General features: G+C 34.8%; 2 protein-coding genes across 3 annotated transcripts; both read left to right on the forward strand.

The window, feature by feature from the left end:
* Positions 1-5,974: 5,974 nt before the first annotated feature.
* Positions 5,975-47,089, forward strand: LOC144442411 (glycine receptor subunit alphaZ1-like). Its single transcript, XM_078132120.1, has 8 exons — positions 5,975-5,994; positions 6,363-6,433; positions 6,995-7,062; positions 33,789-34,012; positions 35,383-35,465; positions 37,998-38,132; positions 42,090-42,319; positions 46,943-47,089. The coding sequence occupies exons 1-8, from the start codon at positions 5,975-5,977 to the stop codon at positions 47,087-47,089; spliced, it is 978 nt and encodes a 325-aa protein (XP_077988246.1).
* Positions 47,090-53,498: 6,409 nt separating this feature from the next.
* Positions 53,499-116,133, forward strand: LOC144438887 (glycine receptor subunit alpha-2-like). Of its 2 annotated transcripts, none has more exons than XM_078128114.1 (9): positions 53,499-53,627; positions 56,654-56,724; positions 60,605-60,672; positions 61,846-62,069; positions 90,881-90,963; positions 103,219-103,353; positions 106,021-106,250; positions 112,062-112,169; positions 114,895-116,133. In XM_078128114.1, the coding sequence occupies exons 1-9, from the start codon at positions 53,548-53,550 to the stop codon at positions 115,186-115,188; spliced, it is 1,293 nt and encodes a 430-aa protein (XP_077984240.1). In that variant the 5' UTR covers positions 53,499-53,547; the 3' UTR covers positions 115,189-116,133. The 2 variants fall into 2 exon arrangements, with proteins under 2 accessions (XP_077984240.1, XP_077984231.1); XM_078128105.1 differs by having other exon boundaries at positions 53,512-53,627; positions 56,639-56,724.
* The last annotated feature ends 28,046 nt before the right edge of the window (positions 116,134-144,179 follow it).

Consider the following 144,179-nt stretch of genomic DNA (forward strand, 5'->3'; position numbering starts at 1 on the left):
TACCCTTCTCTCTCTCCACACTTAAGTTTAAAAACACAAAACATTGCATCAGAAAACTTGATAAATGATTCGTAATATATTCTTTCCTGTTTCTTTGTACTCATATAAAGACACAAAAATTCATGAATTTTCTCACGCATTTATGTTATTCATATACTTAGAATAGAACACATTTAGCTGAGACCTCTATCTTTACCATTGTATCTTTTTGTAAATGTTTTCACATGCATTAGGTATGGATAAGTCTGTTAGTATATTGTCAGGGGTGCAAGCTGCGATTGTTATCGGATCAATGGCTAGTAAGTTAATGAAATCCAGAAAATTGTAATTAATGTATAAACATTGGGGAACGACTGTAATGAAAATCACGCCGTAACCGTTTTACTAGTCTGTACTCAGACGCAGATTACATTTTGTCGTATTCCTAAAAAAACTTCTGAAATATTTTTTATTTAAATACTAATTGTGTGCAAATACATAACCTATAACATACAATGGTAAGCCTGTACAGTATACAAAACTCGCGCTACTCACTCACCGAGGATTCGAACACCTAAAATGTAATCTTGACTTCATGGAACGCCCACACCATGTAATGTTTAATTCTATTAATTTCAGGACAATAGTAATATAGTCTTGACTTTTTTTTGGTAATGTATCTTACATTACCAAAAAAAAGTCAAGACGACTGTTGATAGTCTACTGTTTCACAAGATTAGTATAGCTACCCTCTTGCTCATGTTCTGATTCGATATTTAGATGTTATTCCTCAATATTTTTCTTCGTTTAGTCAAGGAATATACGAGTGACCTAAGGGGACTTTGTCATTACGAGTCGCTAGACGAATGCAAACCCTTAGGTAATGAGTAATGTCCGGTTGAATAAAGAAAATTCAGAATTACATCATTATTACAGTGCCAGTAATATGAAGGGAAAGTAATGGCACTTTTTGATGTTTTGACTCACACTTTGCAACAGAGCATAACCAGTGATGTAGGCACGCGTTATATATATATATATATATATATATATATATATATATATATATATATATATATATATATATATATATATATATATATATATATATATATATATATATATATATATATATATGTACACACACTCTATACAATAACAGAGATAATACGACCTTGAAATCTATTGCATATTGGGAATTTGATATTCCACCAGCGTAGAAGATCAGTTAATGGACCCAACTGGATAAAAATCAATGGTAACATGGTTAAATTCACTTAGTCAATACCAGTGAGGTGGATGCATTACTAAAACATGCTACTAGCGACTCTGATAATTTTGTATTAGCTATCAAGATCAAGATGATTGAAATATATCGACAGATATGTGTAATGAAGACTTCCGGCAGAAATCAGTATTGGTGAAGAAATGTATCGATAAATGCTTGGACTCATTGTCTATACACAATCATTGGATATATATGAAATGAAAATGAAGGTCTTTAAATTGTAATTATCTGTGTCAATGCCTAAAAGGTTCATATTGATATTAGTAGTTACGTAGTCTAAACGACAATGGAAAAGATAAAGACTGTTTTTTTTCAAGTACTTCTAGTTTTAACCTTCTGTATTCTGGGGTAGTAGGAATATTTACAGTCCGTTGACTTCGGCAATGTCACCGTTGTAGGAATTTAAATTTAAAGAGAAGTTGAAAAAGTACAGATGGAATAAGTCATATCGGTAGGTTTGCCATGGATTAATTTCAGTGGGCGAAATAATGTAGGTCCGTGCTGAGTAATCAAAGTCAAAACATCTTGAGTAATCAGTTGACTTAATTTAGTCGTTAGACTTTGATACGCATCCATTAAAGTGTTCCCAAAGGTCACCACAGTGCGCACACAGTTAACTCATTTTGCATGCAAAATATCTCTGATAACTGCGAAATTGAGCGATATTAAACAAATTGCAAATGGAGGAAGTGCCTAAAGCAGGCTATTGAAGTAGATATGTTCATTTGAAGTGTTACAGTGTAGAATAAAATATTCCAGTTCAGCGAAATATGATACCGACATTACGTTGATCATAATGGAATAAGCAGAGTAATTCTAATTCTAAGATTTTAATCATGCTCCTATGCTCTGTGTAATAATAGAATGTTTACACTCGGAGGAATCGTGCAATTACGTTATTTTATTAGTTTTCAGTGATTGATAACGAAGAAACAGATACATTATATAGAATTGTAACCGTTGGAAATACGTTCTCAAAATCTAAGAATGACCATAAATTAATATCATAATGAAACAATCTCCCTCTACAGTGAGTCTTCTTGAGGTGAACTGACAGGAAGGTTGAAGTAAGACTTTATACAGAAAATTGTAGTTGTTGAACCTCTGTAATTTGAATATGATGTAATTTACAAAACGACGTCAGGAAGGCTAAACTATCAAATCATGGTGAATATACCGAATTCATATCCTTATCGTTACTATGGAGTTTTTCAAAGTATATACGCTCTAAGCAAAACGGGCTAAACTCCGCCATTATTATGTGTTACTGTGAACGTGAGTTTAATAATGAAACGTTGTCATGGCAACACTTTTTTTGAAACATTATATCTATTCTAAAAGGTACATGTATATAATCATAGAACTGAAAGCTATCAGTTCGGTATGATCCGGGGTAATTAGCTTGGTTTTCCCAAAAGAAATGAATTATAATAGTTTTTCTTGCCGCAACTTTTGGATTGGGTTCCAGAATCTACCCAAGGAGTTCAACCCCTTTCACAGGTTAAAAGCTAATGAGTGGTAGCTATGCGGCAGTGATTTTAATACTTTAAAATGACGTTTCGTGGGAATTTGTATTATAGTGAACTTCGATAATTCTTTTTTTGTGCAAGTATAACGAGAAATCCATCACCAGATTGAAATGAACATGCTCCCACATTTATAGTTGGATGGTTAGTCGTGTCATATAAAAATAAAATGCTAACAAGTATTGATGCAAACGTTTAATAACTTTTAACTCTACCTAATATGTATCCATGTAAACCAATTTCTTACTTTGAAAGTGTATCTTTCTACGAACACGTAAACTTTACCAAAACCTGCTAATTAGTAAAATAAATATGCACACATTTTAACCGAAATGTATATATCGTTTTATAACAGTCATATGCTTCTAGCAATGTCTATTTCATTTTCCGAAAATCCTACCGAAGGACAAACAAAATACATTAAATATTGGCAAAATTATTCTTAAGGGTAAAGGATTTCCATGCATTGTTGAACTGAAATATCATGCCTATAGAAACTTTCACTCAGACAAATCGATTTTTGAAACACTTAAAATCGTGAAATGTGGGACACCCATTGTAATATGTATTTACACAATTAAGCATCATTATATTGTTCTGATATCTATTCCTGTAATCAGTTTCCTGCCATTATAGCTAATTATTCATGAGAATACACATGGATATTCGTCCCACTTTTTTCAATCTGTGCACTATATCTTAAGCAAGTTTCACATCATTCAATCGAAAGCCTATCGAAGGACACTCCAACAAATCCCCCAAATACTTCTATATGAGTAACAACTGAAATTTATATATTTTTCTTAATTTTGACTCAGAAGGTAAAGGTCAGATACCAATAGAAAGGTCATATCTGATAATTTATTGATACATACTTTAATTAAGTGTCTGTGTCTGTGTCTGTGTCTGTGTCTGTGTCTGTGTCTTGTCTTGTCTTGGTTTGTATTGTGTTGTCTCATCTCGTCTCGTCTCGTCTCGTCTTGTCTTGTCTTGTCTTGTCTTGTCTTGTCTTGTCTTGTCTTGTCTCGTCTCGTCTCGTCTCGTCTCGTCTGGTCTTTTATGTTCTTGAACTATTGTACAAGTGGTGGATTTTACAACAAATATGGTCAATATTCAGTAAGAAGTGATATAAGTAGCAACGTGATGCATGTATGTGTATAACATCCCTTGTTCTTTATTACCTTTGGACATCATTTGAAAGAAATTGATAATAATTAAATACAACAAAGTGTACAATTAGCACAAGATAAAGGAATGGCTTGTTTTTGTGATTGACCCTAAACGTTATGGGAAATAATTATGGTCTTAAAAGGAAAATTGGTCCTGGTCTCTCTGCAGTCTCTTTGTATTACAGTTTGACAGTTTCGCACTGAAAAGTGATTTTTAAAAATGAAAGTCAAGGTAGAGGACAAATAAAATGACATCAGCAGAAAGCATCTTTTAGGAGTAGATACTTTATGAAGTCTTATTGTTCTGGAGCTGTTGCACAAATCATTGATTTTTACATAATGAGATGGGCATAAACACTTGAATGGAATGTCAATATGCTACAGTCAGTTGTGTAGAAAATTATGATATGTATTATAAATATGGCTAACATTCATTAAAAACATGAACATCAAAATATTTTTTGTGTATCCCTTCTATATTACTTGTAGACATGACTTAAGAGAAATTAGTAGCAAGTAAATACTACAAGTGTCTGTGATATGCAAGAAATTGTCTATTTTTGGTCTTTGACCCTGAGAGCCAAATTCAAATTCGTAAACAAAAGTTTACACCTGCTAATATAGGGATAGGCACCTGCACGGCTTCTCTATGTATTACAGTAGTTGGGTTAAAAATTTAAAATTTAAAAATTTTAATTTAAAAAACACAAACATGGCCGCCACTTGGTCAAATTTGCATATGTTGCAAAAAAAAGTTACGTGCATAATGTCCTATATGATATGTCACTGTTGTGCCAGGTTTAAATGAAGTTGAATATCGCATGTCTGAGAAACGATATATTATGGAATAACTGACGGGGGTGGGAGGGAGGGACGGTCAGGCAGTCAATTGTAATAGCCCCCTATTTGTGGACAAAAAATATGAAAACTATCAGCAAACGTATGCTAATGAGGTTAATTAATATTTTGCAGATTAGATCAAAATCTAATCAATCATAACCATGGAAATATAATATCAGTATACCAAATATCAACAGACGGGAAGACAGAGGCTGATTGACACACACACACACACACACACACACACACACACACACACACACACACACAGACATTGGTAGAACATTAGCGTCCCTCAGGAACTAAACAAGACGAAGTTAAATTATATATCATGATAGCAATATGATGATGATGGTGGTGGTAATGATGATGATGGTGGTGGTGGTGGTAGAACATAACTTATTTCATGTAATATTATTGAGCTTGCGTACGTACACTATCACCAACATAGCAGCAGCAGCAGCAGCAACGACAACAACAACAACAACAACAACAACAACAACAACAACAACGACGACGACAACAACAACAACAACAACAACAACAACAACACAGTGATAATAATGCAAAGATCATTACCATCACTAGCAACAGGATATGACTGTGTTGTGACATTGTTGCACATTATAACATACATCCCAACTAGGAATTCGAATTCTTTTTGTCTACGATTATGCCATCACTATGGGTGATCCATTAAAACTGAAGTGGTCATTTAAAGTCATCGGTTATCTTTTGCTTTCTATTTCACGGCTTGGTTCTATATTGAGTAACAGTTTCTCGCTGAGTTCATTCATATGACGGGTATCTAGCAAAGTCTCTAAAGGCATGATTTGGCATTCATCTCGCGTATACTTCTAATGCTTATGTACCATAGTGTACTAGCATATATCTTTACTGCTAACATACCGTAATCACTTGGACACAGGGGAAATACATGTAGAAGTTCAATTCTTAAACCGAGTTAAAACGACATACACCTGCGGGGCAGGAAACAGCTGAGTACTGTTCTATGCAACTTCATTCTAACCTACCTGCCATACTACAGTCCCATTGGCGCTCCCTCCGCGATCCCAATTTATTTACTTTTTTTTCATCTTGATATATTTACATAACAATCTCATTTGACTATTGAATTAAAACTTGAAAAGATGACGAAATCTTAACTATCAATGGTAGTATCCCCCACAAGGTTTGTCATCATTCGTAAACTTATAAATGTATTTGTGTAAGCCGTATATCATGACCACATGAGCAGTTTAGTATCTATGCATAAATAACGTATACATTTACCAAAAATAGATCTAGAAATTGGCTGAAAAGCTTGTCAATGATATCAGTAATCATATCACTACTATTTTATTTTTCCATTTCAGGTTTCACAATATATTTTTGAAATGTACTAATAAATGTAGGATAGGATTGGCAGGAAAAGGCTAGGGAGAGTTGCTTTGTAAAAGTAATCATACGATTCCTTATTTGGCCAAATATGATGGCCATTTTACGCACTGTAACATGTCTTTTAGGTTATCATAATTCCTTCTTTCTTTCTATTTGTAGACATTCTGATATACTTCATAAAGTTTTGAACGGTGAAAGCTATGACGAGGAGCAACGTCCATTTGCAGGTGGTAAGCAAGACATCTATATACCAGTCTAACCTTTTATCGTTTTCGAATCAGGGGCTATATTATTTGCATATTTTAAAAATCACGTTTATCACATCTTGATATCTATCTATATATATATATATATATATATATATATATATATATATATATATATATATATATATATATATATATATATATATATCTATCTATCTATCTATCTATCTATCTATCTATCTATCTATCTATCTATCTATATATATATATATATATATATATATATATATATATATATATATATATATATATATATATATAAACATCTACACCAACAAAATATTGTGATATTACAATTTATGCAGCTGTGATATGCTTATCAAACCAAATATAACTATTATTATATAATAACACATTTTATTCTTATTTTGTCCGATTAGTATTTCTTAGGCAACCCATTTTAATGCGCAGTTGCTTGCTTACCTCAAAGGCATGTTATAGCAAAAGTAGATTATTTACATCGTTAGTTATAGTCGGCAAAGTAAATATTTTGTAAATTAAGACAAAATGTTTATTTGTTTTCAGGTGAACCTGTCAACATATCTGCAAGTATATTTATAACAAGTATCAACACCTTGTCCGAAATATCGATGGTGAGTTGTTCATCTTTATTAATAATAATGATAATATGTTGAACAGTTTGCAAGTGGAAAACATACCGTACCAATATTTAAATAGACAGGATATGACTGAAAATGCTACGAAAAACACACATTGCCTTATGTCACTGAAATTCAGGGATAGTAAAATAATAAAAGTGCTGCGTACATTGAAAATGTTTGATTTTTCGAGTATAAGCTGTTACAGTCCGTGCATTGTTTATTGGATGGTGCTTACTCTCTAGCCAGAGAAAATGTATTAGTCGTACACCTTAAATTGGATAAACACATGTTTTTTTAGAAACAAATCGGTAGCCTGTATGGCATGCATTCCACTCCTCGTATATGAAAGAATAACTGCCTATGTCAAAATGCTATACACAGGAGATCGGAGAATAAATGGGTAGGCATTCTTTGAACAAGATTCCAAATGATAGATATGAGTGAAAATTACAAGACAATTGATAGGTTTTAATTAGGCACTTGCCATAGTACATTGTATCATCGGAGAATCAATGGCTCCTGTATTAAGTTACGTTTCAGTGTTTCGACAATTGACAAGGTCTACATGTGTCGCTATATAATTAACAATTATATTTTTTACAAATATAACGGTATTGACATAATATAACGGTATTGAATTATATAACGGTATTGTCAGAATGTATTACTGTATTGACAATATAAATGTATTGACATAATAAAACGGTATTGACAATATAACGGTATTGACGTATTGACAATCTATAGCGGTATTGATCGAATGTATAACGGTATTGATAGAATGTATAACGGTATTGGCATAATATAACGGTATTGACAATATAACGGTATTGATAGAATGTATAACGGTATTGACATAATATAACGGTATTGATAGAATGTATAACGGTATTGACAATATAACGGTATTGACGTATTGGCAATCTATAACGGTATTGATCGAATGTATAACGGTATTTATAGAATGTATAACGGTATTGACATAATATAACGGTATTGACAATATAACGGTATTGATAGAATGTATAACGGTATTGACATAATATAACGGTATTGATAGAATGTATAACGGTATTGACATAATATAACGGTATTGACGTATTGACAATCTATAACGGTAGTATTGACCGAATGTATAACGGTATTGATAGAATGTATAACGGTATTGACATAATATACCGGTATTGATAGAATGTATAACGATATTGACATAATATAACGGTGTTGACATAATGTAACGGTATTGACAATGTAAAGGTATTGAGATCATATAACTTTTAACAGAATGTATATCGGTATTGACAATGTATAACGGTATTGACAGACAGAAAATATAACGATATTGACAGAATATAACTGTTGACAGAATCTAACGGTTTTGACATAATGTAAGGGTATTGACATAATATAAGGGTATTGACGGAATGTAACTGTATGGACAAACTTTAATGGTCTTGGGCATTAACAGAATGTATAACTCTAGATCTATTGACAGAATATAACCCTTGACATAATATAATAGTATTGACATTATATAACAGTATTGACATAATATAACAGTATTGCCCGAATGTATAACGGTATTGACATAACGGTAAGAAGAATGGAATGAGGGAGAGTATAATCTCTCATGCATTGATAGAGACGGTGAAGAGTATAGATTTATCTTAACATTCGTAGGATACACTAAAACGGACAAGACTTAACATCCTAGCGGGCTTTCCAGTGAGAAAAATGAATAACATTCGTAGGATACACTAAAACGGACAAGACTTAACATCCTAGCGGGCTTTCCAGTGAGAAAAATGAATAACATTCGTAGGATACACTAAAACGGGCAAGACTTAACATCCTAGTGGGCTTTTCAGTGAGAAAAATGAATAACATTCGTAGGATACACTAAAACGGGCAAGACTTAACATCCTAGTGGGCTTTCCAGTGAAAAAAATGGTAAAGTGGGTTTGACCGTCTGTGATATATATGGATTCGGTATGGCCACGAGTAAATAAACAAATAAGAAAAACCTTTGTTTACTTATCAATCCTTGGTAATTGTTAGTGTTATTTTTTTTTGATTTATGAGGATTGATTATTTGAAGGGGTGTAGGACTCAATGAACATGAACCAATGAATACATTAAACGTTGTTGTTGACCATCTGTGTACACTGTATATGATTCACTTTGCAGTCATGATCGTCTGCTGGAAGAAGTATATTTAATTCTGATACCGTGCACATCATTCTGTTTATCGATTTACATATACCAAATGACTACAAAAGGCAATCAACCAATCAGTAATACCTATAAAAAGATATGGTGACAAAACATGATTGCACAGGGAACTAGTTGCCACTTACATGGACCATATAGGTTGAATATTTTCATCGATTAACTAATATGACGACACAAGAGAGTTCTGAATTAGAGTTATACTCAGTTACTAGTGTAACAACATGTCAAAGGTTTTACCTTTCTCAGTCAACCCAGCACTTCACGGCAGAAACTATTCCCTGTAGTATTTGACGTGAAAATACAAAATATGGTCACAATATATTAAATCGAAAGTTGTATGACTGCATAATTCATACTAAATAAATAATATAGATATTATTTAGTATGAGAACGATTTAAGAGAAATTTGCCATACTTTAATATTGCATTTTGCCAAAGTGACTCAATTTTTTACATGTGACATTGAAGATTATCTTCAAGGTCAAATAGATCATATCTGATGATGTGCCTTGAGCTCTGTTTGCAGAGATTAGGCAGGCACCATACAAACCTCCTGTATTATGAAAATATTTGGGGGTAGACACTAGACGTGTTTGTGTGTATTATACAAATAGTGTATCTTTATGACAAATATGGCCACTATTCGTTCAAATTTGAAGGGTGTCAAAACTAAAAGGTCGTGCATATATCGTGTTTTTATGTATATGCATACATAGTAAGTAGCACAAATGTAAATTATACATTAATATTGGTAGAATGTCAAAATTACAAATATGATATTTCTGGATCGTAACACACACATACATACATATATACATACATACATACATACATACATACATACATACATACATACATACATACATACATACATGCATGCATGCATACATGCATACATGCATACATGCATGCATGCATGTATGCATGCATGTATACATATTTATACAATGTTATGGAAATTGACTTTTGCATTGTTACTGATCGCGAGATTCAATACTTTATAATGCATAATATTCGGGGAAGATATAAACATTACACAAAAGGAAATATATCATCCGATAGGAAAACACAGTGGAGTAGCATTCCTTCCGTCTCTATGTCTCCTTATTACACACGTTATTGCATACCGTAATGGAAAAGGGGATTCATTTCCCCTTCTTTAGAATCTGTATTTATATATAAGAAACCAATCTAAACCAACCCCAAGGGAAAAACACTGACACACTTTTATGAAATACCAAGAGAAAAAACACTTGAACTGGGAATCGCCCCTTTTTGTTGTTGGAAAAGAGTAAGAGTTGGTGTAAATGAATAACATGGGGATGTCAATGATAGTGTAATTACCTATGTATTTGGCATACGTGAGTCAACGTATACACAAATACGTTTCGTTTGACATGCAATCTAAATGAACTCTATTGCTAGGTGGTATGTCCACATATTTTCAGCCATGGAAGTATGATATTCGTGGAAATGAGATTGTGCTGCAGGCCTAAATACTATGCTGTGTAGAATTTTCACTATCAATGATATATGGTATGAAACAGCTGCAGCGGCCTGGTTTGATCTTTACGATAAATAGTTAACAACAATTGTTCAAAGAAATACCGTGCCCTTACCTTATCTGAATCAATATAATAGTATATGAGAGAGAGAGAGAGAGAGAGAGAGAGAGAGAGAGAGAGAGAGAGAGAGAGAGAGAGAGAGAGAGCGTGTGTGTGTGTGTGTGTGTGTGTGAGTATAACATGCCAGTTACAGCATGAAAAACGATGCTTTGCAGCCGCTAGAGTCAGTAAAAATTATAACATATCAATATTCCTGAGACAAAACATATATAGAATTGGTAGTTTTTGATATTCATTTTAATGTATGCGCGCATGTCATACTAGGTATCTCACTGAAAAATAGAACATTGCGTTCGCGATATTAAGTTCAGGAAGGAAAATTTCACGCACGACACTGCGTTGTCTTCAATTGGCCACATTGTCAATTAAGAACAGTTGTCATTAGTAAAGGTCTATGACTGTCCCTGTACATTCACACAAATCTAACCTCTTTTCAACCGTAAATGTTATAGTGAAAATACATAGGGTCGACGTCCTTATACACATGTATAACACTGGATATAAGAGGAAACGTTTATCGATAAGTACATACTCAATCAGCAAAATTGCAGTACGTCAATTGGACTTTTAATGTAGTATTCAATCATCAATACGTAGTATGAGAAACGGTATGCTTAGCCAAATTGTTTTGTGTGTCTTTTAGAGGCAATTAAACTTTTCTCCCAGACTTACAATAGATATAGTTCTCGTTAGATAGTAATGTAAATTTGCTTTATTTATCACAGTGTCGCTTATTTTTTTTTCCTTTGGACCAATGTAGACGTCATGTCGATGTTGATAATATTACACGTGTTGGTGTTCGTTAATGAGATACATCGAATTAAGTAACGTTTCATGTACATGTGGTAAACTTTGCAACACAACTATCAGAATACATAAACACAGTATCAACTCCGAAAATAGAAAATAGAAAATATTAAGCAGGCGCCTCTCTGCATATCAATGAATACGAAACAATCTATGCTGTGAGTGAGTATTACTTATTGCCTCCCGTAAGGGGCAAATGTTTGGGCTATCTAGATTATAAGTTACATCATCAAGCTTTAAATGATTATGCACGTCTTTACCATAAATGCATGTACTGAATTATCTAGAATTTAAACTCAGCATTCTAAAGATATTGCCTATTTTTATCGAAATGATTTATTACTTATGGATATTACGCTTCACAATTAAAAAAATACATAAGCAGCTACATCAAAGATGTATAATTAAGGGAATCACCAATTAAAATTAAAAAAACTATACCAACAGGCTTTAGAGGAGGATATATGTGCTTTTTTATGGTTAGCGTATGTACTAATTTATATTTGAATTTGAAGTATGCATTCTTAAGATATAGCGTAATTACCAAAAATAATTATGTAAATTATTCATTAAAACTTTACATCAACAAACTTTATAGGACATATGCGCTTTGTTATGGTTAGCGTATGTACTAAATTACATTGAAATTGAAATTTACAGTCTTAAGATATAGCCTTATTACCGAAAATCATTAATTATGCAAATTATTCATTAAATCTTTAATCATCAAACTTTATAAGACGTATGCACTTTCTCATGGTTAACATATGTTCCAAATTATATTGAATTTGAAGTATGTGTTCCAAAGATATAACCTAAGTACTATAAAACATTAAGTACATACATGCAAATGATTAATTAATGTTCATTCGATGTTTACCAAAATCTAATCAGTTATTTTCATTACAATATGGAAGATGTGTAATAAGTTTCATTAGAATCGATACAGTGGTTTTTGAGATATCGTGTCCACGGACAGACAGACGGACACAGACACAGACAGACAGACAGACAGACAGACAGACACGCACACACGCTGGCAGACAGACACACAGACAGACACGCATAACATAACCTCCCCCTTACAGGCGTTAAAATTGAAATACGAAAATGCACCTTCCCAGGTATATATTGTTTAAAAGGGATTTATCAGAGTGTCAAAGATAGACTATTCCTATTTTTCAACAGTGAATAAGATTACAACTCCACCTTTCAAAACTTGATTAAATGGACTCTCACGATTCCAGCTACTTGGCATTTTCAAAGAGACTAAAGGTGGTATATATTTTATTACAGAAATGGTTCTCTCGAAATCAGATAAATTACTTGGCGTGAGTGAACCTTCTTGTAACTTTACCTAATTATAGACGTTTTCTGTTTCTAAAAAAAAGATATGTTTACCATCGACGCTGCATCAAACTTGTACAATCTTTGGCTGTTGAGAGAAATAATAATGAATATTTAAAAAAAAACATGATTGAAGGAATCTATTGCTCATACTAGTTTACAAAGGCTGTCAAATTTATTAGAGAAACCAACAAAACCTATAATTACATTAACGTCATTCCATCACCCAATTCCCGTCGTAAATGTGTTAATTAACAACCGCTTAAGACCATTTACAGTGATCGTTTTCCTAAGTAACCTTAATGTCATGTTCACAATTACTCAAGGTGATGAAATATAAAACATAATCACATTACTGTGGTAACGCTATAGTATTCCAAGATTTTAGTGTGATGTGTCAGCAGAATATCACTTTTACAATGTGTTCTGGCGTGACTGAATATTGTATGTCGTTATTATGCCATTGCTCTATTTCCCAGTCGCAAGTCAGGAATGTGCTTCTATTTTGGTATATAAACACACACGGGTTCCTTTATTTGTGGGAAATAACGCATTTACGTAACAATAACGTATTGTAGCCTTGTAGCACCAATGATATTGAGTAAAGTATTGTATTGTAACAATACAATGCAGTCTTCTAGCACCAATGATACCTTTTGTCATAACAGAACATATAATTCGTTACACTTGAGACAAAATATCAACTTGAAAAATACAATTGGTTTATTACATGTGGTATGCTTTATCACATGGATAGGATCTCGTCCGCGATACAATTAAACATTGATCAAGTTATAATTACCATTGACAATTCAATGAGTTTGCTCATGTGATAATTAGTTCACTTTTCATTAAAGCATGATATATCTCTGTTGTATTCAACTTCGCCTCAACATGCTTGTATAAAGAACAGGAATTTGAGTAGTCTATTTTTCAAAGCAACACATTCGAATTATTCAAAGGTCATGTAACTTGACACACCAAATAACTAAAGCAGAAAAACAGGCGCGATAAATACTAACGACTCTTTATCACCCGTAAAACGGGAAGAGATGCAGTATAGAGTGAAGAATATTCCTTAGTGAATAAGAATTCATACAATGTTGATCACTTTGTTTCTTTTTTTCGTACTCTAAGAAATATCAAACGAATTGTGTATGTTGCTAGGCTGATATAACATTAAATAACCAACGGATCGATGTACAGACACTATAATCTTTATCTAGAGTCAAACAATGCATTCGTGCAATCCATCTTTAAGAAACATTAAATCTGAAGCAGTACGCTAACTAAAGTACCCAACCTGACAAGAAGACTTAAATGTGTCTAGCTACAGACAAGACATTCGGGAAAAAAAGCAAATTACAACTTCTGGCGTTCTTGTTATATGCATGTGTGCTAAAGGAATAGAAATAACGACCCTGCTGAATATTGCATGTAGGTCTAATGAGGTCTATACATATATCCAGCCTCGGGATACAAGATACGTTGACTAACATTTTACATTGCAAGGCATGGCAAAAACACCCGACTTTCGCCGAGACAAGTAAACCCTTTAAGTCAAGGGTTAGTCACTGTTTATTGACAGACTCGCGTATATATTTATACTGGACAACAATACATGTGACATGTACTATTAATCTGATTATGATTCATGATTACAATATATATATGTAACCACTGAAGTGTCTTTTAAGTCCCGCTTACCTGGTTATAGTTACAAATATCATTGTAAGACATTAGGCTGAAGGAGTAGGGCTGAAGACCTTCAACGCAGTACATTTTGGACTAATGAGCCATTTCTTTATCTGTAGCCCGCAGATGTCACGTACTTCTGTATAACATTCAATGTCATTCGGCTTTCCCAAAGAACATCTTTATCAAGGGCTCAAAGTTGTCGGGATTCAGTTCAGATTTTTATCGATTTTTACAGGCCGTTATTAAATGTTGAAAACTCACCTACTATATTCGTAATGCAGATCAATATAATTATCTTCCTGTATCTGGGTATAGGAACAACAGATGTATCTGGGTATGGTGACAACCGAGTTATCTGGGCATGGTGAAAACAGATGTATCTGGGTATAGTGATATCTTCATTATCTGGGTAATCATGACAACACATTCAGTATTTTCAATATGAAAATGTGTATGCAACTGAACTCTTTATTTATCTAAGTCATTTATCACTTCATGAAAATTTTTTAGCCATGCTTCTTCAAAGGCGGTGACGGAAATTTATTAACCCTTTAACTGAATTATGTGAAATGTATGTCTAAATGTATAATTGTGATGTGCACCACCAAGAACTCTGTTGACTGAAAGTCTTGTGAAAGGAAATCTACTTCAACATGAAATCTTTGTACAGACAGCTTTCCACACATTCTTCATTAACAGGTGATTCTAAAATCTTTGGTTACTCAAAGGTAATAAAATAAATATGATTTTTAGGAATATCTTCTGAGATAAAATACACCGGATAAATACTTAGATTCAGGAAAAAACACCATCATAAATATCCAACGTAGAGCAAATCATTTGTATCATTATCTGACATCATAATAGCAAATCACAAGAAAAACGAAGCTATACAAAAGAATAAGCAAGAACAAAAGAAATGACAAATATGCAAATGAATTATTAGCTGACATAACTCTACAAAATGTCGTCTGCAAAAAAGAAGAAGCACAAATCGAAATCCAATGCATACGTACAAAGGCAAAACATCGTCCCCCTTAATCGTAAATATCACTAAGGCATTTATGAAGAGGAAACGATTAAAAAAAATCTTAAGTCCCCTTTAAAGAAAATAAAGTGCAGTGCAACTTTTGTTACCAGTCGTAGCTATTATTTCAGCAATGTTCATTGGTTTGACTGAAACTAATAAAACGTCGAAACTAATTGATCAGGTGCCTACTTTCCGAGCTATACAAACCTTGACCATATATCTCAATAGTTTATCATACAAATCTCAACGTTTGCAGTCGTATATTACTTTTATGCGTGTAATACAATAATGTGCATGGAATTAGATTGCGAGTCGTGGCTTAGGGAGTAATATGACACGATATAGAGAGTTCACGATCTTGCTGTTAGATGCACGCAAATGATACAACAATGTATTATCATATTAACAGTCAACTCAGGTAGCAGATTTTTTTAGCCCCTGGACATAAAACATGATGTAAGGTCAGCGGTAATAGAATACTAATCCTGTCCACATCCAAAGTCACGTCTGAAAACATTCTAAACATATTGCTTTTTAAATTAGTTGATATCGTAATTCTGTCAGATCCTTGCATTGACTTCATATACAATTGCTTTTTACGGTTCCTTTTTCTTGGTGGTTAACTGTCAGCACTGATTTGAATCTTTCTTATCGACCAAGCTTTCGTGGCTTGTTGAAAACTTATTTGATTTTCACATGTTAGATAATCGCTTCAAGTAACTTTCAGACGTTGAATATCTATCTGCAGCGGCTATTTTATTAGTCAATACAATTTCCACATTATCGAGCGAGTTTAGTTGAATTGTAGACAACTAAATTGCACACATTGTAATTTAGACAGTATTGCTAGTGGAAATGTGTGTATGTGTGTGTGTATGTATGTGTATGTATGTATGTATGTATGTATGTATGTATGTATGTATGTATGTATGTATGTATGTGTGTGTGTGTGTGTGTGTGTGTGTGTATGTATGTATGTATGTATGTATGTATGTATGTATGTATGTATGTATGTATGTATATGCAGCCATTTATCAACCCGCCATCCCTCCCTCCCTCCATCCATCCATTCATCCATTCATTCATCCATCCATCCAGCTAGCTAGCTAGCTGAGCGAGCGAGCGAGCGAGCGAGCGAGCGAGTGAGTGAGTGAGTGAGTGAGTGATGAGAGGCCATGGGTTGGCCGGCGGGCGGGCGGGTGGGAGGGCAGTTGAGTGAGTGAGTGAGTGAGTGAGTGAGTGAGTGAGGGAGTAAGTGAGTAAGTGGGTAGCCGAGACCGGCTGAAATAAGCCATTTTAACCTTTAGTGGGGCTTATTCGGTTGAATAATGTATTTCAGTAACTTATTTAACGAAAAATAAGAATGATTTGCAATATAGAATTCTATGGTTTTGATTAGTGATAGAAATATATCTTTAATTGGGGGAACGTCTCTATGAGCTTGTATGTCAGCTGTATATCTGTCAGTCATTCCCTCTGGTAAGCCAATTTTTCAACAAGCCAAAATAAAGACCTGTTGTAGCCAAACTCTAATTAGCCAGGCTTTGCAATGCCTATATCCATTAGCTGTGTTCAGTTCAGCTTCTCAAAAGAACATGATCGGGTTCTTTAGGGTTACCGTAGGCAAGACCTTCACACTCTAATAATGGTTAGAAATTACAGCAGCTCTGTGAAGTTCAGTGTTGATACTCTTATTGTGTCACATTGATCCATCTGTGTAACTATACATCAAGGTATCTACTAACCCAAACAAATCCTCTGTATAAAAAATCCCAAACCTTAAAGGAATACGAAATGTATCATTACCTTGAACTCTGCAATAGAACTCTTAAAAATGTTTATAATTTTCACGGTCGGTAAGAAAAAGGAAGGTTATGCATCTGTCTGTCTGTCTGTCTGTCTGTCTGTCTGTCTGTCTGTCTGTCTGTCTGTCTCTGGCTGTCTGGCTATGTATGTCTATCTGGCTGTCTGTCTGGCTATGTATGTATGTATGTATGTATGTATGTATGTATGTATGTATGTATGTATGTATGTATGTATGTATGTATGTATGTCTGTCTGTCTGTGTCTGTCTGTCTGTGTGTCTGTATGTATGTATGTATGTATGTATGTATGTATGTATGTATGTATGTATGTATGTACATGATATCTCAAAAACTACATCAATTCTAATGAATCTTGTTACTGATAGCTTTTGGTAAACTTTATATTCTTATCAATGAGTCGTGTGCATAGTTAACGATTGATAATTAAACTATTAACGATTGATAATTAAACTATATTTTAAGAATGCAAGATTCAAATTCCATATAATGTGATACATTTTACACATGTTGACTTATCATGAGGGCAACATCATACGTCTATTTCCCTGAGGGACTGTGGGTCACCACCACACAGTCTGTTTCCCGAGGATGAAACCTATGGAAAACTGTCTGCGTTAGGGTGACTCATAGGCCTGAGGGAAACTGATGTATGATTGTGCACGAGTAGGATTAGTCAACATTTATTTTGTAACGTACCACACCACACCATTTGCTGTATTGTATGCGGTGCCTAAGAAGTATGACACTATATGTACATGCACACCATAGGGTTACCATACGACAACAGCAGAGGTAGTTCGAAAAACAGCACAAGAATCTGCAAAAGTTTACTAATTACCAACTTTGTTCATTCTAAATCCTTTTTGACGCAAGGGAGGCAAATTTGTTTAGGAAATTGTAAAGCGGTGAAGCTTCTACACTCACGCAACAGAAGACAACGCCATATTTATCTACTGTGAAAACAGGGAGGGATGCGCATATGACGTCAGTATCAATCATCATTTTCTACTGATAATACCCATATGCAGTCATCATCACGAAAATTGTTGACCATTAGACGTCATATGCATTGATCAATGCACAAATTTTAAATACGTGGCCACGTATTGACAAATCACAACATAGGACATGGAGTTGGTGTGTTACAAACATAGATGATACCTAAATAAACGTGTTCAATAGTTGCATTTGCATAATGCTTAATTAATTTGCAATTTAATAGGTCACATCGTAAATCTTTCACTGGGCCATTTTTGAAAGTTTTTGAAAATATTTTTATCATAGATGTAATGACTTACTCTCAATATAGTACACCGTGAGGTGTACTGAACTATGTTTAGGTAAAATTGTGTTTGTAGGTGTACTGGTAGGACTGAAAGAAAATGCAATGAATGTGTATTTTACGGTACGGACTCTAAAATCAGTACCTTCAACCGCCAGAACACTTGGAATCTGTACATAAGACATAATTATTGTCAATGTTGACAAAACACATGGTAAAATAATAGGTGGCATCACTGTGGCTGAAAATGTATGATCTAACTTGTGCCTCCATTTTGAATATTAATGACCACTATAATAATATGAGGTGTCGAGGAAAGTCAAACTAAACTGCAGTTGGACTCAAAACCAAACTTTCACTAAAAATTTAAACATGTGACTACACTACCTATGAATAAAATCGACCACTAATCAACAGCCACAATGTTTTATTATTCGTGAGTGGCCAATTTTTAGTAAACTTGTTGAAAAACACCACGTTCCAGTAGCAGCCAGTCCAAGAGTATGGCTGCGACTTTTTTATTAAAGTTTTAATTTCATTGAGTTTTTTTGCATAATTAATGATGTTGAGTAATTTGGTAATATCTTAATGAATGCTTTCAAATTTCAAATAACTTGGTGTATACATTGACGATGTCAAAACACACGTGTCCTGTATCTTCACAATGTATACTTCATCTGTTATACTAGTGTAATCTGTACAACAACAATCCTCACAGAAGGCATTCACTTTACATCTGATAGCAAGGTAGAGATTCTTGAGGTAGACATTGTTCGGTATTCTAAATTAACATGATTTCTTAAAGATACACTGAGGAATACATGTACACTTTATTAACTAGCTAGGGTTGAAGTTTTGTTAATTAAGATATGCTTTAAAATTATGAATTTGTTTTTATTTAGTATTTCTTTCAATATTAAAGCTTGCCTTAATTTTAATTCAAAGCTTATAAGAACTGGGAAATTAAAAACATAGATAACTTAATACTGCAATGTTATTTTTGTCTCTCAGTTCCCCCTTTAAGACGAAAGCAAAAACAAGCTCATGCCTCTAGGGGGCGCTAAGGATACTTTGAACGAAAGTTACAGGCTTACTATACATGTATAGGCAGATACATTTGTGAGGATAATAAAAGAATAATAGACTGGTATCCATGGCAACGTGTGCTATGTATGCACGTAGCTATATACTTGTCATTTCTTTTCGAAAATACATAAACTATTTCTGTATTTTTTGACGTGAAAATCATGGTTAACTTCAGTCTCACATCAGGTATGAGATATCAAGCTCTTCTATTGTTTGCCGGTTTCTGTGTTCGTATGCACGTGATACTGTGCTGATATATATGTGCATGAACATTTTCGAGTAGGGGCTCACCCTTAGCTTTTGACTTGTTTTGAAATATTATACGCCAATTGTTCTTCACAAAACAGGGAAAGTAAATCAAAATTAACGACAGGTGAAGTTGAATGAAATGTTCTATAATTGAAACTAAAACAAGTCAAGCAGATAACAAGTATGTCAACTGAAAACGTCCGCTTAAATATTCATTATCTGATTCTATGATGATTGGCATCTTGATTGTAATGACTCGAGGTCTCCCAAGTGATGATTTAAAGACTTTAGGGAATAGTTGCATAAGAACATTTGGTAATGAAATAAAATAATTTAATTACTGCATTACAAGGACATTGAACGAATCACGTGTACCAACATCTTGTCCTTGTGATGGAATGCGGACAGCGTGAAGGCCTAGATCTCGAGGCTATAACTGACCAGTATCAGTGACAAATTGATATACATCGGAAATTAACATAAGGTAGAACATGTTAGACCATGAAGTCAGCTTTGTAGTTTTTTGTCATCAAGTCTGGTGTGATAATATTATAGTTTTGATGTGTTTGCCTGTAAAGCCTGATAACTCTCCATGCCGTCTTCTAGGACCATGTGGATATTTGATCGAGTGGTTCGTATTCTTAGAGTGTATTGTAATTGTGCAAAATTGGAAGTAATGCCAGACATTTTTTTACTTTTTCAGCCCACGTTATGATTTTATCTCAATGTTTTTATCAACTTTATATATGTTTAGTAATACACCGTGCATGGGCATCTGTTTCGGTGAAAGCGGAAATTGAATGTTACGGTTGTTGGGCACTTACTATAAATACGGGGTTTTGAAATATTCGAAAAGTCGTCGGTGTTTCCACTGAGTAGAAGCTTTAAAATACCACCACCACCACCACCACCACCACCACCACCACCACCACCACCATGATCATCATAATCTGTTAAGGATTATTCATGTTTAAACCCTATTACAATTAAAAACCTAAAAATACAAAGGGTAGCAGGGCGAACGTACTTTAGTATCACCATCACCACCACCACCACCACCACCACCACCACCATCACCACCACCACCACCGCCATCATCATCAGCATCACCATCAGCATCACCACCACCACCACCACCACCACCACCACCATCATCATCATCATCATCATCATCATCATCATCATCATCATCATCATCATCATCATCATCATCATCATCATCATCATCATCATCAGCATCATCATCCGACCACAACCAATAACAATATATAATTGCTAACGACAACAAATACACACACGTAAAGCATACACTACCAACCACCCACAATCTGTTTGGATTCATTACCCTGATCTATTACTAGAACTTTTAGGGCAGTAGTTTGATAATCGCTGTCAAAAACATTAGAGTGGCCTTTGTAATCGCTGAAACTGTTAATTCACGGATAATTACGGGTTCTGCATATCATCGACTTTTATGGGGGAATACTTATTTCCTGATAACACAATAATCAATGTGATAATGGCAATATAATAAAACTTTTTTTTTTTATGTAGAGAGAATGTCACCAACACGTGAATAAAACAAATTTGTTACCGCATCCAACTCAGTCATCTCGATACAAGTAACCATTTAATTTATTTCTCAGACGATAAAGCACTTGCGCCCTCACACACATGGGCTACCGTCGTTTTGTTTTCTAAATATTTTCTGGATTTCCGTTAATGAACATAAATCGTATCTACCAGAAGGTCTGTATACAGGGAAAGGAATATTGCCTTGTTGCATGTGTTCAGTAGGATAGGTTCCCATATCGGCGGTATAACTAACACCTTTACTTTATTTACTTTACAAATCAATATATATATATATATATATATATATATATATATATATATATATATATATATATATATATATATATATATATATATATATATATATATATATATATATATATATATAACTCGGTGAGTATCAATCTGCTAAGACAGTGCTCTATACCGCAGTGGCAGAGCGTAATAGTTTTGGTAGTACTGGAACTCTTTCTTGGGTGTAACTCGGAGTTTCACGCATATTGCGATCATCAGACACGCATATTGCGATCATCAGACACTCTGTCTGAGTGTCTGATGATCGCAATATGCGTGAAACTCCGAGTTACACCCAAGAAAGAGTTCCAGTACTACCAAAAACTATATATATATATATATATATATATATATATATATATATATATCACTGGTTAGTTACACTATCTAGGGATGATAAAGGCATGCTGGCCAATCTCTTCAATGTAAACACAACGTTTCCACATATCTTGGATGTTGTAATGTATCCACTCTCGTTTTAAATTTTGATTATCTTTTGACTTTGTAATTGAAACAATCGCAGTTACTAGTCATTCCTGGAATGGTTCAGCGAGGAGACGGCTTTTTAAAATGAACGAATATTTAGGGATGTTAGTTTTTGTCTTTAGAACTCTATGTAAAACTTCAAATGCTTGGTAAAGAGATTTACTGGTTGTTGCATACAGTGGCTTTGGCTTTGGTCAATACTTTCTTTTCATATAGTCAACTGGGCGACAACTTGGCATGACTTGTCTACTGTACACCAATGATTTTGCTGCAGATGTAAGCAATTCTACAAAGCCTATTGTTGCTTTGTACATACATATTTCCAAATCAGCAAATTATGGAAAAACCTGAAATACTTTCAATAAATGATCTGTAAAAGAGAATTAACATCTTTGAGTCAACTTTGCTGACCAATACGTAAAATAATATATATATATATTATTCAAAACAGTATGCCGTACAGATTCGAGTTTACTAACAAACCTATTTCTCCTTGTTTGTGCTTGAAGTCTGATCTCATTGCAGCATGCAGGATTCGTACAAATCACTTGATTAATTTCTTTCGACCGGTGTCTTTTTATCCATTAGACAGTCCAAAAACAAAGTATCAAAGCATTAAAGAAAGGTGCAAACGGCGTTTCCAAGGTGTAAATAATCTGCTTCGGTGTTTGATAAGTGTTTGTTTAGATACGTGTACTGTTAACTTCCTAGTAGACGTCAGATCTAGAGAGTTGACAAATTAAGCAACGGAGTGACTACACCCAATGAATTGGAATATGTAGCTCTTGTCGGTTCACAGGAACACGTCAAACGTCAGTTGGCGACAAATGACATGGAAATAAACAATCTTTAAACCCTGCAATACTATGGCCCATGTGAATGATTCGTTCAATTTATACACCTGACAGTTCACAGAATAATGAAATAAACAAGATTGCGAATTATCCTGACAGACTTTTTTCACGCCAACTTCTCTTACAAATTTGCATGTCAACTAAAGCCATATTTCACAAATGCAACATCGCTTGCAAAACGCGAAAAAGATAACAGAGTGTTTATCAAGTTCCACGTGCTTCAAATATATTTATAATTCGTCAAAAACAGTATAAACAACAGGGTGCGAGATCCATGGATGTTCTAAACTTCCATCAAATGCAAGTGATTATAAAAAAATGTGAATTTAATATGGTGGCAATTTTAACATAAACAAATCTTACTCCCCCTATTGTGGACGAAATGTCATCAAATGACTAAAATGCGAACGAGCAGACGATTCTCGTTAAAAATACCTAGGTGATGACAGGTGTTAAACGGATGTGTGAGAAAGAACTGAAGGAGGAAAAGATCGGGTCGATATTGCCCTGACCTGTGACTACCGCCCTCGTACAGTTAAATTGTACTCTAATGGATCTTCTCTCCATTACGTAGTGAAGTAAATGGACGAAGTTTGTATTCCTGCAAATTCATGAAATCACTACAGAGAGAAAGAGACAGAGAGATTAATGAATTATAAGTAAAAATATGAAGATTCTTAAATAATTTTTTTCCGTTATGAGAGCGAGAAAGAGCGAGAGAGAGAGAGAGAGAGAGAGAGAGAGAGAGAGAGAGAGAGAGAGAGAGAGAGAGAGAGAGAGAGAGAGAGAGAGAGAGAGAGAGAGAGAGAGAGAGAGAGAGAGAGAGAGAGAGAGAGAGGGGGGGGGAGAGGGAGAGAGAAGCAAATCGGTCACTACATATCTAAATATGGTTGGGTTACCCATGGAACTTATAAGGAACATTATAATTATACGATGGTTGAGAGATAACTATTCATCTGTTACAAGGAAATCATTGACCGTACAGATGAATACTCGGAAAACAGTAATATTAGTCGTTTAATTCAAAAAATTTGATTTATCGGTGCGGTCACACAATTCGTTGCCCACAAAGTGTTAAACATGAACAAGAGAACTGTAACATTTGTAATGCTCAGTATGAAAAAAATAATAACTTATCGATTATTTTGATAACAGTTGTTAAATTGAAATTTACACAAATTAAGACTTTTGTCGGTTTGAACGATAATAGTGTGAAAATTGATTTACCTGTTTTGCTATTTGTAATAACATTAATGATAATACATTTGTAAAGTAATACATTTCTTACTTGTTATTTTTGTTCGCTATAACGAAGAATTAGTACGATTAATGAGACATCTCCAAGGTTTCCAATTTAATCTTCATTTCTCTGTTATTCAGTCATCGGTGAAAACATCTCACTTTTCAAACGGGGGATAAATTATAGTAACATATTGATCAAGTCTCCCACCTGCGTTCTAAGATATAGTACCATCACTACAAGTACTGTGTGGTTAATTAATGTCTAAACGTTGTCCTACAATTCACTGACACCATATAGCAATGTCTACTCATAACATAAAGTGATGTTAATCGACCACAATATAGGTAAACGAGAAAATGGTATCGACTTATCTAGAACAAGACATTGATATATTGGACAAGGTCAGTCCAATTAGACAGCCTTTTAGCAAAGTGAATGTTGACATGATAATGGTGTCTCAAAAAGAAAAATCAGTCAGGTTTATTGAACAAATTACGATTCATGTCTAAGATTGATTTTCAAGGTCAAAGGTCATTTTAAAGAGAAGATCATCACTAAAAGTATTGATGTATATATTTGAATTGTGTCGACTATGTGGAAAATTTCAAAAGTATGGACTAAATTGCTAAACGACCCTGCAATGGTCATGGTGTTATATCAGAACGGCTACCTCGTATTTAAGTGTAGACAATTTGAATGGTGATCCTATTAATAAAACATCCAAATTTATTGAGCAAATTTAAACTTGATCTTGAAGATCAAAGTCATGTTAAGAAGCCTGTCAAAATAGTAAGTTATCGCTAATGATTTGAATTTACACTTTTCAATAGTTTCTCTAGGGATAAAACTTCCAAAATTATTGAACAATTAGCTTTTTGACCTTAAATATGAAAGGGCAAGGTCAAAGTTTAGTGTCCGAGAGAAAGCTTACGATAAAATGAACATAGGTGCACACACAAGAATGGTGTCTTTAGATTCTAAACGTGACCTGATACTGAACAGTTTGCCATTTGAACTTGAAGATCAAAGGACAAGGTATAAAAAGAAGGGTCACCGTTGATAATTGGGTGTAGACACTTGAATGGAGTGTGTGGAGTCTTCTTGAGTTATGGTAGCAAGATAAATTTCATCTATTGGCAATTAAAAAAAGTTGGTCAAGGTCAAGGGTCAAGATCTCATTAGAAAGCTTACTATTGATGATGTGGTAAAGATACGGGAATGATGTCTGTATGTATGGAACGTTTGTAGATATGTGGCAACATGTGTATTTTTATCACAAGCACGGCTGCCATTTTGCCAAGAAAGTTACCGACGGAAGATTAAGTGACAGGCAATTTGGTTGAACTAGAGTTATGAACGTCAACGAACTACATGTGCATGACTGACCATAAACGGATGGACTCATAGACAGACTGATGGACATGAGTCTTTTTATGGCCAACAATATACCCGTCTGCCTGGGGCTAATAAACATGCAACCTTGAACCCGGTTAATGTTGTTTTAAATACTTCTCCTTGTTTTCTACATTGTTTTGTAAATGCTTGTTCTTGTTTCTAAGTTCTTAAAAGTCTAAAGTCTGTAAAAGTTGACTGAAAAGGTTTGTACTAAGGATGTGGTGTGTCTCACAGGAGGAGGTAACCAAGACAGCCGACTAAAGACATCTTGTACGTTTCGGGTCATCGATGATGAAGATGATGGTGACGAGAACGATCCATACTTAATCATATCATTTTTAAAAAATTTTTATGGCATGGTATTGTTTTTCCTATTGTCGATAGCACTTTTAGCAATTAGCTACCGTGTTGACACACCCCTGTATAATTAAACTATTTGGCAGTCATTGTTCCAGCCGCACTTCCGTGTGTGTCCAACTCAAGAAGCAATTTATGTTTTTGAAAGTTAATCTAGCCTTCGCTATTGAATGATTGATGAGTTAAGGGCAGTCGTGTATCATTGTTATTATCCACAGTCATGTGTCATTGCCCATCACCTGCCAATCAAGAAGAAGTGCATCGAAATGCCATTTGAATGAACCAAAATAAGTAACACTGGAACTCAAAACAACAGGCTATATGTCATAAGTTCATGTCTACATCAACCTAGATTTTCATGGTAACGCACGTACATGGATGTTAACGCTATGCTTTTACTATTTTTTTGTTATGGCGCTGACAAAGAAATGTTGGATTTTATTGTCATTAGAAGTAGAACGTGATGATTAACAAAACGAGATGTTTCAAGCATAGCTCATTTCAAATGAAATCAATTGACAAAATCGTTATTTTTTTAAAATAAAAAGTGTAAAAGTTCTATTCTGACCAGTGTGATAAACCGACTATACATGCAAGAATAGGATGTCAAACGCTCGCGCTCCGCGCCTGACATTGCCTTCCTCCACTCATAGACCCTCCACCACGTTACCGTGGGTGGAAGGTCTATGCTCCACTGAAGCTGATACTAAACGACTGAATCGGTGCGTGGAGTAGTAACATGTGTCACTGAAACATTCAACATCAGAAATGACAAGAAAGAAAGGCAAAAAGTAGAAAAATCGCACTGTAAGTACCAGCAGTGAAAAAAGTCCTGAACCGAAACGCTCCAAGATGGCCGACCAGGGGAACGTCAACATAAATCCCGCCAAATATGTATTACAGAGTGACCCCAGTATTGCGACCCAACTAACATATATCATCGCCACCCTCACTACTTTTGGGGAGGAAATACAGAAGATCTCGACTGTAGAACATCGTATCGAACAATTACAAAAATCTGTCAACTATGTAAGTGAATACTTCGACACTTTTCAAAAGCTTTTTGATGGTATTAAAATAGAGGTCGATCATCTGAAAGCTGACAACGATAGTCTCAAAGATCGACTGGCTGCCTCGCAAAAGGAGTTGGCAAACACCCTTGAAGAACTACACGAAACACCCATGAAGAACTACACGAACTACAATAGTACAGTCGACGAAATAACCTCGAAATCCACGCAATCCCCGAACATGATGAAGACACTAACGCCATCGTAATTCGCGTTGCCAATGCCATTGGAATTCAAATAACGACCAATGATATAGACATCAGCCACCGTCTACCTAGCCGTCGTCAACGGGAAGAACATCAGCCACAACCAATAATTTGTTAGGAGGTCAGTACGAAATAAAATTTATTACGCAAGAAAAAACATTCGAGGGAAAAATCCGAAGCAGCTACATTTGGGAAGTAATACACCCAACAAGATATACATCAACGAAAGCCTCTGTCCAACCATGAAACGCCTTTTTCATCAAGTAAATGAAAGACGCAAACAACTCAAATGGAAATACATCTGGACAAACAATGGAAAGATCGATTCACCCGTAAGGATGAGAAGGAAGAAGTCATCTTTGTGCCCTCTGCTAAGGCTCTCGGTCGCCTCAACCAATCAAAACTTGTTAACAACTTTACATATGGCGCAATCTGATGATTCAGAACTAACTATACCATACAATAGTCATGAACTTTCGTTGGAACAATTTAACTCGGGGACATCTTTTTCTACACATGCAGAATTTCGTAAGCACTCTTTTTCCACTTTTCACTTAAACGTCAGGTCAGTAGTGTAACATTTTGATGAATTGGTATCATTTCAAACCAATATACAACAACGTTTCTTCGTCATTGTTTTAACAGAAACTTGGTACAATCTCATCACCTGTAATCGTGAACATTCCCAAGGTGGTGGAACAGCTATATTTGCATGAGTCATTAACACAATTGAAATTTGTCACAGTGAATCGATTTTCGTTGACACATACCTTGAGAACAAAAAGTTAGCAATCGGTGTAATTTACAGAAAACCAAATACTTCAATTCAAGAGTTCATCGACAGCCTTGAGGTCTGTCTCAATCACATGTCTGCTAAGAACAAAAATTGTATAATATTAGATGATCTTAATATCGATGTAAGTGTAGATACTCCACCTAGCTCTAAGTACATTAATCTTCTGAATAGCTATAACTTCCAACAGGTTATCAATACCCCAACTAGAATCACATCTATTACAAACACAATTATTGACCACATGATCACAAATGTTACAGACCATTTCATTGACTGTGGAAGCATACATAGCGACATTAGTGATCATTATCCCATCTTCGCCATTATCAACAACCTTCACCATATCTTCAAGCACAATACCACTTTTTACAAATCTGGTTTTTCACATTACAGTCGTGAGAACTTTCTTTCTGACATGAACAATATTTACTGACAGGCTGTATTTGATTGTGAAAATCCAAACTATGCGTACAAAGTTTTTTACGATCTATTTTACAAGGTTATTTCGAAACATGATTAAAGCTAAAAATGCTTCGATCAGCAAATCCTGGCTATCAAAAGGTCTACTGAAGTCTATCAGAACTAAACTTCGATTATTCTCGAAACTAAAAATCTCTCCCAATAATGTCGACATCAGAAATGAGTACAAACAATACTGCAACCTTTTCACCAAGCTATTTAAGTCGGCAAAGAAAAGATACTGTTATATGAAAATACAGTCTGCCAATGGCAATACCAATCACACATGGAAAACAAGCAACGAAATCTTAAACAAAAATAGCGAAAAAAAATGACTGCACCAAGACAAATAAGAGATTCATAGTTACAGACAAACTCTTAACTGGAAAAAATGATATTGCTGAGAAATTCAACGAATTCTTCACTGAAAAAGGACCTAAACTCGCATTAAAAATTAACATCTTCTGTAAATTTCAATGACTATCGGGCTCACAATCTGCAAGACAACTATCCAAATAATCTCTTTTTCCGCCCCGTTGTAGAAAGTGATCTGGGTGAGAAAATCAAAAGTATGGATCCTCATAAAGCTATGCGTTACGACAATATCCATCCCAAACTAATTATCGACGCTGTTCACATTATCTCCCATCCACTAACACACATTATCAAATGCTCTCTTTCTCTTGGTATTTTCCTCGATCACCTTAAATTTGCCCAAATAACCCCCCTATTTACAAAGAAGGATCAGTCCTAGATGTTACTAATTGCAGGCCAATTTCGATTCTACCTGCACTCAGCAAAATATTTGAATCCGTTGTAAATGACCAATTAGTTAAGTTTCTCGATAAATAGAATATACTTCTGAACATGCATTATGTTTTAGAAAGAAGTTTAGTACAAAACTCGCCCTTGCAGACCTAATCTCAGATATTACAGCCAAAATGGACCAACGTCTTATAACCTTTGGCATCTTTATCGATCTGAAAAAAGCTTTTGATACAATCGACCACCATATCCTTCTCCAAAACTTTCATACTATGGCATTCGAGGTGTCCCACTCCTTTGGTTCCATAGCTATCTCGAAAAACGTCAACCAGCCGTTAAAATAAACGGAATCAAATCGACCCCAAAACAAGTAAAATGTAGAGTACCGCAAGGATCCATACTAGGGCCGATGCTTTTTCTTCTTTAAATTAACGATATTAATAAATCCTCTGACGCCTTGAAATTCCGCTTGTTTACTGATGATACTAACCTTTTAAAATCCATGGAAACGAAACTAACCATATTAATCTTAATGATATGAATGTACATTTTAACAAAGTAAGAATTTGGTGCAATGCCAATAAACTAACAATTAACATCTATAAAACAAATTATATGATTTTTAAACTCCCTCAAAGAATTGTACATACAGAAGGACATTTAAGAATTGGAAACACACCCGTTGACGCCGTGACCTTTGCTATTTGTCTTGGTGTATCAATTGCACCAGCTTTAACATGGAACTCACATATACAGAAAGTTAAAGATGTCATAAGCCCAAAAGGTTGATCTCATGTCAAAAATTCGCTACTACATTCCAAAGTCAACACTTGTTCTCTTGTATAATGCCCTAATCCTACCACATTTAAATTATTGTATTGAACTTTTGGGCAACACGTATCACTCGGCACTTGAGCCTCTCCTTCTTTTACAAAAGAAAGTTGTTCGCTTAATAACATTCTCTGATTACCACTCACATTCTGCCCCTATATTCCATCACCTAAAAATCCTAGATATTCACAAACTCTGCAAATTTCATACATGCATGTTCATATTTGACTTACAAACTAACCGTTATTGTCATAACCTAAACCACTATATAAATGAAAAATTACCCCACAATTACACAACAAGGTTAGCAACTCACGGAAATTTTCCAATACCAAAAGCACATCATACGTTTTGCCAATTCAGTTTTAAATATGCTTCTGTAAAACACTGAACTCTTTCCCCTACTTTAAAGAATACCCATAATCGCCATGCATTCAAGACAAATCTAAAACACCATATTTTACATATTTGATTCATTTTGTCCTGTCTTCTGCCTTCCATTGTTATTTCAGTGCATAGTGTATTGTTCGCACTTCACTCCATTTGATAAGTGCACGCTGTAACTGTATATATATTTATATGCTTTTATTAACTAAGGACTATAGACTAGATTAGTTCTTAGTGGACTATATCCATGGTCCTCACCAGAAATATTTTGCTCGTCTTTTTTGTGTTTTCTTTTAGTTTTAGTGTAATTATTAGCTGGAAGTAATTTTGTCAGAACTTGGAGCTTATTGACTTAGTTGCTTTTCCTGCTCCTCTTTTTTCTGTTATGTACCCTTTGTACAATTCCTGGTGAAATAAATAAAATAAAAACAAATATTGAAATTCTCTCAATTTCATAAAATAGCTTACTGAGTAACTACACCTAACTTCAACATTCACCACTTATTGAGAACCAAGAATGACAGACTATGATTAAACTCTGTAAAAGTTGACTGACAAGGTTTGTACCAAGGATTTGGTGTGTCCCACAGGAGGAGGTAACAAGACAACCGATTAAGACATCTTGTACGTTTCGGGTCATCGATGATGAAGATGACGGTGACTAGAACGATCCATACTTAATCATATCATTTTTAAAACAATTTTTATGGCATGGTATTGTTTTTCCTATTGTCGATTGCACTTTGTCGATTGCAATTAGCTACTGTGTTGACACACCCCTGTATAATTAAACTATTTCATTGTTCCAGCCGTACTTCCGCTTGTGTCCAACTCAAGAAGCAATTTATGTTTTTGATTGATGAGTTAAGGGCAGTCGGGTATCATCGTTATTAGCCACAGTCACGTGTCATTGCCCATCACCTGCCAATCAAGAAGAAGTGCATCGAAATGCCATTTGAATGAACCAAAATAAGTAACACTGGAACTCAAAACAACAGGCTATATGTCATAAGTTCATGTCTACATTCATGGTAACGCACGTACATGGATGTGAATGTTACGCTTTAACTATTTGTTATGTCGCTGACATAAAATGTTGGATTTTATTGTCATTAGAAGTAGAACGTTCAAATGAAATCAATTGACAAAATCATTATTTTTTTAATAAAATGTGTAAAAGTTCTATTTGACCAGTGTTTTTAGTATTCTTCAGAAAGTGCTTCGAACAGTTCCGTAGTCGCTTCGCACTAACGATTTTTGTACATTAAGTTGATAATAATTACGAAGTTAGGGTATCCCCATTGAATAATCGGAAATATTAGCACTAATCGTGAACAGAATTTAAATAATAACGACACAAAAAAAGAATGAATAAGTAAAATAAAGCTTTGATTAGGAACATACAGAGCTAAGAATATTTGCAGAATGTAATAACAGGATTGGGAATGGTCACAGATATCGAGATTGTCAGGGAGTCACTGAAATATCTGCTTGGAATTTAAAAGCGTGCTTAGCAATTACAAGCATCATTGGGTTTACAAAGTAATTGACTAACTGTGTTGGAATGGCAGCAGTCGATTTCAGGTGTTGTATCTCATGATTTGTATCTAATACCCGAAGTCGTTCGAAGACTGGCTGAACATAGACTTCTCTATATTAAATGTCTCTTATCATATCATTGAATATAAATATACTCAATTGTTGATTATTCAATCTTACTCCAGACAGACATACAGACAGACAGACAGACAGACAGACAGACTGACAGAGAGAGAGAGAGAGAGAGAGAGAGAGAGAGAGAGAGAGAGAGAGAGAGAGAGAGAGAGAGAGAGAGAGAGAGAGAGAATCAAATATGTAGTACTGTGAAGAGAGGGCATCGCAAACGAACAGTGCCATGGCGATTGTGCGATAGAGATCATTTAACTTTCTACATAAGAGCAATATTGGTTTAATCTAACCACAAATCCTTTCATTGATCCTGTAAATCCATCCAAGGTAAAGAATGCATCGTAATGACTTAACAAACGACGATCCAACGACGTAAATGCAATGAGTTATGCTCTCCAAGATTGCAATTATTATGGGTGACATTAAAGCTAGGGTTACCGTAGAAAGGTCATTGAACAGATTCGGCAATTATATTACATGCATACATAATGCTCAATTGAATAATTTAATCCCAAGTAAGTATGCCACTTGAAAGAGGAAGGGTCACACTTTGCTAAGAAAATTGAAACTATCCATTATTTCACTATGTAATAAAAATAATAATGATAAAAATGTTTCATAACATTGTAATGGGTTTCACTTACTATGCTAAACGATAGATGAGCAGGTGCTATTGGTATTCAATGATAAATGGATCTTTAATGAAAGCTATCTCCCCTCAAGTCAAGCGTCTTTCTCTTTTATTACTTCTATACATTATTTATTTATAAACAAGTTAAAATTCAGTGAATGCGTTTACTGTGAGACGTATATAGGGCAAGGCGTCTTTTATGTCAGTATATTGCCTACAGGCTAAATAGTTCATCGAATATACTACATTAAACTAACAGTCACATGAAAGTGAGTAATTTTATTTGCCCCTATATAGTACCTTTCAAGTGAAATTATTCCATGACATGAATAATACAAATAGTAGGTGTGAGGTGTTATTGTGAAATAGCCTATGGGTTTTAAAATGTATGAATAGTGCATGCAACGTTATATGTGTTATAATATCCAGAATGATATCATGTTTTGCACATACCGTAAAATACTTCTTATTTCAAAGACTATACGATATCAATAGTTTAATATTTATTCAATCTGTAGGATTATGGCGCCACTTTATTTTTATCTCTTCAATGGGAAGATCCTCGACTCCAATTTCCCGGTTCAGCGCCGATCGATCTTCGATCAGGGTCACAACTTCTTCATAGAATTTGGACACCGGATCTCTATTTCACTAACGTGAAAGAAGCAAAAATACACGAGGTGACCGTTACAAATAAACATATCCGTGTTCACCCAACTGGACACGTGCTATACGATATGAGGTAAGAGACGCTAGTGTATAGACGAAGCTCAGATTATAAATTGTTATTTTCTAGAAATGCTGATGTCATTTGCACATTTCAAATTACTATGTATAGGGTCTGATAAGTGATGTGCCATCTATATGACAGTTGTAAAGAACCGAAGTGGAAATAACCCCGCGTCATCACTGGATACATGAATAGAGTGTACATTAATCTCCTACTTAGTCCCAATCACTAGTAGACCGTCTCTCGGCATCGAGTCGGCTCTGCATTTGATATCAAATAAGATGCATGCAATCTTTACAAGCTGTGTTCGAGGAAAGCTGCTATCCTTTCTACTGAGCTATTGCATCTCTTTGCGATATAGCCCAAATTTTCTGTACAAGTAAAACATTTATCATATCACAGGTGCAGCCAACGGCAGATTTGTCGTTTTCATTAATTAGATGTTGTTTCAAACGAACAGTACTGTTTTTAATAGAATCGTCCCCTCCCCAAAAATGTGTGTGTGTGTGTGTGTGTGTGTGTGTGTGCGTGCGCGCGCGCGCGTGCGTGTGTGTGTCTGTCTGTCTGTCTGTCTGTCTGTCTGTCTGTCCGTCTGTCTGTCTGTGTGTGTGTGTGTGTGTGTGTGTGTGTGTGTGTGTGCGAGCGCGATGTTTAGCTGCTCTTATGTGCCCTTCCATTGGTGGTGAAGGATATCTGCCCTCACACCCTCCCACTGGGTGTCAACCTGCCCGCCAGCCCACTGCCCACCAAATATTGTGAATGAATTACCCACTCCCCACCAGGAAAACGTTTGCGCTATCTATCCAGTATACCAGCAATTCATTTTGACGTACACAATGTACGCCCCTCCCTCAATAATTCAATGTTTTTCCCCTCCCACAGTATCAATATCAGGACTTCCCCACCATAATTCTTCCTTGTTTGCTTCCCTCCCGCTACCGATCGAAAGAAAATTGCCACCCACTGAAGAATTGCGAAAGAACAGCTTTGTTGACTGCACCTAATGTCAACGTTACACTTATACCTACTCAAATCAGAAGACTTTCAATAACAATCAACATTGTTAGAAACCTTTATCCCGTACATAGTGTACCAACAATCTAGTTGGTTGTGAATGTTATCAACCAAAATATTATATTTATCTGAATTGATTGACCAATGGAGCGTGTCCACGTCATTTTTACATTGGATTGTTTACTCATGACAAGGTTTATGGAGTAGTTGGTGTATAAGTCAAGTCGTTAGTTTATATTTAGTATGATTTGTGCTAAGAAGTATTCAATTGAGAGAAACTTAAAATACAAAATTTAGCTTTGATTAGTACTAGAAAGTCTTGTTTAATGCAATATAAATAATTCAAACATATTTTCTGTCCATAACAGGGTAAGTTTGGTCCTGATTTGTCATCTCTATTTACAAAGATTTCCTATGGATAAACAAACCTGTGGGGTAGAGCTTGAAAGCTGTAAGTAAAGAAAGATTTCAATATTCTGTCATTTGATGTAACTCATTTTGATAGTTTTCAATGGGATCCTACTTTCCAAATGTTTACAGAATGGCACATTGTTCAATGTAGTATACTTTGCTGTCATTTTCAGGATCAGGTCAAAGGTCACTTATATTATTACTAATAACTATCAGCAGAAGTCTTAAACTATCATGAATTAATGTATAGATATTGATAAATGGTGCAATTTTCTCTAATTCCTGAAGAGGTTAAATCAGACTAATTTTAATACAGTGCAGAGGTCGCGAGTTACTTTCTTGATGATTAAGCACGGTAAATGTTGTAGATAAACAATACGTTTATCTATCGATATGAAATTTACATTAATAACACAAACCATTAAAGCATTTGGTCCTGTCGATTTCAAAAAAGCAAATGTTTGTTCCATCTTCAAATAATCAAGGCACACACGCACTTTAGTAGAAAACCAAGTGTAGCATATTATATGATGCATATACACATAATCAAAATTGAATATGTAGCGTTCATGTTAAAATTACATTGATACACAACCTACGTGTACTTATGATCTCAAATCTCTCCATTTCACAATGTAAATGTTTCATAAAAACAAACAAAAAAACCTCGAGAACTTCCAAATAAAGGGAATTTCCAAACAAATCGTTACTGTGTCTGTTTGGATCTCCCATGCATGTTTTGATAGCCACAGTGATTGATAAGGTAACATGCAGTAATGAGTTATGTCATAGAGTCGTCATTAAGCTTTGAACATCAGTATACACTTGGGGAAGCCTTTTTAACGAGAGCAATATAAATGGATAAATTAATTAACCAACAGAAAGAGGAGTAATACATTTGAAATATCACAAGGTCGATTAAGATAGGATGTGGGTTGGCAAACTGCTAAAATACCCTTCGCTCAAGCGACATGAATATATAGAACTGATAAAACCTCACCCCATATCACGTACCAAAGCCACTCTATCCAGGATGACAATTAATATTTAGTTTACTACTGTAATAAATACAAATTTACAACTAACTGGAGAATAGATAAAATCATTAATTGTTAACTTGGAAATGGTTTCGAATTCCTAATATTGACAAGTATAAAAGGTAGGAGTCTAGACAGGCAATGCATGTCAGTACGTCTTGATATGTGTTTGTCCCTAGCCATAAATCAGTCAGTTAATAGTTATTAATCGCACAACAGGTCTCAACGACGGTATATTTCAGATAGTAATCTAAAACAATAAACCGTAACTTCCGCATTTCCAGAATGATATATCTGGTAGAAGCACATGATGTTTTTTGGATAACTGTCATGTTTCATAATGGCAAATCGATTGTGATGTCTGAGGTTCTGTAAGCTTGGGAGTTTTGCATATTCCACATGGGAGTCATTAAAAGCAAGCAGGCATCAAGGTATTCGGAACACACGAATCAAATTTCAAAATATATGGATGATATAAACATATTTTATCTAACAACTGTGCCATGATTGACCATGTTCACCTCAAGTTAATTGACGTAGAACAAGACTGTCAGTTTTAGACTGCGCATCAGCTTACAGTCATGTGGCATATTCTGACATAACGATCTATATTCCATCGCTGGAGATATATCAATAACAACTACATTGTTCACAAGATCCTAGTAATGACTGTGTGTCTGCTACCACAGAACATGTGACGAATGAATGGTGACCGATTTAGGGAAAGAGCAGAATTTACAGAAGGAGGGGCTGAGGAGGAAATATGTCGATACTATTTCCCCCCCCCCACAATTGATAATTGACTAGAGTCCATAAGAGACTTATTTACAGATATATGTGTTCTAATTTCCTTATTTAGCGCTAAACTATACTTGAGAATGCTTTACTAGTCGAACTTTTCCCTTCACTGTTTTTTTTTTTTTTTTTTTTTTTGGGGGGGGGGGTTATCGACTTACATATGGTCCTCATTGAGACGCGCTATATATATATATATATATATATATATATATATATATATATATATATATATATATATAATTATATATAATATATATTATATATATAATTATATATATATAATTAGTCGTCTGATGATTGCGAAAGCATGAAACACTGCAACGGCTCCTGTGTATCTTACTTGATACTGTACTATTATTAGTAGTTATATAATTATATATATAATTATATACATGTATGTATGTATGTATATATATATATATATATATATATATATATATATATATATATATATATATATATATATATATATATACATGTATATACATATATAGAGAGACAGAAACACATTCTGAGAGAAACAGAGAGACATACAGTGATGGAGACTGATTGAGATCAAGAGAGATGGAGGGAGAATGAAAGGTAAGAGAGAAGGGCTCGTTTGCATAGCGATTAGGGATAAACACAGACGCAGGAAAGGAAATCACACTCCAGGCAAAGTAATAGAGTGAAAATAAATAAACACCAGGCAAAGCTAAAGAGTGAACATGAAACTTTCTAATATATATTGGTTACAGTTGGTTACACCACTAGGGACTTGCTACTTCAATGGGATGCCAATTTCTCGGCAATCATAGCACCAGAGGTCGTCATGCCTGAGTTTACCATTGGACCACCTATGACGAAGAAAAAGATCAGACAATACCCTTTAGGTTAGTCAAAGATAATATAGTCAGCTTATCTTTACACGATATTTATCTTCTCTTATCCATGAATAATATGAATAATTGTGTTTTTACGACAAAGGTGATGCACCTGACGATGAAGGTCAGATAATGGATGATATGTGTTGAGGAAAGATGAAGTGAACCAGATATGACAAGACGTAGACGACATATGTCGAGACTTTTAGTGTTAAATGTACTGAAATATATAAATGTACACATAACCATCAGCCATATATATATATATATATATATATATATATATATATATATATATATATATATATATATATATATATATATATATATATATATATATATATATATATATATATATATATATATATATATACATGGCATGGATAACATACATGCACATATATTTATACATACATTCTCACACTTAAAAAAAAGAAACAAATGCATATGGAACTTATAAATCAGTCCATATAAATAGATGTAAAATCCGACGTTTCGAATTAATATTCTTTTTCAAAGGAAATATCGGCGAGATACAGAAATGTTAGGTAAACACCTGAACATATCTGAATATACTCACACTCACACTTACGTACGTACATACATACATACATACATACATACATACATACATACATACATACATACATACATACATACATACATACATACATACATACATACATGCATGCATGCATACATACATACATACATACATACATACATACATACATGTACGTACGTACGTACGTACATACATACATACATACATAGATACATACATACATACATACATACATACATACATACATACACATACATACATACATACATGCATACATACATACACACACATACATAGTAGTAGTACTGCCTACACAACCTATGATATCAATATTTACACAAACGTAACGTGGTAATGGTGAAAAGTCCGTTGACCTAACCGGAGAGGCAAATCGACAACATGTATAATAAAACTACTCGAATCAGATCAACAGAGTTTGACCTCAATTATAAATACGAAATTGAGTCTATTCATAGCGTATGCTTTTCAATTTAAAGGGTGACCATAAGGGCCGGTATTTAAAAGTGTACATCGCTGTTTTAACTTAGCTTTATAGTTACATATGTTGTGACTTTCATCAAAGACACAATGTGAACCTCTTTTCAAAGTAGCAAAATAGGTGGAAGAGCAGGATGGACAATGGGGACTTTCTGATGTACACAATAATTGTAAAGTTTTGTGACACTCCTCTCAATTACGAATTTATATTTAGGAATACCATTCAGAAAAAATATAGGATAAAGAGGAAGTATTTGCACTAGAACGAAATTATTTTAAAACCTAATATATCTACAAGTGAAGATTGAAGTTGTCACCAACACTTCGGTCGGAAAAGTATAATAAACTAACAATAACAACCCAAATCGTACCCACTTAATGTTTATGTAATTTAATATTCCGTGTAAAGGGTTATTTCTCGTACATCCAATGTAACGAGTCTGTGAATCAATTTTTCTTAAGTTAAGCACCTGTGGACATGTACACCATTAAATGGCATACATGTCTACTCATATATTCGTACGGCGTAATTCATATTATTTTTTTTTACTGTTTGTATATTAAATTAATAATTAGGTAATTAACCTCTGGTTGAAAATGTTCTTTTTGATAAGATGAACTTTCGTTCTGTGCAAACTATTATAGTATTGGTAATTGGGATGCGATTGGGATTTAGGAATGGGCTACGCAATTTATTCTCATTTCATCAACTCCCGATGGCGTATAATGACCCCCTATGTCCCTTACGTTAGCAATGTAATCATTTGCAATGATAGCCCAGGGGTAAATGATTTACATAACTCTGTATTTCAAAACTAATGATATGTAAATTGTCGTGGTTTCAACCCTGCCTATCTCCGATAGTAAACCTTGAATTTGCTCTCGTCTCATGTTTTGCATCATTAGTTGTAAATTATCAATTTCATTCAAAATGCTTTTGTTTTTGTAGAAAAACACAACGTAAGCAATATTGTAACAGCATTAACATAAGTAAATTACTCATATATAAGTTACATTAGCGCGTATAGCCTATAGAACTATAGGTTTTCGTCAGTTGTTGGTCAAATCAATTACAAAGTAGCAGTCATGCTTCCAGCTACAAAATTATTTAGACATCCATTAAAATGATTATACATCATCGAATACTTAGATTCGAATTTATCGCTTTAATGATCAGGATCAAGAACTCTGAAAAATTATGTATGCACATGCGTTACTAGTCATTCTTTCTCAATTTTTGCTTCTCAGGGTACATGTTATAGTTTAAGTAAAAATTTCCGTCTACATATCTCATAAAATGATAACGAATATACGAAACCACCACTATAAAGCTAGTTCATTTTTTTAGTTTACTACTAACATTGAAACTTTGAACACGTAGTGTTGAATTGTTGATAGATTTGGTGTGAACAGTCTTCTGTTGTCATTGATTACCATAGGCCACGTCGTATTGACTAGCAATAACGCGACCCCCTTGGACAATTGAATATAACCAAAACACAATAAGTTAGATCGATTTTGCACCTTGAAAAAAACCCATTATGGTTACATCTCTATTACCCTATGTCCTGATATGGATTTCCCTTATCAACATTCATATCACTGGGTATGTTATGTTTACGACCCCTGCCAAATGTATATTGAATAACCCACCAGGGATGATTTACATGTGTCGTAATAAAGAAATCACACTATATTGGTGTAGTTTTGCTAAAGAAGTTTCAATTGTAAAAAACGATGTTATTCATTAATTCTTGTTATGAAGGACTTTAACACTTGTCCAGACATTTGTAACATTCTATATTTAGATTGCTAATATTATGGCTTTGATGTAGTATTTCATCATAATTTGCGACCACAGTTAACAAATTTTGTTAATGAAAGGATGTTTAGGTTAGGAAAACCCCGTAACCGAAATCAAACGGAAAATTGTTTCATTAACATATATGATAGAACAGTCGCCTATGTCACTGTTTGACTATCAATGAATTACATACTCAAGTCAACCATATCTTATTACACCCAGTGCGCTGATGTCGTATGCTGAATATATTGAAAGAGTATTGTTGATTTATAAGAGGGAAAATAATTGATAGATACACAATTTGCACTGTTATCTAGATATTTGCTCCACACGAACAGTTTATAATGAACTATGTGTATGAGTCTTTGATCGACCAATTCATTAACTTTTCCATTTATTAAATAACTGATGTATTGCTAACATTGAATATACTGTTAATAGTTGTCTATCGCTAGCTACACAGAAAGAGGAGAGAGAGAGAGAGAGAGAGAGAGAGAGAGAGAGAGAGAGAGAGAGAGAGAGAGAGAGAGAGAGAGAGAGAGAGAGAGAGAGAGAGAGAGAGAGAGAGAGAGAGAGACGGATAGGTATACATACAGAAGTGACATTGGCAAGAAAATACATACATACATACATACATACATACATACATACATACATACATACATACATACATACAAACAAGCATGCATGCATGCATGCATGCATACATACATACATACATACATACATACATACATACATACATACATACTATACATACATACATACATACATGCATGCATACATACATACATACATACATACATACATACATACATATATACATACATACATACATACATACATACATACATACATACATACATACATACATACATACATACATACATACATACAAACAAGCATGCATGCATGCATACATACGTACGTACGTACGTACGAGTATTCGATTGGTCATCAGTTATTTTATTCTTCGATCGATCGATCGATTGATTGATTGGTAGCATAGTGATTTACTAGTTATATAGATTCATTAGTTCCTTCATATATGAAAACAGCCGTTTAATATAACCGAATAATATAACACTTCATTTCATAGGATACTATGACCAGTTGGAATGCCGTTTTGAACTCAGTAGAGAACTCGTCTTTTACGTCATGGAACACTATGTCCCGTCTATTCTCCTGGTTATATTGTCATGGGTATCATTTTGGTTGAGTGTGGACGCAACTCCAGCTAGGGCAAGCCTTGGAATAACCACAGTACTCACACTAACGACATTGAGTTCTACAGCGAGGACGTCCCTTGCCAAAGTTTCCTACACCAAGGTAGGTTAACATTTGAACTACGACCACGCCATCTTGTGACAGAATCGAGAAAGAGAAGTACTGAATAATTTCGATTAACGTTCACGTAGATGATGACTGTCCATAAACATATGGTTGTTAGTTTTTGAATTTTCTCAGCAATCATTATATCTAACCTTTTAGGGTCAGCTTAATATCACATTCCTTTTCAAACCATTCCGGCAACATCAATATTTTCTTTATTAAGAGTATTGCGATTTTATTTTTCCACTGAATATGAAAATCAATGAATTAAGAAAAGATATCCGTCAACATTCTTCAAAATGAACAAAAAAGACATGAAAATCGATGTTTGATATTAAAGAGAAAGCAAATAAAAAGCTGATCGACTCTGTGGAGTACTAGTATTGGTAGTATGTACTTTATTTAGTCAATATGTTCTTTCAATTATTATAGTTTGTTAGAGTTGAATAAGAGGATTGGACTATTCAATTCATTTAACGAGTCGTTTTTTCCCGGCAAATCGCACGCATTGTTTTTCAGTTATGATCCATTTTCCTTCTGAGGCAGGAAGATTAAATACAGTCGAACACATTAATATCAAATAGTGTACATGAAATGATGTATAAGGGATGTAAAATGCGTATGTCAGTTTATTACAATTCAAATATTACAGATTGAGAAGGTATTTGGAAATTACAAATGAAATGCCATATCAAGGAAAACGGCTGTTTACGATTATGACATTTATATATCGTAATCTAAGAATACTCATTTTCAATTTTCCCACTATTAAAATGATGCCACTTTGTTATCAATGCCTCGGCAATCTTTTTCTGCATCAATCGACAGAAAGAAATTCAACCACTTAAAATGAATGTAAAAATGGAATTCATAAGTTGGAAATGAAGGTCAGTGTGTGCTCAAAATACATTACAGTAGGATAGGCGGGAAATATAGCTCACAGCTTTGTCAGTGAGACAGTGAGAACACAATTTAGACAGAGAAGTATATGGTGACCTCGAGACGGTTCAACTACAATACAGCATCTAAACAAAGAAACTGTGTTCATAAAAAAATGCAGCAATATCTTGAGTCTTTTGTACGGCCGTACGTCGATAGGATAATTACAAGTAAAATGAATTCATAAAGCTACTTGAATGTCATATGTGCTACTCTATTCTCACGCAATACCTGTGTTCTACAAAGTGCAATATGATCAAAAACATAAACATGCATTTATTGATATGGACCCTATAACTCTGTGTAGAAAGTACGGGCGGCGATCCGAACGCCCTGTCTATTTACATAATCATATTGATTCAACGAATATGGTTTTCTGAATCATATTGCAGTTTGATTGCTTCCACTCGCTAATCCATGTTTTCCCATCCGATAGCCATAACGAAGGTTTCTTTGCTCAGTAAGGTGACTCATACGGCCTACGTATAATGAAGACAATCTAAGAAAAGCCAAAAAACTAATCCTACGCGCTATAATTATTTCGGTGTCAGCTTCTGTTTCATATCGTTTAAGTTTACAATATGGGTATCTAATTAACTTCGTTTCTGGATGTCACGCGATGCATGGAGCGATTCATTTTTGTATTAAAAATAGTTTTTTTTTTGAGAAACGTAGGGGTCAAGTTCAATAACCGCAGGATAAGTAATTAGGGAACCTTCTATTATGAACACACTCAATAGGGTTTGTATATGTTTTGAAGCTTTACTCAAGTCACGGCATAATCAAAAGCTTATTTTCTATCTTAAGTCTGCTCTCCTATATCAGTTTAGCCTTCATGCTTGCATTCCTCTACGCTTTAATCTGCACTAATCACCTTATCGTAGACGAAGGTTGCAATCTAAGAACAGACAGGCTAATCACGGCCATATTCTACCTTACCCGGTCTATAATCTGACCGCTGTACTAGAATTGTAATTTCCATGCTGGTACTTATGTTTACACCAATCAGTATGCATTTAGGTATAACAAGCAAATAATCATCCATTGAATATGCAAATTACTTGGTAATAATGTCACAAACAGTGGTAAATTCCTGACAGGTAATCAAAACGTTCCATAATTGTACCTTCCGACAGATTAACATATATTGGATTTCTTTATTTGTTTTAGAATTAGAGGAAATCATGCGATGCATTTAACTGGAGTATAGAGTGGCTGTAATGAACGACGTTTGTCAGTACGTGATTGACAAACTAATATGTACCATGCGCATGTGTTATTGTTACCTACTAAAATGATGTGGTCACGAACGTTCTAACAGTAGTGTATAACATATAATGCGAACGAAAATATCAAGATGTTAATGAGATTGGTTTAGTAAAACAATTACACTGTTCCCGTTGAGACTATGTAAACTGTCTAGACAGGAATCACCCGAACAGTCTCTTTCTTTGATTATATCGGCAAATATAATCCAAGAAAATCGCTTAATTGATCGTCTATTCATACATAGTAATCGACAGTGTCATTTTACACAAAGTCGGTTTTGTAAACTTAGGCGATTTAAACATGTCAACTCCTCCCCCCCCCGCCCTTCACGTATACATCATATACATGCTTTTACATACGCACTAATACACCATACTATTTGGGATTGTCAACATGCAAGAAATCAACGTATATTATGACTTATATTTATAGAAATATGTTATTATATCATATATATTCCCACAAGTAAAATATCGTGTGTTAGATTACACGAATACTCCTGACACCCAGCGGTGTACAAAAGTGAATCGAATATTTATACACCCGACGTTGTTTGATACCTTTGTTTGTCTGCGACTTCAAAATGATATACTTGCAATCACCTGTTGCCTATGGATACCGAATATAGTCTGTTTGATTTGAGTGCTATAAATGTTCGGTACAAACAGTTCATTTGAACCACGCAGCCTCACCAACACTCAACACACTAGGTATCGATTAGAAATTAAATGAGACACAACAAATGGCTTCTGTGTGACGTCAAATATGGAATTCATTAAAATGGTAGTTTCCTGTTTCATGGCATTAAAGTATTAACGGCATTACATATATTTGGGTGCAGCAAAATGAAAAGAGGAAATGTCATAAGATAGAAGAAAATGACAAACAAGGAAAGAGATGGTCGATGTTTTTTTCTTTGTTACAAAAGCAAATATTATGTCTATAGGTGTACGCAAATCGGGTGGGTGTTGCATTTGCAATTATTAGTTTGTTAACGCCTGAGGCTTGGTGAAAAACGAAACAAAAATAAATATTTTCCGTCAGAATGGGAGTACCCGTACATCTATATTGTTTAATCTTTATTACTCTATTCAGTGTAAATTTGCGGAAAATCAACATTTATTATTGAACTGCATTCACATATTGGATATTGTTAAATAAAGAAAGCGTAGCTCGTGCAGCTGGCGTGGCACTTTTCACATTGACTGTTCTCCTTTTGAAAATAAGCCTTGTTAAAGTACAGTTGAAACAGTTCATGGCACCAAATCTACTAGCATTGCTGCAAGGTTTTTTCTCGGCTTACTTCCATCTGAACCAACATCATTATAGTGGCATTTTCCAATTAAACTGGACTATTTATATATGGTTGTTAACCCATGAAGTGTCTTTCCAGTCCTTCTTACACGCCTGTACTAAAATCCTCGTCCGTCTGTCGAGTCAACAGAGTGAATATCGAATTAATTACAAAGTATGCCTTTGTGTGCGTTCGCTTTCCAGTATATTCATCCTATTTCTTTGTTAGTATTTTTATCTACATTTTATACCTGTGTATTTATCAGTTAACGCTATTCCTTATTTTTCAGCCATTCTTAAGACGACTAAGTCATTCTCAAATAAATTGGATTCTGTAGAGTTAGGATTTAGTAGTCGGGAGTTACTGTGATTTGTATGTCTAAATTGAGGTCAGCAAATATTCTTTGTTTTTCTCTATTCTACAGTACGTCATGTGATTAAATGCAATTAAACCTATGCGACACGACCCAATTAGTACCCAAGAATGAGTTTTTCAATTTCCTCGCCGTCACATTATATACATATAAATACATGCGTCAAGGGACCATACTAGCTGTTTAAGATTATAGTATGAACAGATTTGATACAATTGGTCGACATACAGCAGCTGCACCTCAACTACCAAAGCATTATCTGAAGTTGATTTCTTATTTTTATGTTTTTCATCTCATTCAGGTCTTTTTGTTCTCCTTCTCCAGAGTAAAAAGTCAGGCACTAGTTTTAATTGAGTGTGATTTAGAAACGACTGTTTGCTTTTCGATTGCCTTAATGACAATATTGATCGGCTAGATGCGATGAAACATCATTATTTCCACAATATAGTCAGTGTATGAATTCTGAGGAAGAAACCTCGCCTCGCCCACTTTTCAAAGCATAAAAGAAGACATCAAATGCACCTTCTGGCTTAATCGTGACCAAGAAATGAAGTTCAAATCGCTGGCGATGACATGCTCTTAGCGGAACATGATTTTTATTTTACACAAATTAGACGCCTTTTTATATACAAAAGGCGCCTTATATAATTAACTAGACTAGTAGACGTGATAGTATCTGTATTTCACACAAACCGTTTTTTTTATCGTATTCATTGTCTTCCATTATCATTTGTTCACCTTGTAGGCAATCGATATTTGGATGCTGGTATGTTCCTTGTTCGTATTCGCCGCTTTGCTGGAATTTGCGGTGGCTAGCTATCTGCATAAAGCTGCCGACGTGCCAATGCAACGAAGTTCCGGCAGAAGACGGCAGGTCAGGATAACTTGCTAAAAATCATCACAAAGCAAAACATTGATGAGTCAATCTATTCACATTTGCATACAATCATGACACAAAACGAATGTTCCAAGTCTTTCTAGCAGACACGTTCCCTCAAGTAATTGACTTTTTGGGGTTAAATGTTTGACTAAAGGTAAAGTTCAGGGTCAAATATAAAGATACTAACAGAAAGGTGACGTCGTACATTGTATACTTTAGGAGTAAACTCTTTGCATAAAGTCTCGATGTTTTATGTTTCCAGAGCTGTTAAGCAAATTGGTGATTTTTACACCAAATGTGCCCAAAGCAGTGACATGAGCACGGATGTGTACCCCATTGATCTTAACACGTGTGCCGAAGATCTGATAAAATATTTGTCACACTTAAATACCACAAATTGTCTGAAATATGCAAGAATAAACTTGATTTTGAGAATTGACCCGGATAGTTAATGTGAAAAGTCAAAGTCTTAAAAGAAAGCTGATAATATGGGAATAGACACTTGAACGGAGTCGCTATGAGCTTCAGTTTTAAAGTTATGCAGCAATTCATCACAAACATGTTTTGTATTTAAAAGTTAAAAGTGATATGAGTAACAAAAGTAGTGTTTTCTATGCTTTTCATTGATTTTTCACTACAAATATTGCCGCTATTTGGTGAATTATGCATATGTCGCGAAACAGACAACCCTATTTCCCATATGTGTCACCTGTGCGCCAGGTTTGAATGAAATTGGATATTACATGTCTGACAAATGCCATGTTATGAACGGACGCACGGACCCCATTCTAATAGTCACCCCTTCGGGGGACTAAAAAGTTATTCGTTTACTTGACATCAACTAATGGGTAGACATTACATTCAGGCCTACGGCTTTTCAAAATAGTAAAGATTGTAGGTGTTCGAAAAACAGACTACTTCAATGAGACATAACGTGTTATCGAAGACAAAAACGACATTAAAATGACTATTTTTTTTATCATAAATCGACAATGCACATGAACTACTCTGGGACAATAGATTAATCATATTACAAAGTATTCTGTTTTACCTTACACTGTTCGTCGACACCTATAACAACATTCTTAATTAAAATGTTGTGTCTTTCAATATCTGTGTCGAACTCCAGAATTATAAACCACAATCACCAATATACCTTCCATGTGTGGCGTAAGGAAACAAAAACAGAACAGGATTTTCATAGAAAACGCGTGTTCTTGATCATTTCTGTTCCGTGTATCTAATTTGAATCCTATCAGTCCAAACTAATTTATCGTAAAATAAACTTATTTACATTAAAATCGTTCTTACCAGAAGGCTCTGTAAGGTTGCACTTGAATTTGCTAGGAACATCATTACTTATCCTTTTATGTAAGAACTTTGTTTAGAAATATCAAGAGTGTTCCCCAAAGTTAGATAATCATATCCTTTCATCGTGTCAAAGTGGAGAGCTGTTTGTTTGATTGTTTATTTCTTTGTTTGTACATAAAATAGGTCAATATTATCTCGTAAAGTAGAATGTGCCTTGTACACAAGTTTCCTGAAGAGCAAGTTATTCTAAGGGTTGTTCGTGGCTAAGGGGTACCGGTTAGCTCATCGCCTCTTACCTCTGCAGTCTGATTTGGAATCCGGTCGTTGCTTGTTGAGTTGTCCCTGGGTACTCCAAACTTCTCCTGCTTCAACTCTTGGTTACTAGAGAGCTGCTCAGTGGCGATCATTCAACAAATTTCCTAATTTATTTGTTGGTCAGCATTCCAATCTGTCCAAACTTTGCGCCATATGAAACCTTGTTCTCGGTCATTTTAAAACAATAAAAGGATCTGAGGTTCAACATCTTGTTTTCAAGGAAACCAACAATCTTTTATTTTCCCCAAAGAGTATTCGGCGGCCATATTGGATTCTAAAATGGCTTACTTTTATATCATCATTTTTACCTCTACTCCAGATATTTGTACTTTGACTCCTGATTTATTTCTGCTGTAAACTAACACTAAGTTTGGGTTTTCTTGAACAAAGTAATAGCAAAACTTTAAGATTTTTTACTTATCAGGCGCCTACTATCAAAGTTAGTGTGCAAACCACCGGCGAATGGTGATGTATTTTGTTAATGAATAGGCAGTATGTAAAAAAATACGGTGTAATTGAACTAAACAGAATTGAAATATTGCAATTGATTGCTATTGTTGGTGTCTATGACACCCAGTGTGGTGATGGTTGTTTTGTTATGCCTAGGGTGTTGTGTTGGTATTCGTAATTATACTACTCGGACCATTCTTATCTTAATTACGACTACACATATATGAGCCATCGAATCCCAATGGGGAAAACATTAAAAGGATTAATTCAAATTCTTTCGGAAATTGAGTGTTTATAAGTTTAGGTAGCTGATTGACATCGCGATCAAATGCATTACCATAGTAACTAACACCGAATGTCACTACAGGTTGTATATATTTGGATCAATAAATCTAAAAATCCCTTTTATTGATTAGTTGGTAGTGTTAGTATAGTGTACATTTCTTTGATTCTCATAAACTGACAATAATTCTTATTCAGATACGTTGGTGTATATATCTGTGGGGAAAAAAGCTGTCAGTAATCGGGCTCTAACTTTACTGTGCAAATGCAACGTAATTGACTAAAGTAACTGTCATTAAGTTTGGCGTATTATTTTGAACTGAGTAAGGAGACGGAAACAGTTTCGATGTCTGTTCGTAAATGTTGACATGTCTAAAACACCCCCTTCGTGTATTGAATACAGACGAGTCATTCTATAGAGTTCACAATTCAAGTCCTGGTTTAAATTCACTAGCATGTCACTTACAGACGGTTTGAACTCACCAACTCTTTTAATGTCGTGGCAGTTTTATAGCCATAAGGAGCATTACACTAATAGTTGCCATAGCTACACACCTAAATGATATTCCAATCTTACACATACAAACCCAAAATCCCCACTTGAAATACTGACGGACAAATGAGTGTTCTGATATTAATTGGGTTGCTTGGGTATATTGAATGCAGGAATAAATGATAATAAAGTATAAGATGCCAACAATGTACAGATTAAGTTTATTTCCCTTTATAGATATATGCGATGTGTTATTCTCACTGTGCACACAATGTCATATGGACTACAAGGGAGCACTTACAGTAATTACAAGGCTTGGGAATGGAAGGGGGGGGGGGGTACTTTTTTTAGAAATTGCTTCTTGGGGAGGGCCATATTTTAGAAAATGGAAATAGGGAGAGGTCGCATTTTACTTTAACTGATAATTATGATTGTATTACATGTATCTAATTTACATTATTTTGTGATTTTTGCATCCCACCACTGGCACCGGTCACAATCTCACTTCTGTCACATTCCACCACTGCCACCATTGTGCCAACTGTCAGTACATATCAGTCGAATCACTGCTGACAACCAGGCAGTGAATCAATTGTTAGTTGCAGTCTGAAGAGAGGAGTTGGTCTCACAGCAGTGAACGTTGAACAGTGTAGTAAGATATTGGTGACAATGTGGTGGACGGGAGATGTTGGCCTCGATGTCGACAGTGTTATGAGTGCACTCATCTAATCTTTGGAATTTCTGACATTCAGCTCAGTCAATTGGATCCAAACACAGGTATTGATTAATGCAGTGCATTCAGACAAATTCACTGTGGTAGTGGTAGTAGTAGGAAACAAACCACATTCGATGCATGATCAATGTGGTGGCAGCAGTGTTATAAAGTCCTCACCATTGATCCTGTTACTCTTTTCATATCCATGTTCATGTCTGACAGCATTTAAACCATGTTCTTTTAGTTTTTTTGTGCGCTAGGAATTGTTCTCAGCGAGTTTCTTATTCAGATTTCCAGTCAAGTTTGTGACTACATGACTGGGCTATGTTGCTCTCTCAAATTCGCACTCGCTTTGTGAGTGAGACACGGCTGAGTGATACAGCCTACCCATCGAGTCTGTCCAACACTCACCCAGGTTTGGTTCGGTCACGGAAAATACTCTTTCTCGAGTGGGATTCAAATCATGATCATGCTCCTCCCGAGTTCTAACCAGGAAGGGTCGTGTTTAAGAGAAAGGAAATTAAGCGAGGACCACTTTCTAGTTCAACGTAATAGGAGGCGGGTCACATTTTCTGCAGCATACCGTGCTTGATTTGCTCCGGCCCTCCCCTTGTAATTATTGGAAGCTCCCTAAGACAGATACTAATCTTGGACCACATACACTTTTTGAAAAGAAAGTATTATCTCGTTAAACATCTTGTTTCCGCTGAGACAGACACTGGACAGTATGTATGTATGTATATATGTATGTAAGTATGTATGTATGTATGTATGTATGTATGTATGTATGTATGTATGTATGTATGACTATGTATGTATGTATGCATGCATGCATGCATGTATGTATGTATGTATGTATGTATGTATGTATGTATGTATGTATGTATGCATGCATGCATGCATGCATGCATGTATGCATGTATGTATGGATGGATGGATGGATGGATGGATGGATGGATGGATGGATGGATGAATTTCATAGCTTCATGGGTTCACTCAGTTATCATTATTAACTCAATTCTTCGTCTAAACCATTATTATTGTATTCTTTACTCAGGAGAGGTCCAGGGGAGAATCAGATTTACTAGAACTTGCCACGAGAAGTGAGGCGAAAAGGAGACCCGCTGATACCAAAATATATCTGGATGAATTTCATTACGAAGAACGGTCTAGTTTAAGTTATAAACATTACAGAGCGATTTCTAGGAGAATAGACAGATACTCCCGTATTTTGTTCCCCTTAGCCTTCGTAATTTTCAATATTGTGTATTGGCCACACTATTTACAGGGATATTAGTATTACAAGTAAACTTACATTGACTTGCTATCTATGTATCTATGTCTGTGACAATAATAATGTTTTCTTGATACTTGATAATTTATCGGTTTTTACCCTACACTACTGTTGAGGCGCACTTGGCGTTCGACTTACAGCAATTTATTTGAGTTCAAATTGAGATTGGTGTAGGTAAACTGTGACAGTAGATTGTGCGAGTAATCGTCGTCGAACATGCATACTGAAGGACCCCCTGATTGTGATGGTCGCTGTCTACTCAACACAACGTTTGAAGTACAACACTGAAACCTTTGTATTCATGAGTTTAATGCAACAGTCGTAATTTACAGAAAAAGAAAAAAAAATGAAAAGGCGGATATTCGATACACTATGTCAGCATCTACTGTTGATCGCATTGATTCACTTCCACTCAGTGCTCCGTTTAGATCCGTACCTCACTTGGACTGGCAGGTTGCCATGACGGCGGCTCGGAAATCTTCTCACTGGGAACTCCAAAGTAGCATACCAACAATCATCAGTTGGGATTTAATTCGATCAAAACCTTAGCGGCTGTGTGAAAAGACTAGTCTCTGCGAAGGTTGTAATTTGAATAAACCAACGTCATCCATTATGCTTGATTTCATCACATCGTCAACATATCTCTCTTTTGTCTGATGAGCAAACTAATTGGATTCTATCTGGGTTGCTAGTTAGTGTAATCACAGTGGTATAGCTACTGGTTAAACCAGACAGGTTCCTTGCACCTCCTTATCTCTGTAGGTGGAGCATACGTGTACGCCTAAACTACAATAATACACAACAAATCATAACTCTATTCTCTTCTGATGTACGTGTTAAAATCCGTGTACTTTTCATCATTAAATTGCTTATTATTAACGGCTTTGTCTTTTCAATGTCAAATCTGGTGCAGTAGTTTTGCAATCAGGTGGTTCAAATACCTGGGCGGGGGTGATTAACAACATGAGGAAAATTTAGTCCGTTTAATTTGAATATTGTGAGCTCTTGAGAGTGGCGTTCCGCAAACGCAGAATAATCAGTGACCGCTTAAGATCCATAATCTCTCGTTAATTTCGCCTGGACCGATATATGGAAACGCGACAGGAAAACCTGCAATACGATTAGATATTACTCCGCATTACTGTGGCAAAGATTAATTTGTACGGATAGATGCGGGTAACAGCTGGGATGAAACGGGGAGTTAATTTTGTAAGTAATGAATAAAGTATTACATTTCTTTGTTAGGAGTAGAAATGGTTTTCTCTAAATAAAAGAACTTTCAAAGAATTAGATACATGAATCGAGGACGCGAATTAATGGTGAAGTCAGTCGTCCGATAAATCTGATATAATTTATTGTGAACACCACGACTTAGTGATGGGCCATAGAGGGAGCTCACTAGGTGTTTCCACTAACTACTGAGGACGCTTTACATTGCTATAGCCACATATACACGTCTTCTGTTGGACAGTGTAAAGCCTGGTGCATATATACTCCATGATTGGCCTAGCGGCGTGCGACGTCAGAAAATGTTTTAATGCTCACAAGTACATTACGACGACAGCGTCGTAAGGAGACTGTCACAACTACAACCACGGCCACCTAGGGACATGTCAGCTACAAGAATGTTAGTGTTGGGGACGATTATATCAATGTTTGTATTTAGTGCTGTTTCTACTGGAAACAAGAGGTAGGTGTTTAGGTTTATATAGCTATTATTCACTGTAAATCGAAACGTCGATACTTTGTTTACAGTAAGTTTACATCATATCATGTAGTCACATTCCATAGGTGTGTACTACACGACTTTGTATCTTCGCCGTTGACTATAGTTATTGTAACGCCACACTTAGTCAATGCATGATATGTGTATTCAATATCTAATAGTCGCTTCAAATAAATGACGCTCATAATACCGTCTGCCATCACGTTGGCGTAGAGCCGACGGCGTTCTATGCTGATGACGACGGATTTACCTGTATACTACGTATATGCAGTGTTATAACTTACATGGCTTTGTGCTGACGCTACAGCCTCCATATGAAAGAACTAATTCAGTTTATAAATATTACATCCGTGCGTTGCAAACTACAATAAGTAATGGATGTTTTTTATGAACATTTATTGCATGTACATTCTAAACGTTCCCCCCATGTCTTCAGATATTTTAGGCACTACTAATATACAGTTAGCAAATGCGTATTTGTCGAGTGGCGTTAGACAATATAATTTACAGAAATATGTGTTGTAGGAAACAAGGTGAGCATATGTGTCACCGGAATAGTCATCGATAGACCGTATACGAAAATAACCAGGCTACTGTAGCACGTTAAAATGTGGGTATTATTAGGTGAAAATTGAAGTACAAAATCTAATGGAACAACTGCAAGCATCTGGTTAAGTGACTAATATCCATCGACTCCAATCCTCCAATCACATAAATATTTCTTTCTGATAAGATTGACGACAGATGGAAATTTTGAACAACAAAGGTGCGTGTCTGTGCCCTTTAAATGGATACTTTCATGTATATACTAAAAACAGAAAGACCTGCATTTCTTTTTAAAAGATATATAATACCAATATATAATACCAATCCGTATGTTCCTTTATCATGTTTTTGGTGGCGTTGTGAGCAACAACAGAAGCAGCTGTCTACAATCTGGGAGGCTTGACACGCGGCTCAATATTTCATCAGCAATGTGTACCACTTTGATCTCCTGGATTTTAAACCTTTTTACACGTTTTGCCGAGGTCGTATTCGTTCACCTTGTTGAGTCGTTAAGGTCAAATAGCCGTCAAGGGATAGCAAACTTTTTTATTTTTAGTAGCAGTTTCTTGAATAACACATCACCCACCTACCACGTTAAGTCTTTTAAGAAGACTGCGTGAAAAACTAATATCCTTACATAATGCCGTGCCACCTTGAGAGAAAGATAGATAGCGATATGTAAGCGTTTAGGCGGACACGGTCATAAATCTAAAAGTGTAACACGGTTGTAGAAAGGTTAGTATTTAATGCCTGCTGAGAGATAAATATAGCAGCTGTTTGCCCATTTGTTTAAACGAAGTACAATGTGTACATCGAATGAGCAACTCTACGGACCTACGTACTCTGCTGTATATGACAATGTGTTTTTATAGGAATCGTTGGGCTTATATTAGACATTTCATTGCAAATTTAGAATGTATACAAGCCTGCAGCTGTCACACTACCAACTGTATCTGTAAAACGCTTTGTTGGTTTCCATCTAATAGCATCGACCCTCTCTGTCTGGAAATGCCATTACTACATCATTGCTAACAAGTTCAACATGTCGTAAAATATAACGACACAGCCCAAGTACTTATACACGGTGATATTACCTTCATGGCTGGCAAACGATACACTGCTATAAGTCTAGATCTGTTGTTACTGTCACGTAGAATTGTTTAACAGGCCGGCGTTTCAAGTGACGTCGATAGATAGTTTACAAGAGCCCATTTATTTTCCAAATTTCCTGGTTGTCTCGATTTACCTTTGTTAGGAATATTAAGGGCGATTACAAACAGCCCTTCTAAGTGTTTGAATTAGCCGAACCATGTCAAAAAACGTCACTTACGTACACGGCCGTCGACACCATTCTTTCCGACACAAGCCATTTGCCAATTGTGGTAGTTTAGCAGTTGAGGCGTGAAGTGAAATTTAAGCAAGTCATGTTCGTATTTCTACTTTATCAGCAAGAAGTGCTGCCTTTTCAGTACTATCTCGAACAACTCATGCAATGAGTGTTTTCAGGGGAAATGTATCAGAGTATATCAAGATAATAGTTTTCAATTATTTCCATTCCTGTCCACCAAATCGAGGTTTTGATAGAAATGCACAGAGCAAGATCAGAATTTCAATAGCTCAACAAATGACCCTGCACGTTTCATATCACCAGTTTTGAAGAAATTCAGAATGAAGGTAAATTAAGGATGCAAATATCACTTACATGATCGTCGTCTCAATTTCATTGAACATTGGATCTAGATTTAAATTCAAGCAATAACGTCAGTACAATTGGTAAAACTTAGCAATAATTTTAATTATCGCTCGACACGGTTTGATGCATGTAGAAAACGTCATTGGAATGTAATCTTGTTTGCGAGTTTGGTCTGTCCTGTCTCAAAATTATTCTTTTCATTTATATGTGAAAATGACGAAGCACCGTGTGAGATGCAACTATCAGCAAATGGTTGTTTTGTGTGAATGGCAAAATGATATGATCTTATTTCAGATACTTCGGACAAGCAAGCAAGTTGAAGTTTTGCACCTCTGATATCGATAATAAAATCCATCTTACTCGACATACACTAGAACATTTTTTATTTGGCTCTTTCTCGGTTTATCTGAGCTCTCAGCATCGTAATTTATGAATGTGTACAAGATCAGCTTTCACACTTCTAATTTACAACCGTCGTATCGCACGATATGCAATGTGGCAGCGAACTTGGGGAAAACACAAGTGTATGCATGAGCTAATATGCAACGACTCTGCAAGGTTGGCTGGTTGACAACTATATACTCATCACTTTTCACAATCAAGTTGCATTGAAGATATACTTTAATCTCACATGTTCGCTAATCTTATATGTGCAACATGGCTGCTGCTTCACGAAAAATGTTTTAACAACGTACATTGCTGAACGTATCTGGACGTAACAATGGCTTTTTAAAAGTTTGTCTCTTTCCAGATATAAAGAGACACTGCAATCCGTTCTAAAGAACGAGGAATACGACGAAGAATTAAGACCCGATGCTGGAGGTAAGGTTGACACTAGACAATTATATTACCATTTACCGTTTTATTCTATACTTTGCAATGTATATATAACTGACACCTGTATTTAACCCTCTTCCTTTGTCAGTGTTAAGTGATAGCCACACTTCACATTTTCAATGAAATACTGTCACTTTTTATTTAAAGTATCCTTTGCTTTGGAACTACCCTACGATTTCATTACAAAATGTTAAGATAAATGTACACTAATTGCCAAGTGACATTAACGCATGTCTACTGGAATTAGGGCAAAATTTGATACCTATTCAAAGTTAATGAAAATTACCTTGGGCATCATTAATCTTGTACCGTCGTATAAGTAAGAAAATGTGTAAATTTCTATTAACTCGCTCTATCAAAGACTGGCTGCATTGTCTAGAGAATTCTGAACAGACTCCAATCAATTGCATAGACAATGATCTGGGATAGGAATAACTAACTAAACAAATCGACTGGTAGTATTTTAAATATAATACAAAGATAGCTGGTACACTTATTATTCGTACTCGATATGTTAGACTACATCCGTGACATACGTGTGCTAAATTCGTTCCCCTGTCTCTTTACCAATTTTGCTGATTCTGATGCGATGGAGAGTATTTGCTAGTCGATCATTTCATTACCTTTAATATGTTTGAGCATTGGCCAAGAAGAATAAAATTGTATTTGCCAGAAGCAGTATATTGATATTCAAATTAGTTTATTTTAAGGTCCCCCAGTTCTAAATATTACAAACTACATGATTAATGACTAGTTTTAAAATGGGCCGTTCTTTTATTTTAAAAGCAAAGGAAAATACCATAAAAGAAAAATCCCGTAGAGGCATAAGAAGTCCGAACATTTCATGTATTTTCTATCCCGTAATTCTTGAAATCTTTACTAATTACATATTTCAATATTACCGTATACTGTGTCTGCAGTAGAATCCTTCATGATTGTTCATCATGCCAAATTATCAAAGGCGTTAATTGTCCCCTGGATACCTGTGATCATACATCACTCATACAAAAGAATGTGCTTATTTACAGTTTCACTATGACAATAAAGATAATTTCAAACATCACACCATTTTTACGTTTACCACAATGTTTTTTTCTCGCTCTACTTTTGCCGCTTTGCTATACAACCTTCTGTATGCAAATTGAAAGTAGGCCGAATATCGTCAGATTTCAAACTGTAAATGTCAAAACACCTTAATCTGAATTAAATACACACGTAATACATCTAGCTATAATACTCTTAAATTCATAGATTCGTCATCGTATTGATATTCTACAGGTTGTTTTTCTAGTTGTAGAAATCCGATACAAAAAACACTTCTCAGTACATCATTGAGATGGCATCCAATTAGAGTACATTGTACTCGCTGTATATCAACAAGCACCACATACCTGCAACCATTTATACACACTTAGCTGACAAAAAACCTTCTTCCCCAAATCAAATTTCTGACACACCTTGATAAAATCGGACACAAACTCACGCGTGTACATTCTACATCAAATTGTTCGAATAAAAAATGTCTCCACATCATTATATTTATTTTCTATCGAATCTGATGCAATCAATATTATTATCTTTGATATTTATAGCGTTTATCACATAATTAGCAAACGTAATCAAGAAAAAATTCCCATTGGTGCGCGATATCTGTATTTCCCCCATAAGGACGACAATGTCGTCTCCGAGACCTATGGTCCCAGTGAAACATGTTTTCCGATAGTTTGTATTGAACGACTCAGCTTCAATTTGTTTATTTTGTGTCGGTTCTGTCAGTGCAATGCTATCAACACTTAAGATTGGTTGGTTGCTTTAATCAGACGAGCACTAAACCTTATCAGCAAATTCCCTATGGTTTGTGACTATCTTCATCTTACGTCTGCTCGTAAATTCAATCACTATTTTTGCAATTACAAATTTCAATTAAATTTATGAGTCATAACCCACGTACAGACTTTATTCGACGTATGTAATATTACTCTATTAGTTTTTTATCACTATACACAGGTGTAGGCTAAACAAGTTATGATTTGTGAAACTATAAATGCACCAAGGCTAGTAATAATGTTGGATGTGCGATGCCGAATCTCAATCTGGGGATTGGGGGGGATAACGTAGAGATTACACACCAGTTGACGTTAGGGAATCCACGTGTCAGCAATATAAGGCGATCGATGGTTTGCTTTTAGTTATAACTCAGTTCATTGGTTCTAATGTCTTTCTTAAATTTGCTATTTTAGTAAATATGAAAAATGTTTAGATAAAAATACCAATAGTAACAGCTGGTATATTTTGCCTTCTGGTTACATAGTATATGCCAGCGACTGAATTCATCTCCTGGACAGGACTGAGCGAACCTACGCATATACAAAACATGGCGTGCAATGTAGCAAACAATACGTATGGAATGACCTTTTCTCAGAACTACTTTTAACCAAATTGACGGACTGTGTAGTACACTTCAATATGTATGAGTTTAAGTAGATCACATGGACAGATACTACTGTATGTATGGAAACTTTCCCTAGCCAAGAGATTGTTAATTGCAGGTATAGCATGCTAAACAGCGAATCAATGAAAGCAAGAGAAATATTGAGTGTTCAATCGAAGCTTCAATTGAGGTAACGATATTCATTGCTGATATCAAATGTAATTTAGTCGTACTGAAATGTGGCATAGGTATGTGCAGACACGCCAATACAGCCAACTGTAGCAACCCACTCAGTCATGATAATTCAAAATGGATAATCTCGCCAAGCGAAACCAATATTTGCTCTAAATCCTGTATACACATACTTAACACTTTCGTAGCGGAATATATAATTCAGGTTTGGTTTTGTCTATTTCAAATACATATAATTTGAAACATTTGCTTAATTGTGCTTGTGACTCAAAAAGCAAAATACTTACACTGTGGCAAAAACCTAAATCTCATTGTGATCATGTCGATGGCATATGTTTGTCGTGTTTCCTTCTTATTTTTGTTTTGGTGGACATCTTCCTTTTTCTAGTAATATATGAGATAACTGTAATGTATACTTGGTAAATTGAAATAAGATTACTGTACTATGTTTTATATGCTACTCAGCTTACAACATTTCAAATCAACTGTACAAAATTTAAATCCACAATGCCAGTATCTAATTTGAGTGTATATCTGTCACTGCTAACTCGTAATATCAAATAAATGTATCAAATGAAACTAAAAATACTCTTTTAAAATGTATATCTACACAAGCCCTAATTGAACTCTTTTTTTACCAATTTGTGTGTATTGTTATGAAAATAACAAAACTAAATGTCCTAGACCATGGTTTCGTTTACAAGATACTGTACGCCAATTAGACCGACAACCATATTGGTTTTACGTTGGTCGGTCATACGGGATTCGCTATGTAAATAATGGTATGTAATGAATAACAGAAACCAGACTGGAGACTTTTAATCAGAAATAGTTTTTTGATCTGTGATAGGCACTCCAATGATATTGCTTCCAACTGAATGCGAATAATGCATTTCTAACGTAGCATTATGAAGGCCTGATATATATCATTGAAATGAGCTCGAGTGAAGGTTTAAAGGAATTAAGGCATACTATTTTTATTGCTGCAGCAGGTGCAGCCCAACCCTATTCTCTAACACACCAATGCACTTTTCATTTAAAAAAGAATTAGTCATGCGTATGGCCCAGCAACGTTAGTTTTCAGAGGTGCGTGACATGAGATGAAAATTATTCCACAACAAACACATGACACATGAACGTGTACATAAAATGCAGAAATAACAGATCACAGTGACAGAATTCTTATTTTGTCATAAAATTTATCTAAATATTTTTTAACTTTTTCATATTGTTTGTTTACAGGTCCCCCTGTCAATATTTCAGTATTTGTGTATTTTTCTAGCATACATTCGCTGTCAGAGGTCTCCATGGTGAGTAGCATTGAATTATTGGCAAATCTGTTTTTGAATCTCCACTATACAATCTACCTCATTGTATTACGCATTATTTTGATAGCTGTTCGCTCTGAAATTATATTCTGTTAGATACTGATATAATATCACACAAAGGCAGTACTGATGGAAATTTAAATCTAACAATGATTCGATTGTGGTATGGTTTGACGTTATGTGTTTAGCTAAATCGGCATCACACACGGCTCTTAATGCATATTCGCTCGGCGACGTAATATCCTTTATATATATATATATATATATATATATATATATATATATATATATATATATATATATATATATATATATATATATATCGTTCCAAACATACAATACCGTGGTTACACAGCATTTGATTTTTGGCGACACAGTAAGAAAACCTGTGTTTCTTTAGCGGTCAAAAGAAACGACAATTTACGAGACTGTCTTTGAATTCCTCCATTGTCTACAGTTGTGTTGATTTTTACACGTGTTTTTTTTTCAACTACATAGTGTTTGACATCTTTTTAATATTGCAATCTGCCGTTAGGAATACTTCCAACTGCCAATAACACAGAAAGATAGTCTCTTAACATATACAGAAACATTATTTGACTTTATTTTAATCTTCCACTAAATCTAACTATGTGATAGAAACACAAATGTCGAGTTGATTACTTTACTTAACCATCGAGTTGAAGCGTATCAAATAGACGTAGGCTTCTATTCGCCTAGGAAACCCAATCAATTAAGCGTGGAGTAAAGCGACAAAGATATAAAAAGACCTGACCGTACAATGTAAAGAAGACCAGCCGCATTGCTATTGACAACACACGGCACATCTAACGAACAGAATTCATTATAAGAATGGTAAATTAAACGTCGTCCTGGGTCAAATATTTCAAATGTGCCATGACACATCATTAACATATGATTTCTATACAACATTCCGAACTTCATATACTGCAGCTCAATGTCAAAGTTCGAATTATATTTCTCTACAGCCAAACAAAAATTATATTAATAAACGTATAATTATACTTTTGAAATGACAAGCACGTACATGGGGTTCATGTTCCCACAGCGAATTTGATAATAAAAAGTGAAGATGACAGCGAAAATTGAGATTTGTTTAAACTCAAGATTGACTAACGTATTCCCTTTTGACAGGACTATGGTGCTACGTTGGTCCTTTCTCTGCAATGGGATGACCCGCGGTTTGCATTTAATGGTACCGAAGATATCGATCTCAGATCTGGATCTAAGCTGGTAGATGCGATATGGACTCCTGACCTGTATTTTGTGAATGTCAAAGAAGGCAAACTTCACGAAATAACTATGAGTAATAAACATATGAGAATCATGCCCGGAGGACGAATACTGTACGATATGAGGTAGGTGTGTCAGAATAGTATTGAATAAGTAATTCATAAAACTATAGTGATGGTACAATGTATTGGCTGTACTCTATATACAAATTACTAGGGACGAGTCGGTGTACTTTTTACCTTGCGTATGGGAAGTGTCTTCTTGTGTGTGTGTGTGTGTGTGTGTGTGTGTGTGTGTGTGTGTGTGTGTGTGTGTGTGTGTGTGTGTATGTATGTATGTATGTATGTATGTATGTGTGTGTGTGTGTGTGTGTGTGTGTGTGTGTGTGTTTGTCTATCTGTGGCCACGAGATCTCACAAACTACTACGTCAATTCTATGAAATTTGCTGCATATCTTTTTATGGTGATAAAAAGTATTGATTAGGTTTTGGTAAACATCATATGGATAGTAATGTACAATTTATATGGGACAGTAAAATAAAGTTGTGCAATTTGTATATTTTAGGGTGATTTACTAAATTGATCTCTTAGAGACGCACGCTTCAGATTTAATATAATTGATGATAGAACAATGTACTACAAAGTTTCATCATTTAGTTTTGATTATAATGAGTACTTGTGCAATATGGTATATTTACTGACAACAAAACGAAAGAGCGTTTTATAGCGTCATTTGCATAAGTAATATGTTTTGGTAATTAGGCAACATATCAAGAATGCAAGTTTGAAATTTCATATAATTTAGCATATACACTGACGCTGACAAAATCCACTTGTCTTATAAGCTTGTTGAAGTAGAATTTCATTGCAATGAATCATTTGCATAATTAATGTATCTGGTTATTAAGCAATATCTTATAAATGTAAGCTTCAAATTTCATATCATTCAGTATGTTCATCGATGATAACAAATGTCCGATATTACTTGATGGTGTAATTTTTAATATCACAGTCATTTACATAAATAATGATTTTTAGTGATTGGGCAATATCTTCATGCATGATTGACAAAAAACGTACGTTTTTATATTTTAATAATGCACGCCTCAATTGTTGTACAATTTAGTATGTATGATGATGATAAAAACTGATATATTAACAGCAACCCTTACGGAAGGAATATAGTTTACATCTGGTTTTACATAAAATACTTGACAACATGTTATTAGCACCTCGAATATGTACCATTGTAGTAAACTACCAATTAGGTGAAGTTGGTTAAATGTATTTCAGGGGCTTCTACAATGATCGGATATTGTGGCATTTATACTGGGTGTTATTAAATGTTTGTGACAGATCTAAAAGAAAGGGAGATGTTAGTGATTCAAAAGCCATTGTCCTTGTCAGGAAACAAAAATGGGTTCAACATTTACTTAGCGCAAAGCTCTAGAAACATGAGAAAGATAGTTTGTCTTTAAATTATTGCTAACACACAACAACAAAATTAAGTGACTGTTTCATCCAGATATGGAAATAACTAAGTCTACATTAGAAAATATATTTATATGTTCTTGGTGCTAAGAATCTTCACTGCTTCGAACCATCGTATATTATTTTATCGTAATCTGAGCCTGTAGTTATCTTGGAAAAGGCAGAAATTGACCACCGATTTAGTTTGCCAAGCATACCTCAAGGACCTTACTTTCAAAACATACATTAGTTTCAAATAACGTCATTAAGATATTTGCTATATTTTGACAAAGAAAGTCAAAATAAACAGAACGACTTATTCAAACTGTAGAGAGGCAAATGCAATGTCACAAGGGTATTGGAATTGTCAACATATTATCACAGTAGATGGATTTATTTTTGGATAACGATACAACATCTCGGGAGTCTAAAACACATCAAGGCCTAATATACGATCACTATATACACACTCTCGACCATTACATTACTAACCTGTTGTCCCATAGCTATCCGATCAGAGCTAAAATCAATGATAACCTTCCAATTCCTAAAGTAAACCTGTCAATTAGCCAACACAATTGTAAATATGCAGCTATCCAAACTTGTAATTCTCAGCCCACAACAATAAGAAACTAAAACAGTATTTTTAAGATGACTGCATCTCCCCAACCCTTATTTAACTTGCCTCTATAAATTCATTTTTGTATGTATACTTTTTATTTTTTTCTATTCATTTCATTTGCTACAACGAGAGAGTTTCAGTCAGTATATCTATTGAATTTTCCACCGACATGATCTCCATCACTATTCACAGGAGATGTATTTTGTTGTTATATCTCGTACCCAAAATTAGCTTTGATTTTCATAAACGTTCATCCATGGACTTTGATTAGTTCCTCGGGAACTATTCTATGGCCCTCACCAGAATTCTGCTTTGTATTACTTTAACGTATAATGGGTTTTCATTTTCTGGTGGAATAAATTTCAATTCAATTCAATTCAACAGAGTGTACATCAAAACATAATGCTGACCTCTATTCAAGAAACACATTGAACTTACAAATGAGGAAACGAAGTTCTCCAGTCACATCATTTTTCTTACTAATTATTCGCTGATGTTCTGACTGAATAATCCACTTTCTATCAATCAGAGGTTACATAATATAAATGACGGGTATCTATATTTTGACCTAGTAATTAGCATTAGGAGAAAAATATAATTGAAACTCTTGAAATGACATGGAACTTGCAATTTAAGGAACGTGAATACAACTTCGGGTTTATAGTTTGAGGTGACAATTTATCCCAAATATAAATGATTCCACATTTAAATGTACATATTTGTACTTTCCATTAGGTTATCTATACATTCAAATGTCTTAGGCATATAGTATTTAAATACATCGACACAACAACATTACCGGTATATATGTTTATGTATTAAGTTGCAGGATTGTCAGTGAGACTCTTATTTACTTAAAATTACCTCGATGCAGTTATTCATAAACTTGCAAACCGTACGCGGATAAACTAAAATCAAATTTGTGGCAAGAGATAGGAAACGGAAAAGCACATGAATTCTACTCAACGTCTACTTTGAGTGCTGCTATGGGGTGATTGAACGGTTCACTTGTTCACTCACAAGGCTTACAGAAACTTGAACATTTTATAGGAGTGTACAAGATACGATTGCCTTCTACGACATAAGAAATTGGTCTTTTGTTCTGTAGGCGATTTTAAAAAGAAATCCATTCTAATTGTGAAATTACTAATAAGTGGGATACATGTGCAGAATTGTTGACGATCAAGTTTAGTAACCAATAGTGAATACAGTATCATTGTGCACAATCCTCATCTAAGCCTGACTGGCAGACACATACTACATACATACATACATACATACATACATACATACATACATGCGCGCGCGCACGCACGCACGCACATACATACATACATACATACATACATACATACATACATACATACATACATACATGTACGTGTTGCTATTACAAAGTATCTAAGCTATTGGAAGGGTGATATTGTTAGTTAAATTGGTCACAGTTCTGACATTTACTTTGTTTAATCAAGATTGACCAGTATCTACAGATTGAAAGATGACGTTATCTATTTCAAATTGACTTTAAATGTTTTGCACTAATTCCAGATGACATTTATAAATGCCATCGTTCCTCCAAGGCTATCACATCGATTTGGTAATTGAGGGAGTAACCATCAAGAGCTAGCAACAGCGATACGTTTACGGACAAGGACACCATACCATCATATGTTTGTGATACATTTACCATTATTCGATGATGCCCTAAGCAAACTATGTACAATCAGAATTGGAATCACTTTGCAAGGTGTATGTTTCTTTTACTTATACAGATACGGGCACGCCAATTGCTTTCAGCAGTGACTTTCATTTTATAAACATCTTAGACAAATGATTTGTTGACGACTAGAATCTCAGTTGGGTTTCAAAGCATAAGATACACATTTACTTGGAAACATTTAGTGGGAATGTAAATGATGTCTTGACGCCATTAGGTAGCAGATTTAGCTGTATTAGTGCACCATATGAAACTTGTATTGGTGATAGCCTCAGGACAAGGTTATTGAAACCGTGCATATTTGAATTAGAACAGGATGAAAACATGGCCGTTAAAACGGCTATAAGACAAGATAATACCGACAAGTAGTTCTCATCGTAACATATCTTCTTTTTAAGGAATGTAGCAACATTACTAGAAGAGAGAAGAGCAAGAATTAGATAGATTTGACGATGAAAGATATTAAAGCTTTCACGCATAATTGCCAGTCGACATATTATTGTAACAGGCAACTGATAACAATCAAGAAAATCGATGTTTCGGGACACCATTACGAAGGAAAAAGTATAAATTCCATTTTTATGAAAAAATAAATAATGATTCTGAATGTGTCAAGAGACCTATGCATCAATGTAATTGTATGCACATGATTCGTCTGGTGATAAAATTGCAACGCCCAAATCTAAGCAAAGATGCAATATATCCTTAAAAAAGAAGCAAAGACAATTAGAACTGGTATTTATTACTACGGTATCCTTTACATATACAGATCACGGATCGATGAATGGTTGATGCATTTTAGGCTTATATGAAATTCCTCTAGTGCTGCTTCCATGATGCCCATGTTTTAAACTATTTAAGTCTTTAGCTTAAAAGTGAGAAATGATTGATTAAAGAATTGACATATGTAAAATAGGTGAAATCATTGAGTCATACACCGCTGTTCAAATGGGAAACATGCATTTGTCTCGCTTGTAAAATAAATAGGATTTAACCTTAACTGTAAGATTAACTCGACCCCAGAGCAGATATTTGTTATGAATTTAGAATTTAATAAACTACAATAGAAGCAAACGAAAAGAACGTCCAAATGAATGGCCTTTACTTGCTTTGTAAAGCTGTTGAACATTGTTAATTGGATAACCATCGCCAGTTAGTGATAGATTTCTGTCTCGTCTGCAAGTATTTTTCTTCATCTGTTGGAAACCAAATGATGTTCTGCTCTTTGTATTCAGGTCACACGTTCAGATACTCAGTACCTAATAATAATGTAACAAAGTGGCTATTTTACAAAAAAAAAAGAAATCCGCGATAGAGACGAATTAGGGGATTATAGGGCCTAACTAGTTGCAAGTTTGATATTCTATTACTTCATCAAGAGACATGATCACGTGACTACAGGTTCCATACGTACATGGTATTTCATCTTTCATGCTTCATATATTTTGTATGTATTAAGACAGAGGAAAGATGTATCTAATCTATAGAAAAGGAAAAGCTCTCTTGTGGTTGACTTATATACATTACAGCTTTGAATACATCAGAGTGTGGTAATAAAGTTAGCAAGTGAATACGTGTACACTAGTAATTGGTTTTATTTTAACTAGGTGTATGCATGCCTGCCTGCCTTCCTGTCTACCTGTCTGTCTGCATTTACAAAATGTATGTATGTATGTATGTATGTATGTATGTATGTATGTATGTATGTGTGTGTGTGTGTGTGTGTGTGTGTGTGTGCGTGCGTGCGTGCGTGCGTATGTATGTATGTATGTATGTATGTATGTATGTATGTATGTATGTATGTATGTACTTTTAGTTAAAATCAAATCACATGCCGACTTGCCTATATTCGTTTGGCTAATGTATACTTATTTAATCGTATATATGGGAACATTACATCTAGTTTGTTTAGTCGTTATTGATGTTTGCAATTATTTATATTGCCTGACCCAGCTCCAATACATCAGTGACTCCCGCCGAGGGAGTCGTATATAAAACAAACATGTGACGATCTATTATCAATGTTTATTCAATTACACGGATTTTCAAGACCGTATACTAATCAGAAATACCCAATGGAATACACCAATTCGTGGGCACCGATCGTCTTAACAAAAAATATCGATATTTCTTTCAGTCATTTTTCTCAATTTAAGTTTATTTGGTTGATATATAATGCATCGGTAACGTTGATAGATAACTTTGAAAACAAAGTGACGTATAAGAGATCCTCATCGTTGAAATGATTTCTGGTGCCATTTATACATATTTCCCTAGTCGGCACTAACTTTAACATCAGCCATATTAATAAACTCATTGAGTTCTGCTTCTTGAAGTAGGAGTTTGCAATCAGATGATCACAACGTTACATACTGAATTCATAAATGCTTACAATATGGATGTGTATTACGAATTGGAATAAATAGCGTCTGTAAAAAGCGCCATACCCGTACAAACCAGTATTTGCGGTATTTTCCATGATGTGTCTGTGTTACCATTGTCGTTCTATTCCCCAATTGTCTATAACTCTTTTTCTTTGATCGTATGTTGGTGTTAAACTTTATATTTCTCATTGGGCAATGTTTAAGTGCATTTCAAACAGATGACAATGATAGCATATAGATATCCGTTGAAGAGACAATGTGTTTATCACTTTATCAGATTGAGGCCATATGCCATATACAGTAGTCGTAAGCCTATAGCATCGCGGTATATGGGAACTTTGATTCTGTGTTGATTGAGGTCTTATAACGTTATTAAACCTTACAGGTATTGCTATATAACCAATCAGAAAAGTTCAATTACAAACATTAATTTAATTTCCTCAAGGCCTTTGTGATGACAAGACATATTACTATTATGAAAATGGCTATTTATCTTTAAGCACAATTTCTCAAAATGACCTCTATATGAAGACAGCCAGAGAGTGTTTTCTTTGCAATAAAATGATTGAACCGCCTTTAATATAAATAAATAAATGTTACCGTAAACTATTGAGGACCTGGAAGGGTGTTTTTGAATGTATAGATTAACATTAAAGTATTTAGTGATGACGCTGAAAATGAAGCAGAAGTGAAAACGAAAGACGTCAACAAAATCTCCATCAATAATTAATGTAGCCTTTAATAGTCTGAGTAGCTGTCATTGCGATTGATATTAATAAATAAATTTTCAAATTATCATAAAATTACAATTAGTTAACGTCCAAAGGATTTTAACGCAGATATGTGCTTCATAGCACTTTTAGTTGTTTTAAGACACTCACTTTACACATTCTTTATGCATTCAATATGGGTATATCATGAATAAAGTGTAGTCGTCATACATGACAACATTTCTGTGAAGTGAAATGTTAGCAGTGAAATTGGAGTATCTATAGAGATGCTGGCTGTCAAACACGGAAATAAACACCTAAACCACATGTGATAAACAGTAGATATAAGCATTCTGCCTTCCCGAGTTCTCATATTAGCGAAAGGGTAATGCCGTTATCTTGTGAAAATTGGTATAATATATATATTTATATATATATATATATATATATATATATATATATATATATATATATATATATATATATATATATATATATATATATATATATATACATAGCTGTGTAAGTGTATTTGTCTATGTTTTATTATCACAAACTTTAAATGTGTGAGCTTTCCATGACTATTAAAAATTCATATATATATAAACTACTAATGAATAATAAATATAATTATTATAATCCCAGCATTAAACCAGTAGTCAACTTTCGCCTTTTTCATTAACACTTTAGAAGGTTCTTTTGTGATTAAATTACAAAAGAAATTTTTAATCCCCGCCGTGCACATTTCCTCTGAAGGGAGGATTAATACACGTTCGATGTTTCTTGTGACATTCAACACACATTTCATGATGTTACATTAGAAGGAACAATATTTACCCAAGGCCTATAACAGTAAGATGTATACTTTTCATATAAGCAATCCTGTCACTATAAATAGAAGTGATGGTTCCGAGTAGGGGATTTACATATAACATCATTATGTCTCAGAATACATTTGAATACTTACTGATACATTACTGTCATATTTGATTAACACCCTCCCATGAAACGGTCAAATATTTATAAACGTTGTTATGGTTATCGTGTTTTGAATTCAAAACTTGTATTGGTAGCTATAGAGACGTCCTTGCAGACAACATGTATTCTATCCAAGATCTTGCGTCATCCCTTGCGAAAAACGGGTTTACGACAGTCCACTTAGAAGAAGTTATCAAAACCGGTTGGTTTATTAAAATCAACAAAAGAACTAGTTAAAATTGATTTGGAAAAAACAACACCAGATTTTCAAATCATTACTTTATTACATGGCACTTTGTAGGGAAAACATATTTTTAAAGAGCAAAAAAAAAGAGTAAACAATAAACAATTTATATAAAGAGAGAAATTAAACAAAAAACGAAAAACAACTATTTGTAAACAAATATGGCCATTTCCAAGCCCCTGTGGTCAAACTTTTGAATAGACAGATATAAATGTTTGAAGACCAAGGAATGACGTCATGGAGTAAAGTAGGAACAATACGTGTAATTACTTTTTACTCTTAGATTATAGGCCGGCAGGTGTAGCCAGCCAGCGCGATCAATACCTGTAATAGAATATGCATTGATACCAGTACGCTGAGGTACACTTTTCTCTTCAACAACATGTTAGTCACGACAAACGCAGTTTATTTATGTTATAGGGAAGCAAGTTATTGAACTCCAGTGACTTTTATTTGATTATAACCGGACATTGGCTAAACCTATGCACACATTACTAAATCCATGTAATTAATCTTAATATCCGAAAGTCAAGCCGATGATCCTTTGAACTGTAACTGTGAAGGTCAATTATTTCAACATGTCGAATGTTTTGAACACTCGGTATTAGGGGTTGCAACACTTAATTTTTCAATTTGATTATCACCATGAAATTGATTTAAACTACCGATATGAACAAGGTCAGAATTAGCGATTGTTTCCATTAACACAGAACAGGATGTGTTTGCGCAAATCTGAATAGTCGTTGTCATCATGTTCAAATTCATCAACAACCCAATTAGTACATTACACTGAAAGCTGTTAAACATTAATGGATATAACAAGTGAATGAAGTGAAAAGTATTTATTTATGACTGAGCAACTATTTTGTAATGAACAACAGTGATTTTTAGTTGAGTGCATGTGTATGTGTGTTACGTGTCTAAAGGAATTAATGTCAGTGATTTTTGCAATACAGTATAGTTCTTAAATTTCATTACCACCAAGGTAGTGATTTTAATAAAGTATTTATATTAACGAGATCAAAATCGATCGTCTCCACTAACATAAAATAGTATTTGTTGTACAAAATATAAAAATGAAATCTAAAACAATCCGTATTTTAGTCACACATTTTTCTGAGTGGTGCACTACAAATTTCTTGGAGCTAAATGTGTCTAAATCTAAAGAGATGACCATTGACTTCCGTCTGAACGCAGTGACTGATATGATAGCCCTACTGTGATGTATGGTGAATCTGTTGAACAGGTGGTGTCTTACAAATATCTTGTTTTGACCCGTGACAAAAAACTCTCATTCACACATCATACTACAGCTATCCAAAAGAAGTGCCAACAGCGTTTACACGTGCTTCGCCGGTCGCGCTCTTTCGGTAGATTCTAAACTGCTTCTAGCACTCTATCGTAGCATTATTGAATCTCTCTTCACGTATTGTAACATATGTTACTTCCCTCTGCTCTCTGTGGTCAATCGTAACAAACGTATGGAATTTTCTTTCACTACTGCTAAAATTGTGGGCCTGCCTACTCTTGCTGACTCCGACGTTACTGATCGTGCAGAACTGCGCAAGGCACGTGCGATTGCTGTCGACAATAAACACCCACTTACAAATATGTAATGCATATTTTATCGACGATCGAGACCATTGTTTGAAATGCACCACAGTTCAATACAGAACGGGTTTGTCCTTTCAGCCGTTAGATTAATAAATCGAATGCTAATTTGTATTTGTGTAGCTTGTCTTTGTTTTTTCACTCGTCTTTTCAGGGTTTTTGTGTAAATTGATTTTTATTTATTCCATTGTGAGCTGTAAACTATGTATCCTTTGAAGAATAATAAATAAATAATAATAATGTATCTTTGTAACATAAAAACAAGTGAAAAGTATTAGCTTTTGAAAAGCAATTAATTAGGAGTAGTGCATTAAGTATGCGTTTGGTTATATGTACCCATATATGTGTATTTGTGTCTGTGTGTACATATGCATGTATGTATGTATGTATGTATGTATGTATGTATGTATGTATGTATGTATGTATGTATGCATGCATGCATGTGCATGTATGTATGTATGTATGTATGTATGTATGTATGTATGTATGTATGTATGCATGCATGCATGCATGTATGCATGTAATTTTATATGAGTGCGTGTGTCCATTGTGCCTTATGGTTGGTGCACCGTAAGACCTAATCGTCAGAACGAGAACAAGATGTACTTTATTTCGATGGCCTTCTCGCTATGTCAATCCGTCTTTGTCACTTCTTTGGAATCCGATGTATCACGCTGTTTAACATTAACCCTTTGAACTACGTAGCCCTCGCACTACTGCATATTTCAACATGAATTAACCCCAATACTTCTCCTCAATACTTCCATTATATTTTCAAATACTTTCATAAATCTTATTCAAATTTATTTAACGCCTGTCGTGTTGTTTCTTTTCCGATTCTTTAACACGTCCATTTTGATATCCACAGTGCGAACTCCTCATATCGTGTACATCAGTTACGTGTACAATACACATTATTTTTAATCATGTGTGGCAACTGTCAAGATTCTTGATGAAGTCTTCTATTTTGAAATTTTCAAAAAGGGAAGCGTTAAAGTGTTGTTAATGCAGATGTCAACAATAATGACGTATTCCTTCAATCCTCCAACAAGGTGTAAGCTAAAGGCCCATGTTTTTGTTCATGTAATTCTTCACAAGTCTTCTCTCGGATAGATAATAATGATAAGAGTGTTAGCGTTGAATAGTGGCATGTCAAGAACAGATGATACATGGGCGAAATGTCGTGTAACTATTTGTACATGTGTATATTATGAAGTGTTCAATCCCAGATACTTCATGGCATGTTTGGAATGTCAACTCTCCAGCCTGCCAGGTTAAGGTTGATGGGTAAAACCTCCAAATGTAACATTCATATCACGTTTAGTTGGACATTTTTTGAATTTATTCACAAAAATGATACTTTCCTGTTCATATTGGTTAAACAATTATGGGAATTTGTTAGTCGTTTCAAAATTGTATTAAAAAAATTAAGGTTGTAAAACGAATGTGGTTTACTACACCATTGCATTGTAACTCAGTATTTAAGCCAATGTAAGATACTGACTTATCTGTGTAGAACGTAGAATATAGTTTTGAGTAGGTTTTGTTAGTCAATTAGATCGCTAAAATGATGCAATGAAAGCATTTTGTTTATCAATTCAGAAATTCTGGCTTTACTGGCGACTTTGTTATTCTCAACCATTCGGTTATCAGCGAAGGTGTACTTACGGTTTGAGTGTTTTCAATATTATAGACATTGTATATAATGCTTGTTTTTCTCTAGTCTTTGCAATTAAAGGCAGTCAACGTTCAAAATGCGATTTGGCGTATTCAGTTTGGTGAAACACGCATTACATATGTATATGTATGAACCATTTTGAGGTCATCCTGCTACTCCCGGAACATTCTTCAACAAACAGAAGTAATGACACTGATTATGATGCTAATTACTAATGTAGTAATATTACAGTCTATAATATTACACAATCAAACAAGTAGAAGCATTCATATATACCGTGTATAAAACATGTAACAGTATGAACTGATTGTGAGTATGGAACTACTTCATTGCCCACCTTTCATTGTCCGCCAATATTCAATACATTTTACTATGGGCCTAATGTGATACCTTTGATCTGCTGCTCTTCGTTGCGCAACTCTAAGTCTTAGTATCGATTAGGAAAGGTCGTAAAATCTCTCTTATTATTACATGTCAACATTCCTGTCCATCAACCCACTGAGGTTCATGACCCTTACAGGTAACAGATGTCCAAGTACTTGTAATCGAGTGGTGTAATTATATCAGTGGCACTAGCTCAAGAGACTTCAATTGTCCAAATTCTGATTGAACAGGACGGAAAGTGGGAATAATGATCCCTTTGATACTCATCAATTATTGAAACGTTAAGTGTATAAATGTTCATCGTGCTAGTGAGAAGTACTGTAACAGTCATAGTAGACATAGCTGAAGCCATAGTAATAGTTTTCAAATAGAACATTTTATTGGCACTTGTTCAAGTACATGTATATTGTAAGTATAAACAGTTCACTGTCGACAATACCCTTCCCGATTAAAAAAGTGCTTTTTCGGGTATGATTACTAAGTATATTATTTACCACTCCAATGTTACTAAGCGGAAAATGCTTGTGGTTTAAGGGTTTTCTCACTTCTCGTTTTCGACTCGGAGAGGATAATAGCTAATTATTTAATAGTAGTATAGAACTGAGATATTCTCAATCAAATTTTCAGAATAACAGGTAAACACAATTTCCACAAGTGTCCGTTGTATCATACATCTTACTTTCAACTCTCGTAAAATAGTCTTAACTCGACAAAGTCACCAAGTTTACTATATTTTAAAAGATTCCATTAACAATAAACATTTCTCAATTAGGAACATAAGAAATGTCAATAAAATAGCAGCTATTTGAGATAAAAATTGACACGGGGTGCCAGAATATGAGGTAAATGAATATAGCTATTTGAGATACAAATTGACATGGGGTACTAGAATATGAGATAAACGAATATAGTTATTTGACATGGGGTGCCAGAATATGAAATAAACGAATATAGTTACTTGATATACAGATTGACACGGGGTGCCAGAATATGAGGTAAACGAATATAGTTATTTGACATGGGGTGCCAGAATATGAGGTAAACGAATATAACTATTTGAGATACAATTTGACATGGGGTGCCAGAATATGAGGTAAACGAATATAGCTATTCGAGATACAAATTGACATGGGGTGCCAGAATATGAGATAAACGAATATAGTTATTTGACATGGGGTGCCAGAATATGAGATAAACGAATATAGTTATTTGACATGGGGTGCCAGAATATTAGGTAAACGAATATAGTTACTTGATATACAGATTGACATGGAGTGATAGAATATGAAGTAAACGAATATAGTTATTTAAGAAATAAATGGACACAGGATGCCAGAACATTAATCAAAAGTTCATAGTTACTATAGCAGTATTAACATTAGTAGTACCATCGACAATTCACTGTGGAGCTCAAGGCTTGTGGAATTCAGACCTCCCAAGCCTGTGGGCTTTTAGGTTATCAAAAATATGTAAGAGCGAGGGACGTGCAATAGAAGATATGTGAAGTGCGACACATTGTCGAATAAGCAAATATGCAAATTGACCTACTGAGGGCAAGAAAATATGATTCCCTATAGAGTAAAGTGTCTAAACATAATCGCTTTACACATATATTCAGACACCTAATGCCCCCATTATTGAAATTTACCCAGCGTAGTCCTTTTACTCCATTATAGTATTGTTGCCCTCAAAATGATGAACTAATAAGTATAGTCCACAATGTTCCACACAAGTTTAAGCCTTTATGCAGTCGCCACCAGCTTATATTTGGATTTCAACACGTCTTTATGACTTTATCGATGACAAATTTATGAGACAAAAAGGTCAGGCATTATCATGGAAGGATAGCAACATTCTTTTGATGTTGAAAAATAATGGTATGAAATATGAATATTTTGCATTACTATTAAGTTGATTAGTTTCATCAAGACTACTAACGATGCATGACACAACGATATTCTAGTGACTGGTATTGTGATGGGGTGCGATAATGACAAACAGACAGATGAGAAAGTGAAATGCTTGTGTTATTGTAACGCCAAATAATAATTATCTCGATATGCAACTGCTATAATAACAGTTAGTTTGATCAATTTGCCACACAGAAGACTAATTAGATTCATGCATCATCGAATACATTCGAATTATTTCATTAGTTTGATTAATAAACACAGGCAAACGAAAACAATAAAAATACAGAAGATGAAACTCCTAAGGTTCAATATTTCGACGAAATTTAATTTCGAAGATGGAATTTTCGTATTTGCAGAAAATATCAATTATTAATACCGATTTTAGTTGGACAAACGTAGACCAATCAAAACGTTACATCGAACTTGGTAAGGCAATTATAACTAAAACTAGTACAATTTAAGTGTGCTAGTTGTCGGGTTCACACACTTGTCCCGGGATAAACCCTGCAGTAACAAGGGATAGACGAACAGCGTATCCGATCCTATAATTGCAACCAGTGTCAACGGCTGTGCAACTGTAGGGGTTTAAATTTGCAGTTGTCCTTTCTTCCAATGATTCACATTTCCTACAGTTACAAGATTAGATTGGTTTATTTCATTAAATCAACAAAAGATAAATCGACAGGACAGATATGCAAATGAAAATTGGTTGAATTACGCCTTCTTGCAAACCAGAGCTGATGTTTCTTCCGCGACACTGTCTTGGACGGTGCCGTAAAAAGAGGACGTGGTTGACGGCGATGGAATTACGTTGATAACCCATAAAGTCAAAGACTTGTTCCCAGTGGGGTCCAGGCAGTAATTTAAGATAAGCAGAAGCGTTAAAGTACAGGAAATTTAGGAAAAAAAGAAATAAAGAAACAATGGGGACAACCAAATCTAGTAGCCGAAAAACCACTGTTTTCCATATGCCTTAACTTACTGCATAAAATTGATTTAACACTTTTTAAAGATAAACTTTGGGGTATACGTTCAATTGATTCGTGTAATTGACGATGTACAGTTTCAGTCATATATGTTCGCAGCCTCACCCGTAACTCTTAAATTGTTACTACTTCGAATTCCCTAGTGCCATATCTATGAACAGAAGATACTTGAGTAAATTTATAAATGCTCATAGCCGGAGGTATTAGAGATTATGGGAGTATGTTGAAGCTTTTGTTGGTTTTCCCTAGTTTTAACATCCAGCATGATATACCCAGGGCATCGAGCAGCCCGGTACCTATGTGTGACCTACCCTACATAGATAGGATGAAGCGAACAATTTTATTTCGTAGGATTTGAAGTTTCTTCTTGCGATAATGAATGGGACCGAAGTACCAGGATGAATATGAAAAGTGACATGGTGTTCATTCAGAGTCAAGGGTTTTGCGGGAACTTTTGGTGTGAAAATATGTATGCCGATAAAGGAATTTAAGCCTTGAAGTGCCTTTTTAAAGGTATTTGTTAACAATTGGAAGACCAGATAGACATTTGTCAAGTTTGAGTCCAAGTTGTTTGACAGAATTGCTAGCATAAATATCATGTTGATTATAAGTTATTCTAAAAACCAGTTACCTTACGCATTTTGCGTTTTTAAACCAAATAGAATGAACTCTTTTCCCTAGATGGAGAAGAAGCTCATTGCCAGTCAAGCACCATTCTAGTTCTATAACACTAAAAAAGCACTTGGATTGGTATTCAAGTTCATGTAGCATACAACGCCACTCGGCTGTTCGTTAGCTGTTAGTATTGATGATTATACCGCGTCAAAGTGTTTCGACCACCATGTTGACTTTGGCTTATTTGCATGAAGTCAGACGTCATTGGAGGGAAGGAAGTTTGATTCAAAGTATAACTTTTCATCGTTTTTCTTGCAATGGGTGAAATTGCAATGCGCGACACATCATGTTTGTTACCACATACAAAAAATTCCACGCAGAAATCGTTTATCGGAGGACCACTAAAGTTTAAACCATTCGATTTTCGAGTATGGACACTTAAATCTAGATTTGTTGAAATTGAAATTTTACTGAAATGTTTTAATCTTAGGGAAAGCGCTTCACATTTCGGAATCATTGAATATTGATGCGCATTGAGAAATTGAGAGGCGATGAAAGAACAATTTCATAAGACGCATAAAGTTTGATAGAATAAAATTGATATACTATCCAAGAATTAAGAGTCTTTGTGAGGAGCTGAGGAAATTTAGATCAAATATGAAAATTACAGTTGCCTGGTTAGCACTTAGATACCATCTTAGGCACGTTCATATAATCCTAATAAGTAATCCCTTTACGTCTTGGTATTCCGGCGATCGAAAGAGGTCTGCAAAAAAAAGTCGAGGTCGCAGTTGAACCAGTTGCTACGGGTGTGCGTATGTCACCACTCACTTGCTGAAGTTATACAAACTGTAAACTTCCACTACAATTTACCTATAGCAGGATCACTATTACTATAAAAGTATACTTGCTTTGACTACCGCCAAAACAAAGATATAGCGCCAATGCTTTGATCAACCTTAAAAATTAGCAGCAGAGAAAACGTGCAAGTTTATCCGCGGTTCTCTTTGTTCTTATCAGGAACGGGAAAGCCGAAGAATGGCATGTCGGAGAATTTGTATACCAACGCCGATTACACAAATTTGTCGCAACGCCACAAAAAATGTCTCTATACGTTGTTGAATATAAAACATGGAAAGAGTTTGATTACGAACTGTTAAATCAATAGTAGTATCACTAACATGATAATGAAATGGCGTACTATCAACGTTTATACGATACGAGCTCGTCAAAAGGTGGAAACTATCGATGGAATTCCCATGATCAGAGAATACAAAATGAGTCACTTGTCTGACTTGTGTCATTACTAGGATTGGGTATAAAAGCAATCGAAAGGGCTTGAGGTGGCTACTATACCTTCATTGATTACTTTAAAAGAAGTTTGAAAAGTATATCCTTGCAGTCAATAATCACAGCAAATAGGATTCCACATTATTTGTTATGATTATGTAATCAAATGACATATTTTTGTTATCGCCAACTTGAGTAGAAGTCATTCTGGAATTTGCACCATTCAATTAAAACTGTCAACTGTCATTTTTCGGAATTTTGATTCAAGCACGTCACTTTTACTAATTGGTGAATTTTACAGTTAGCTTGTGATGTATCTTGTGTGCTTATTCTGAAGTGGAATAATCAGTCATCATTTATTATTTAACCCAAGGACAAGTTCTCAATAAGATTGGAACAGATTATCAATGATTACTAGAAAAAATCACTTAATAAACTACAGTACTGCTCTATAGAAAATATTTTTCATTATTCCTTATTTCAGCCTTCCGGTGTCAATATTTGCAAACATTACTTACTCTTAGAGTTTAAAAGTTGTACTAGAGAGAAATTGTTATTTGTGTTGACTGTTAGTATCACAGACATAAGACAGAACGCCTTATTTTTTCAAAAATGAATTTCCAGAAAATTTATCATCATATATGTATGGAATAATGGCAAAAACTCAAGCACTTTTAAAAATAGACGTTGACAAATTGTCTATTAGTAGATAACCTTTTGCATTGCAAACAACATTGACAAATATATTTATCTTATGTTTCAAGAAATGATTCTGTTAGACAATGAGATGTCCTGCTCTGGGTGAATTGACAAAACTGATAAATTGATGTTCTATCTAAGGTGAACCGGAATAAACACCAGGATACTTTTTTGTACAAGACCTATACATTGTATTGCAACAGCTTAAAGCTATAGAACGAATGACGTGTCTTCAAACCGTCATTATTTCTAGACATTCAGCATGATGGAGACAATTAGCTGTTAGTATCCTTACCCTAGGGTTTTTATTTGCTTCCCTATATGCACAAAACGCCTTATGTGAAATACAAAAAAATAGATGATATATTGCTGTCTCTAAATATATTCCGTGCGCACGTTTAATCTAGTTGAGGTATGAAAGTATTGAGAACGTACGGTCATAACAATATTTTCATCAACATATGGTCACTGCGGACTCTACACATATATTTGTATGATCGTAGACGATAAGTATCCTGCAACACGCAGTAGAATTTCAGAGTGAAACGTTGCTGTGGTTTTATATAAGTTATAATTTGAACCAATATGTGCATTAGGTAAATAAATACATATAACGACCTTTTCTGGGTTCCTTTTTGGAACGTGCCGTGATTATTGTCCATAACTGAAAGGATTGTTTCAATGGTTTATTCATTGGGTGAATATTATTCTTAGCTACAGGAATGTTTGGTATTAAAAATTGTTAATCAACGATATCCGTAGGAATTGTGTCTGGGAATTACTGGGATCACTTAGATTTTTATCTATCAGATGTTGTAGATGTCGTTATCACCTCCAACTGAGTGTCCCCGGGGTAAAACGTATATATAGCCTGCGCACAGTAGCCTTCGGGAAGACTCCGCAACGAAACGCTGTTCCATTTCCATTTGCATGAATAATTGTCCCTTTTCCTGGCAATCTGAATGTTCGAAATTGTGTTTTTTCCATTAGCCAAAGCGACCTAGCCGACTAGAATGCCACAATAATGGATTAAATAGAGGCGTCATTTGTTTTTGGTGCTTAAACCAAGAAGGTAATAAATGACAGACTAGTTAGAAAGTTACATTGGTAATGGTTGTATGTCATTGATATGAGTTCCAAAGTGAGTTGAAATAGCTTGGCAAATAATATATAGGTTCTAAAACAATGGTGTTTTAATGTTCGGACATTGATTGATGTTGTATGATCGTACTTGTACCTAAGTCGTGATATTATATCACTTAAGTCTCATATAGAATGTGTTAATTGTGGCCATACAAACATGTTTTGTTGTATTGAGTGAGTTTATACATCGTTCGAAGAATCTTCAATCCAACTAGCAATTTCCTTATAACTCTGTTATATACCTATACCCTTTGTACAGAGCACTATTGGTAGGTTTAGTTTGGGATTGCAATGGTTTTAACACGGCATGTAAATATTATAAATTTGCTTTCTGAGAAGTTAATTTATATGGGGGCTGTTTTTAAATTGATTTAGATCTACATAATTCGCGTAACGCGATTTTGTGGAGTTAACCATGAAATTACTTTCAATGCATAGAATAATATGATTTAGTTGCGAGTTCTTGCATGGTTTACTAGTTAAACCTATTGCAAAGTCCATCTTAAACCTGTCGGAATTTAGAAAGAATTATCGAATCCTCCAATTTTAAAAACCTCGTGACGTATACTTCGTGTATGCAAGTGTGGGCTGTGTTTACATGCAGGTTGTCAGCCAACGCGACATGTACACCTATGACGTATTCAAAATTTACATAGTATCGTTAAGGTCAGTGGAGTATAGGTTCACAACACAAATCATAGTGTAAGTTCCTTGAACGTAAAATTCACATATCACTTTTTTTTTTCATTTGACAAGGCAGTTACAGCCATAGCCTTGCAGTAGATATTACTACTGCCAAAGTACATGTCGGGCTTTACATAAATTGGAAAGATTTATTGCACAGGAATGGCGAGTCCTAATCGCGTAATCATGGTCGAAAAATATCGAGCTGAAAATGAGTCTTGCAAGAGGCTATTACCTCCATTTATGCCTCTCTTTATGGCATATTATCATGTGAATGTCACTTACGATACAAGCGACGATATTAGAAGCTGTCAAAGTCACTTATGTTGGTAGTCACACGCGTATAAGTACTACTTTGAGTAGAAATTTAATCAGCCGATCAATTTAATGCTACGTATATCTATGGCGGCTACGTATAAGGTACCTGCGCATATGTTTTATTCTCACAAATCAGAGCTTCCATTTCACTACCATCATAAACAAATCAATCAGGTATGCACTGTGATTTTGACAAGGATAGAACATGCACTTGACTTTAGAAACACATTAAGTCATTTTCTGGATAATATAGCAGATTCGCAATTTCAAAGAAATTATCTGAACATGATAGTAATATTATTGTTTGTGACGTCACACAGAACGTTGATGGGCAACGTTTTAACGTACGAAGTACTTCCAACTGTGTATTGCGAATCACCTTATATATCTATATATTATCGTATTAACGTATGTATGCAACATGGTTTTCATAAAAAAAACTGTACATGAACGTGACTTTTTTTCTGAGAATAATAAACTTAGTTATATGCACATTCATTTGCTAAACATCGATATGATGATTTCCTTACGTTTTGAAAGACTCTTCCAATAGCTTTGTAAGATTGATTGTAAAATAAGGACACTATTAATATCACTGAAGTTCATTATAACATAAATTGAACCTATTATGACTCTAAGTACTAATATTGGTTGGGATCACATTCTAACACACAATCAATTCTGTGGAAGATTGTATGTCATGGGCGAACTTGTGTGATAGACCTGCAAGCGGCGTAAATATACTAATGTATGATGTGTGCATGGACAACAGTTTACAGGAGATTAATAGCGGTGCTAGGGCATTTACTTAGGAATAATTTTATCTACAGGTATTCATTGAATAATGATCTTCTACCTAATATCATTGAAACTGAATGTAAATAGAGAATTGTGAAAACACTCAGAACACAGTAACGTCACTCACTCACTCAACTCCACAATAGTCAATAATTCTCACGCACGGCTGACATTAAGTTGCTGGATTAAACGTATGTCGCCTTTATGGAATTCTGAATGCAGTGTAACTATGACATGCAACGCATATTACAATTTACATCAGATGAAAAAAGTTATTATCTGAACTCATTCGTTGTCTCTATAGTAATATTGGCAATGAAGACCAAATAATTAGCTGTATCAAGAGGAACACAAATAAATATAAGTACAATCATCTGCTAGCACCAATGTTTCGAACATAGTTGGTATCTTAGCCGTACTGAACTGAAAATCTGAAAAAAGCAGGCTAAACGCAAAATTTAATCTTAAATAACAGTGATTTGTAGAAAATCTCTTCCTTGAAAAACATCAAAAGAGTTTGAAAACCCCTCCGAAATAATTAGCTAAATGTTAATGACTGGTTATAATGTTACGACACGTCATTTAGTTTGTTATTAACATTGAAACATTGAATATTAGAACACATTAAAGACATGTGAACTAAGAACCTTGACACAATATGTGGATATACAGTAAGTTACAAAGGTAACCGCCTGTTAAACAAACTCAATCTTGTCATCTATATGCTAATGTGATCCTTTGATAAACAAAATATTGTAAATTTACTAAAGAATTCCTTGAGTTGTAACGAATATGCCCGAGTTCGCAATATCTTTACTATAAATTTGTATTTCAATTAGTCAATAGAATTAAAGCTATTACCACAAACTATCTTCAACATTGAAAATAAACTCAGTATGATTTTAATGTTTATTTAATGATACGAAAAATTTAACGAATGTAATCAGGATTATAGCCTGAATGTATGCAATAAAAGTTAACAAAGTTCGCATACAATTTAGTTTTACTTTACCATTTAATAAATATTTAGTATCATAGCGTCACAACCGTGTGTGATGGCGTCACGAGTATTTAAATGGTGTACAATCTTCTTTACCTGTGATCAAACTGATTGAATGGTACCTATGCATAGTGCAGACGTTTGATAAATTATATATTGACCTCAATTTCTGTTCCGATAGCAATATTATGACGCAGTGTCGATACGTATACCACAGTCCGGTTATGGAGCTTTATGAGTTCAACAGATAAGAGATTGTTCACTCGATTTTTATCACGTAAAATCCATTCAGATAGTGTTTGGAATGCAAGGAGTTCAATTCCTTAAAGAATTTTGTTGTTGTTGAAATTTGTATTCGTGGCAAGTAACAACTCCTAAACATTATGATAAATCAGCATATTTTACTCAAAAGACGAATGTGATGTTGTTAGGTTATGCATTGACGGGCTGTGATGAACCTAAGATAGACTGTGCACTGCTTTGGAAAACTGGACAATGACTGGTTTAAATTAGATAAGCATATAACAATGTTGCGTTGTTCAAAAATCTGACTGTAACTCAGTACAATCGTATATACATTGGTCTTTGTGACGAAAATCACTCAGAAAGAAATGAATTATTATGCAAACACGACTGTGTACTAAAAGTATTTGTACATGAAAGATTCATCGTATGAAACGTATGTTATTATTAATGTAGACATTAATCATAGTTGGATATTATTGAAATACTATCGACAGTGCTTTCTTGTCTACTCTACCATTGAACAATACATGGCTAAGATTTGCAACACATCATAAGTGCACTATTGCAGACGTTACCAGGAAACTGTAGTGTTGTGATACTTTTCATACTTTACAGCGTTTCTATGTACCGTCGAATTCAGGGTTTTTACTGACTACCTTATGTTATTACAATTGAGATTCATTACCTTAAGTTCACTTGAACGATGCACCTTCTGAAAGAGACGTACTACGGTGTTCATTCTCAAATTAAGTCTCACGTTCACTTGAATGATACACTTTCTGAAGGAGACGTTCTACGGTGTTCAGTCTCAAATGAAGTCATCATGCAGGAAGCACATATTGTGTGTTCGCGTTGCAATACACTGCCAATTCAATGTTCTTTGTGTTAGTATTGTGTTTGCTATTTTCACAATCGTCTCGTGTCAAACGTATATCTCCTTTGCGATATCATTGATTTCAAGCATAGCGCTAAAATGCAAATGTATTCATAAGTCACGTACGTTTTTCTTGCCGACAATAAATGTTTGCACAAAATATTCTTATACTTCTATAAGGATGCAATCGAATATAAGATCGGTGGCAGTCATTCAAAAAAAATCTGAAAAGATTTAAGTCTAACTAAATCGCTGTATAGTTGTCTGATTTGGAGAGTTGATGTAAGTGTTTTTTTTAAACACAAACCACGGTTGCCCTTCTTTGAACTACACTGAAGGACTTTGAAGATGCTGATAAAAAAGGAAAGAACTAGGCCGCTACCTAACAACGTTTCCTTTTCTCATATAACGCTACATTGTTGTGAACAGTGAGGGGAAATGTGTTTTACTAAGAGCCGACAACCGAGCAGTGGAATTTGACACACATTTAGTTTAATCGGAGTAGTGCATTTTAATCAGAAACCATGAGAATGTTGGTTAGCTTAAATTATGTTCTCATATTTCACACGTGTTATTTATCCATATACTTTCATTTCACATTGTCCTTGAAAGCATTAACAGTCGAATGAACACGACGATTGGAAAACTATGATTACCGTCGGTCACATAATATATTGTAAAATGACAGTTAACCATTTGTTTTTTGATACATAAGACGTTTGTGATGATTCCACAGACTATAATCTAGTTGTTGTAATGCCAGTGGTCGTGACATGAAGTACGGGAATGTCTGAAATGAGAGCATGTCTATGGCTTAGTATGCCAGTGCCCGGCATGTCCCGACACCGTATTATTAACAGTGTAAATATTACGTTTGATTATGAGGATTTCCATTAGGATTGTTGACCCATGTAGAGCGAAGATATTTTTAATGAAATTATATTTTTTTAAACAGAAAGGTAGGGATACATAATGATAGAATTACAAATTGTAATCTGGGCACCATGTCGTACTTTTAATTCGTTTACGATCTCATGATCTTATGATACATACTCTCGCAAGGAAAATATTTAAAGGTTTCAGGTCAACGTACATATTTATTGAAGTTGAATAACAGTATTATTGCATACAAACCATACCCATACATACATACATACATACATACATACATACATACATACATACATACATACATACAAACATACATACATACATACAAACACACACACACACACATACATACATACATACATACATACATACATACATACATAGTACATACATACATACACACATACACACATACATACATACATACATACATACACACATACACACACACATACATGCATACATACATACATACATACATACATACATACATACATACATACATACATACATACAATATATAGACGGACGAAAGTCGTTTGAACTATTTTATATGTTACCACTCTTCTATTCACCATTGTAGTAGCGTGGAGGAAGCATATGTCATTAAGCTACCATGTCATGAAGTAAAGAGTAAACAGACTTTAATGTATTTGCACGAGAATGCTTATCATTGCAGGTTTTAGAATGACCAACTTGCCATGCTTTCACTGATAAGCATTTGGTTTATTTACATTACCCTTGATGATAACATCTGTCCACAAGCAGTGCTCATATAAAAGAACATAAATCGTTTTCCTTTTCTTGTTTTTTTCACTTAAACCTGCTTAAACTAACGACACAAATATACAACTTCACTGATCTACACAAATATCGTAGATCAATATACCGACTTTAGTGTTTTATTTACCAAAAGGATTTTGTATTTTTGGCGAAGGACCCAAAAGAACTGATTGATTCTCTACTGTAAGTTGAAGGACACCACCACATGTCTCATTATTCCAAATATTGCAAAGCTGGATTTGATATGCCAATAGCCAGCTGACTGTGTTGAAACAAAACTAAGCTGTTAAGAAGGAAATAATAGTGGTATGGTCTCACCACTGGTTCGTATTGTGACGTGGGATTAAGCAATGGAAGTCGATCACGCTTAAGTCAAAGGTCACGTTGTATTTGATTTCTCTTGATCCTTAGTTGATTAATTATTAACATTCAATTCTATGAATTCTGACATATTTTTACCTCGTGGATATCAAGCCGGAAATTCATCTTTTCTTTTCTCCAAACAGGAAAAATTCAACACAAGAAGCAGCTATGTTTTTTCGAGAACAGCTGCTAAATACGATCTTGAATGAACGTTTATTCAAGGCTTCAAAAGCAATAGAAACATGTAGATGTAGATAGAGACAACACGTACATGTCTACAGTCTAGTTTGAGGACGTATAAAATCACCTACGAGTAAGAATTATATGACTTTATTAGAGTTTGAGAGTGTCTGAAATGGTTACCGCTGTAAGATTCTGTGACAATGTTATTTGATACTTTCAAATGGTTGTCATACTTACTTACATATCCATCGATCGATCCATCCATCCATCCATCCATCCATTCATCCAGCCAGCCAGCCAGCCATCGAGCAATCCACTCATCCAAATGCACTCTATACCTACCTACCTACATACATACATACATACATACATACATACATACATACATGCGTACGTACATACATACATACATACATACATACATACATACATGCATGCATGCATGCATGCATACATACATACATACACACACACACACACATACATACATACATACATACATACATACATACATACTTTCGTACTCTCACAAATACATTACACATGAGTGATTGCAAAAGTGGGCAACTATTATATAAATCACATCATAGCTGTCAGCAATAATAACAACTATAATGATTCTTTTGAAAGGTAATTAAAACTAATGACAATAATGCCATATAATTTTCAATAGACGAATTTCTATGGATAGTACTTTTAACATTCAAGACAAACAAATGATATTGAAATACATACTCAATCATTCTTTAATAGCAAAAAGGAATGCCTACAGACAAGGGCAGACGCTATGATAAACAGAATATAGTACATGTCCAACAAGCTAGTTATTTTCACATTAAAGGGTTTCTAAAATGAGGATAAACATGAAAAGGAAAAATTGACAGCTGGGTTCACCATGAAGATGTCTCTAGACAAGTCAGCAAGTAACGCTTAAATGCCTTTTATGGAGATTTTGGATGTACGATGAAAGTATTTGATTTCTCTTGGGGTCAGATACTATCATTGACATTGAATAAAATTGCCCCCGGCTTCGAGTGTCGGTCAAAACAAGAATAAAATGTTGTAACTAACTTTAATTTCCACAACTAAAGCTGCCCACATAATTACTGGAGTAAGAAGATTAAGCAACTGCTGTAAAACCTTCGGGCTACCGGGAAATTAGACAAGCTTCGTCCTTTGACTCAAATCTTCGACAAATTTCCTGAACCACATGGAGGGAATTGCCCCCTGTACTAAGCTGAGAAAGCTGATAAACGGATAAAACCTTCCTCGATCATGCCAAAAATATAATGGAATTGACAGATACCATTGCATACCTAACTTCCTCCAGTACATTCCTCCCAATATAAAAAATGTATATGTTTAGCCAGGATTTCCTTGCTTCGCCAAAGCCAGAAATTTAAATGAATGTGGTGACGGTATATTTTTACGTATTTTGAGTCCCTTTAAAATATTGTAGTGTCCAGCTGGTACTGGATTTCACGTTTACCCCTGGTTTCCATATTTACGCCTTATTACAGACATCCCTTCCTTCATAGCGGAAATAAACGCCTTTGAGGTGTGAAATATTATTTGTTTGTGTTGTAATTGACAAATTATACAAGCTTAATTCACACAAAAATGACATACGTACAGGAGAAAATGACTTCATATAAATTGTACAGTTCCCGTCAGGCTAAGCGGCTTTTTATAACTAAATTATCTAGTTAGTTAAAATGTTGCAACTCAAATAGAAATATAATGAAGAACTCGTGATTCTTTATATTAACCCCAGGGTTAGATATCGGCAACGACTAAAGAGAAAGATATGACATTGTAGCTAAAACAAGATATTTTTCGATGGGCATGCTTACGTATTCATCTATTCACCAATACCCTAGAAATTATTGAAATCGGCCTGATCATTGTATGGGCACATCTGGTAGTCAAAAAAGGCAGTACATTAACGTCTGGCATCACATCATTACGCATAGCTCCATACATTCTGTTTTGCTACTTACCCTTTCACCCAAATATAGTAATGGAAAGTGTAAGCGTCTGTAAAGATGATTATTGTCGGCCTTTTGTCATTACTTTCTCGGATTCTGCCTTTTGATAGAGATTTGCTCAGACTGTGTTTTATTAGTTTGAAATCTTCATAACCAACTAATCCTTATATAGCTATTACTGACATTACGTCATTAAATTGAAATGTTTAAGTCGTAGAAATTTCAAACTGTACGAATCGTATATACCTTAAGTTTATGTAGTGGTTGTAAATCATTCAAACAATCCTCTCTTTTTTTCAGGCTGATACATGTATGTAATGTCATATTGTATAGCATCGGTTTGGGGCTACACTTTTGGTGGTTAATAGCATAGATCGTTATCGATCCGTGAGGAACCAACGGAATGAGCTATAAGCATACTATGAAGATTATCACATATGTCATCAGCAACAATATGACATCGTTTTCTACACCTTCATCCAATTGTAAATTCAATTTCTAATAGAAAATTGCAAGTGACTTTATTTCCATATCTTATATACATGATTTCCAAAAGGAACGAGTCGCTCTCGCGTCCTAGGAAACTCCAAATACTCAGTCAATCAATCCTTACTAGAGCACATCAAAAAAGACTGGTTCGATTGTACAGTGATGAATATAAATTATGAATTCCACTTTTTTCAATTTTGTATTTACAAGTGCCTTTGTATTCAGACTCGCATTTCGTTTACTGGAGCACGACGTTGCTAACGATCTAACACACATCATAAATAATAGTGGACACAACGATTTGTAAAAATGCTACCTGTCAATTGATCAAACAGGCCCTACTTGAGCACGTCACCAGAGAATGTTTCGATTACAGTCATTTGGACTAATGCTTTGTATAAGGGGGTTAACAAAGTCAATACAAGTACGACAAATCTTTGGATTGTGAACAGCAATCTACTTAGCTTCCCCTCAGCCTATAAGTCTACATGTCTGTGTTAACTTGTAACCTCTGTCATAAACCTTGTAGAAAATCAAGAAATAACGTTCTCGAGATTACGGTATGACGGCTACTGCTCCATTACCGTCAAATGTCTTGTAAAATCTCATCTTCTTGAGCAGCAAATGTAACAGAATGTGGTCATAAGTATTCTAATATGAAATATATTGAAAAACGTGATGTGATGACTTTCAACGCGGTGCTCGTCATCTGCAGTAGTAGCAATTTTATTAGAAAGAATCGATGATCACGACCTAAGTTAAAGAATAAAGACGTACGCATATGTTTCCATAGCAACGAAATTGGTTGTTATCTTACATAGACTGAGATGCAAGATTCGCTATTAGTTCACGTAATAACGGGTTGTACCAATATTTGACATATATTGCATTTCATATTTTCATGGGATTACTACACGAAGCGATTGTAATCGTCGACGTGTGAATCATTCGCCTTTCTAGCGCATTTCATATCGTCGTAAAAATCAAAGTGTGGCCCTTCCAAGAAACTGGTAAACATGTACGAATGTGCCTAAATATGAGGATCTTGTATCGCGATAATTTTGTCTTGCGGAGAAAATATCACAAATTATCAAAACAAGTATGAGAGTTCGTCTCGTTGAAACTAATGGTTTGGTTAGAAAACAAGTCTCGAAATATATTGCCGTTTGTATTCTTCCTTCAACAGAAACTTCTTTCACAATCTTTTATGATCCTATTTGACGGTTTATGACCGTTAGACTCTAAATATTGGCACGCTAATTTAAAGGGAGAATTTTTAAAACAGAATAAACTTAAACTGAAGCAGGAAAAGTAAATGTAACTCCTTCTGTACTATTACAAGCATTTTATGAGCACAATATACTTTTGCCCGTAAAGTTCAGCAAAGAAATGTACGTTGTTCGAGTTTGATAGCATAGGAGCATTAGAGGTAATGGGTATCTTGTAGAAACGGGTCATATGCAGGATAGTAAAAAGAATTGAATGACAGAAGGGAAGACTAATTCATTACAACACGTCGTATATAGGGTCAAAACTATCCATGACTTGAATGATATTACTGTCAACAACTCTACCTTTTTGATTAAATTGTGATGTATATACTAAATCACGTGGGTCTATATCAACATCACATTTACTTATTTTGCTGCAAATTACAGTCTTTCTCAAGGCCCCCGTACGTGTATTGCTGTAATCTGGAATGTATGTTTATAATGGTATTCCACCACGGTATCGAATTTCTTTTACACGCCTAATCATTTTTATATTTAACTAAGTCGCCTCGACTGTGCCAATTACATTGATTAAGAAAGATGTGTATTTTCCGCATTCACAATTAACGCACTGATTGCTTTTTTGTCTCTTTTCCTCGCGCAGGGTAACTTTGGTTTTAATCTGTCATCTATTTCTGCATCGCTACCCAATGGATAGGCAGACATGTGGTCTGGAAATCGAGAGTTGTGAGTACCGTCTAATTAATTGCATATTCAAATTGGACAATGTAAGAATTTCTATTTCACATCAATCTTGAATTGCCAGACCTGTGAGTTAGACAATGTAGCATATATGAATGCGATGGGTGGCTTTATTCCCAGGAGACCTCGATTGATTGATTGGTTGGTTGATTGATTGATTGGTTGATTGATTGATTGATTGATTGGTTGCTCAAGTCCAGAGAGAAAAAAAATCCTAAATTAGAGAACTCGTTGTAAATGAGACCGATTAGGAGCCATTTAACAAGACTGTTCAGTAACATAGCATAAACATTAATCAGACAAACAGCCTTGCTGTGTTATTGGTATGTACAAGGCTCTTTTTCTCTGAATACCCTCGCTGAAAATATCCACCAGTTAAAATTCAAATAATACAGTCAAGTTAATTATATCGATTGAAGTAAAAACGAGGAAGAGATGCGGGAAAGAGGATCACTAAGACAGATTATATCATGGAATAAGAAGCAGCTTTAAACACCACAGGTAACAGCGACTGTCTGGACAGGAACACCAGGACTTGCCAAAATGATTAACGACTTGCTTCTATGGTTACTGTTCCAGTAATGAAGCTGGCTGTCTTTTAACATTTAAGTGATCACCGTAATTAGTGCTGTCTTGAATAGCGATATATTCTACAGGAGGCATTCCGTGTGACTGCACCGTGTGACGTCATTAATTGTTCAGCTTAACAGAAAAATATGCATCGAGGTTGTTTGTCGATATTTAAAGGTTTGAATACAGTGCTCAGACGTAGTTAATCTTATAGATTCAAGAAACCAATTATCACAGCAGAAGTTAGATAAAGGTGATTAAAAATAGAATAAAATGTCAAAGTGGACTTACAATTTTACAAAGAATAAGATGACATACACATTTTGTGTACTTTTATTGAGGGATTTATTGATGACATCTATACGCAATATAATCTGCCCTCGCATAGCTATAGTATTAGGTTGATGAATAAATAAGTGATGAATAAGTTAATGTAAACGAAGTGTCCTTCACATGAACTTTAATATTGAGAGGTCGGGTGACTATTTTACTTAGGTCCTTAATAAATGATGTCTATTATACGAGTTATTCACTCTATTCATTTCTTTTAATGTACTCGGTTCAGTGTCCGACTTATAATGTGAAATAATTCACTCTCTTTGTTCGCTTACATTTGGAAAAGGCTGTGGCCTGTTCTACCACTCTGTATAGTTATTAATACTCTTGACTGGTAACATATCACAAAACAATATCAACAGAACAGAGCATATCAGCTGTGCACTGGACCCATAAATGATTGAAACGAGAGTAGAGCTACTTGGAAATATTTATTATACAAACAAACCTGATTATTGGGAAGATTTAGTACTCTGATGTACGCAGACAGTTTCATATACTCACTAGATGAGGTCGGAGCGGACCAGTAATTCGTTCATATTTCATAGAATACTATAGAAATTTACAGAAGCGAGTTTTTTTAACACAATAATTTCTCTTAAATAACCCCAACTCTTGATCGAGTATACTTTTAATGAAATAATATAAAGAAATGGGTTGCTGCGTTATATGGCAAGTAGGAGGCCATTTATAATAGTAACATGTATAGGTTAAAAGACAAGATTATGTAGTTTAGGGGTATGTCTGCACAATTGTTAGTCTACTGTATCTTTCAATGATAAAGTAATGCAGTGACATTATTATAATTACATACATACATACATACATACATACATACATACATACATACATACATGCATACATGCATACATACATACATACATACATACATACATACATACATACATACATACACATATACATACATACATACATACATACATACACACATACATACATACATACATACATACATACATACATACATACATACATGCATGCATGCATGCATGCATGCATGCATACACACATACATACATACATACATACATACATACATACATACATACATACATACATACATGCATGCATGCATGCATGCATACACACATACATACATACATACATACATACATACATACATACATACATACATACATACATACATACATACATACATTATACACAGACATGGACTCTTTCACGGGGCGTATATGAACAATCAATAAATAACAAGAAACGAATGGATATTGACAACCAGAGTAGTAATGTATCAACAACTGGTAAAGATCTACCTTATACAAAACACAAATGTGTTGCACACGGTACAAATTCGCACAGCTGTGAAATTTACATCATGTCCATTCTATTTCGTACACGTCAGTGCGATTAAGATTTCATATTATAAATTGAATCGAAAATAACCCTTTTTTGCTACAGTTTAAGTAGGCCAACAAATATACATACCTCCTACAGTTCTCATACATGTAAATCCTTATTCTTCAAATCACGTCTTATTCTGTCGTCCGTGCCATCTTTTAAAATTATCTTTAATATCAAGCGTAATATCCACTTCATAACTGTACATATTCTAATATATACATGATGTGATTGTATCTACGGCAAGCAATATCTACGCAATATCCTTTGAAATGAACGGTGTCATTGGTTGTGTAATCCCTGGTTACTTCAGGATATCTACAACTTTTATTGAATAGGAGCTTTTCCACTTAATGTCCCTTTACGATTGTGTACGGTTTGGAGAACGTTACAAATGACAGAACTGAGCAACTCTATTGCATCTAATTATTATTTTCATTTGAAATCATTTGATTTTTTTCTCGACGGGCATCTGATAGATACATAAGTACTTATCGCATGAAAGCCCTTTAAAAATATCATCGATGAATAATTTTAATCATATCAAAATCTTTGTCGATTAAAATATCGAGGCTGTAAAATTCCTCATTCAATCTTTTTGAAAGCAATAATAAACATTACCCTTTGGTTGTTGTCTCCTTGGGGTATGATATGGTAATTTGACATAAAAATTAACGATGCTGTAGCAGATAAAGGATATTGCATCGGCATCGTTCCGAAAAGGGATATATTTAGATAATCCTTTTTAACATAAACATGTTATGGAGAGATCATTTATTTCACGTGTTCTTGAGAAGCTCATACCGTGCTTTGAATCGATATAATGCTAGCTCGACAAATAAATGCGAGGTCGTTGAACTTAGGTGAAGCTAAATTGTGACGTAGAACGTTTTACACGTGTGATTTTCAGTACCTCCCATACACTCCTTTTAAGTTTGAAAACATAAACAACAATACGATAAAATCTGTCTGGTTACCGTTGTATACATCCATTTGTTGTTCGGTTACCATACAGTTAATGGAGTCTTGTGAAAACGTTCGAATTTTCAATCTGCTGTATTTGATTAACGTTCCATGTACGACGTGTTTCTCTATCAATAAACTGGCTTACTAGTCAAAACATCCAAACCCACAAACAATGTAGTAATGTAATAACACTTCAATTGTGGTAATGACATATGCAGACATGTATGAATAAAATCCCAGTGATATTTTAATATTGTAAATGATAATTTGCAACGGAAAACGACAATAAATGTCTATGGTATTGTGCATGTTTTTGTGAGATAAAATCTTACTGGAATAGTTTGTAGTTCTTTTCCCACAGTGGACAAATTATACAAAAGGTGTGGAAAAATATAATTCAATAAATTATCAGAAGAATACTAGTTCAGAGCTTAGTTTTGTGCAACATTTTCCCCCTTTTCGGAGCTTTGTTATAGAATTGAAAACGTAGAACAGTTAACCGTTGTGCATGTGAATATATTCCTAATTCGAAGCCTTGCGGCGAGGTCTATCGTGAATGCAGCCATAATCGCATTAACACCTCTAACAATGATTCTCCATATGTCATCGTGTGACCCTTTACCCCAAGTAATTTAGTCCACATCTGATTACGATTGCTTTGCACCTACATAAAGCACTTTTACATCAGAGTTCGTACACTCAGACGGAAATCAATAATTACCTTTTACACAGTTTGTCAGTGCTCGTCTTTATAAAAAGAAACGTTGTAACGACTCCTTTACATGGTGCATTACGTTTATGCATGTACAGACAACATCGTGTATATGCAATGTCATAGAGAGAAACTGAACACAAGTTGACCATTTCATTGAACAAGGAACTCAATTAGGACATGATGACACGTTTCAACAGTATGTGACTATTAAAACAACTTATATAACTAAGTAGGAAAGAACACAGCTATCAATGTAAACCTATATTAGACTACTTCCGCTACTATCATAACAATCACAGTGCTGTAGAAGAGAATCTCCACAGGGTATATGAGGTAATGAGAAAGGGGACACATAAGATATACAGACTGATATGGTACTTTTTCAATGGTATCCCATTCATTGCCGAAAGAAAAAAATTTGGAGAAAATATGGTTCATAAATAATTATCTTTATTCATCCAAATACATTGGGAAATTTGTTGGATGGTCGCCACAAGTGTTGAAAAAGCAGGAGGAAAACCTGGTTAAATTTTAAAGTGAAGCTAGCCGACACCTGGTGGGTTCGAACCCAGACTACAGAGGTAAGGGGCATACGAGTTAACCGTTTGGCCACCGACAACCGATGAAGTAATCCATAAAATAATAATAAAGCAAAATCATAATAATCAGATTACAAAGTTACCCATATACATGTCCTACCATCTGCAAATTCACATGTATTGGATATTGAGTAGAAATGTACATGATATGTCCAAACTGTGACGAAGATCAATGTCCACTTGAAGGGTCTGTAGCCATCCTATTGAGGATACGACGGATGGAGTAACAGCTGTTTGTATTTGGCTCTATGTGCCTATAAGTATTTAATTTTTAATAGTTTACTAAATTTTACCGTGTTTACTCTCAAACTGATTGAGGAAAATGCTGTGGCAGTTTTAATAACATTTTAACTGTGGTGACACTTTTACGAGAGGTAACCAAATTTCTCATTTTATATACACAAGACCTCTATAATCTAACACTGAATGTGCCTAGGTTATATGTATAACCGTCATGTTGTATAATCACTAGGCAATTGTACTTGTACTTCCCGCACTTAGTCTGATTACTGATGACCATTGCATTGTGAACACTTCCTTTATTCACTTTAACATAAATATATAATTAATTTGCTGCTCGCTGTGTCACGACCCCTTACATAGCTACAAGAGTTATCGCCCTGAACTCACGGATTTGATTGAACCTTAGTTCTTATAGTAGTAATAGTCATTAACAAGTAAATTGTGAAAAGAAACTGCTTACGATGCATACTTTCTCACATCCTGGTTAATATACATATATATGCCTGTAGATGCTGACCTCTTGACCCTCTCTAGAAAATGAACATGGGTGATAATAAAAGTATGTAATTCTATATATATCAAAATGTAAAAGAAAAATGTAAATATCTTTCCAATTCACCACGCCCGTCACAAACGTTCAATGTTTCCATAATACGAGTGCATAGGGCTGTCACCATTCTTACTCTTGAGCGATCTTGTCACAGGAGATGTTTTGGACTCGAATGTTGTTGCATGAAGACTTGGTATTTATTTTGGATTTTTACTTTTTAAAACAATTTTATCATTACTTGGAAAATCAATGTGAAACAATATTGACTAAATCTGTGTTTGTAACTCAAATATTGCAACAACAAAAAACTATAATAAATGTGTATAAAGTTTGTTATTGTATGTACAACATTCTACACATTTATTATGGATTACAAACAAGGACTTGGCATATGTTGTTTCACATTGATTTTTCAAGTAGGAAGCCATGATAAAATTGTGATATAAATACTCAATCCTCATCCATATGGCTACGTCCATACATGTTTTAGGGTGGATGTGTGTGTGTGTGTGTGTGTGTGTGTGTGTGTGTGTGTGTGTGTGTGTGTGTGTGTGTGTGTGTGTGTGTGTGTGTGTGTGTGTGTGTGTGTGGAGGGGGGGTAGAGGTTGTTCCTTTGATTTCAGAAGTGCAATAAATAAATTTGAAGCACCTACATTGTTACCTCTTACTTTTAGGTCACTAAGATATCTATAATAGTTGAGGAGTTACCTTTAAAAGTAGAAAGGGCTGATCTGGAAATGATTCATGTTTTATGAAATGTTTGATCTAAATGTGGCTTTCAAGTGTGAATACACGCTATAGATAGATAATAGTGCACCGTGTCTTATGAGAGAGATGTGCTCAAGGCACTATCTCTACTTTGGATTGACATTTTGCTTACACTGGTAATTTAAGATCTTCACTGTGGTATTTACAATTGTCGGGTCAACACTACGCTATATTAAGCACTATTACATCAAAGTTTTATTTCGCATGGCTACCTGCTTTACCTTATCGTCCTGTCAAAGAAAAACTCTGAGGTATGACGTCAACAGTCCAATAGCTTTACAAGTAGATATTTACTTAAATAGATATTGGTTGGTATCTTCGGCACATATCATTGCACAGATAAAGCTAATAGAAAATAGAGCATGGTCAATTGACCATTTTCATTGTCCGCCCACTAGACCGTACTGATAAAAGAACTTGTCAGCAGTGAACCTTCCAATAACTTACAGCGTTCCTTAAAATCGAATACCTATGGGGATAACCTTGTATTTATCACTTAATTTTGAGTTCGCATTTGGGGATCTCTATAAATAATAAGATCTGATTAGAGTCACTTCAATTTTGGATTGTCTCTGAAGAAGTTCACATCTATAGAACACATATAGGCAGATGTATCAATAACAATTGCATATCGTATTTTATCGTCGTTTCATTAGGGACACACATACTGTTTATCAATATTTAATCAAAAGACTATTGTCAATAAGGATTTTGAAATTAATCAATTGTAATAAAATTGTAATTAACGTATACACTGAGGAACAACAACACATAAACCACAACTAATATACACAAAACGGAACAATAGAGAAATACACTTACACAATTGGAGACTTTTCTCCAGTGAGATTACAGACGGCGAGTAATACACCAGACGACAAAACTAATCCAATATAAGCTCAAAATCGTCTTTTATTCCACTTACATTTTACAAAACAAAATGCTATGTTTTATATATTAGGAAACGATGGCTTGGATAGAAACCAAAATATCACTCACTCACTCACTCACTCACTCACTCACTCACTCACTCACTCACTCACTCACTCACTCACTCACTCACTCACTCACTCACTCACTCACTCACTCACTCACTCACTCACCCACCCACCCATCCACCCACCAAACCAACCAACCAACCAACCAACCAACCAACCAACCAAACCAACCAACCAACCAACCAACCAACCAACCAACCAACCAAAGTCAAATTTATATTGCGCTAACCTCCAAAGCAATTTTCTGTTCAGTAGTGCCGAGTGGCTAAGCACGCCATAGGCTTTTGTGAACAAATACAAACAAGTCCTCTATTTCATGGAGGTTTCATGGGTGTCAATTGGCCAAGAGTTCCAACCTTTAGCAGCAACAAATAGACTGAATAAACGAACATGCAAAGACTGTATGCAAACAGAATCCGTATTAAGTATTTAGGTCAGAACTGTCATGCCGCTTCTGAATTTTTCTTGGCCAAGTAAACTGGACATAACATTTTGATGTAATTTGGAACACGTTCACTCAAGCACCCCTGGGTATTGGTCGTGTTCACTTATTGTGTTGATAGAATGTGTGTCATAAACTTGGAATGACGCATTTCTCCGTTAATATAATGGGATGTGCGTTCTTGGTGGGCAACATCCTGCTGAAATTTGATTTGCATTACATTCTATCGTATGGAATTAAAGGAAACTGATATTTTATTTAATCACTTGCCGCATAATGTATATACACCAGCAGTCAAAATTAATCCAACTTAAGCGAAAATAAATTTTCAGCAAACGAGTTTGCAAACGACTTTGCAAACGACTTTGCTAGGCATTTCTTCATATACAGGCCAAATCTGAAGATCTTCACTTTTCCGCATTATTTCGTTTCATATGATGAATTAGTTGTGTTATATTTATGAAACATATTCAATCATGACAAGTAGCCATATGATCTATAACATTCACCCGCACTTAGGCAAACCAAATGAATTATACGATTACGTAATGTTATGCTTTACATTCTATCATCAATCAAATTAAACTTTTAACAGTTTTACGGGACGCCTACATTCTGATCTTAAACTCATTCGCATGAATTGATCCTGAGTCTAGGGATAAAATGATGACCTGTCGAAAATTTGAAAAGAAAGAAAATATATTCAGTTTTATTATTACAATATTGTCCTCATAATGTTTCACATAGGTTGCACCTTGAAGGAGTGAACTACCAAAATCTAACTCGTTCCCTTAGATCAATCTATGTGTCATATATAACATACCACCTCACAGGCATGCGTTACTGAGCTACCCAACAACAAAAACGTTGCGCATAACGAACATTTTAGTTCTCCAAACTGGAGACTCCGTCCTTCCACCCGTCCCTAATACGTCATTTCTCAAACATTCAAATTTCAATTCCAATCAAACCTGACACAAGGTAACATACATGTGTATCATATTGGACATATGTGAGTCACTTTTTTCGTAACATATGCAAAGCTGGTCGAATGGCGGTCATATTTGTGGCCAAAAATCAATATTTACAGCATAACTCAAAAAACGTTAGACATAGAGACTCCATTCAAGAGTCTACACAATACTATCAAGGGCTAGCTTTTATTTCAAGACATAGACCATAGACCTCTTCGACAATGACTTGACTTTGACCTTTGTCAATTATCAAAATTAACAGACACGGACAATTTGTAGTATTTATGTGTTGTCACCATGTTCTTACAATCATGCAGCCATTATCATGCACTTAGAAGTGACGTATTTTATGGATTGTGTGTTCAACGAAGACTAAACTGCCAAAACAAACATCCATTTAGCCAGCTTGTCATCGTCACTGCAAATACCATATGCAACAGTTTTAAAAACTGCACCAACAGACTTTACCGATAGAATATAATTTGGCAAACGTACTAGAAAAATACTAAACTACAACATTTCTATAGTTAAAGTAGAATTTGTCTTCTCCCTTGGAAGTTGTCTTGTGGCTATGAATAGCATTCAATGACATTCACGAAGAATGGTCCTACAGTTCAAGAACAGCATTCCCCACGTTTATCGAAATGACAAGAAGCTGTGTGAACTCCTGTTGAGTTTCATTTCTCATTGTATAGTAGTAAATCCAGGCACATGATAATTCCACAACTATTTTTGCCCTCTATAGGTTTTGTCATGACTCGTGAAGCGATTACTCTTCAAAGACGGTTTGAAAAGGTTATGTTTTTCTCGGGATTGAAGGTCTGATGCATTTCGAGCGTGGACAATTCAATAATCCTACAGTGGTCATTACTTCAAACTTGCTAAAGGCAATCACATCCATCAGAATCTGAAAATATGAAGTATTCCCTCCACTTGCTTGATTAAGACAACTGCCCCCAAATACTTGTACGAATTTTCTTATATTTGGCTGATGGCTACATTAACTACAGGCCACCGACATTAATAGAATACTGAATGTGATTGACGTGATGTGTAATTGACTGGCACATATGCCCTTACGTCCTCACAAAAAATTTGACATCCTACTTTCATCGTAACACAACATTAAATCTATACCTTTGCTGCATTAACTATATTCTATCTAGACCGTGGTAAACTTAACGCACTTCAACTTCAGGATGCGATTAGTTGTTTAATTTGCTGAGAAGCTGCAGGTAAACTGTCACACAAAATAGATTGCGTTTTAGTGTAACAATCAATATTTCTCCAGAGAAATCTGTCCACATATTTCCATATATGTTGTCAGCGCTTTGTTAAGGGTGGCAGATGCTACTATCTTGGGTCATATTGGAAGTAAGTAGTGCATCGGCAAATCGCCCTCAGCTTTTCAACTACAATCTTTTCGCTTTTCCGACAAACAAAGCTCAATATACTAGTTCTATGAATTGCGCTTTCACTTACAGACTTGTCCCGTCAAATTCCTTTCAGATATCTCCGTCAATTAGTTTGTGGTTTAAACAAGGATTAAAATCATGCTAGAAGTCCATTTCAAAAGTAAGCTGTGTACGCCATCAAATATTAGCATATTGATAGAATTTGAATTTTCTACCTGAGAGGTTCGGGTCTATACGGTTAGTGACAAGCGACGTTAGTCCTTAGTATTAAACTCTTTTGATCTGTTAAACGTTGGACATACTTTAATAAAATGGGTTTATGACAGCAAAGGTAGGAGCAAATTGTCGGATTATCAAATAACTTTTTTAGCCCTCGAACGTGTCGCGTTTTGATGCTTAGTGTGTGTTAATAATGCACTTTTTATAGTTTAGAGTTACGAGTGTTTTCAAAACACTACCACAGTCACGATTTCCGAAGATGTAATTCGATTCCGAACTCATTATTTTTTTCAAAGATTTTGTTAGTGTATGCAAACTTACAATGACATGATGTTCAACAAGGAACACAATACGCTACAAGGTTGCTATTCCTATTTCATTTTTCCGGATCTATTAAGATGAAATCATAAGGGTTCAATTGGTTATGATCTGAATTGTTCGACATATGTTGAAACTTTACTGCACATGTCAAGACAATATGTTAACAATGACATCACGAAACAACATACATGGACTAACTAGCAGATATCCACCTAAACATTCATATTCAATGACGAACCTTTTTGTGCAGCACATAATGTTTTCACCTCAATAACTAAATTCCAGCAAACGTCTTAAGTACGCCGGAGCGGTTTAACAACGTTACCCGAGGCAGTGTCGTGTCTTTTTTTACTTTCTGAAAGCATACTTGATGCCGCAATCAATACATATAATGGATGACTCGTTTCAAATTGTTGCGAATATTTGACGGTATTTGTCAAATGTTCACGTAAACAGATATCCAAAGTATTTGCAGAGAGGGTCTAAAGCATTTCGCATCGCCAATCACTCCGTATTGAGTGGTGGTAGTGATGACTATTATAAATTAACGTCACTCTATGTATAGAGATACTCTTGTATGAAAAAAGACAAATATAACCCAAACAGTTTACTTTAATTTTGCTTCTATGTAAAGTGTATTTGCTCATCTGTCTTTACATTCATGTGTAAACGACATGTGCACTATATGTACTGTCGTGATCGTGATGTGATTATTTTATCTAAAGAGAAACTACTTTCACCAGTGCATGGGTTATGATTTCACATTGATCAAACATCGACTGTTTAACTTACTTCGCGAAAGAAGAATTGTAACATTACATGTAATACATTTACATTATATTCGAAAATTATTCATTATCTAAAGATTTAGTGACAGAGCAAGGAGGTATCGTGTGTAGTTGTTCTGAAAGCCGCTTGACGTGATGCAGTGTAGCGAAAACATGATTATGAGGAATACGAATGTTTAAAGGTGTGAAACGAAACAGTCGTAGATAGCCTAAGAACACCTTCTGCTTCTCCTTGACAGATTCTCCTTATACACTTACATCCGGGATATTACTAATAAATCAAACTGATGAATACCGGCAACAGAATACATTTTACACTCAAATAGCAAACTGGTTTGATGAGCTAGGTTTAATATATTTGGACTATTGTAGTAAGCCCATCGACTGTAAACCTGTAGACGAGTAATGAAGAAGAATAAATGGCATTGTGACTTCCTTGGCGTTGTCTTAATTGATCAAACTGTAAATACAGTTGGCAAGGAACAGCTGCACCGATTCTTGTGTCATTATTGATTCACGGTAGCTTTTATTAAAAATCTATAAATTGAACTGTAAAGTGGTTACACAGTCTTGTCCTGTTTATCATTTAGCCTCGATTTCAAGTCAAACTCACCTTCGCCACCATGGACGTTCTTCCATCTACATCCTGACTTGCGAGTCTGTCATTTCCAACCGTCACGGTCCTTTGCCGAAATTGTCCCCTCTCAAGTTAGACAAAGATGGAATAAAGCTCGGATGAGTGCACATCTTATCTTCCTTTCCTAGCACGTATAGCTGGCGTCATCGTCTCTATAGCTTCCCCCAATTAGTGTCATTCTTTTCAATTCGTTGGTATCCTGTGATTGTTTGTAGAGTAGCGCCTGTCAACGTGTATTTATTTTGCTTGCTACATTTCTGAAACCATTTTATCCACTTGCTAATTCTCAATTTTTATTTTCTCGTGATTTCTCATTTAGTCGGATATACTATCCGGGATGTTCGTCTTGATTGGAGCGAAAATGGAGCACTTATGGCGCCAGAAGTGGTCATGTCAGAATTTAAAGTTAGTAGCCCCTATGTCGACCATCAGCTTATGGACTATCCGTCGGTTGGTATGTACTTGGATACTTTCTTTATTTACTCTCTTATATTTGACACGTGATTAATGTTGAGAGACACTAGAAAATGAATGCTTTTCGGAAACGAAGTCAGCTTGTTTACGATTGATTGACGGTATCCTGAAGAGTTACGATCGTTATAGTGCTTCACAATGATGCAACTGATTTCCCAGACGCCGTTGATCTTAATTCGACGTCTTAATTGCGTTACGAGATTAGACTGCCCCAAAAGAATAATGAACGTTTTAATATGCATCCTTAATAATGCAATTCAGATAGGAGAAAAAAAATATGTTGTGATCAATTATCTGGATATAGATAAAACTACCCGTCACAAAAATTGATTGGTTAACAAGAAAATTGTAAGTACATCAAAGGGAAGATTGCATAATTTGATGGAAAGCTGTATTGTTACACGGTATACTCATTACACAGTATGGATTGAGTATTATTGGACAAATCATCAAGTACCGCAACGTATTTAGCGAAGACAAGTTTGACAGAACGTTTTAATTTGGTCTGTCACGTCGACTCAATTTCGAATATTCGGTCGTCCCGTAATGACGCTTTCTTCACTCTAACTTGATTTAAAGCCATCTAATATATTAAAGAAATAAGCAAATGATGCGAAAGAAAGCTAGCTTATTTCATTGCCCTAGAGACGTCTTATTACGGAGTAATCGAGTATACAAAACAGGACAGAGAGATAAATTCGCTGATGTTTTTGTGCCACGATAATTTGTCTGTATTTTTTACAGCACATAAGCAATATCAGGCCTTGTTTGAACGGTATCAAGTAAATAATACACAGTGTACCTCAGGCTATGAGTTGAGATCGTTTGGTGATGTCGCTCGTGGAATTTTTTAAACAATCTCAACAGCGTTTCTTTCGCAATTAGAAGTTGTAGTCAACAGTATTTCAAAAAAGCAAATTGATATATCTGTTTTGATTGTATTCTATATTTCATGCGAGGAATCAAAATAACTCACTCAAAACGAATCGGCTGTTTTATTTGGTAGCAATGGTTTGGTATGTTGTTTCAATTAGACCAATAATAAAAAAAGATGAAAATGTGAAATAAACTATATCGAAATATTATTAGGCATCACAGACAACTGACCTTTGACCTTTGAAATAGAATATATATCTGGATTATTACAATTACAGGTTGTACAAAATGTCAACTGTGAGGAAAATTGAAATGTCTATGTGCAACCGCTTGATTTGACCGCAGATACGTGGTCGTGCTGAACTGGAATGAAATACGTTGAATGTCGTGTAATATTAATCAACTTCTTGGACAATTGTATCATTACTTTCCGTCTCAAAAACAGTATGATTGCGTAGAAAGTGGCAGGGGTTTGATAAGACCTAATATGTCTACTATTTCGCAAAATACCATATAGCCTTTGGTGCAAGACAGGAAAAGACTGCGAAGAGCGTCGTCAGATTCCCATATGCATGAATGTATCTTGCGTATGTTTCAATTTAGATACAAACTCGGATCACAACTACTGAAGCAGTAGCTTTTAACGTTGTGTCGATAAACAATTATAGATATACAGTTTTCTGTCGATAAATGGTTCAATCAATCTCAAATGTTATATGTGCACCTGTGAATACCAAAACGTGTCAAAGCCTTCAAAAAGAAAAAACCGTTTGGTGTGTTCTCAATCGTTGCCGACGTCGTATCTTTTAATCAGAAAGCCTATATGTATCTGACCCCTGAAATGTGTGGCATTCTGCAAAATAAAGGGTAGTTTACACGGCGCCTTTTAAATACCAACCTTTGCACGGGCCAACAGAACTGCATTGGTCAGTATTACTACGATCGTCGATATTGCGTGTGCCATACATGTTTGAAAGGGCACAGTTCACGACGCTATCACCAGGTAACTTTAAAACTAAAGTAGATAGGCGAGTAATATAAACAGGGGATCAAATTGTAAGTCAGCGTATCGATTTCAGCAAGAAAAAAACTCGACTGTTTGATTTTGTAAAAACAGCAGGTGCTCCTAGTGAAATGCATTGAAATACACATATTTGGCTGACTCTAACGACATGGCAATTAGAACCGTATAGTGCAAACACTTTGAGTCATTATTACCACCCGCTAAACTCTCAATAAATCCTGCGTCCACACTTTAAATCACTGCAGTCAAATATTAGATACGACAATGCGAGCCACGATTTATTCTACATGCCTGAATTCGTTAGTATGATTACCAAAAGATACCCCGTGTTACGAATTATCCCTTATACCTTCCTACAAAAATAATCACATTTCTGTCATGTGGCCTTAGAGAGCCAATTAAAACGTACGGGTACTTATCAGGTCTACAGAACACAAATAACAAGCCAAGGCCGAAGATTATTAACATTTGAAGCGTATGAAACCAATGGAAATGTGTATAAAATAACCAAATATTCAATAAAGTAAGAGCAAGTCAATACAACAAACTATCTTTTACTTGCATTAACATTTCAACGCTTTGGCTCTCCTGCTATTTATTATGGTCATTTTCAAATTATATCCTATTAAATGTACATGTATATGTTTATATTGGTATTTTTGTTAGGTAGGGTAGGAATGGAGGGAGGGAATAATTTTTTCTACTAACTGTAAACGTTTAACATGTAAATGTTCTGATCATTCGCAGGCAAATTTGATAAGTTGATATGCAAATTCGCTTTGCACAGAGAACTCATTTTCTATGTCATGGAACATTATGCTCCTTCCTTCTTGCTGGTTATACTGTCTTGGGTGTCATTTTGGTTAAGTATCGAGGCTACACCAGCAAGGGCCAGTTTAGGAATAACGACAGCGTTGACACTGACTACACTCAGTTCATCAGCCAGGGCACATATGGCTAAAGTCTCCTACACAAAGGTATGTAATATACTTAAAATGATATTTACCTCTATATCGGCTTTTTTTTTATTGTAATTGGTGTTGATTGGGCTGTATCAGATCAAATGTGACGGTATTTACTCGTAGACATTCCTATTTGATTTTCCATTTCTTTTCATACTTTGTTTTTAGTTTTCAGTCTAGAGAGTAACACATAAGCTGAATTCTGTCTGTTTATGAATGAGATTGGCATAAGTTGAGATTAACATAAACTATATATACAGCTTTACCCCCCATCAGTTGGAAGGAATTCAACTTTAGCGTACGTGGTGTCTACAAGTTCTAAGTACAAAGAATAGTCGAATATCGACAATAGTTTATCTCATCAAAATATCTTCTTCTGTTTGAAGGGCCTGTGATCAGCTGTACATGCCGACATTTATCTTGCTTGCAAAGATCAACGAGGTCCCATAAAGCCAAGAAAATTTGATAGATTTGACTATCGAAACTCTATCGAAAATACCCTTCAAGATAACTCTTGATTCTGTTTGACTGACTGAGCACCCTTTCTCACTGTCAATCATGCATCAGCTATTAGTGCTCAAATATTTATAAAACTACAGATACAGAGATTACAGATGCCGTGGATGAATGATTCATTCATTCATTCATTCATTCAACAGAATTATCTACAATCTCAAAAAGATTACATTGCTCTCCTTCCCTCCTCACTGCTTGATTCATCAACATTCAAAGTCTGAATCATGTGACGCACAGTCAGATTCATTGTATGTGTCAAAAGGGATAGCATTCGGCTAACACTATTTTGTATATTACACTTTGTGTATTGTAGACAACATCCTAAAAGCAGGCATATAGTGAATTCCTCATACATATTGTTACATAATATCAACGACGGCTGGCTTCATCATCAAAATAGAACAAACCAATGTATTTTTAATATTAGGATGGACATAGACTCCATGTATACAAATACTGCCCAATCCACGACGAAACAATCCATAATATATGCTTAGAATTAAATGCAATAAAGCATAGTCACATTGGTGTGTGGACATAAACCAACACCATATATGAAACACTAGTTTGAAATGCACATATTGCGGATGCAGTATGGAAAGCCCCTCGGTTTCTTCAGAAATTGGGAGCAACTTGTATCGTGGCATATAGGAGAAACAAATCCCACAACAAAATGAACCAGTTACTGTACTATTCACTACAGACCACAGTCTACAGAAAACAATGAGAAATTATTCGACTTATCATCTTTATTTCAAAGAAATCACAAATGAAAGCACACAATATGTACACTCTGGATAAAATCCCACTCGATTGATAATAACGTTATATACAGGGTAGTTTCGAAAAAGCTAACGGTAATTGTGAATGGATCCTGAAACTGGACTCAAAACCGCCTTATAGAAACCTTACAGAGAATAAAATCTCAACAATCCAGAAAAGTGCGCAAAACGCGCAATCTAGTCTACTTGTTTACATGCTTCGTCAGTACAAACTTGATATCAAAAGTGCTCTGACGAGTTGATTGAACTTGTGCACAGGTAAAATGGCTGCCACAATTTGCGGCAAACTTTCTTCTATCGTTGAATAAACATTATACATGACTTGTACATAATTTACATACGAATTTCTATGAGTCATAACGAACGACAAGTTGCGACAGTTCTGCGAACTGTTGGACCTTACAAAAATCTGTTTGACCGACGCTAATTTCGCACGCTGTTGGTATCTGTGGTATATAGTAGGAGTTTCCTCGACATATTAGTATACCAAATTATATCATCGAACCGATTAGATAGGATGCACAGTCTTTAGTTCTACCAATAGTAAATTATAGTTTAGTATTCTTCAGTCATTAGAATACTACAAACACATTTCAATATGCATAAAAGGTTACCCCGAAACACGTATAAACTCAGTTATGGTGTCGCGTACTTTCTTTGGTTGATGTGTGTAAAAGGATGATGGAAGTTTAATATTTGAGACAACCCAATAACGTGAAAGCTCAGGGTTACATATAGAATGAAGAATGCTATACTTTCTATAGATAAGTAGAAGCACGGCAAATGTACTTTAATAAGTTATACCAACAATCACTGACAACAGCATTCACATAGCGTCGAGTGTTCTAGTGTTCGCTGCTAGGATTAATAGGATGACCTCGCTTCGCTTCATTTATCGAGATTATTGAAAAGAATACCCACTGGATTGCATTTGCGGAGGGTAATGGAAGTCAAGTTACGTAAATTAAAAAGATGTCATGGGGCTTCTTGTGGTTGATAAATAATGCAAACAGGTAGTTAATATGTCAAGATAAGCAGCCAATCATAAAACATTCAAGAACAGAAAACCCGTAATTTGCTTCCGAGTACACAATTTTTCATATTCCAACACAACAAATGAAAGGAAATGACAGGACGCCGGAGTGACATGAATGCCGGCATTTTTTATAAATTGGACACAGTGACACTCCTTAAGGACAAAGACGTGTCTACAACAATAACTTACGCGTCTGAAACATATTTACATTTTTGTTAACATGACAACACAGATGTGATGACACATAGGAAACATTAACAAATCCTTTAGACTGCAAAGCATTGTTTGCAAGCCATACTGTCGGCACTGTCTCTCACCAAGCGTGATGCTAGTCAAAGCCTTCGGAATAACAGCCTCAATTGAAAACATGAACAGACCTATTCATGACTTGTGAGTTATCGTTGATGGACTCCCTAAGTATTTTCGATGTTTCTTTTATCTTTAAACCCTTATTATCTTCATTAATTAAATGTAGCTTGATCTTTATATGAAAAAATAAATAAAATTACGATTGCCCACAACGGGCCATATGGAGCGCAAGGACAGATATGCACTCTATAAACCAGAAGAATGTATATGTTTGATCTGAGATAAATAAAGTGTAATGACATTGTGTATATTGCTTATTTACCTCTACGACATTTCATGTCATGTCGTAGATCTTTCGTATATGCATGTCTTTAGCCAATGTATGTATGTGTATGTGTGTGTGTGTATGTATGTATGTATGTATGTATGTATGTATGTATGTATGTATGTATGTATGTATGTATGTAGGTAGGTAGGTAGGTAGGTAGGTAGGTAGGTAAGTGGGTAGGTGTGTATGTATGTATGTATGTATGTATGTATGTATGTATGTATGTATGTATGTATGTATGTATGTATGTATGTATGTATGTATGTATGCATGCATGCATGCATGCATGCATGCATGCATGCATGTATGTATGTATGTATGTGTGTGTGTGTGTGTATGTGTGTGTAGGTAGGTAGGTAGGTAGGTAGGTAGGTAGGTAGGTGTGTGTATGTATGTATGTATGTATGTATGTATGTATGTATGTATGTATGTATGTAGGTATGTAGGTAGGTAGGTAGGTAGGTGTGTGTGGATGGAGGGATGGATGGATGGATGGATGAATGAATGGATCAATGGATCAATCAATGAATGACTGAACTTGATGAAGATGACTAAATGCATATTTCCCGTCGATCCAAAGTAATGAATATGAATGATCATTCATGACAACATGGCGGAAAAATAAAAAAAATGTATGTATGTATGTATGTATGTATGTATGTATGTATGTATGTATGTATGTATGTATGTATGTATGTATGTATGTATGTGTGCGTGTGCGTGCGTGCGCACGTACGTACGTTTGTATGTATGTATGTATGTATGTATGTATGTATGTATGTATGTAGGTAGGTAGGTAGGTAGGTAGGTAGGTAGGTAGGTAGGTAGGTAGGTAGGTAGGTGTGTGTGTGTATGTATGTATGTATGTATGTATGTATGTATGTATGTATGTATGTATGTATGTCGGTAGGAAGGTAGGTAGGTGTGTGTATGTGTGTGTGTGAATGTATGTATGTATGTATGTATGTATGTATGTATGTATGTATGTATGTATGTATGTATGTATGTATGTATGCATGCATGCATGTAAGTAGGTATGTATGTCAGTGTGTGTGCGTGCGTGTGTGTGTGTGCGCGCGCGCGCGCGCGCGCGTGTGTGTGTGTGTGTGTGTGATATTTTGTAGTGGGAGAGAAGTAATTTGAGAGAACAGAAGAGGTTAAAAATTTATATGGACAGACTGATGAGTAGCACATGTTTGAAATTCAGTGGGTTTTTTTCATCGTACAATCGTACACGTTTCCTACATGTCGGACTGAATGACGAGCAGTATTATCACTACTAATGAAAAAATCTGTTAAATGTAGGAAGCTATATAACAACATTCGTGGAATGTAGACCCGACTAGAAATCTATTTTAACCAATTCAAGAAAAAAAATGTATTGACTGGAGTATGTACTCGTAAACGAGGTTCACCGTGGCGCCGGTACTTTACACAAATTAGAGACATTATAAAATGTCGTCCTTAAAGAGTAATGAAATTATTTATGAGTAAATTAATCAGCGTGGTATGATTAGGAAGTTCTCAATGAAGTCTTAATTTATAGTAATTTGAATTGACCGTAAAACCAGTCACTATACTAATTAATGTTAAAGCGGCAATCACAGTGATTTAGAATGACACGGTGTCATGTACTAACGAACACGGTTATGGTGTCTTGCAAACCTTTCCTGACTGCTGTGCTAATAAATTACCTAATGAGGCAGCTGCGTCAGGTTCTAAAATATACATAACCGTAATTTCCAATCTAGCAGTAAATCGAGTTATGTTGTTATTACTTACTCATGTCTATTTATATGATCATTAAATGGTTGAAATATTGGAACTGGTGATAAATAACTGCACACGTCAAACCAAACATCGAAAACATCTTTAAAAATCGTTCTTGTCGATTAGATGTAAATTATTTCGATATTTGCATGGCGTAACACAAACTTAGTTATTGCCTATGCATTTATTTATAATGGTTCCATGTGAGAATTCAACTTTTACACCTTCGTCACGAATCAATGAACAACATTTATTGGAGCTGTCATTCACAGGTCATGTTATTGTCCTTACATTCAGTTCTCATAACCTTATATTTGGTTATAAATTAATCGGCAGCAGTTACTTGCCAGACTTTTATGTAAGGTTTAATTGCGACTGATTACTCAATACAGGGTACTATCAGGGGACTAATTCGCATTTACCTGTGTATGTTCGCCGTGTTCCAGATCATAAACGATCAAAAACTATTAATCACACAGGTAAAAGAGAGGGGTGAACGGACTACATAAAAATACAACATCCTCAATTTTCGCATACCGTCCAATGATTTCATAGTTAAGGTTTTAACGATAGCAATATAGTCTTATTAAGGTTTAGATGGTAGTTTCAGAATATCATATATATATAATGTATTTTTGATTTTTTTCTTTTTCACGACATCTTTTTTATGCGTCTCTCTATACTTAGAATTCTGAATTAAATATGCAAGAGGAAAACTAACTTTCTCAGAGATATTTAAAATATTGTAATTTAATGACTGCTCGTTCATTTAATTTGCACACGTCGAGTTTTCGACTAATGGTACCATGAATAATGGTTATTCAAAATTACAGGTTGATTGGTCGGGGCATATTTGTAAGAGCAGTTTGTAGATTATAACAGATGGTGGTATTGACATGGAGTAATATGTGAGGGCATGTTGGTTATATAGATAATAATCACTATTGCAATATTTGATCAAGTTGTGACGTGTACACATAATGTATTCGTATTCCTTGGCACAACAAAAAACGTGCAATTTAAAGATATTTTGTGTGTTTTTGGGATAGTATTAACTTACGTGTACCTTATTTTTGTTTTGATAGGCCATCGACATATGGATGTTGGTTTGCTTGATATTTGTCTTTGCCGCATTATTAGAGTTTGCCCTCGCCAGCTATCTAGCCAAGAAGACAGAAACCCTTCATTGTTCGGTAACCGTATATATTGACATATTCAAACAATTGTAGACTATTTAATGGTAGTATTTCCGGATTGCGATAACACATATGTCAACGTTAACACTTCGTCATCATGCTACATTCCCTGTTGCATGTTGTCTGCTTTATTCGAGTTTTAGCCTTAGCCTGAAGTGAGTCGAAATTCATTGCAGAGAGTACAACTAAGTCGATAAGCCGGGGGCTCGTGTAATTGTATAGGGTGTCTCAAAAGTTTGGATCCCTGAAGAAGTTCGAACGGGGTTCTTCTCAGGTATATAAACTTTTTGGACACCCTTACAACCGTTCGTCGTATTGGAATAATGGTCTCGGCTTCACGCAGTTGGATTATGTAGCTAGATCACGTGGTATGCAGCACCACCAACACATTCAGTATCATGCGAGAACGTTTTATTCTTTTCTCACATTTAATGTACTTTCGACCAATCTTCCCAACGGGCATTGCCAACACCTGATCCCTCCTATGTATCTCTTGTTACTCTCAAAGATGCTACGCGATGCCATATTCATGCCAAGCAATTTCATTTTATGACCGCAAACTTTGGACATTGACTAATTGAACAACCGTATGTATCATATAATTATCTCGATAAAAAAATAACGAACTGTACGACTCGACCCTGATTCAGTACAATTTAGCAGACAAAGTGGTTATTTGTATTTAGCATTAACTAGCTGCAATTTTCCGGAAAAACATATATTTTCCCAACGGCGGAATTTTAACGGGCTAAATGAAGGAATATTTGGAATTACCGACAAGGCAAAATCTACTTTCGGACATTGACTCAAATTTATCAAATGTAAAACTGGTTTTTATCAACTCTGTCGTAAAATTCAGGATATAAACTAATTACTTGAATTGCCGTTCGTTATTTTATGAGTCTCGTTTTTGCGACAGAAGGCATTCAATTTTAGGATAGCCTGCCAGATTCTCCGTCCACCTCATATAAATAAATATGTTCCACCCACGACACTAATAAAGGCTATAGGACTAAATGTGAAACGTAAGGTTGACCATACGTTGTTAGAGACGTCATTGCCTATGCTCGGATTAAACGCGACTGGAGGTTTAGGGTATCAGACTGTCATTTTTACATATACGGTTGGTAAAATGGGCAGAAAATGACAACTAACCATGGCTTTTAAGAAATTGAGAATGTTAAATTTGTTAAGTATACGAACAGCACAATTACGATAATCGCTACATTTTCATTTTTTAAATATTACCCAAAGCGATGTGAAGCCTGGGTGTATGTGAATTTTAATTTTAATTTTTGACATGATATTCAAGTCGTTCTAAATCATTTTGTATATACCAGTTTGAAAGCAGCAGGGATTTATTTCCAAAATAAAGAATCACTTAGCTTGATGTAGACGCACCTTGTCAAGTCAAGTCACCAAACGGCCAACTAGCAAGTGTAATAAGCTGTACCCGGGAACCAATTTCTTTTTCGTTTTTAATGTTAATATATGCTAATATCTGCCTACGACTTAATGTTAATATATGCTAATGAGTTCATTTTCTTGTTATTGGAAGATAATCCAAACAGACCGAGTTCTTTTAAAGCAAAGTATCTAGATGACGATTTAACCGAATTTTTAATAAAAATGCAGTTAGGTAATTTTCTGCAGGTAGGTGTATGTAATAGATGACGGATGCCACAACTCATATGAATTGCACGTACGGGATAGAGAAAACAATGACATTTCTAAATATTGACTATTTGCTACTACATATCAATTCACTTATCAATATCATTTGCTTCTCGAGGTCATATATATTTAATCTATCAAATTAATTTTACTTATTGTTCATATATTGCTTTCATTATCTGCATGTCATTTGTATGTTTCTAGGATATTAATTCAGTTACTCTTACTTCTTGAATTACTAAATCGTTTATACATACAACCATACATACAACCATACCACCATACATACAACCATACATACAACCATACAACCATACAACCATACAACCATACATACATACATACATACATACATACATACATACATACGTACATACGTACATACATACATACGTACAACCATACATACATACATAATACATACATACATACATACATACATACATACATACATACATACATACATACATGTTCATACATACATACATACATACGTATGTACGCACGTACGTACGTACGTACGCACGCACGCACGCACACACGCACACACGCACGCCCGCACATACACACACACACGCACGCACGCACGCATGCATGCATGCATGCATGCATACATACATACATACATACATACATACATACATACATACATACATACATACATACATTTTTTTCCCGCCATGTTGTCATGAATGATCATTCATATTCATTACTTTGGAACGACGGGAAATATGCATTTAGTCATCTTCATCAAGTTCAGTCATTCATTCATTGATCCATTGATCCATCCATCCACCCACCCACCCACTCATTCATTCATTCCGTCGTTCGTTCCTGCAGCCAGCCAGCCAGCCAGCCAGTCAGTCAGTCAGTCAGTCAGATAGTCAGTCAGTACAGCAAACATATATTTGCCGATCCATTTTCTTCAATATACAACTTTTGATCTGAATTCATAATGTAGCAAATGTCATTCATTTGTTACCTAATTTCAAAATTCCATATCTGCTACAGTCTCTGATTGAAGTTCGTCGTATCTTTCCTTTCACAGGACTATTTTTCAGAAAGCAGCATACCATTACGCCATTTAGAATTAAAAGATTATACAGCAGTGCGGACACCTGAATTAATTCGAACAGATTTAAGGATTAATTTGGAAGAAGGAAGATCGCCGGAATCTGCCAGGGACGCCAGGCGAAGAGGTTACAGAAGACTGTCTAGAACAATTGATAAATATTCAAGGGCCTGTTTTCCTCTAGCATTTGTATTTTTCAATGCTATATATTGGCCCTTCTACCTCCACAATTACTACGATGCTGTTGAGATCGATGGAACACACGCTTAGTATCACGGATTGTTACAAAAATACCAAAACTGACTGCAGTGAATTTGTTTGACGCAGAACACATTATATTATTGATGTTCATCTATAAAAATATAGACGTGTACCCTAACAATGGCTAGTTGCACGCATAGTTAGACATTACCTAGTTAATTCAGAGTCGCTAATGATAACTGCTTTCTTCATAATGGTGAACTCCACTCAACAGACACGGTGAACAGTCAATAACACTTTAAGAGAAGGGTAAGGGGACTTTTGCTGTACTACTTCTGAGAACACTTGCTGGATGGAAGCTTATGGGTGACAGAAGATTAATAAGAAGTCAAATTGTACAACTAAGGATCTGCAATGACGATGCTTGGACCCGTGTTTGGTCATGCACATGTCAATTTACATTACAATAGACGGTTTACATCACTTCAAATATCTCACCCATAAATGGCTGTTTTATATGGCTGAGATGACGATAATTTGAATTTTTACCATTTAGTGGTATACTACATATATATAACATTGGTTCTCACCATACCATGCACTCGAGTGAAACTTTTTGATGAAAAAAAAATTGACTTTGTACATTTTGGAGATGTTGAGTAGAACCGCTGATGGAGGCTCCTTTCAACGCCTCCTTTATTAAAGCGTTATCCGGTTCTATATTATGTATAGTCTGTCCTGTCACAATCGTGTTATTTTAGTTTTTAAGTTTTAGTCGTCAGAGTTCTGATTTTAGTATAGATAGTAAATAGAAATGTACGTGTAATTTAGCCGAGCGTTCTACCATAGGCTATACAATTAATCACTGCTAGCCAATTCTGACGATGCTGTCGGGAACAATTTCCATATCATGCAATCTATATGATTCAGTTGACTCTTATAAGATATTAAGATTTAAGAAGTAATTAAGTTTAATATTTGACAGTGGGACAAGATATTAATAAAGTAACCATTGATAGAAAAGGTCAAATGTGGTGGTTATTTCGACCATTCATTACCAGACGCCGAAAAAGAGTGGTGAATCAAACTTCAATTTAATGTATTCGCCGTTCAATTGAACTTTTGGCTGAGCTCGGAATTGCCAACAGTGTTTGAGTTTCATACCACGGTTTCAGACTAAATGGAACCCACATTTCGGTAATATTATATAGCGGCTACTTATACATGTAAATGTCATTTTCTACGTTAATCATGGTCAACCTCTACCTTTCAGATTGTAAGTTTAAAAAACAATAAGTGCCACCATCTGTTGTTGGTGTTTTGAGGCCTGGGACTAATTCAAAACACTGTGCTGAGATAAAAGTAAAGGCGGCAATCAAAGATGTCTCACTGAAAACCGCTGGCAGTCATTCCAGGAAGATATACGTTCTGGACTTTCCATTAATTTTCAAAAAGGATTAATATATCTCCTATAGATGTCAGACAAGTAAAAACTTTGCCTAGAGATTGAAATTAAAATTTTAGTACTGAATGGTGGTCTATCACGGAAGTAATAAAACTGCATGATTTGCCCTATTCTGTCAGTGTTGGTGTAGCATAAAAGTCTTCCCGCCAAGGCTATGGGGACATCATTAAATCGAATGTTAGACGTGCACTACCTGTAACAGTATACAACTGAGAGAGTTTGAAATATTAAAGGGTATACTCAGGGCATCTTGACTGAAAGGCTGCTATCTTGGCAAGATATTGAATGATAACGATTGCAATACGATGCATACACGACGACGAATCGACCATTCCTACTTATATCTTAGCATTTGAGTATGAGTAGTTTTACAACGATTGTGAAGTGATACTTCTCAATGTTAGTAATTATTAGGACGAAAATAAAATAACAAACTGTATTTCTAACTTTACCAATCAATTGAGACGTCTCCTAAACATTACGTGTTACTATTAGGAGCACAGCAGGGATTGTTGTAGGCACATTTATACTATAGATGATGTTTCCTACAGAATGCCTTAACCTGAGCAGATATTTGGTCGCCATTATATACGTTACACACAAATATCGCATACTATTACGTTACAAGGGAAAATACACGACGTCACATACAAGTATTCATTACGCCGAAATGGTACATGCTTTATAGCATTTGACAGCTGGGTAACTACCGAACAACAACAGTAAATGTTAACTCACATAACAACACCGTATGATGGATTGGCAATTACATAGATAGCCCCTACCACGTCATTTGAACCTATCATTGCACTTGCAAATGTAATAATGTTGAGATGGTTACGATATAATTTTCCTTGCCTGTTTAACGCTTAACCTTTGACCTTAACGAAGCGTTGTCACTATGATCTATTTAACAAGAGCGGGTTTACATACAGTACGTCATTAAAACCAAAAGAGCTTTGCTAGGACTTACGTCTATAGTAAGTGGACTGTGGCATTCAAAGCAGTTTGCAACTCCTTGTTATGCGTAAATGTGTTTATTACTTCTTAGAACCAATTTTGTAAAATTTGACTAAGTGAACCTCTCACCGTAATGTTCACACAAAACTTTACTTCTGTCAGTTTATACGTATAATGAGACACGGGTAGAACACACAAAATAAATAATGCTCGAAAATACAATTACACAAAGTAACTACTGAATTTAGGTCTGCCTGTACGGGGAAATATTGCATGTGCTATATCACGTGTGAGGCCAGCAGGTTAACATGCTAAATGTATGCTCTTTGTTTCATATATAAGCTTTGAGGAAATAATTTCCTTTCTACAAAACAAACACACAACGCAACAATCCGTATCAAAACAAAGGAACAACCTCAGCTAAAATGTGTGAGTTAGCTATAACAGCCGACTACAAAACCATATAATTACTTGGTGCGACGTTCATCAGATTATTCATCAAACAGTAAACAATCCTAGGCATACAAAAAGGCAGCTTATCGTGACTGAATGCGAGAAGTATCTTTGAGTTTGTCAATGAAGCTATTAATAAATATATGGTCGTCAGGGAATCGATGTCAGCCTATACTATTTACAGTTGTCTATCGAACCTTGAATGAAGATCAATGATCATGTGAGTTGTTAATCATAAGCAAATGTAATTAAAATGACTGTAAGCACACAGTTTGAAAGTTGAAAGTACTATACGCAGTATGACACCGTTTTAACCATCTAAATGTAACTGAATTTATTAAAACTGTCTGTCACGTAATCATTACAGGTATAAATTCTCAATGATTTTTTCAACATCTGTTACGCCTTGGTTTTTGACATCATGCTGAGTTGACGTTTTCGCACTTTACATTTTCACAATAAAACCATATCCATAGAACGTGTTCGGTTAAATCAATAATTCCTTTGATTCGTGCTTTAGGAACGGAAATCGTCTTTTGATCATATGGGAATAGTCGATATTAGATAGTCGCTAACACGTCACAATCTCGCGCTGTTTGAAAATTACATGGAGGTACTTTACACATGCATAACTAAAGTTGCCATGACTTCATTTTCGATTGTCAGTTAGAGTGAGTAACATGTATGTATGTATGTATGTATGTATGTATGTATGTATGTATGTATGTATGTATGTATGTATGTATGTATGTATGTATGTATGTATGTATGTATGTATGTATGTGTGTGTGTGTGTGTGTGTGTGTGTGTGTGTATGTATGTATGTATGTATGTATATATGTGTGTGTATGTATGTATGTATGTATGTATGTATGGATGTATGGATGTATGGATTAAGGTAGGTTGGTTGGTAATTGAGTAGGTATCTGTGTGTGTGTTTATGTTCAGCTAACATCAATCAACCAGTTCATTCTGTACATAAAGCTATCATTTGTGAAATATTTTCCTGTTAATGGCTAGATGCCGTAGTGGTTTATTATCCACAAATTAGCTATAGTTCACATAATTTATTATAAATTACATAAATTAACGTTAATAGAAATTAGTGGCCCGTGTTATCTGCAAACTTGTGCAATTACAGTTTTTAAAAATAATAACCTTAACACGGCCATTTGATTTGCATCTTAATATCGATAACTAAATATTCAGCCTGACTTGTCATACATTGTATTTGTTAAGATAATCCTTATATTTCATATACAGAGAAACATTTATAACCGACCGTTTAACAAAACTTAGACAGAAGTATATTTAAAACACTTGACCTATACTTTGAAGAGGTAAAACCAGCTCATGACTTGTGTGTTTTCAAAAGAAAAAGAAAACTCCAAATACAATTGTTATCATTTCATTGTCATACGTGGGGCAGTCGTCCGACCACAATTCATTGGACAGACAGAAACTCTATTAAAACAATATCATCATTTTAGTAACGATAACTGATACTGTGGAGAGATAATGACAAGATACGCCCGTTTGTTGTACGTTCAATGAGTACATATAACTTTTTGAATAAAAATCACTACATTATGAATTTACTGGCCAAAAGACAACTAAAATATAACAGTTGATTCCAAGATCTTACAAAATTGTGTTTCATTTTTATTACTTTGTACAAATAATGTTAGTCTTCAATAGAAAGATTAGTATGTTAACTTCAGCCCGTATTATCCCAAGCCCACTACTAAGTGTATCATTGATACTTACATTTTCTCTTTCATGTGTCACGTATCTTTACAAAATGAGTTACTCTATCCTTCAATATATGTTTTATATGACCTACAGCGTATAGCATGATGAGGTCAGAGTCAGAATACATATACAGAACCTTTAGATAATTTGAACATGTTTTTTGTGCATGATGAATGAACGTAGAATCTAACATTTACAAGTAAAGGTCGAGTTCTTTGATTTACACGGAGACATGTAGACGGAATTTCACCACTGTGTTTGATAAAAGTAGTGATCTGATCGATGCATGATAATTTATGACAGCTGAAACATGTCTCATGCTATATATATTAAGCGTCATTACATTCATTTTTAAGACATTGTGTATAATGCTTAAACACGCGAGTCTAAAACCTGATTCCAGAGATTAAAAGGACTGGGATCTCCTCTAAACGTATAGGCTACATAGTAAATATTAATGGTTTGCAGATTTATCTAATTCTATGCTGCGGATATAACCAATGTTAACTCTATGACCGCAAGCAACGTAAACTCAGAGTTGAGGAAAACAGACAGCCTTGCTGAAGAGGATAAGAGCTAAATTATGATGGAATAGTTGCTGGTAATCCAACCAAAACATAGGTATTCTTTCATTCTTTGATTAGGTGTCTACCTCGACATGCATAATCAACACAATTTATCATTTTGCTAAGTAAAATATACCTCTACTTACAAAAAAAGCATTTGATATAATTGTTTACACAGAAACTATGGGTTTTAAATTACCATTATTCCATAAAACTAACTAGAAACTATGGATTTTAAATTACCATTATTCCATAAAACTAACTTACTCACAATGACATGAACAAACTTTTAATTATACATTTCCCATCGACATACTTGTTTATAATATTTCTTTATTAACTCAGACATTTGCATTTATCGCACAAGTGTTTAGTTTTCTCGGATGTATAATCATTCAAGTTGGTCGAAGTTATTCTCAGGATTACATCGACACATCACAAGTAAAACAGGTGTTATATGAGAAAGGGAAACTCTTCCTATTACATAAATCATCGTCTAGTTTGGCACATTACGAGAAATTTTATTTCGCGAACGAATCGTGACTATACCGATTATTACATGCGTACGCGTGCCATTTGCGTTCGTCTATTTCCTACCAACATATGGTGCTTGAAGAGTAATTGCTTTGCCTTTCCGAAATATCCAGCCTCTTTTTAAAAAGGTACCTCTCATTTCTGTTGATTTATGTTCAACACAAGACATAGATACATCCGACGAGATATATCATCACGTTATGAAATTCACATATGTCAAAGTGGAAACCAGGATTCTGTTGTTTTCTACCTTAGTATTGCTAAGTAGAATGGTTTTGTTTATTTGACAGATGCTTCCGTCTCTCCAAGTGTATTCAGCTATTCATCTTTTAGATTTTTAAATGACTGCTATCCGCCATACTTACACATTCAGTTGGACTTAAAAACGCAGATTGTGGCGGCTAGCACCATCACTCTTGTGAGATTTCCCGTCGATTAAGATCATGTAGTTAATTAATTGAGTTCATGTCGATTGGATTAGCCATATAAATTACCTCTTCCTTTATGATGAAATCCAGCACCTGAGCGCTGGAGCGCTGTTTGCCATCACTACACTGTCTATAAACGTGTATGACCCCGAAGGATAAATGATCGTCTATTGTTTACGCATACATTGCAATTTGATGAATGGCGTAGGAGACAGGTCACTTCTATTCCATTCATATCCTATTTTGTTTTATAAGTTATATCTCCAGTGGGAGCACACTTACACTCGTGAACAGAAAAAAATCAGTTAACCGCCGATATGATGAATTAAAGAGCTTTGTTCTCACTTCATCAGGCTACATCAACGCATGCGCATTCGTTTCAATTTTGATATCACATATTAAATCAGTTAAGTTCCCTGAAAGTGAAAAGAAGCTTCTCATTTGCCCTACATTATAGGGTACAATATTTTAGTTATGATGTAAATCAATGAGTCATATGTAATGTCCGTATTGTTCATAGGGTCGTTTAATAGCACTATGTGCAATGAATTGTAAATAAAACAAACAGAGTACCTAAGACTTGATTGGTTACCCTTCCAGCCTAAATAAGACATAAGATGTTTTATTGAGAGTAGACACGCTTCAATTACTTATTTACGTCCTCATACTAAAGGTAGTAAAGATAAACCATGTGGAAAGCAGCCTAGTTTTCCGTGCTCAATTTCCTGCTGCAGCTGGTGCAATATACTAATAACGTATATTGTTTGCTATCATTTGAAACTTAAGACATTTTAAATTAATTATTGGCCCCTTTTCTCTCTCTTTCTCTCTCTCCACCTCCCCCGTGTCTGTCTATTTGTTTCCGCCTCTCCCTCCCCCACCTGTCTGTCTCTATGTGTCTTTCTATCTCTGTCTCTGTCTCTGTATGCCTGTCTCTCTCTCAAAATAAGCAACACATACACTTACGTGAAATATGCATTTCATGTGTCTATTAATTTCTCGGTTTTCAACGCCTTGTACAATAAGCATCTTAAGAAGGCATTATTACACTGAACAATAGAAAATGTCAAACTTCGACTTACAATAAATGTTATCTCTCCCCATGGACTAGTTCGACTAGCGTAAAACTACATTGTAATGACTTACGCTGATTCACTGAGGTATGACAGTGTTGTTACCAAAAGCAAAACAGATTAACTTTGTTTTAATTATCTGCGAATGTCTCTGTGGTTTATGAGAAGTGAGAAGTGAGGCGATTGTTTCAGTGTTGATGGTAAAATAAATGTTTCCCGCATTTGGACTGTACCCCAGCGTCTGCTTTTATTTTAATCCCTGTCACAATGAAAATTCGAAGGTTATTCACGTATACTATAATACACAGGCAGATTAAAGGACATGTTTATAGTAACAATGTCAGTGACTATGATATTTTTTGCAAGGTGTAGAAATTTGGGGAAGACCTAAAACAATGTTCAAGTACACAGGTCGTGTTGTATGTTACAAGGCCAAGGCTATTCATATTATTTGACGAGAAGATGATATCTGTAATTTTCTAGTTTTGTGTGAACTTTGTTGGTACAACTGCCGACATCAGACTGTCGACGAATGGAACTTGTTACAAACAGGGACATTTTAAAGTAAACAAACGAACTGGATTAATTACACTTTGCACATCATGTTGGAAGTGTGGAGACTTGTATTACACGCCATCCATGGTTTGATAATAACAGTTTTATAGCCTCTTTACATGTACTTGAAATACCGGGGGAACTGGAAATTTGTTTGTGAACGTGAACTGTAAAGTCGTCATAAAACTGCTCTTACTAAATGATGGGATGTGATACAAGTCTCTGTACTTCCAACATGCTGTGCCAAGTATTATTAATCCAATTATTTTGTTTACTTTCCCTGTTTGTAACATGTTCTATTCATCTGATGTCTGCAGTTATATCTTGGTCAAGGTGATTTCATTAACATACTAGATAGGCAACACATTGAAGTTATAAAGTATACAGACAGCATGCTTTGTCGTAATTTTCTTAATTTACTTCCTTTGCCCTTCATTAAGCTATTGAAGAGCGACATTCTGACCGATAATTCTTCTATGGGCCGAAAGAACGTTTTTCAACACTAAAATAAAGATAAGAAATAGAAGTAAATCCCGACCTTTATACTTTTATTCTGAGATATGTTATCGGAAACACACAATTATTTATTTCCGTCAAATTTTCTGAAGCTGTGAATAATTAAGTTTAATACGAACCACCACCCTAAGACATTCATTCGTGATTTACTTGAAGTGTGAATGGAACCAATGATGATAGCATCCCACAAGCTAATGTGTCTGAAACTCGGACTGGTTGCTTCATTATACATCTTGTCATTTTAGACTTCTGTACAGCTGTGTTGTACTTATCAAACCCTATCCATACAACACAAATCTAAAATTTGTTAACAAGCGATAAAACGGTCTGAGCAGTTCGGCGATAATGTTCACACACGAACATCAAGCTAATGTAAGTGTATATAGTGTCGTCAACGACGAGTAGTCACGTAGTACAGCTAATTTAGAATTTGGAAATTAGAAGTTAAAAGTAAAAGATTAAATCTATAGTGCATTTATTGACAAAATAGTAAATGAATACTCTGTTTTAAAATCAACATTTAACATCTGAGTTGCACACAACTTTGTTTATCTTCAAGGTTATACACACTATAAACTGACAGCTAAAACATACACTCTTTGCAAAGTGCATTATTCATTTCGAGGCCAGAGAGACCTTTTTAATCACCCTTTGACTTGTTGGTAAATTTATCAATTCACTATGTGACTTATACTCAACGTTTTGCTGTTCTCGAGTATATATATATATATATATATATATATATATATATATATATATATATATATATATATATATATATATATATATATATATATATATATATATATAATTTGATATGTAACATCAATTCTGTCCTTTCTGATTCGTTTATGGATGAATGCAATAGTCACCATACAGTAAAAGGAGAGTATGAGGAAATCGTGTATCAATGCAATAGCATTGTGTTACTGATATTAGCAGGAACAATATTAAGTATTTCCAATCAAAGGACTCAACTGGGGACAAATCGATAATTTGGCGTTTCCAATTCATTGCGGTATACTTGAATGATAAATACACGAACGTCTCAAGGAAGTTTTTCTCAAATTCTTTTTTGATGATGAGCTCTTGTGATTGAATTCTGTTTTTCAATCAGTCTTCTTCATCAATATCAATGTAACATTTCTATACAGAGCATTCTACCTGCTGGGATTGAATGTTTTCCTTGTGAATTGCGTGAAGCAGAACCCAAATAATACCTTGCGTCACGAAATAATAACTCTGCTCCATAAGAACTTAGACCGTAGACGAGTAGAAATAAGCAATGATTTGCTGATATAGGATGACAACTCTATTATCTTTGTAAGAATTCTCCCCACCAGGAGACTTCGATTATTTTCATCAGGGGGCTTAAAATGATGCCATGACTCTCCATTCAGATTTTATTGATGAACCAGTGTCATTAAGTGCACATCTGGCAACTTCTTTATTGGTTATACTTTGAAATGAAAATGGACGGTACTAATATCACTGATTCCATTCCTTCATCCCTCGTCTTTGTCAGATATAAGCTACACAACATTTGTTCATCAATGTGGCTACGATATTAAAAAAGAAGAAAAAAACACAATAATACTCCCGATATTGGATGATCTTTACCATATCTTGTCCTACCTTTCCAAAACATCTCTAGCCATTCATTCTGGAGATTACAGTTGTCTGGCAAGCTTTGGATAATAACCCATATTGTACAACAAATAATCTTCTAAGAAAAAGGGCGTAGAGTTAAGCTGCTGAACATACATCACACCATTGTGAAGTTAACACAATCATCGTGAATTGACTGAAAGACCTGCTCCTCAATTTATTCATGGGATCGATCAAGATTAGTAAATGAAGGCTTTCGTTGCGAAAATGTATTCATTTTTATAATTTCTTTTCTTAATAAAGCGCGATAAATACGTTCCTCGTCTACATTTCAAATTGTAACTTCAAATGGCAATCTTAAGAAAATACTGAAAATGCGCACGAGAAAAGAGGCTTAAGGGGAAGGATAAGTTGTGATGCAGACTAAGAAAAATATTCTGAAAACGCTCCTTCTCAACGTCACGTCACGTCTGATTGCCTATGCTTTAATCTGCAAATCAAACTTAATTATATGTTAAGCTGATTTGTAGTTTGTCTGTTTTGTAAAGAATGGCAGAAATCTTCCGCCAAGTTAAAGGAAATCTCCTCTATATTCACTGCATATAGCAAATACTACAAATTTAAGCTCAGAAAGGCGTCATCAATGACCTATGCATTGCATTAATCCATTGTAGAGTTTCATCTGTCACATATACTGGGGTTAGTCTTTCTTCTCTCTCCCTCATATAATCCACAGATAACTGACTACATTTTAAGTCATAACCTTTCCTACTTTGTTTTGGCATTGTTTCTAGTGTATTTCTCTCAGTACTTCCCACCGAACAATCGTGATGTATTTAGTTCAAGGACAACATTATAAGCAGGGTTCAAATAAGAGGTAAAAGACGTTTGAATATTCCATTGAGAGACCCTTGATGTCCTTTGTGAAGTATTCATAATACACAGTATTTCATCTGTAGTTCATTTCCAAATAACGTCACTGGGTATTATTACTATAACTCTAAATGCTATCATATGAAGCATAAATGTCAAAATAAGGTAATGAAGATGATTGCCTCGACAGAGAATTCTCTATCGGCATTAAAGGAAAGGGTCTATTAATATTTTGAATGTAAACATAATAAAATAATAATCCCGCGTTGTCTATTGTGATTTTTTGTTATTAGGTAGGGAATTCTCCCTTCGTAGATAAATCTTAAGATGTGATAGACATAAAGCTGATATCAATAGGAGAATAAATTGACACGTTGAGGTGCATTGATTTTTTTATGAGTTTCAATTATTTCGAACAAGGGATTACAAATGCCCCTCGCTCATACCGAGTGATATTGAATTCTGTCTGAGCTAGCGACTTCTCTCAGTTTTAATATTCATGCCCTCTAATCTAACGCATCCGTTATTCAACCAAAAGTTTTTCATATGTCGTCTTTGTAGCCGAACTTGAAGGTATTAATAAGGTATTTAATTACACATTTAATTGTGTATTAACAAGGATACAGTCTGTACGATATCAGTGAGGTTCTAAACAGTTGTAAACTAAATGCCTTCCTTAAGAGTAAAGCCTTTAGATTTTTGTTCCTAACTCACATTAATTGTTAAAATGCAAAATTCTGAGTTACAGCTATCATAAATTATATACCCCTTACTTGGCAAAGTAATTATACCAACTATATGAAATTTGAATTTTGCCATATCAACAAGCTTTACATGACACATGCACCTTGTTATTATCAATGTATGTACGAAATTATATGTGATTTGAAGCTTGCATTCTCAAGATATTGCATAATTGATAATTAATAAGACAAATAACAGTTAATAAAATAATTCAATATGAAAATGGCTGTTCCCTATTAAAATGATTACAATTAAATATACATCAGGAAACTATGTCAAACACTTGCGATTTATTAATATCGATGCGTGTACCAAAGTTTATGAAATTTGAAGCTTTATTTATCAAATTACCGAAAATCATTAATTATGCAAATTACATATTACAACTAATAGCTACAAGCTTTATAGGATGTGTATCCTCTGTTACCATATATGTATTTACAAAATTGCATGATTTTTAAAGTATGCACTATTAAGATATCCTAATTATCGAATACCTCATTAAATACATCATCCATCAAATACCTCGTTAATATTCATTAAATGCATCATCAAACACCTCATTAATATTCATTAAATGCATCATCAAACACCTCATTAATATTCATAGTGTTTACCAAAACGTAATCTGGCCATTGTCCTACTATAACCTTTACTTACGGAAGGTAAAATTGAATAGTTTAATGTTTTACTGATCATGATCTAACAATGACAAGGTATATCAAAACATTAATCTACTCTCGGCAAATATTACAAAAATAGCAATAAATAGTTTCAATTAGTAAAGGTTTCTGCTAAAAATTCAGGTCATATACATGTTCTAATATATGAGTGGTCACGTATTACTTTACTTTTGTATTTAGTTTTTATTTACATGATTATTTTGTCCCTTCATTCCTTTGCCCTGAGGCGAGATGCTTAATAAAGTAATATATAGAATTTCATAAAGTTATTATATAGATGAATGATTTTCTTGTAACAAGTGATTGAACTCGAACTACCTTGCTACATTCAATTGCGCATGTGCGAATTTGGTATCAATGGTTCCGCAAATTGCTAGTAGTAGCATGGGAGTATTTTCATTTCGATCGTCCGTTTACTAAACATTTTAGTTGAGACAGAAGATTGACACTCACACGTGTAACGACCACTGTATGTTAATTTGGTATATTGAATGTCATTAAAAGGGATCTAGCATAGCTCGTTTATCCTAAAAATGCTCATACATATAAACGAGCTTAGAACACATCATGCATCAAATGCAGATAGGATTTATTGAAAAGCTAGACAGGAATCTGTTTATTTTCATAAAAGTAATTGAATTTCAAATAAATTGTTTTTCTATTAAGCTATTATTCTAGCGCCAGTTATGTTAACACAAAACGCAATCTGTCCTATAATCCCAGATTTATAATCAATCAGGCAGTTATTTTGTTTTCTTTGAGGGTAGACAAATGCAAAGCCACATGAAGCTATGATACGATAAAAATATGTCAACGCCGCTGTTACAGGTCATTCTGAGATACTAAAGGCCATGGCTACTTATGCTGGTCAAGTTGCAAAGTAAAGATTTACGCGTGTTTAAAATAGAATCTCTTTTAATTAAGGAATGCGCTACATGCAATGTTTTGATATGCCTACTTGCCTAATTACGTCGAATTCATTTCCAGTCGTTCTGCTAATAAAATAACATTCCAGTTCACTAGAAATACTTCGTACAAGGTCGACAACGATTGTTGTTCTTGTTAGCCCCAAGCTTACTCTAAAGCATAATTGATAAAGTCCGCCTTTCTGAAAGGACTCTTTCAAAGCTTACGCTCAAAATATATTTTGGTTATGTAGGCTTACACTATAGACAGTTGTCGCCTGCCCAATGAACAGACAATTTCTCAGCCCGATGGGATCACAAAACTAATGCCTAACATTGCATAAATAGTCATTTTAGTTCATTGATTTAATTTGTATTTATCTTCCCACAAAAGGAGTACACTACATAAACTTATAAATAAAGGGGAACGTGTTCCTATAAAAAGGTAAGCTTCAGCGACGTGCAGAAACATTAGTTACTATCTCTCCTTTGCAAAGTTTCCAATTTCACTCCCCCTTTTCATCCAATTGTCAGCTATTTTCAAATGCGGATTAAGCTGCAAAAGTTAATGAACAGAAAGTAAGTTCCAATAACTTCTATCGTCTATGGTCTATGATTAAACTATACAGTCAGACGATTTAATGAAAATCACATACAAGGTCTATATTCGGTATTTAGGCAATGCTGTTAACGATATAACGATGACTTACAAAATGTTCACGATGATGTTGCTTGTAAAATTTGACGGACAGCCCTCCTCCAATTCCAAGGAAGCTTCCATAAATACACAGACCCATCGACCTATCACACCTACACTTAGAGTTCCATCCTACGAACACACCATGCAATACAAACGAGCAAATAGCATAACCTCAAGAGGTTACAAAACTATAAGTTCATTTTGAAAATTTGTAATATGATTGCAAATACTGATTCATTTATAATCTTTACGGTGATTGTGTTCTGTTTTGATGAACAGCTTGTTGTCTCACATTTTCTGTAAAATTCATGTTTCAGATACTTATCTGTTGTTAATTAACAAAATATCCAACACGATTCAAGATGCCATGGAAGGTATTCGCATATGTTCCATCATGTTAATAACAATAAACAATATGTGATATTCAAATATTGTTTTTTTCCTCTACACGGGATATGCGCATACCATGCAACATAGGTTGCAGTCTTCTTTTATAGCATGAACACTGTACATTTTATGAGTACCGACTTAGTTTCAGAGTCTTAAAGGAGAGACATGTTCTTGAAATTGATCCGCGAAAATTAATAATGGTAATGGAATGAGCATCTTGTTTGGTAATATAAAGCAGCTCAAAGAGGCCGAAGTTCCCCCAGTAACCCTGAACCTCAAATAATTGCTGTAGAGAAGTTAATCATGCAGTTCGCAAATGCACCACGTTTCATGTAGCATATAAAAGTGTCAGCTGTGGAACAATGAAGTGTGTTGTAGTATATCACATAGTTAAGTTTCCGTGTGTTTGCTAAGTGAAAAATAAGGTACCCCAACCTGTCACCATTAACCCACATTGTAGACTGCAGTATTGTATATAAGTTCGTTAACCTTTCTTGAGAGTGACGCTATTTTTAAGGAAGTGATGAAAACGGTATATAGAGGTACAGCGGGGATGACCGAGTTTTGACATACAATGCTGTTAAGCCCTACGCATAGTTATGTAAATCAGAACAATTTTTACCCAGTTGGCATTTGCAATCTAATATAACTTGGGAAGTGAAGCGTAACGATATAATACATACATCCACGATGAAGTTAGAAGTCGTATTGAAAAATTGCACTTCTGTGTGTTTTATATGATACAAATAGATTACTTCTGGAGTGAATACTAGTTTAATATTGGATATAGCAAATTATCTACGTATTCCTTTAGAATAACAATCTTCCTTATGGTCAGAACGCCACGAATATATATATATATATATATATATATATATATATATATATATATATATATATATATATATATATATATATGTATATATATATATATATATATATATATATATACTCAGTATATGTAATATCTCTATATTGGAGTAAACAGTGCTCAATACATATCTATGTAGAGCGGTTAAATAACAGTGTCAAGTAAGATACACATGAGCTGTTACACAGTGTTTCACGCTGTTGCGATCATCAGACGACTAACGATATATTTCTTCATAGAATATATATATGCTAATATATATATATATATATATATATATGTATATATATATATATAAATATATATATATATATATATATATATATATATATATATATATATATATATATATATATATATATATATATATATATATATATATATATATATATATATATATATATATATTATATTCGAATAAATACCGACAGTGTGGTGGGGGCGCCTGAAAAATAACCTTTGGTTGTATTTTAAGAAAATATCTTGGAGGGGCGCACTTACCTGTTATATTAAGGTCATCGTCTGAGGGATATGGAACTGTATGTGTGAGGTATATTATATTTTGCATCAAGCTGTACATATTGCAGGTTCATTCGTGCATAGATTAATTGTTATCTGTTTACATATCATTCTGTTTTTCTGTTCGCCCACTCTCTGTTCACATGTGTCATCCTGCCCATATATTTATGTATTGTTTGTTTATGTTACCGGTACAAAATGAACCTTAAAATGACAATACAGTATTACTACAACACATACGACCGGAAGTGTTATGGTACAATGTCCTAATGAGTGAGATGCAAGCATAGATGGAAACGAATCATACATCATTTATGCCGTATGCGGGCGTTTGCAACAATCATGACAACCCGTTACTTCACAACCTTTACAATCAGCTAGGAAACAAGGTGTTATTGGGAAATTGTTTGGAAATTGAAGCAATAACCTATTGATATGACACAAATAAATATTCTCTAAGTTTATTATCATGAATGGAATTATTCATTTAATCAAGTTACCTTACCTCTTGCAAATCCTAATCATCCTGATTAAAACATGCACGTCGTCCACGTATTGCATTCTAGCAAATTTACAACATGCATGTGTATTTTATGGCTGCAGGGCCTAGCAGGTCGTCAGAATTTGGCTTGGACAAGTGACGATAGTGGTTGGCGGCAAAAGGTTACAGGAGAATCGGAAACTTGCCAAATAACAGACAATAATAGCACTTACTAGCTTACACATAACGATTTAGGATATGACAACAAGTTTGCGAAACATCTCATGTTTTCTCAATAATGGAGATTTGAATCAAATTTCTTTCCGTTTGATACAATATGATGAATGAAACTAAAATATCCTAAATATAGGATTCTACATAATTTAGGGCAATGTAACACAAGCCCCCTATATCTTATGATGTTTCGAATCTCTCTTGATCAGATACACACTGTAAATGTCAAATGTCACCATATCATAGTATGTGTCATATCATCCATAACAGCAGCTCAAGGCTATTGCAAATAAGAGGAAATAATTAAAAACAGACATTTATGATCTCTAGAACAAAATATTTGTGAGGAAAATGGTTCAAGATACAACCAATAGCTAATAAATTAATGTATGTCATCAACCAATAAGATCTGACAGTTTTACAGTCATTCATTGTGACGTTATGACAATGAACAAAATGGAGGGATATGAATGTGGGAACATATTTTGAACGCAGTTGACTAACCCGTCTAATGTTTCAAGGGTATCCGAACAAAATGTTGACATCTAGGTATCTTGGACAGTACATGGAGAATCATATTTGCCAAAGAGTATGTGTATTCACCAATTTGAAAGCAAACAGAAGAAAACAAATTATATTTGCATCTATTATATTACCTTTTCCAAAGTCTAATCAGAGAATTGATAACTATCCTTTGATTGTGATACAACATAACAGTATCACAGAATATCGATACAACTTGAATGAAAATGATATCGTCAACCAAAATTATCAAAGCGTTTTTATTATAACGTTATATTTAGAATGTTATTAGACATGTTACAATTGCTTATAAATCTTATATAGTGCGCCCAGTCAGCATAGTTTCATTCAATAAATAAAGTTATGATGAATACACATTTTGATTAATTTTCTCCCTGATTGTTGTAAAATACAGAACCTTTCAAACATGAGGTACTGTTAAAATCATAGGATTGTCCTAGCCATATACTCTATTATTCTGACATATTATGCTGTTGGGTTTTTGTGTTCAAAACTACAACAATTCTACATCAGACTCATTCTTATCTTTTAATATTATCAAAACAATAAGTGTCACCAAGATGAGAAGTGAGATAGATTATAATGACGGGTCATTGCTGGAGGTGTTAGTAATTATTATACCCCTTGGATAATGGAACGCCGTTCTAGCTAAATCTAAGTTAATATCTCTCACAAATGTATAGCGTCAGTGTCGAACGTATCTTTTTCCTCTTTTGTTTTTGGCTCGTGACATCTCAGTTTGTGTTTGTGCATTATAACATTGATATGCTTTCCCGCTATCCTGAAGTCAAACTAAAACACTAGTCGGATTGACAAGGACAACTAGTTCAGTTAGGGTGTAATCGGAACCACTTAAGTTTTCATTTAGCCAATCACAAACAGTTTAATAGCTGTCTTACATGCTATTACTGCTACTTAACAATTTCTATGTAAAAAGCATATATTCAATAAAATTCAATCAATAATTCTCGAACAGACGACGTCATTCACACATACCAAGAACTAGATATCGAGATAACGAACTGCCTTTCAAGGTATGATCGTTATATCACGAAGCACTGAGTAGCAGTGTGCAAATTGCTTTCTGGAATGATTTATGTTGACATCGTAACCTGTGTAACAGACCACCAACCTGTTTGACACCTTGGTGAAGTTTATGAAATAAACATATAGAATAAATTCATTCACTGTTTATTAACGACTATACTTTGACGTGTATTTATCTATCAAGTAGGAACAAGTGATTGATGTCAAATGTGTTTTTTGCTACCTCCAGAACAAACAACGTCGTCTAATTCAGTAATCTTGGTGGCCGTTATAAATCAAACTATAGCAATGTCTTGATCTCAATTTCAACATTGTAAATATTAGTATGTAACTTGCAAGTCTATTAAATATACAGACTTACGTAAGCCCTTCTCAGGTGCATAAACACTGACACGTACTTGCAATGTACACATGGCACATCTGTTAAATCTGTTATAATTTATACTATCTGCAAATCGAGAAATTATTTTATGACCCTTCCTCTTACTGATTCAGTTACTTATAAATCAAGTTGTATACTTCATCCTCACATACACTTGAAATAACTATAAATTACGCTTACAAAGTTTATACATGTGTATTTGCTCGTGTATTTATTAATATGCTGGCAGTGATTTAAAGAGTTGGTAATGCGAAAATGTTGTACTAACACCTGAATATACTAATTGTCACATGGAGAGAAATAATATTGAAAGGCTTGAAAGAAAGGATTTTATCAAATTTTCACCATCTCAACCCCTTTTCTAGTACAGTGAATACATTCAGTCTGTCCCCTGCCTTGAAATGTTTATATTTTAATCAAACGTTTGATATAAGAAACACTTGTTTGCCGCATCATAAGTTTAAAATAGTGTTATTATCTGGATGATTTTCCTATACTTTCCTGGCTCAAATTTATATTTAACATGTAATTAATGAACTATTGAGCCAACGAGCAATTATCTAATTGCTAGTTTTCAAGGTTGTCCAATATGACAAGTTGAAAAATCATAAAACGTGCAATAGTATTACGCTTTTAGTTGTCGTCACAAAATTTGAAAACAACTCCATGGCCACGCACTTTCGTGAGGACAGTAATCAATTCATGAAATTGTCGCGCGATTACTTAACTTCTCACAATACCCTATTGCATTGAAAAGCGAGGAGCGTATCGTAAGCAACATCCATCATATGTGAGTCGACCTTGAAAGGAACGGTGCAGTAATAAAGGAGGCACGATCATATTGCGATGTGGCTTCCTTGATCCGAATCCATGGAAGGTGACGAACAATCTGATGAGCGAAGCAAGTTAGCCTTCGATGAGACAAGCACATGTGATATGTAGCTATGTCATGAATTTGCCGATGTCACAGGTGTCACAGACGAATAAATCACCGAATCCTTAAAAATGTGTACTATATGGATGTATGAGTAATAAACAACTGTATACACGAAACAGGACTATTTTCAATTTAAAGCTCTGCCTTACAGTAGGATTGCTTTGGCTTCAGAATGAAATGTTCGTAGTTGCATTTAAATCAGTCTTAACAATATCCTTTGTCAGGAAAAGCAGAAAGTCACTCGGTGAACGTCTACCCACAACAACTTATTGAAGATATATTTCCATCAATTTCATTAGCTGATGAACTATTAGACCTGTTACTAAGCCAAAGCATGTGAAACCTATCTGACGGTTTGACATCTCTCCAGCTGGGGACTTGCGACCAATTTACAGTTTGACTATCAATACAAATGAAGCTGAATGTAATCTGGCTGTCAGCAATTGTTACAATGGATTATCAATCGAGAGATGATGGGTACCCCATGAAGTTAAGAAACATCTGTGTCGATTAAACCTACTGTTGAACGACACACAGGGCATTATATTTGAAGGTCTTTAGGTCAGAAATTAAGACCGGCATTGGATTGACAACTGACGTAAAGTAGGATTTTGAGTGGCATGAATATATATATATATATATATATATATATATATATATATATATATATATATATATATATATATATATATATATATATATATACATACATCCTTCAAGTGGTATAAATACATAACTACATACCTACATACCTACATACATACATACATACATACATACGTACGTACGTACGTACATACATACATACATACATACATACATACATACATACATACATGTACATTTATATTTATCAGTTTCTGCCTCGTTTAAATAAAGAATTAGTAAACACGATTTGATAATCTCTTTTGTATGAATGAAAATGTCGATGAAATGTCTCCTATGTAATCAACTTTGTTAAAAATGACATAAGACAACTGTAATGTGATAGAAGCAAGAAGAAGTTATGATTATACTAGAATAGCTTAATCGGGGTTTCATATATGTGTTTTCACTTGAATAAAGCATTTAAAAACAAAGTAACTCAATTTGTGCCAAACAAATATAAGTAACACACAGAAATGCATGATGATATGATGAAAACAAGGGGACTTTTTGCTATAATAATGTATTGATATTGTAATCTTTTGAGTGGACTGCAAACAACTAACGTTTGTTTTCGCGGATTAGTCCAGAATGTCACTTGTCCAGTGGGAATCGCCGGAGTTGTCAGGGAGTTGTATTGCCATGTATAGTGGCCTTGAAAAGAATGCCGTCAAACCCCTAGAGAAACGCTACGTTGTTGAATGGAATACAAATCAAGGTAAGAATTAGTGTAATCAGTATGATACGATTGTAATTATGTTATTCCAAAGTACCATCATAGCGTATCATACAATACTAAATATTATAGCAATTAAAAGAAATGAATTCATTGTTTAGAAGTGTTGATTTTTTATTTAGGCAACTACAGAGACGTTACAATGGTCAAACCCAGAAAAGATGTACCCAATAACGCCCGTAACAAATGGCACACCGTTCTTTGAAGGACGTTGGGGGCGGGGGTGGGGGTGCTGAATCCACAGTTAAATAAAGTTGACGGGGACCACTGTAAAACATTCACCCACTCAAAAATCAATGTGGTTATCTTAGATAATAAAAGTAATGCATGTACCATATCCTCACTATACAAAAACTTTTGCCCTTGTTTCAAATCAAAACTTACACGCAAACTAATATAAACATGTGAAATATGCATCAATGGCATTGGATCTCTTCAATTTTGGCAGTACTTTTGTATCATTATCAACAAAATATACCCATCTCAATATCAAAAATTGTGATATTGACTTGGTAACCATGGTATTTACACAAGCCAAGGTTCGCAAGGACAGAAAAGTTAGTGTGGAAAACAATTTCCTTGAGGGCGCTTTCTTAATTCCGGTAAACTACTTTGCCGTGAAGTACAGTGCAAATGAAAAGCCATCTCGTCTTTCGTGGTATAGTCAGAATGATTTAAGCACCTTGTGTTGTACCATTACATTAATATACATTGACAGGGTCTCGCTTTATTTGTTATTCTGTCCACTGAGCAATCAAACTAGTCATCCAAGTGTACATCTACCCTTCTCTTGAACTGCATTTAAGTAATTTACTTGATCATTGAAGAAAGGCAGCCACAGATTGAAACAGGTATATTAGATGGCAGATATGTTTTAGAAAAAAATACTATTTAGCTAAATTTCATACTTTGTTTTATTATTCAATAAGTGCGGTTCGATTCGTAGACACGTACAACTTTGCACAACGATTAAACAAACAACTTATGAAGTCATACAAACATCGTATTTGATCAATCATACAAACTGAACATATGCGGAGTAGGTTGATAGATATTTTGATGTAATTTCAAGCCTCCTAAGCAATTAAAGATCACAGAGCGTACAGACAGGTGACACATCGTGTTAATTTTGCAAAACTTTCTAAATTCCTAACTATTTTAGGCTACTGACTGGAGATATTGATTTATACATGTATTTCTATTCGAAAATAAGCTAAAACATCAACAATAACGAACCAAATGTAAACTGAATATCCTCCATAACTACAATGCCTTTAGGTTTTGATTTCTACATACAGTAATTGTTATAATGCAAATTCTGAACTATATAGCTATCATACATGATATAAACCCTTTAATATTTGCAAATTAATCATACAGAATTATATAAAAAATGGAGATCGCATCCTTAAAATCATTAACATATAGCCCAGTTATCGAAAATCTTTAATTATGCAAATTAACAATCATATGAAATATGAAGTTCCCATTCTCAAACATTGCCTAATTAATATAAAAATAATTAATTATACAAAATACCGATTACAACTGAAAATATATCATCAAAGTATATCAAATACATAGGCTTTATTGTCATCAATACATGTGCCGAATAATAAAAAAAAATTGAAGCTTGCATTCTTAAGATATGGCCTAATTAACGAAAAATAACTAATTATTTAAATGATACATCAAAACTAATAGCTACGTCAACAAACGTTTTAGGACATTTGCTTTTTCTTATGGTTGATTTATGTACCAAATGTTATGGAATTTGAAGTGTACATTCTTAAGATAAAGCCCAATTACTGAAAATCATTAATTATGCAAATTAATCATTAGTACATTAATAAGCTTTATATAGGACGCATGCGCTCTCTTAACATGTTACATTGTATTTACATAATTACATGTAATTTAAAGCCTTCTCTATTATGACGATTGTGTATAAATAACGATTTCTGAAATTTGGCCATGGGATGTTTAATATCAGTTATCATTTCTATCTAGCCATTACCCTACAGAAAAATAACTGAACCAGTTGTTTTGGAGAAATCAGACAGAGACATACATACATACATACATACATACATACATACATACACAATCAACCAACTAACCAATCAATCTAACAACCAACCAACCAAACAAGCAAACAAACAAACAAACAAACGAAACAGTGTAGACTGTCAGTATGCATTGAAATGAATTGATAGGTAGTGAAGGCAAAAAATAAACTGTCCAACGTATCAAGGTCAAATTTTTTTTTAAACTCAATTTTCTCGATATATTGATTCCAAAGTTGGCGATCCTTGCAGGTAAGGCTATGTGAATTAATGTAATTAGTGTTAATATGCTATTTTAATGAGCAGGCTTCTCACCTACCACACTGAAGAAAGGTGCATATGAAAACAAGTTACGGAATCTACCATTTGACGCTTTACCTCAGTTGGTCAGAGCTCTTTGACTATAATTCAGAGGATGTAGGTGTGATCTCTGCACGCGTCACTGTGATTTCCTCAATTTTATTTCATTAGATACATGTCAGAAGTTCTTTACAATACTGTCAACATAAGCCTGTACCATGAACTTACAAAAATTCAACATATGTTCTAACAAAATCCAATTCGTCTTTGCAGTTTATACGGGCGAAGAAGACAAATACATACAATTTCAGCTTAGCTCGCCGGAAGAGTGTGTCACAAATGTATTTTTAATCTTGGTTCATACAACATATGTAGGACAATACTGTAGACACACCGACTCTTTACAAATGAAATCAACATACAAGTAATTATAACAAATTGTTACAACTGAAGATATTGACGTCACCGAATAAGCATCACTGTTCTGAGCAGAATAACCAAAGTTGTAACAAAAGGTGTCTTTTCTGACTTTATTACAACATTGGGACCAATTAAAAGATATTTTCATAGATATAAAATATTTACAACTTCAAGAAAATTGATTTAGAGAGCAAATTACCATACGACTTCAATTGTTTGGGATGTTAGACAAAGCACTTTATAAGTGTTGGTAGGATTTAGGAATACTGATCAGCCATTTGAAGATTGGAAAATGGGAATCCTACCTCCTGCCACTGTCACTGTTTTGTCTTGTCCAATAATCATCGAGTGATGACAATCTAGGTATACGCTTGACGTTGGCGTGTGTAATTCAAATAATCTCGTAACCATCATGTCTTTAATTATAGTTGTTCATTTATTTCAATGTTCCGTTCTATTTACTTAGATGAATTAAGTAACATTCCATATTCGAGAGTCAATCCAATTGGGTCTCAATACACACCCACCATCCAACGACATCAATTGGGTATGCTCTTTTCTTATTCTTGTTTAAAAAGTGATTGTATCTCTCTTCATCTAATATTCAGCATTATCTTTTGATCATATAAATGTGAAAACTGTTATCCACTATTTCTGAATCAATCAAATGCAGTAATGAATTCTAAATGTTGTCTCAATGGTTATTGTTTTCGACTTTCGATGGATATATCTCTCCTATCTTATCTGGGTAAGTACACATGCTTAGAGTGACTTGTCACAGACATCAATTCTTTGGTTTACAACACGATAAAATGAGATATAAGTTTAGATTTTATAATCCAGGGATATGCACTGGGGTGTTACTACAAAGTGAACAGGTTAACGACCTATAAATAACTTTAGATTTTCCTGATATTTCTAGTACACCTATATGTTTTGAGAGAATATCTCTCGGCCTAATTCACCATTAGGCTATTTCAAGGACAAACATCGTTATTTATTTATTTATTTATTTATTTATTTATTTATTTATTTATTTATTTATTTATTTATTTATTTATTCAGGTAAACCAACGGGCATAAAGCCCATTTACAGGCAACTTTAAAAACAAATAAGGAAAAACAAGCACTAAAAAGATAAAACAAGGGGTAGCAATAACAGAGGTGACATGACATAAAAGGCAAACACAGAAATAAAAACAACAAAACAGGAAAAATTATTAAAAACACGCAGCCTGAAGCACACGCCGAAAGGCGGAAACAGGACTAAATAAATCTATGTTTGGATTTGCTTTAAAAACGTCATTACAAGTGGTTAAACATCTTAAAATTGGGGAATATTTTCTCAGATTTACTCTGGAGGCACTGATGCGAAAGATATGGTTATTACGTAGCTGTCTGCTCTGTACATTAAAACAAACCTTGTACAAAATGGATGGACAATTATAGCATGAATTGACCAGTTTGTAAACAAAAATGGCATCTAAAAACTTTCGCCTCCTCAACAGTGGGGGAAGCTTAAACCTAGCACATAGTGAATCGTAATCTGTTGAAGTATATTGCACATTTGATTTAAAACATAAAAATTTAATAAATTTCTGTTGTACACGTTCGATTTTATCAATTTGAGTTACTTGCCATGGTGACCAAATTACACTGCAGTACTCAAGATGGCTTCTAACATGGGTCACATATAAAGATCTTAATGTAGAAATGTTGGAAAAATTGGCACATGTACGTTTGATAAAACCCATCATTCTAAAAGCTTTCCTGACAATACTATCAATATGGGTGCTAAAAGACATCTGTGAAGAAAGTAGAATACCAAGATCTTTGATACTATGAACACGAACAAGGGGACCATCAGCAATACTGTAATTGTATGTAATCAGTTTCTTTTTGTTACTAAATGTAATTACATTACACTTCCCCACATTGAGCTTCAATTTCCATGTATTGCACCATTTGTAGACATTATTAATGTCTGTTTGAAGAGAAATACAATCATCTTGTGTTCTAACTATGCGATATATTTTGGCATCGTCAGCATACATTGAGCACAATGATGACCCATGACTGTTGACAATGTCTGGCATATCATTGACGAACAGAATAAACAAAAGTGGCCCAATCAGGGAGCCTTGAGGCACACCTGAAGTGACGTCACAAGGTGATGACATGTGACCATTTATAACTACACGTTGTGTTCTATTTTGGAGGTAAGATGAAAGCCAGGACATAACATTGCCAGAGAAACCATATGCGTTCAGTTTGTGTGACAGTAAAGTATGTGATATAGTGTCAAAAGCTTTACTGAAGTCTGTATAAATGCTATCTACCTGTAATTTGTTATCAATAGCATCTGTAATAAAGTCAATATAATTTACTAAATTGGTTTGAGTGGATCTACCTTTCATAAAACCATGTTGGGATTCTGAAATATGTTCCCGAATATGGGGGAAAAGGTGGGCATACACTAATCTCTCAAAAACTTTAGCATGAGCGTGAGGTTGTTCAGAATGAAAGGAAAGGACGCTGTAGGGAACTCTTGGCGAGGCAAATTAATAACCATAGTAATTTATAATGGGTAATGCCCGGAAAAGGGACATGCTTCAAGTTGATGCTGTGAGTTGGATCAATTTCATGGCCAGAGGAAAGAGCCGCGGCAATATCACGTTATAATTTATGAAGCCAATTAATATATTTCTAAACAACCTCACGCTCATTAAAAGATTCTGGCAAGAATCAAATCCTTGACAAAATGCTATCAAATATTTCAATATCAGTATATGTGTTCTTGAAAGTAATCAGAAATTAATGACTCCTTTTCCACTAACAATAGGCTTATACAGTAGACGGTATGTCTATATGAGATTGGTACTTACTTGTACTATCTGGAGAAATGTCTTTTATCACACGCTTCTACTGCTTCAACACTGACGATGTACCATCTAGTGCCAACATCTGAATGTGGAAGAGTTGTTTGTACCACAGGGAGACAGATACGTGTCCACGGAATATTCACATGTTAAGGTAGCATTCACCAGTATCATTCGATCCTTATGTCAGCTACGGAATTGTTTTGACGTATATGTAATGCGACACCCAGAAATGTTTAGATATTACATGGCAATTTTCACTAGTTCTGTGAGAGATTTACATAACATTTGGGATAACTGGTAAGGCCAAGGCACTCAATTGTAATAATGTCTAGCGTGTGACTTTACCTATTTTCAGGATTACATTGATTTATTGAAAATTCCTTGTAACAAAATGCTAAATTTGCGTCCCATTGCGAGGAACAGGTTCTAGAAATTAATGAAATTTACGAGAAATTGTTGATAAAGGCATAAGTCATATTTTCAATGTTCTGGGCACAAAAGATAACGCAAAACCTGCTTTGCGACATTGAGTTGCAATTGATAAAGGTTATTAATATTTATCGCTTGAATAGTCACTACAATCAAATTATATTTTACAAACACATTTATCGAGTTATGTCGAGTCTTTAGAGTCTATGCATGCTATAAACGTGACAAGAATTGATGATAAGTATGTAAATAATTGCAGTGACGACGACAACGGAGAAGTCTTCATGGAAGACACGGTTCTCAAATTACATGTGTAAATGGAGCTACTCTTGAGCTTTTTCAGAGTAGAGATTTTTCTCAAAGAATTATGTATCTGGCACTTCTACCAATCCCCTTTTATTTGCTTAATGGTTTTGGTACACGCACACACGCGTCACCTTGTTATGGCGTTAGACCTTGATATCCCAAGTAGAGGATGCTGAATAAAACCACATGCAATTCTAGTTATTTTACAATGGATATGTGCCACAAATATGTATACCTCGTAGTTAGATTTAACTTGTAGGTCAAGTTAAATTAACCAACTATAGAAGTACCACGTTTTATTATATAGATGATAGCGAACATTTGAATTGAAACCTTGTGGAATATGTTTCAAGAGCTTTTGTGTATATATTGGACTTGTAATCCCACACATGATGGCTATGATACATAAGCAAGGTTATAGATGATGCCCACAGAAAGCACCCATCTTATAGTACGGATAAACCCAGGAGAATGGGTTACATGTGTGTTTGGTTCCTGAACTATTGCACAAAAGCTTTGGAATGCAAACGTGACTGGCATTTAGTTCTATTTGATATGAGCAACAAATGAATGTGTGTATTTGTTGGACGTCATGTATCATCTTAGCTAATGTGATAGTTATCAAATTCAAATGCTATACTATATAAGTAATAATATAATAAGTAATTTATTAATGACCTTATTTTGACATTTTACCTTGAAGATCAATAAGTATTTAATCATACCTATAGAGCGATAATATGGTGTTGACGGTTGAACATTACAGTTCCTAAAACCATAGTTACTAACATCTGATCAGGTCTTCTAATTCAGTGCATAAGCCACTATCGTATGTTACTTTTTTATCAGAATTGTATTGCACAGTGCCTGTTGCATATTAAAAGAGTTCTGACTGGCCACATGAGAATAGACACGCTAGGCAGGTGCAGAACAGAATATACACTCTCTGACGACACTAGTCAGGGTTACCTTATCTTTATATTTAAAAAATAGTCTTTGTTATCCAAGCTGACCAAATTCTACAGTTATTTTGTAAATGCATGTATGTATCTTTTGAACCAATCCAGATGTTGTCTATCAGGAGATTTATAAATAAAGATGGAGGCTGAATTCAATATATACATATCAATATAAAAACTTCATCAATCAATGAAGTAAGATAGAATAAAAGTTTTCCTTAAAACAACACCGAAGTGCCAATACATGCATGCAACAAAGAAATTGAAATACACTCCGAAAACACAAATAAACATACATACATACTCACAACTTTTAAACAGCTACAAATAAACATACATACATAGACAGACGGACGGACGGACAGACAGACAGACAGACAGACAGACAGACAGATAGACAGATAGACAGATAGATAGATAGATAGATAGATAGATAGATAGATAGATAGATAGATAGATAGATAGATAGATAGATAGAAATAAGAAGGTTGCATACACTAGGTCAGACTCACACTCCACTTAGTAACATTCTGGGCTGAAAATGGTAATTATAGCTGGCGGACTTAAAATAATAAAAATCTTAAGGCATAATTTGTGTAGGAGGGCCACTTTCAGTCGCCAACCTGACGGAAGACAGTGAAACTTGGGAAGGAGTGGATGTGTTAGGTCCTGAAGAACTGTAGTAGATATCATTTTCAACTACTGGTGGTACACTTTTGATATTTACATTTCCTTGGCGCCAATTATCTTTGCTGCCAGGTTGACGACTCGCGTCACCTAATTTACCCTTTCACTGAGCGTTTCAAATACAAGGATATGATGATATCAAAAGTGAGTACGCTTTCAATAAAAGAACGGTACACAGATGCTAAAATATATGTAGTAATTTGTAAATTCTGATATTTCAAACACGACAAGGGCGCTGCTGTGCTTTCTAAAAGACATTTAAATCTGAAATTGTGACAAATATATTGAATAATGTTCACTCTTTCTACTTATTCCTCCTTTAAGAGGTCGACAAAAAGATGAGTTTTGCTAGCCTTCCGATTGCTCACATCTGTTTCATCTTTCAAAAATGAATCTCAAGGAAACCTCTAT

This window comes from Glandiceps talaboti, chromosome 1 (genome assembly GCF_964340395.1).
Source record: "Glandiceps talaboti chromosome 1, keGlaTala1.1, whole genome shotgun sequence".
In the NCBI taxonomy this organism is placed as follows: domain Eukaryota; kingdom Metazoa; phylum Hemichordata; class Enteropneusta; family Spengelidae; genus Glandiceps; species Glandiceps talaboti.

Bases quoted from the DNA above. Each gene is read 5' to 3' on its own strand.
- LOC144442411 (XM_078132120.1), top strand. From the start codon at position 5,975: ATGGTAGTATCCCCCACAAG. The intron at 34,013-35,382 runs GTAAGAGACGCT...TGTCCATAACAG, and splicing joins CACGTGCTATACGATATGAG to GGTAAGTTTGGTCCTGATTT. The intron at 42,320-46,942 runs GTAGGTTAACAT...TTCACCTTGTAG, and splicing joins CCAAAGTTTCCTACACCAAG to GCAATCGATATTTGGATGCT.
- LOC144438887 (XM_078128105.1), top strand. From the start codon at position 53,548: ATGTCAGCTACAAGAATGTTAGTGTTGGGGACGATTATATCAATGTTT. The intron at 90,964-103,218 runs GTGAGTACCGTC...TTTCTCATTTAG, and splicing joins TGGTCTGGAAATCGAGAGTT to TCGGATATACTATCCGGGAT. The intron at 103,354-106,020 runs GTATGTACTTGG...GATCATTCGCAG, and splicing joins TATGGACTATCCGTCGGTTG to GCAAATTTGATAAGTTGATA.